Raw genomic sequence first — 144,179 nt, forward strand, 5'->3', positions numbered from 1 at the left:
TAAAGTTAAAGGACATAATGAAACTGTTGAAACCTTCAAAGACAATAACATTATTCTACATTTGTAAATCGTGTTATGGACTTCGATGAGCCTTCAGTAAAGCCTCCTTATTTAATACTTGAGTACAAATATTTTACGAGAATTAGACATCGATAATGTGTGGAAAAGACAATTGATATAAAAAGATTAATTTGTAGAACATAGAGACTTATGCAAGAAGTAAAATCTCTTGAAAAAATAATACCAATTCTATAACAGTGATTATATGTAGTACATATGCTTGACAATTCGTACACGTTAAACCTTTAGAAAAATATAAGGACGACATCAATGTTATACAAAGTCATGTACTATCTATGAATTGAGAAATGTATAAGTTAAATGATTAAATACGCATTCGATCTATATAGAACAATGCAAATTTATAACATTTACATATACTAGTCAACCAAAGAAACGATACACAAGTTTGAATTTCAATTTATCATATAAAATAATAAACATGATAAATAGGATAAACTGTTAAATTATCTAATGAACAAAAATCATTTACAAAGCAAATGCATATCATTAAAAGAATTTGACAAATTGGAAAGTTAGATAATATCTCGTTTTGAATCAAGGGACAAATATTTTGCGGAAAATGATGGCAAAAGTGGTTTTGATGATAAAATAACACCCTATAGTAAAACGAACAATCAGTTAAGTACTTAACTCGATACAATGTACACAATTTCATTATAAAATATTGCCATGTATCGTTTGTATATATGTAGGACTCTAAAGTGCGATGGTACTCTAAAGTGCGATGGTCACGCTAAAGTGCGATGGTCTACGCTAAAGTACGATGTTGTCTCACGCTAAAGTGCGATGGTTGTTTGTTTGCTAAAGTACGATGGTATATCACGCTAAAGTGCGATGGACCAATATGATAAGGTCGACGGTTTAAAAATTAATGGATTTAAAAAAAAACTGGTCTATTTGCAAAAGCTAGAATGCTAAGGTATAACATATGTAATAGGCTTTATGATTTATCGGTAAGCTTATTATAATAAGTGATAGTTTCTAAAATTTATTTTGAAGACCGACCACATTGTCGGAATACATTAAGTAACATTTATGTGTACAAGGTGTTTTATTCTCAAATGCGAGAAAAAGTCAAATTTCGTCAAGTTTTCTCTTTTCCGTAAAAAAGACATGTTATATTTTCCTCCACTGTACAAACTATGTTTTAGCCGACAATTTATAATTTACGCTGAAAAACATGAACTTTTATTTTACTGACGTTACTTTTTAATAAAATCGAAAATATTTTTAAGGGGACAGCAATGTAAACTGAATTGTAAACAATAATTTCAGTGCATCCGTTCGCTGCCAATAGAAGCAGGATCTACGATACATATATGCGTATACTATTTTCAACCTATTTAGCATCTATAAAGTAAAATGGTTGACTGCAGGACACAAGTCCTTCTTCCAGCATCCGAAATAAATCAACACAGTTGCTTCAGCCGACGAAGCACGGTTAGGTCTGAAATTAAAACATGGATATTTGGTTTAAAAGTTGTGAATCAAATGTTCTTAATTTATGTTCCGGCATATACACTTTTGGTTTGTATAAACGACTGTTAACGTCATAATCCAAGTACAATTCTCTAGTCTATACTTTCGCGGACCATCGCACTTTAGCGTATGGAGGAATCGTGCTTTAGCGTATACCATCGCACTTTTGCGTGACCATCGTACTTTAGCGTCCCCATCGCACTTTAGAGTCCTAAAAAACAAAAGAAACGATACACGACTTTGGAATAAAATTTATCAAAAAGTTCAAAACATAAAACAAAATGAAATACAATAATTCAAAAAGCTTTCATTTGCTATGTATGCACATAATAATGAAAATCAGAAGCTGTCGGAACTTAACTAAATCCCGTGCATACGATCATAGGGTGCAATTTATTTTTCCGGAAATTTGGATAAAAAATCGACACATAATTTTCTAATTACTAAATGAATTTTCAAATTTGTTTTAAAATATTTAATATGCTTATCAAGTCATGTTCATGTTGTAACTAATGGGTTGAAATATTGTTTTTTTTTTTTAATTTTTGTTAAAAAAAAAAGTGTTTTTTTTTTTAAATTTGTCTCAAATCAATGCTTTAGATATGAAAACAACACACTGTAAATTTGGAACATTTCGAATTAGTTTTAAGATTGTTACCGTTTTTGAATTTCACTTTCCATATACTGTCTATGGTTGATTAATTGATAATGTATACTTTTTAACGATTTCTTGTGGGGCCGAACTTTGCTTTACAGATAAAGGAAGATTTTTTAGAAGAATTGATGACAAAAACATTGTCTTTATCTTTAAATGAGAGATTGGCATCATAAGTAGGAATTTCTGTTTTTAAAATTGTCGGTTTATGTAAATTCCATATAAAAAAAAATCGCCAAATGACGTCATGAAAGCAAAAATTTGTTTATCAAAACGGATTTATTTTTCCATGGTCATTAAGTATTACTACCTTCAATTTTGGTCCTATAAACGGAAATTTCATCTTATAATTAATTTGAAAAAAAGGTCGTGTATCGTTTCTTTTGTTGACTAGTATAATTTCTAGTTCAAAAAGGGAGAAAATACCAAAGTGTAAATGGAAAAACAAATGTGGGGAAAACGAAAGCTATTTAAAAATGAAAAAAATACAACCGTACTGACAAAACACTACAAAAACACTTAAAGTCGAACAACTCGAAGCCAACCACCGATTTTAAAAATTGCTGATACATCAGTTACAATTGGAGATGCCATGAGAAAGAGAAGACAGATTGTGATTAGGAAGATCGACTGTGCTAAACAAAACCAAGTCCACTAAATGAAAAATGATATGTTTTGTTAATTAAAAGATATAATAATTGATTGTTTGAACCTAAAAAAATCTTTTTAATACAAATTATGATATGTCTATGCTAATACGAGTCATTTAGATCTATGTTGGCTCTTCAATTTTGAAACAAAGTATAATTCATTCTTTTAACCTGTCAAAAAGATTAAAAATAGAAATGGTTGTGTAAAGGATAACGAACGTCATACTGATGCACTTTGGTTGTTTGAAATTGTATTCACTTCTAAAACAAGTGAGAGGTTTAGCTAACTAATTACCAAGTTTGACCCACCATTTTCTACATACGGAAATGCCTGTACCAAGTCATGAATATGACAACTGACTTTGTTAGAAGTGTATGAGCTTTTGATTTCACTATTTTTTTAAGGACTTTCCGTGTTGCATTTCCCTTGTAGTTCGGATTTTTTGTTATTTTACTAGAATGTTAAGTGATGGACAATGATCGCATTGACTGCAGTTTCCGTAAATGTAATCATTATGTACATGTGTTATCTACATGTGTTATGCATGTGTTATCTACATGTGTAATACATGTTATCTACATGTGTAATACATGTTATATACATGTGTAATACATGTTATCTACATGTGTTATCTACATGTGTAATACATGTTATCTGCATGTGTTGAAAATACATGAAGAAACACCACATTTTTTAATGAGTAAAATCTCTATGCGAGAATCAGTCATTACCAATGTGGAAAATTATCATTCAGTTAAGAGGTAAAACAATGTTGGTTAAATTTTGTTCAAATTTTTATTTATTAGTACCAGAACAACAAAAGACAGAAATAGAGGGAGTGGGAGGTGGATAATCGAACAGAAACTGAATCAGAAGAATAAATTTCTTGTAACGTTTGATTTATTGATGAACGATGGTATATACTAGGAGCAATATCTTTGAAAAATATAATTCTTTGTACATCACTGATAAGTACACAGGTATCAGTATCAGTTCAACATATAAGGACAAGATAACAACGACATCAATGCTATACATGAACTTATCTTTAGGTAGAGAAATATATGTATTATAATATACAACTCGTCTAAACATCAACCCAACAATGTTAGATCTGTAAATTTGCTTTCGAAAATTTTGTTCTTCCCTCGCCGGGATTCGAACCCATGCTACTGAGATATCGTGACACCAAATCGCCTGCACGGTAGCCGTCCCGCTAGACCACACGACCACCTGGGCTTCACAATAATAAAGCTTTCGGTGGCCGTGTTACCTTTCCTCGTCAGTTTTAATCTAGCGTCGTACTACAGTACATGATATATAAGGCATGGAGATGTTATTGTTACAGATTAGCTCAATTATCTATAGTAAAGGATTCTACAAATTAATGCAAGATACAGTCACAGAAAATAATTATATTTATAAGTACGTCTGAGTCAGTGACAACTCTACAACAGATTTATCCATCGGATCATCAGCAATGATGGTGATACATGGCTGTGTACATTATGTATATACAACTCGTCTAAACATCAACCCAACAATGTTAGATCTGTAAATTTGCTTTCGCAAATTTTGTTCTTTCCTCGCCGGGATTCGAACCCATGCTACTGAGATATCGTGACACCAAATCGCCTGCACGGTAGCCGTTCCGCTAGACCATACGACCACCTGGGCTTCACAATAATAAAGCTTTCGGTCTAACGGGACGGATACCATGCAGGCGATTTGGTGTCACGATATCTCAGTAGCATGGGTTCGAATCCCGGCGAGGGAAGAACAAAATTTGCGAAAGCAAATTTACAGATCTAACATTGTTGGGTTGATGTTTAGACGAGCTGTATATACATAATGTACACAGCCATGTATCACCATCATTGCTGGTGATCCGATGGATAAATCTGTTGTAGAGTTGTCACTGACTCAGACGTACTTATAAATATAATTATTTTCTGTGACTGTGTTTTGCATTAATTTGTAGGATCCTTTACTATAGATAATTGAGCTGATCTGCAACAATAACATCTCCATGCCTTATATATCATGTACTGTAGTACGACGCTAGATTAAAATTGACGAGGAAAGGTAACACACGGCCACCGAAAGCTTTATTATTGTGAAGCCCAGGTGGTCGTGTGGTCTAGCGGGACGGCTACCGTGCAGGCGATTTGGTGTCACGATATCTCAGTAGCATGGGTTCGAATCCCGGCGGGGGAAGAACAAAATTTTCGAAAGCAAATTTACAGATCTAACATTGTTGGGTTGATGTTTAGACGAGTTGTATATACATAATGTACACAGCCATGTATCACCATCATTGATGGTGATCCGATGGATACTTTTGTTGTAGAGTTGTCACTGACGCAGACGTACTTATATGTATTATATTATATATAACTTAACTGATTAGATGGAAGTACACATATATGGCAAGCCGTTTTATTCTTTATTCGAATACTTTCGAATATCTTATAACTATATTTTTATTAGATATCGTTACGGTATAACTATTTTTTATATATTAAGATATTTGATATACTTTATTGGATTTCGTATAAACTATACAAGATATCTTATTAACTATATGAAATATCTCAAAAACTATATGAAATATCTCAAAAACTATATGAAATATACTATATATAAGATATCTTCTTAAGTTTATGAGATAAGTTCTAAAGTATATGAGATATTTTGAAATTAGAATAAATAGAAAACGGCTTGCCATACGCATGCGATCTACATAGAGTAATACCGATGTGTAATGGTCATAGATATAGTTGTTTATTCAAAAATGAAAAAGGTACAAAGTGGTGTGAATAAACGACAACTATACAATAACAAGAACAAACAACAAAATATAGATATAACCTAAAACATCTCGAAGCCTACCTAAAATCAGGTCTAAAAAAACCCATCTGTGTACATTAACCTCATTTTCAGGTATACAGAGTGGAGATTTTTTTTCTGTGACAAGTGCATGCTTTTGACCATCCACAAGAACTTGCGGTCATCCGATGTTCGGTACTTCAGTACTTTAATTATAGTTCGTTATTATGTTGTACTGTATCACTACTGTCCACAGTAAGGGGTGTTGAGATCCCGCTAACATGTTCAACCCAGCAACATTCTGTAAGTATGTGCCTGTCCTAAGTCAGGAGCCTGTAATTCAGTGGTTGTCGTATGTTTATGTGTTACATATTTGTTTTTCGTTCATTTTTTGCACACAAATTAAGCCGTTAGTTTTCTCGTTTGAATTGTATTACATCGTCATTTCAGGGCCTTTTAAAACTGACTATGTGAAATGAGCTCTGCTCATTGTTAAAGGCCGTACGGTGACCTATATTCATTAATTCCTTTGACGGTCATTTGGTATCTTGTGGAGAGTTGTCTCATTGGTAATCATACATGTACCACATCTTCTTTTATATAATATGAAAACAAGAAAATGTGGCACGATTGCCAATGACACAACTCCCAATCAAAGACCACATGACGTAAGTGTAAGCAATTATAGGTCACAGTACGAACTACATCAATGAGCAAAATAAATACTGTGTATTAACCTATACTATAAAACGCTTCGAAATGAAAAAAATGCAAAACAGTCCAAACGAAAACACTACCTGCCTTACGATGTTCAAAAACAAATATGATAGACAGCGACCAAGACAACCATCGAAGCTTGGGGCTGATAAGAAAGGCAGAAGATACCAAAAGTTTATTAAAATAGAAATCAACCTGACAACGCCATGAGAAAAAGAAAGCCACCAAATGATAAATAACGAGGTAAAAAAACAGCATAGAAAACAAAATGAAACTGTTGAGACACTTCCAGACTACAAATCGTGTAATTGGGACGAACTTTAAGGCTAGATGACTTAAAACAAAAACTAAGCCACATCTATCTCAAAAATGTGATTAACAAAGTTCTAAATGACTTAAATTATCCACTCCCGAGTAAAACAAAACCTATTAAATGGTTTCGAAATTTTGCTTTTTTGTCGTAGCTAAAATCTCACCCCTTTCCCGAATGGGACCTACCGAATTAGACACATCACCGTTTTTGTACTCACATGAGCAACACGTCCGGGCCACATGCGTGGCTGGATCTACTTACCCTTCTGGAGCATCTGATATCCTCCCCCGTTTTTTGTGGGTTTCTTGTTGCTCATTCTTTTGTTTTCTATGTGATTTTGTGTACTGTTTGCCTTTTTCCTTTTTAGCCATTGCGTTGTCAGTTTATTTTTCAATTATTAGTTTGGATGTCCTATTGGTATCCTTTGCCTCACTTTTAAAATAGAAATTTAGGGATAATTTTCGTTGATGACTAGCTTAGTTTTGATAGTTTTAGTTTAATTTATATTGTTTAACCCTTTTTTATTCGCGACTTGTGTTATTGAAGACTGCATGACGTCCTCTAGATTTCTAAATATTGCAGGACAACAGTATCGTAACTATATCCCTTCTTAATAAGTCTATATATATATATTAAAAGTTTTGTTAGATTCTGGGGTGAATACTAGCTGACATGTTTGTGCTTTATAAAGAATATTTCCATAAAATATTGGATGTGAAATACCTGAACGTATAAGAAGTCTGCATGTTGAGCTATATTTACGAATGATGTCCTTATACCGATGATAAAATTTAGTAAATGTTTTGACTAGTTTGTGATATCGAAAACCCTGGTGTAATAATTTTTCAGTAATACATAAATTTCTCTCGTTAAAATCTAAAACATTGTTACATACACGAGCGAATCGTACAAGTTGAGATATATAAACACCGTAAGATGGTGACAAGAGAACGTCACCATCTAAAAATGGATAATTAACGATAGGAAATGAGAAATCATCTCTTTTATCATAAATTTTAGTATTAAGCTTTCCGCTGATGATATATATATCAAGATCGATGAAAGGGCAGTTGTAATTGATAGTATTAGCTTTAAGTTCAACAGAATAAATTTCTTTAGTATACATACTGAAGTCGTCATTATTGAGAGCCAAAATATCATGTACTTGTCGTTGACCTCAGAAGATGATTGGATGAATTTAAGGGTCATTACCTTTATTAGCCCACTGGATAAATCAAAATGTTCTGGTGACAATTGTGATTCACTAACAAATTAAATGTTTAGATGGCAAACTTGGAGACAACAATTTTATCAGATTCCTAGTATTGTCTATTAAGTATTATTTCCTGTGGTATTATAAACTTCTGCCCAAGTTTTATCCGCGAAAAATGTAGCTAAACTTGGGAGTATTCCTCCGACTAGCGGAAACTGCAAAGTGTTTAGACACTTTGTCCAAGATACACTTAAAAATCAAATCAGTCTGTGCACAGAACTTCAAACACAGTGATTCTTGATGTATTTGTAACAGATTAAAAGAATTGACTGTTGACAATTTTGTATACAACCTTTGTTTTCAAAATCAGACGAGATCATTTCTCGATTTTCTGATTGGGGTCCTTAAGGAAGTATTTTCATTTCTAAAATACTGTAGACTGTACACGCTTTACAATTAAAAGTATCTTAACTAACATTTCTAATTGCATGTTTACAAAGCTTTATGATTGTTCATAATACATGCATGTTGTCGTCTGTCTTCCTATAGGCAATATAAGAGGACATCAAGTATGATAATGATGATGTACAATAAACAACAGCTATATGACTGCATGTGCTATCCATGACAATGTTAAAACAATGCATAGAAAAACAACCACAAAGCTTGACATAACAACTCTTAATTTCATGGTTGTAGCATAAAAATTTAATCATGAGAATTGAGTGTTCATTTTTATCATTTTATAGGGTTGTGAAAGCGTTAATTGTGCGCACATTGTAAGTACGAATTGCTCCCTCGCTTCGTACAAAATGTGCTTCGGTCAACGTGTTTACGCCCCAAAAAACATTATAAAAATGACCTCTCATTTTCTAATTATAATACATTTTTGGTTGTTTAAAGAATTCAGCGACGCATATTTGGTGTTTCATTCTCATGATGTTTTTTTTTTAATAAATCGATTCAATTTTTTAGCTTCACATATTTTAGAGATGTCTGATTGTTGATTTATAGATACCTGTTTGAGAATCGCTTTTTATTTATATTTAGCAAGTGATTGTACATTTATAATAACAAACATTGTTAAAATTAACTAAAAACAAGAGGAACTAAAAGAGGGACGAAAGATACCAGAAGGACAGTCAAACTCATAAATCGAAAATAAACTGACAACGCCATGGCTAAAAATGAAAAGGACAAACAGACAAACAATAGTACACATGACACAACATAGAAAACTAAAGAATAAACAACACGAACCCCTGTCACGTTCAAATGCCAACATATAAAAAGTAATTTCTTTTAAAAGAAAAGGAGATGTGGATTTGAAAGTAAAATTAATGTTGAATATCAAGGTATATGTATGATAAGGAAGTCCTTCCTATCTGTTATAATTAATATTTAATCCGTGTCTGTCTCTATTCTTTATATTTTTTGGCCATTATTCTCTATCCTTAATATTTTAACACCCCGTTTTATTTCTATTTTTTCTATATTTCTCTATTCGGTTTTTTTCGCCCATCATTCTGCACTTTAAATTTCATATTCTGTAAATCCCACCCAGGCCCTCATTAAACTATCCAATGACAAGACGACAATCAGTTAAAGACCAGGAAAGGTCACACGGGTTTGTGAATGAATAGCTTGATGATTACAAATACTCCAGTGACCATTCCCAAATAGTTTATGTCATGCTATATTTGGTAATTCAAGGTCAAAGATCAAAGATAACCAAAACTACTTTAACACTTTCCCGGATATCTTTGAATGTCTTAATTTGTCTTGAACCCTTAATAATTTTAAACGGAACAATATATTTACATGAACGGAGATACATGATGATAAGAGAGAAAGAAGATCACTCGATTGCGAAAATAATATATTAACCTGAAAATTGACTTAGAACTTTGGTCAGATAATCCTTAAAAAATGGGAATCCAAAAGTCAATGCCAAAGAACTGAAAATACCAGGTGTACATGTACTTTATTAACACAGTGAGCTGAAAAATCTAATATATCAACAACATTAATATTGTTAAATCGCTCATTAGTATGATTGAAAATGAGACAACTCTCCATAAGAGACCAAAAGACTCAGAAATTAACAACTATATTTGGTCATCGTATGGCCTTCAACAAAGAGCAAAATCTAAACCATAAAATCGTTAAAAGGCCCTGAAATTACAAATATAAAACAATTCAAACATTTGTGTGCAAAATAATGAATGAAAAACAAATATGATATAGAGCAGCAAATGACAACCACTGAATTACAGGCCGCCCTGACTTGGGAAATGCACATACAGAATGTGGCGGCAGTGGTGGATTCAGAACTTCTTGTAAGGGTGCCACTGACTAAACTAATGGGGGCCCGCTCCAGTCATGCTTCAGTGATTCTCTATATAATCAGTTTTCCCACAAAAGAGGGGACCGACGTTAAACTTAATTGAAGGCGCACCAACCCTGTCCCTAAGCTAGGACAGTGGTGTAACAGTTCAACAAAAGAACAAAATGAAAAAACCATTTTTTGGGGTTCAAAAAAGACGCCAAGTACAGATCTAAGAGTACTGGCATATCTGGGGTATTCACTATGGTCAGGAGTATATATTTATCCCCCAATAATTAAATGTCATGTGATGTATGTTTCCAACTCGTAACTTTGATTGCCTGAAAAAAATCGCTAGGCACTCCTTTTTCACAACAGCTGTATGACTGCGCGTGATATGCGGGATAGAATAAAATGCAAAGAAAAACAAGCAAAACGAAAAGTTTGATATAACTCTTAATTTCAATGTTGTAGAATTAAAATGTATAATGATTTTGATTAATTTATAGGGTTGGAAAAGTGGCTGTTCGGGCACATATTTTTGTATGAAGCGCATTTACATCCCAGACTTTTCTTACCCATACAGCATAGAAAACCAACGAAAGTATATGACAAATTTATAATCAAAGAGAAAATTAAAATTAAATTAAAGTAGAAATTTGACTGAATGAAGTATTTGTCACTTGGCGTTAAGCTGTTATAACAAAAAATCAGTGATTATTTTTTTTTTAATTTTCAAAATACCTTTGGTTACAAAACTGAGTTAAACCAAAGACTAAAAACTTTTTCATCCAAGTCATAATTTGTTAAAGTAAACCATCATAGGTCAAAGTATGATCTTCGACTCACATCGAACAGCAAGCTATACTGGCCCCAAAATGACATGTGTAAAACCATTCAAACAGGAAAAACAACGATCTAATCTATATAAAGAACAAGAAACGAGAAACACTTATGAACCACATCAACAAACGACAACTAGTGAACATCCAATTCCCGACTTAAGACGATCGCAAACAAATCCAGCAGGTTTAAACGTTTTAATAGGTACCAACTGTCTTCCTCATCTGAAACAATTGTGTAACCGCACAACATAAAAAAGACACACACTAAAATATCACTTGATATCGCTTAGCTCAATCAAAAGACAAAGACCTGAAGCAGGACAGACGGACAAACAGACCGAAGAAACATAATGAATGCTCTTAGGTGAGGCAACTCTACAACAAAAGTATCCATCGGATCACCATCAATGATGGTGATACATGGCTGTGTACATAATGTATATACAACTCGTCTAAACATCAACCCAACAATGTTAGATCTGTAAATTTTGCAAAGTTACACGTTATATATTATAGTTCCAAGACATTCACAGATTTTTCCTTTCGTAGTGATTTTCCCTCTCTGTTTGATCCCTGTCCTTTCTTATACTTAGCTTTCATATGTTTCAAAAGTGCAAAAGAGCGAATAAATAAGAATTCCTCGCAATAATTTACTCTCAATAAGCCATGACTGCAATTAATTGGCTACTGAGGGTAATAATTGATTTATTCTTTCGGAACTTTAAGACACCGAAATGTGTATGGAGATTTCTTTAACATCTGGATTAGAACTTGAAAATGCCAAAAATTATGAAGGTATTTAGTTGAAATAAATAAAGAACAATATAGATAAAAGTAGTTGTATTGCTCTCACCGTACATAAAATCTCTTGTATCGCTCTGGGTCAACCAGTAATTAAAGCAGCAGTAATTTGACAAATTATGTTTACTTGTTATATAAAAGTTTACTTTTTGCCAAAGTCAGAATTATTCCGTTACTTAAGACAATATTACCAAACTTATCTAATGCCTTATACATTTAGTTTAAAGAATTCTTTATTTTCAAAAAGTGGACGAAGTATAATTATACAATATAAATACAGGGATTCGGAAACAAGATAAACTTAAATCCGTCTCCCTTATACATTTGTAGCTATGCATGTGTTTCCGGGTTTATAATTCAACAGAAGTCTTGGGATGGTCACTCCTATTTATACAATTTTCAACAATTATATAGTACCGTAGGTGTTCCTTCATTAAACTTTCTGACCTTCCTGTTCTTATCGCCTATACTTCAACTCCGGATTTAGAACTACTGTCCAATGGGAATATTTACGTAAGCAAGCGTATATAAGTCACTGGAATATTCCGTGATATCAGTATTTCGTTTTTCGTATAGCAAAGGATGTACAGCGCTAAGGCTCTGATTCTTTGCGCCGTCGCCGTCTATCAGACGGTGACACTTTCGGATGCAGCAGGTCAGTGCTTTTGTTTGTTTTGGGGGTTTCTCGTTTTTTTCCTATTTCCTTTAATTTTTTCCCGTTCAATTATATATTTTTTTCCAATTCGTTTTCCAATCAAATCTTGGTTCTCTATTAAAGAGAATACCTCCGTGCCTCAAAGACTTTAAAAACCCAAGATACAATATTCAATTAAACTACACTATTCATATTGAAAAGACTCATATTCTTACAAAAGAGAGGCTAAATGTACCCGAGGGATTAAAACTCATAAGTCGAAAATAAACTGACGACGCCATTTCTAAAAAAGAAAAACACAAACAGACAAACAGACAAACAGACAAACTGACAAAAAAATTGTACATACAACCTTTTTTTTTTTACTTTTGTTTTAAATATAATACAACTAATGTTATCAATTCTTAAATGAATGAATGCATTCTTTCACTAAGAAAGTGAGACAGATTGAATTTTCTTAATATTTCATCAGAATACGGAATATAGGCCTACATGATATTTCATGACTCTATGTTCGATGTTGGAATTGAATCTGAAGGATAAGAGACAAAAAGAAACTCTATTATGTATGCATAACATTTTTTTCAAATCTTTCATGTTATATATCTCTGCTAGTGTCGTACAATTTTTTATTTAAAATGTTTCATCTTTGTTTCGTTTGAAAGGAAAATGGTGAATGTGCTTTAGAAGAATTATTTAGTATACAAACCTGCATTGATAACTTTTCTTCATTTCGTACTATTTAAAATTTAAGTACCCCCTCCTAAAATGATACAAATAATTATAGAAAAACTAACCGAAGAATTCAAATATGGGAAAAAAAAGTCAACAAGTGACAGACGGAACAACACATTAATTCACGAATGCGCATAGTACCGCATAAGTTGTTCGGTTACCAGTTGAATATTTGTTAATATTTGAATACGAGTTGAATATCTTTTATAGCACTTATATATTGTCACAATACTGGTAACTATTCCGAACGTGTTTACAAGACAAGGTAACAGCTGACCGATTCAGTCTTACCTAACATAGGCACGATAGAGATGAGATTATCAGTAACCATACGTGACTCGAGTTGTTCTTGTCAAATGATAAGACTTCATGAACTATTAATTCATCTCCTCTTAACTCAGTTTACAGTGTAGTAAATATTTAAAGATAGATCTAAGTAATTCAAAATTATTAGCAAAAAAAATCTACTTTTTGTACATACAGATGGCCAAAAGATAAACTGTTACTTTTTTAAATTTTTATTTATTAACAATGAATTTATAGTTTTGCTTCAAAAAGAATATACGATGGCATATCATTAACAAAAGAAACTATAATGACAATATGATCAGCAAGTCTGAAAGTCTGAAACACTAGGGGAAGACCATTTGATTTTCTTGGGGAAGAGGTTTTTATTTTTCATCTGTTACTACACATGCTATTTTTTTTTCTTTCTTTCCGGAATTTCGTATTGCGGAATATTCATTTGCATCCTGTCTTGTGAAAATTATTTATTTTCAGTTATAAATAACCAGGTCAAGTTGTTCATTTTCAAAATCCTCCTGCATCCCCCTTAGAAAATCTAATGGTAGTCCACTTAGTAAGAGGATAAAAAACGCACAACAACACACATGAGATCACGAAAACAGCAATATGTGTTTTTTTTTGGTCGATGGGTTGTTACATGTATCTATTGACGAAGATATCGCATCTCCTTGTCTTCATTATTATACCATACTATATCATTTCAAGATAGAAATGTATACAAAGTACTTAACCTACTAATATAGTAGGAAATGGGTGAGCGTCTTCTGTATTCTATATATTTTCATAGGATTTTCCTCCACATTTGTTTTTCATTTTTTTTCATGATATTTTACCCCCCCCCCCTTTTTATTTTACTAATATTTGCCTATCATTCCTTCGTTTATTGTTCATTCATTATTCCTTATTTTGAAACTCCATCACTAAAAACCCTGCTTTTTGAATGAAACAATATATGTACCATTATATATGTACAGGATCGTATAGGATATTTTTGTCTCTTGTTGCATTAAACCTTCACAATACACAGGCTATGCCTGTTGCCAAATCCAATTCAATTTATTTGGATAAAATACTAAATCTTCACAATAATATCATCTCAAACCACTGACCGTTTTCCACAATTGTCTTATAATAATTCAATCTCCGTTATTTGAGTTAGCACTGTATTATTTGCATAACGGAATTTAGGTGTATCTGAACAGTGTGATTGGACAAAATATACAGTATCAACTGAACATACTTTACCAAACTGAGGGATGAATCATTTCTGAATAGTATAATCAATGCACTCAAATGGCCATTATTATCTTTTCTATATTTTTAAAGACTATTTTTCTATATTCTTTATTACTTTTTTGTCCTTTTATTCTGCACTTTTTGTTTATCTAATATTCTGTAAACCCAACCAGACCTACCTCAATTATATATCAATGCCCCCTCCTCACAATATTCTGTAAACCCAACCAGACCTACCTCAATTATATATCAATGCCCCCTCCTCACAATGCATATGAATTTTGACGCTACACTGTTTATATGAATCGACTTGTCGCAATCTTCTGCTTATTGTGTGGTTGCTAAAATAGAATTGAAAATGGAAACAGGTAATGTGTCAAATAGACAAAAAAACGATCAAAGAGCACAAGACGACACGAAGCCATGTACCAACGGGTTTTCAACGCAGCGAGAAAATCTTGCACCCGGAGGCACTCTTCGGCTGTTCAATAAACAATAACGTACACTTTAGTTCAGCGAAATGGACGAAACATATAAATGAACGCAAATTTAAAAATAAAACCGCACAAGACTAACAAAAGCGATAGAGGTTACGAACTTCGGGCAGGTGCCCTCTCAGCCCTCTGTCTATACCTATGGCCAGTGTGGAATTAAAACACACAGCAATACGCACAGTAAAACTCTGATGTTAGAAAAGTAACAGAAAAACAAAGCAAAATGACAAAGTTCACCATAAATACACAATCAAAATCAAAATCCACTTGATGTAAAGCGTAAATGAGTGAATATGGCGATACAGTGACTGTCCATTTTCTTTGTGTAAACAAACACTCAGCGAAAGGCATTATAGAAAGTTATATGTTGTACGTGAAATTCGGCAAGGTTTTGTCAGAGAGATAATAAGAAACCTGGGTGTCTTAAACTTTAACAAAATGTTTAAGTGGTGTTGGCAAACCATTTTAACTTATTGTATTATCTGTACTAACTTTCTTTTACAGGATGTTCAACAAAAGCAGATGTAACATTCGTTTTAGATTCCTCAGATACAGTCGGACAAACAAACTTTGCAAAACAATTAAACTTTGTTAAGAATACAGTGAACAATTTAGATGTAGGTGGAGACAAAGTGCGCGTTAGTACTGTGACGTTTAGTTCAGGTGTGCATAATCAGTTCTTCTTGAACAATTATGGCACCAAAGCAGACGTTATGAATGCCATTTCTGGCATTAAGTATCTACCAGGAAACACAGATACTGGTGATGCTATCAAATACGTCACACAAACAACATATACTCCACAACACGGCTCCAGAAGCGGAGTACCACATATCATGGTTCTCGTCACCGATGGACCGTCAGTAACCAAGGATATAACAAAGTTAAGAGCTCAAACCGCCAAAGACAACGGCGTTATCGTCTATACTGTTGGTGTTGGAGGAGGATTTGATAGAGATGAATTGAAATCAGTCTCCAGCAATCCAGACTCTCGTTATTTCCTCACGGCCGATAACTTTGATTCCCTAAACAGCTTGTCAGAGCTTCTGGCAACTAAAGTATGCAACGGTAAGCTGGCAATTTTCGTAAATGGGAAAACAATAATTTGAAGAAAAAAACAATGAACGTTTGATTATCTTCTTATTAAATGTTGAATTCAGAATTTATATTTTCAAGTCTTGAAGTCTTGGCATCTATAGTTATTGGTACTGTTGTTCACTATATATATATTATATTATGTGTATTACTTCTCATTTCTTATATTGACATATCATCTTAGATTATCTTATGTTGCTTCTAATATATATAAATATTCGAGTTCGCATATTCCATGTCCTCCATCCCTTTTTGTCTTGTTGTTTTTACTCATTTGTGTGACTATGTAAACGGTTCTATCCCGTTAGTTTTGCAACAAAATCGAAATGATAAGTGACATTATCTCTTTCAGAGGTACCAGATCGTAGTATGCTGCCAACAACAACAGGTTAGTATTAATAAGCTTCGTGTCCACCATAATAAAATGCGTCTCGGTATGTTGTTTCTTTAAATTAACTCATTTACTTCAATAATTAACTTGGAGAAACGTTTGGTATACGTACAATCCATGAAGTGAAAACATATTGTATATACTCAAATGGCATTAGCTACAATGTAGGCAAAACACGTTTTGTCTCGAACATTAATAAAAGCGGAACATTGAGTTTATAATTTCGTGAAGCAGCAATTTTGGCTCATTTTTTTTTTAAAAAGTAAGCTACAAAACATAGCTATATATACTTGATATATTATTGGCTTCCAAAACAATAATTCAATCCCCCTTTGGATCCGTATGCACTATAAATTAATGTTGTCTCCATGCCTCTACTAACCTTTTCAGATTTACCATTGTTATAGCCATGCATATTTGATAAAATTATTACCCTTATTGTGTCTATATGTACCATAAATTCATTTTTCCCCTACACATAAGCAAACTGAAATTCTTTATCTAAAACATACTCTGATTTACTAGTAACTGTAAGTGAATCTCTACAAGCTTACATTTCACGTTATGTTTTTTTCAGGTTGTTTACAGAAAGCTGACCTCGTCTTTATGATAGATTCATCAAATACAGTTGGTGCACTCAATCTAGAGAAAACAGAAAACTTTATTAAAAACTTCGTCACGAAATTAAATGTCAGCAAGGATGGTGTCCATGTAGGCATTGAGCAATATGGCAGCCGTCCTTCTGCTGAGTTCCCTCTGCGCATGTACAACAACAGATACGATGTTTTAACGGCAATCCACGGAATGCAGATAATGGGAGGTGGAACCAACACCGGTGATGCTATTGAGTTTGCTAAAACCACGATGTTCTCTCCAGCAGCAGGTGCCAGATCAAACGTTCCAAGAATCGCCATTATGGTAACTGATGGTGGAACTTCAGAAACAGCCGCGGCCATTGCTGAAGCTGACAAAGCAAGAGCTGCAAATATCGGCTTAATTGGAGTCGGTGTCGGTGGACTAGTCAACATGCAGGAACTTAACGGGGTTGCCAATCAACCATCAGCAAGTCACGTGATCACAGTCAGCAACTATGACCAGTTAGAAGCAATTTCTAATCAGCTCATGACAATGACATGCGGTGGTAAGATTAAAAAAATGTTTTTTTAAATTCTTTTCTGATAACAGTTTTAAATTTGACTGTTTTAATAACATATCATAAACAACATTTTGAATAAAAAAAGTAATGCAAGAAGACAGAATTTATATAGTTTGGAATTATTTAAAACATTATGTTTTTTGTCTTTTTCAGTTCGAACAAATATTAACTTTGCAACAAGTAAGTAAAATAAGAATAATTATATGTTATATTCATTAATTTTGGTCTTAAAATTTTATTTAAAACCAAACTTAGAGTAGCTTTAAAGTGATTTTTGTTAGAAGCGATGTACTTCATCTCAGGCAAAGTTAACTTTATACTGATGTGTTTGTTTTATTTTTGGGGTTTCCTTTTGGTCATATTTATAAATCCCCTTGCTTTCATTTTTGGGGTTTAAGTTTTAACACTCCTAATGACGATAGATCCATAAATCAAAGAGTCACCACCATCGCCAGAAAAATCGTGAACCCCCATCCCCATTTCCGACAAGGAAAAAAAAGAACGAGCAATATTCCACATACACAAAATAAATAGTGTGCAATATTCCATAAAAATCAAAACGGCATTGGTACAACTTTTAAGGATACCTTTTCTGTTTTCGGCTAAGGATAAATTGAAAAAAATCATCCGAAATGAGTAAATGTAGCATACCGTTAAGTTTTTTCCATGGACGTGCATATGTTAAGTTTCACGAGTTATACAAACACAATTTACGGAATAAACCACCCAAACTGGTGCTAGGGGTAGTTTTTAACTTGCAGTGTGTTGAGAGTTGTTTGCTCCGTAATATGGAAAAAACAATTAAAAATGCTGTTCCTTTGCTTTTTGTATTTTTTGCTGTGCATCTACTGATCTTGTGTCATGGATGGATACCTCAACCGGCGACCTTGCGAGGGCTGTATAGCCAGTCAAGGTCGTTGACATGGTTAAACACTTACACCATCATGGATACTACTTATCATTTATATACAATAACAGTATACGAATGGCATAAGCTGGTTTTCTGCTACCGTCATGTGTGAAATGTTATATTCTATTTTTTGTTGGGAGGTCCACTTTGAATCTTAGCAATTACAGACACTTGTCTCAGAAAACAAATTTCCTATATACCTTAATATATATCAAGGTATATAGGAAAAAACATTCTGAGACAAGTGCCTGTGTTAGCAATGCTGAATATTAAAACAAAATGAGACAACGAGATTAGTATTTGTTTTAAATTTCACGATTTAATATGATTTCATAAGTACACTTGAGAAAACGGATATTTTTTCGGGAATAAATGCGATATGAAAAATGCCATGTAATAATCTGATAATATTGTACATTTATCATTTATGATTTTTGTGTATTTTGGTGTTTCTTTTTACATACTGTTTTCGTTTTATTTTGTTGTTTCTTGTTTGTTTAAAATTTGCATTGCAACACTGTAAATGTTTAATGACAATAAAATTTATTTGAATTAGAGCTAATTTCCTAATGCTTGTAGAGTGAAACTTTGGTTAGCATGTTTGCTTTGTTTGTAAATTGTACAATTGTAATTGGAATAACCTCCAATCAAATTCAAATATAATACATACAGGTTTAACTATGCCTATACATATTGTTTGAAGATGTCAATCTTTATTACAAAGCTAAAGTTATTTTTTTTACAAACAAAAAAGCAAGTCAACCAAAGTTTTACGCTACATGCTCTAAAACTAATCTAAATGTCTCCTCCTCCAGACCAAACTGACTGCCGAGACAAAGTAAACAATTGTCACGAGTATGGATCTAACGTGTGCAGTCAGTACAAAGTATGGGCAGCAGAAAATTGTCAGGCATACTGTCAAACTTGTAAATGTAAGTAATTATTGTTATTAGCATATGCGACTTGTAAAACAAGTGACGGTTTTATATGTTAAGAAATAGTCAGCGGTTTTTGTGTATAAAAATTTCGGTTAGATTGTCAGATATTTTAATTTTTTGAAATTGGTCGTTTATTTTTTGTCACTATGTTAAGCATTATTAATGTCTTGGATTATTGACATTCATAACAAATTAATTTTAAATCAACTCACTACAGGGTTTGTTGTATATCATTTTGAATTACAAATCAAGATATTTTAAACATATATGTTCGCTTGTTTATTAAAAATATTAAATGACATATTATCCCTCACATATATGAGAACAGATTGAATGTCTTTTGTCTCGTAAACTATTCATGAACAGTAAATTACAATGTATGGAAAAAATAAATGAAATCAAATGTTTTTCACCCAATAGGTTGTGTTAACAATCTTTTTGATGACTACCGTATCCATAAATCATTCTTTATATACAATTGTATATGACAAATTACCACGTAAGAGAACCACTTTGTAGGTTTTATTCTTTAACTATTGTAAACGATGACCATGTAACAAACGTTTTTATACCCAAATGGCAGAACATTATTGCGCCTTAAATATCATGGTTAACGGGAGACTTAATGAATCCTTTTCAAAACAGACAATATGTTTGATATGAAATATTATATATTAATATTTGCTATTTATTACCGATAATATATATGTTTCTCTATCTTCAGTCCAATACTCTGTAACGGAATCATGCACAGACGCTGTAGGAAATTGCGCCAGCTATGGAAAAAGTGCGTGTACACAATTCAAACAATGGGCCCAAGACAACTGCAAACAATCCTGTGGATTTTGTCGTAAGTGCATATTAATTTGTTTCCCCAAACAAATCACCGACTTTTTAATTATAGTATTGCTGATTTATAAGTTTACATATTTGTGTATGGTAATATTGCCGATTTAGAATTATATAATATAGTAAAGAAATTGCCAAAAAACTTCAGACTTATGAGAGAAGTCAGATATATATATGTATAACGTGAACTATCATTTCAAAAAATTGAAGCAAGATTGCAATGGATATTTTGTTCACACTGGCAATTTCGTTATTTGAATCATCTATAGGTCCGAGACCACAATTATTTCGTAGTGCATTTCTTTTAGAACATAAATGAAAATAAAAAAAATCCCACCTGCGCTTTCTCAAAGAAACTTTTACAGTGTGTTGTACTACTTTTGGGACAAATTATATCAAAATTGTAGAAAACTTCATCGGCTCTAACTCAAAATATGGACAATTTTATGTTTAGGGCGTCTTGAAATCTTTTGACAGCTTCCGAAGTGCTAATTTTCAACCTTTTTCAGCTGGACCAAATCACTACTTTCCTTTAAAATTCTAGACCCAAATTTTTTTACAGTGTAATTTCACCCCCTACTTGCAATTTGAGGCATTAAACATGGAGAAATTAATTTGGAAGGGGTATAAAAATTAATGGCAAGTAACCCACTGTCAACACTAGGGACTATATTTGTGAACAACGAAAATCAAGGGACGAACAACGAAAATCAAGGGACAACAATTGTGGTCTCGGACCTATAGTTTGTAATTATAGTTGCTATTCCCAATTTAATATAATAACTCATCTGATGAACTCCTCATTTTCTTTTTATATTGATTATAATGCCATACTTACTGTATGACTGACCTTTATAGGATGAGATGACGGTTCTCCGATCAGGAAACACATTGGTTATTTAAGCAATGATGAAAGTCTGTTATCTTAATTTTTTTTTGTTTTCTTTCAGCTGCTTCAGCAATGACAGGAGGATTCTGTAAGTATAACAAATATAACTTTTATCTCGGTTTTTGTAAAAGTTTTGACCTTCAGTGTTTTCACTCGATTCATCTGAAGGCTTTGAAAACTCTTCATGATAAGCAACTCGCCTTTTCAGAATATAAAAGACTATAGGTATCTTATTGTTTGTACACCAAAATGAAATAACGTTAAACCAATCTCAACGTTTTGGTGTACGTTTTTGAAAATATTACCAAGAATGCATAACATTCTGAATAAGCGAATTGAATCATTATCCGTAGTTCTGTAAAAATAGATTTTAACATTTCAATTGCTGTAAATATTGTTTGAAATAATAGTACATGTATGTAGAAGTGCTGGGGTTTATATGATCTTATATGTCTATCATATTGGCCTGAGAGAACATGATTTATTTACTATGTGCTATTGGCTTTAAGTTGACATAGTTTTCAGTTAACCTACTTGAAGTGATCATACATCGGTACCATTGTGTCTCTTATCTCTTATCTTTTTGTTATATATTTATGAGAAACATCACAAAGGAGTAGGTTCAGTAAGACCCCTTTTTGGCCCCAAAATATAGCAGTTTTAGAAAATTGTGAAAATGTAATCTTTAAGCTATATTTTGGAAAGTAAAATGCTTAAGTCATGGTAAATTACTGAAATCTTCAAAATTTTAGCATTTTGGTTAATTTTTAGACGGTTTCCGTCTAAAATGAAAGTGGCCGCATTCCTGTTCATTCATAATATTGAAATGTAAGTTGTATTTGATGATAATACAAAACATACATGTATATAAAGGTTGAGGATGAACACGGATCCGGCCACTTTCATTTTTGACAAAAACCATCTGAAAAGTGACGTTTTTTTTTAGCATATTTGATAGATTTTTCATATTTAAGCTTGAATCAGAGCGTTTTTAGTGACTAAATCAGTTAAAATCTTTCACATAAACTAACCGAATCAATTAAAATAGATACTTAAGTGTTTAAAAAGTGTCCAAAAACTTTCGTTAGATGAACCTGAAATTTGAGGCCAAAATCGGCCCTTACCGGACCTACTCCTTTACAAAATTGACATGATTGACAACATGATAAAACGTTCTTATCAAAGTATGACAAAAAGTTTAATTGTGGAAATGTGATTTTTTTCATGATTATAGCCCAAAAATAGGTAAAAACTGATGAAAAATGGGAAAATCATCAAAATTAGGTACTTTCAAAGGGCCGTAGCAAAAAAAAAAAGTGCACCACCATATGCTTTTTTCTTCACCAATTTTTTTTTACAGTCATCTAAACCCAAAAAACAGGTTTAGAAAAAAGTTTAATTCTAGAAATTGTTGGCTCCTCAGAGGTGTACATCCTTAACTGCTTCGGCCTGTTGATTATAAAGGATAAACCTAAAGTTTGAAAAATTATCCCAAACACGTGATCCCAAATAATGTTTGCATATTCCAATCAAAGAAATTATCATGGTCATTAATTATATAAACGAAAACGAGGCGATAAGGAAAAATAGGTTTTGGCTTGGTTTCTTTCCCCTTTCACCGAAGCCTCAATTTTACCCAAACATTTGCAAAAGTTTCGTAGGTGTTTTCTGGGACTAATACATTATCTATTAGTCCTAGGTGTTTTCAAGAAATTGTATATCTAAATATACAGTTCAATAATGCTTTCAAGGAGTTTTAAAATCTTTGGTCCTTTTGCAAATGCACTTGATATTATAACATGAAATTTCGCCAGAGAATTTAGTTCATCAGTATCAGAGACATATAATACAATGTATTATATGTCTCTGTCAGTATTAAACTTGAGGTATTAAACCTGTAAGATACTTGTAAGATAGTGGAAGGATGTTATAACTTTTAACCCACCTTATTTCGGTACATGTCACTTATAGAATCACTTATAAAAATTATAATGTGAATTGACCAATTTGCCTTAATTGGAGTCTTTCACTATAAAAGTTTGTCAGTTCCTGCCTTTATGAAATGATTTACCAGACTGAAGAGATCACCTGTATCCTATTACTTGCACTTTTGAAGTCCACCAAGCATCTTTGTAATTTGTGCAATATAGCTTTTTTTTCGATTGCCTGTTCAACATAGAAATGAAGTGACAATGCCCCCTAAACGCACAAATGCATGATGCTCACTAGAACCAAAGTTTTTGTCAGAAATACAGAAAAAAATATAATCTTGATGTGCTTTTTTTTCATCCCTGCAGACATGGCAAAACATGATGAAATAACAAACACTTGTTTCACCTGATCTGGTCCACTCGACAACACCACTGAGTAAATCACCTACTACAAAATAAAAAATTTAAAAAAATGCATGCCAAATTAAATAATATGTTTGTTTTCTGTTATATCTACAGACATGTCTGCCATTATCTTGATTTTGGTGGTTTCATTCTGATTTTCATGCCACAACCTGAATTGCGATCACGGGGGGGGGGGGGGTAACTTCGATATTTTTTTGGTAGGGGTGTGCCATTTTTGCCTCAAAAAACGTACCCATTTTAATATAACATTCACTGAAATTCAGAACCTATAGTTATATAAAAATTTAAGAAAGAATGACCTATACTTATATACAATATTTAAAATATGACCCATGCTTATATAAGCACTAACTCATCATCACTCATAATTCATAAATATACCAGCTACCCTTAAGTTTTTATATATGAATTGACATCGTTTGGTGCACATATATGTTATTGTTATATATGATATGTAGATGAAATACCCCAAATCAATATACAGTTATCAAACGTAAATGCATTTTAATATAGGATGTCATTAAAAAGGAGGGTCATTTTTATATAAAATCTCGCAAAATTATGACCCATATTTTTGGCACATCCCTGTATACCCAATAATAGGAAGTTACCCCCCCCGTGATTGCGATATTGGGATCGATCGTAAAACAAATCAAAATCCTGATTTTCTCAAAATATACCTGTAAAAATTAATTGGTTACCGATTTTGAAGTTTTTCTGATCATTTATACAAATCTATAATTTTACCTGGCGACATTTTTATGACAAAAATCAGTTTAACCAACAGTCACAACAGGTGTAATAATTTGTTGTTACCGGTACATGTAATCTAGCTGCTTATCTGATCATGCTGATGGGTCATATCAATCCTCAAAATTAATTAATTTGTAAACAGAATCGGTCAACTGTCATTTCAATTTTAATCAATTTATTTGAGGATCACATTTTGCCATGTTTACCGTATTTTCATGACAAATCGTAATTCACTGAAAGACGAAAACTGTAATGAACAAATTTGAAAACAGCGTTGCATGATCTGGAAATCTGTTTTTTTTTTTAATCGGAAGTGTTTCTGTCCACTTCTCCTCTCTATAGTCCTCCACCAGTAAGAACACCTCTGAACATAAAGAAAGATAATTCAAATTTTATTCTTTTTCTCATTAATCATGTTAATACTGATAGACTATTAACTTATAAACTAAAATTCTTTCTTCATCTTTCTAACTTAAAGACATTTGGGCTAAGATAGGCTCTTTCTAAGCTCAAAATATATAATGTAGGTAGGGAAATTAGAAACTTGCTATTTTTTAATTTTGCCATATATCTATTGTCCAATTCATTTCAGTTATTACATATCATGTCTGTTTAGCTGGGGAAGTCATAAAAACACTTCCCAAACATTATTTATTTTGGCATCTTCTGTCAATGTCAGTAGGAACATAAACAAGTGCTATGTCTTGAATCTATATTAGGTGCACAGGTGTTTCTTGTTCAGATTCAATTTGAGGTACATTTATTAACAGACACTGTCATACATTTTGGCAAAAGGTCTGGATGAACCTTACAGAAAGTAGAGACTTCTTTTTCCCACTTTCATATCAACTAGCATCATCATGTACATGTATGAAAAATCAGTCTGTAAAATTTTGAATAAAAAATATGCGAATTAATGAATGATGACATATTATATAGTACAATGTAAATTGATAACCAAACCTTTAAAGATTCTTATAAATATGAATCTGCATTATCGCTATTTTACAAAATTTTCCTTTGATCTTACTGGCTGATAATTTCCTTTCTCAGCACAGTAGCATGAGTAGTGTGATATGAAAATGATCACTAGAAACTAAGGGTGCATGTACCGTTGTCAATGAAATTATCAAAGTCATCATATGTAAATTAGAGATAAAAAGATTGGTATTGATTATCTCAACTCAATTACTTTTTCACTTAGGCTATACTGGCTCATGCAAGAAAATCAATCTTGTTGAGATGACTAATAATTATACAGGAATTTTTCAGTAATAATTATACCTGTACAATGTATTTACAAATGTAACAATCTTGTAAAGTAAAAGTACAATGTGCATGTATGTAGGTATGTTTTCTATATATATTTTAACAAACAAAAGTACTTCAGACTTGTGCATGTTGTGCTTTGATCATAATCAAGTTTGGAACCAGAATTTTGAAAAGGGGTCCCCCTGGTAGGACAATGTAAAAACTTGGACTTGTAGTAAAAGATCTATCATAATGCATTAACCATATTATAGAACCATAAAGATTAAGGGTCCAGCCTGCCCTCTAAATCCGTTTTTTATTGGTACTATATTAACATTATAATGTACATACATGCAGGAAATATAGTTTCATATGAAAGTTTGAATTGTCTATGCTGGATGAAATAAAACTAAATGAAATGATTTTGATTGTCTTTACAGACAACCGATGTGCCTACAAAGGAAAATCATACAGCCCTGGACAGAAATGGAATGATGGCTGTGATTATGAATGTGTTTGTCAAGATGGCGCCACTGGAAAATACCAATGTTATAACAGGTTTGTTTGGGAAACAATTCATACTTGATAACTTACACAACTACTTTTTTATTTAAACTGTTAAATTGCAAGATACATTAAGCTTGAATGATGGTCTAGGTCAAGTTTAGGGGACTCGGTGGTCGAGTGGTCTTAGCAGATACTACTGTATTCACTAGCCAGTCAACACTGAGGTTTTGAGTTTGAACCCCGCTCGTGCAGGTGCACTTGACTCCAATGTTAAATGACTTGGATTGTCAGTTTTCCTATCGAAGGTTGATGGTTTTCTCTGGGCACTTCGGCTTCTTCCACCAATAAAAACTGGCCGCCAAGAAATAGCTTAAATGCGGTGCTTCAAAGTGGTGTTAAAACATCGAAAATCAAAAATCAAATGGTAGCATTGCAGTATTTTACCCAAAGCGTTGATGAAAGAAGCACAATTACTTGCTGTTATTGCAACTTGAATTTATAGTACAGTGCCTTCTTTTTATGCCCCACCTACGATAGTAGAGGGGCATTATGTTTTCTGGTCTGTGCGTCCGTTCGTCCGTCTGTTCGTTCGTCCGTCTGTCCCGCTTCAGGTTAAAGTTTTTGGTCAAGGTAGTTTTTGATGAAGTTGAAGTCCAATCAACTTGAAACTTAGTACACATGTTCCTTATGATATGATCTTTCTAATTTTAAAGCCAAATTAAACTTTTGACCCCAATTTCACGGTCCACTGAACATAGAAAATGAAAGTGCATGTTTCAGGTTAAAGTTTTTGGTCAAGGTAGTTTTTGATGAAGTTGAAGTCCAATCAACTTGAAACTTAGTACACATGTTCCCTATGATATTATCTTTCTAATTTTAATGCCTAATTGTATTTTTTATCCAATTTCACGGTCCATTGAACATGGAAAATGATAGTGCGAGTGGGGCATTCGTGTACTTTGGACACATTCTTGTTTACAAATGTTTGCCCCATGATATTGTTAAGTAGCCAAACTTTAAGGTCTCCTCATCTTAACACTGCAACAAACCACAAAGTACATGTCCAGTTCTCAAATGCCTGAGTTATTCCAGAGTTTCATGCTCCTGAAAGCAGAAAAGAACGAAACTTTGAATTTGTACAAATCCTACTTCAAGGATATCAAGACAAATATAGGCACAATAAAAGAATCTTGATAAAATTTAACATTTTTGTCAAATTTTTACTTAAAAATTGGCACAGTCTAGTCTGTTTTTCTTGGATTTCTTTCACTTTATTAACATATTTACCTTAAAATCTCATTTTATTCATGATTTACTGAACTTGGTCATTTTTGACATACTTGTACATAGTCATATTCTTTTTTATTTTAAAGGTTATTGATACTTTCTGGAGAGATACAACCACATTCAATATTAAATGAAAGTGTAATACTAATTATATTTTTACAGGTGCCCTGTATACTACAACCTACCATCATTGTGTACTCTTGTCAGGAAACCAGGAGAATGTTGTTTACAACCTGTCTGTAATTTTAATCCATCTATTCAGAAATTTGAATCAGCAGGAAAGGGACAAAACCAGCAAGGAATTGGTAGGTGTTTTAATTATAACACTCATCAGACGCATTTACATTTTTTAAAGATGAATTTTATGAAGTTAGCATTTTATATTCAAGCACTGTTTATACATAGACAAGCTGTGTCAACTTTTGTCTGAAGTGTAGCACACCTGATTTAAATGTGCATTTTTAAGTAACTGTTAGATATATTTTGGAAAAAACCCAATTTTCTTCAAATTTTCAAAAATATGATCTATATTAAATGGGTGTTAACCTATTTCTACTGTGGGTCTCATTGGGGTCTAAACATGACGATTTTTTGTAAGCGTGACACGTGAAAGTCAAATTATTGTGCCATGAAAGTGGGAAATTACAAAAAAATGAGAATTGCTCACATACATAGTGTAAGCAGGATACAGGAATCTGACAAGACAGTAAGCCGGAACTGGGATCAGAACTGCAAATGAGACCCCTTCTACTCTGCTTTACAAAATTAATCTAGATGTTATTTCAGACTTATTATGTGAATTTCATTGCTGCTTTTCAGATGTTTGTGTATACAAGGGAAAACAATATTACCAAGACCAGAGCTGGACTGATGGATGTGACTACCAGTGTACATGTACTGATTCTAAAACAGGACTCTACCAGTGTGAACAATTGTAAGTCTTAATATATTTCAGTATTACAGATGGCTAGATTTTCAGAGAAGAAAGTTGATGCATTTCTTATAATTCAAAAATTTCTTTGATAGAAAATTGAGTTCTGCAGAATTTTTATAACAAGCTTTACAGTTATAATAAATGATGCATCACTGAAATATAAGGGGTAATGGGGCAGTTTTCATCACGGTTCACGAAATGTTAAATTTGCTGATCACAGTTCACAGGAAACACAACAAAACTGTTCACGAAAAAATAACAGTTTAACACCTTCATCACAGAGATGTTTATCAAATTGAATTGAAAACAAGTCAAGAAAAATGCACTATTGATATGCATGAGACATGGATTATAAATCCTTGAAAAAACTTATCATGGGAAGCAAATTTGTCATAGCTAAAATAAAATAGAGAAAAATACAAGTAATAGATAGGCAGAAAGTGTAAATGGCAAGATTGTTCTGCAATACAACTTGTTTTTAAAATATGAACAAAAGTATTTGACAACTTTTAGAGGTCATAGGTTATGTGTCAATTATTAAAAGATTTTAAAATAATTTAATTTTGCACTTATTTTTCAGATGTCCATCCTATTCTGTTCTCCCCCAGATCTGCCATTTAGAACAGACACCAGGACAATGTTGTAAGAAACCAGTCTGTGAATTTACCCAGCAAGCTGGTACCTTCTCTGGTAATGGAATGATCAGTGGAAATGGAACCAGTAAGTTTAAAAGTTGTAGTCTTAAAAATGCCTCTTTTAAGTTTAGACAATGTTTTATGCCCTATCGTAGTTAATGGGGGCATTATGTGTAACCCTTGACCATCCTTCTGTCTGTCCCGTTTTCATGCACTCTTAATTAAGTTTTCCTGATTCAAATTTTATGAAACTCGAGCACTATGCTGAGAATCACATCAAGCAGATAGAACTTACCCTTGGGCAGTGAGTAATTTACCACTCTAGAGTTATGCCCCTTTTATGTTGAAAAATTGCTTAACTTGAGCGGGGGTATTCCATGCCAGGATGATAAACCAGTAACTTTTATCTAGATATCTATTTACTTGTGAAGAGTTACTGCATAGTTCTTCTTTCTATGATGAAAAATTTAAACTTTTGTACTGATAGATCATCTTTTTCATATTTATAGGAATGCCAGTACTATATTTAAGTAGAATTTGTATTGTCTGTGTACCTTTTATTTGAAAATATCTCTTTTCTAGGCATGCAGTCACCATTTTCTACAGGGCCTTGTGTTGACTTGGTAACCTGCTCTACATATGGTAATAATGTATGTACACAGTATAAAGACTGGGCCATGAAAAATTGCAAAAAGACATGTAACTTATGTAAGTAATCTGTTCTGTTTGAAACAAGGCTATACCAAAAATGGACAAAAATGTGAGATTAATTATTGTGCAAATAAGATTGCACGTGTTCTCTATCTATTTATACATAGGAGCCTTCAAGCTTTTTCTTTAAATCATAGTTTAGTTGGATTCTCTGGCTTGTAGAGATGAATTTTACAAGCCCAGTAATCTGTGGTTATTTAAAGAGAAGACCGGCGACATCAATACCATTACTGTTGTCGGCTTCTAGTTCAGAGATGAATAATTGTATAAAACAATAAATTGTAAGGATTTTGTTTTCAAGCTTCTCTTGAAAAAATAATAGAATTATTACACAATATTTTGAATTTACTATAACAATCAACCAAGACCAGATTTTAGGTTGAGATCAACAAGGCCCTAGTCAAAATCTTGTGATGATAACAAGATCAGATATATTATTCTGAAAGACAAAAAAATGGTGATAAAAGTCTAGGTACATATAGTACACAGTTGTAAAGTTTGCAACAAAAACAATATACATTGTTATTGTAAAAATTATGTGTTTAAAACTTAATTTATTCTGATAAAAAATATTCAATATGAAGTTCCTTTGTTTATTGGCAAAAATAAAGTTTGCATTTTAGTCAACTTTTGATGACCCACATTTTGAAATAAGGCATCAGCATCTAAATAAACTGATTTGTTTTAATATTTTAGGTCCAAGCACACAAACTGCAGGAACAAGCGGTAAGAATTTTTATGCCCCATTTATGGGCATTATGTTCTCTTGTCTGTGCGACTGTTCACCCATTCATTCATTCGTTTGTTCGTCTGTTCCTCCCGCTTCTGGTTAAAGTTTTTGGTCGAGGTAGTTTTTGATGAAGTTGAAGTCCAATCAACTTTAAACTTAGTATACATGTTCCTTATGAGATGATCTTTATAATTTTAATACCAAATTAGAGTTTTTACCCCAATTTCATGGTCCACTGAACATAGAAAATGATAATGCTGATGGGGCATCCGTGTACTAGGGACACATTCTTGTTTTATTTGGAGTCAAACTATGTCTTTCATTATAAGCCTTGATAAACATTTTCCATTGTAGTAAAGAAAATCCCTCTTGCTTTCAGTACTACAGATAATCTGTCAATGTATTGGTATATTATTTATTTAAGATTTATTTTGGTTATGATTGTAATTGTTGTTATAGGTTTTTGTGTATTTTCCTTTGATCTTTCATGTGATAATTTTTCATATCATGCGATGTATACTCACTTGAAATTGGAAACTATCTTCAGAAACTAAAGGGGAATGTGCTGTTGTCAATTTAAACATCAACAGTGTCATATAGGACGAAATAGCTTCAATTTGAAAATCAACAGTGTCATAGACAAAATATAGCTTCAATTTAAACATGAACAGCGTCATATTTCTAATTTCAATGGCCAATCAGAGATTTTCCCCCATTTTCACGGTCCATTGAACATAGAAAATGATAGTGGGGATGGGCATCTGTGTACAAGGGACACATTATTTTTTCTTCTTACTATAGTTGAAAATGACAGATCACTGGTCTCACAAAAAGTTTGAAAAAATCTGTTAAGATAACCTTCCATATATACTTTTTTCATCAAAAGGAAAATCATGCATTTTGTGCGTGAACACAACTTGCCTTTTATTTTAATTTCTATAATGTCTGCTACACAATGCAATATATTAGTCATCATGTATTTCAGATCGTTGTGTATATAAAGGAACATCATACAAACAGGGAGAAGCCTGGTCGCCAAAATGTGACGAGAGATGTTCCTGTGAAAATGCCAAATATGGTTATTATAGATGTGTCAATACGTAAGTCAGATATACATGATAAAGTTTCAAATATATGCTCAAAATATTTTAACCGATTTATACTACATGTACTAAGAGACAAGATGTTATGATTTAAAATTTTTAGTAAAATATATTTTATGTTTAATGTCCATCATGTTGTAAGTCATAGTAAACTTTGGATACTGTGATTAAACTCCTTTTTTAAACATAAAATTTTGTTCTTAAAATGTTTTATTGATAGGTAAACTCCAGCTGATACTTGGGAAAGGTTTGATTGATTTCACAATACCTATATTTAGGTAAACAAATATTTTTATATTACGGCTTTAAGTGCTTATGTGTAAATTTTACTAATTAAATAATTTGAGGTATTGAAATTTGGAAAACTGACACCCACTCTTACAAAATGCAACTTCTCACATTCCTCCAATGTTTGCTTGGGAAGACTAACATGACACATGTCACTAATGGAGCAGGAACTATGTACCCTTTAGAGGCACCCTCTGACTATTGCACGGATTCCTGTTGTTGAATCATAAGTTTTCTGTGTCAAGCTCTGTGAACTGTTGTTTATTTGTTTGTCTTTTTTTCTCTTGCCCATGCTTACATTTGTTGAATAACATCTAGGGATCAACTTTTGATATTCAACATTAGACAAGTTTCTTTTATATACAATAATGTATATCAGAGGAAACCATTTATTTTAATATCATATGTTTATAATTGTTAAAATTCTCATTTGCAACCTGTAGAACGTTCAGTTGCTTTTCCATGAGAAAACCATGCAAAACAGTTGGGAAGCAAGGTTGGCCAATCTTCATCAATTTGTGTTATTAGGTTAAACCTTATCACTCTTATTGTCAATTCATAAATATATTTGGTCTGATTAATGTATCTTGACAGTAAAGGGTGTCACCTTTATTCCTTCAACGAGGTGTGTAAAGGGGGGTATCTGCACGCAAGAACGCGAAATGAAATTGCCATTCCACAATGAATGAACACTTAGAAATGTCTTGCACTTTGATCTTTTAACCGATTTAACGAAACACAGTGAATAAGGAACCTTTTTCATGGCTGCACGTGAAATAAAAATGGCAAAACAGGTTGCATGAAAATAACCCTTTACCACCCTATTTACATGTTTAATTTTCATATAAAAACCAATGTTAAATACTCAAAATAATTATTCAATAAATTTCACTTAGTTTTATTTTTTCAGTTGTCCCACGTACACAAATTTACCATCCGGATGTAATCGTGTAAGACAAAATGGTGCATGTTGTCAAAAGGTACAGTGTACAAATGGAGTGTTTCTGACTTCTGCTACTAACAGCTATTCTCTTGGAGGTGGAGGTGGAATTCAAATCATCAATCAAAACTCAAATCTATTCCCCGTACCAACAATACCTGGACAACAACAGGGAAATTCAGGAACAGGAATTATGCCACCAACAATTGGTAAATTGTACATCAGTGATACAATTATTTAACTATAGTATTACACTCTGGTTCCTAGAGTAATGAAATATAACGATTGTTTTGTGTTTTTGTAACTCATTTCACATACACTTCTACGTAGTATCAATTGGCATTGTACATCTCTTTTGTTACCCTTATGTTTTTTGGTTTCTCGTAGCAAACATGGATATAGTCAAAGTTATGAGAGAGAGGCAAAGATAACAAAGGGATACACAAACTCACGAGTTGAATACAAACTGACAACGCCATGGCAACAAACTATAAACAAACAACAGTCTACAAAACACAACATTAAAAACTAAAGCAAGAACAAATGAACGAAAAAAAAAAAGGTACACTTCTATTATCAGCAAACTATCTTAAAATAGATTACTTTATTTGATTGAAACTTTTGACATCATGCTGGTTACCATCAGCTTATGATCAAAATAATTGTGACGGTTTTGCTTGGCAAATATGAACAATAGGTTTACAATTTTGGGGGATATATTGTACAAATTGAACCTTTATTATACAGCGGGATGTCTTTATGATGGACAAGTGTATTCACAAAATCAGGCTTGGATGGACGGATGTTCCAAATACTGTGTATGTGTAGATGCTTCCAAAGGCCAATTGTCATGCAGGGAAAGGTAAGTACCATATAGCAGGTTATTTTTGTAGGTGTGTAAATTTTTGCTTATTTTCACCAATAGAACAAAATCGCCAAAATAAATTCCGTCAATTTAAAAGTGAACATGCAAAGGTATTGAGAAATGTTTTGAATCCGCTAAATTATTTTGTATACTTTATTCAATTAAAATCACGAAATTTTTACACCTGCAAAAATAACTTGCTATACAGTATTTTCTGTTTAGAGTAAATGTAAATCATGTAGTAAAGTATACATGAAATTTTGGGGTCAAGATTGTATTTATGATCAAAACCGTTTTTTGTTGACTTGATATCTAAATCTTTCAAGGTTTATCAATACTTTGATGGTTCAAACAAAAGAGTGCAAAGACGTGATCATTATTTAGATTCTTATCCAATCAATGTCATTCAACTTATAACTAATATCTTATACTTTGATATTTTATTTACAAATTGATATGTATTTGAATTACTTGCCAAGAAAATGCGTTTTCAATTATTAAACATCTGTTATTAATAATTGGATCAACTACAAATGTACAATCATGATCAAAGGAAGATAACTCTAACTTAAATTTTTGATTTTCCTGGCAAAATATAAATAATTTTTTTTTCAAAATTCACAAAATTGCAAAATGAAAGCAATCTTTACCCTTCAGTGCTCTCAAGCACTTTGAATAAGATATCATATACATAGCTATTATTTTTATAAAGACTTAGATCTGTTCATAAAAGTTTGTTGATATTAATGTGTCTGAAAAAACTGTTGATCTCAAATTTAGTTAAAAAAACACAATCTAATTAAAATTAGTTCTCTACACTTGTTACTTGTTGTTTATATGTCGCACTTGGTCCTTGTGTATATATGTCGTGCAACATTTATGTTTATATGTCAGGCAACATATATGTTTATATGTCAGGTGACATATAACCAACGAGGAGCAAGTGCAGAGAACTAATTTTAATTAGATTGAAAAAAAACCATATTTTAGTGAATTAATATTCTATTATGCACCTTTCTCTTAATGTCCCAACCATACTCTTGAGAGGACTACATTAGAAAATGTCAATTTTTCTAATCAATAATCAAATGATGAGGTCAAGAAATAATTTTTCAAAATGTTAAATTTCAGATGTCCAAAATACACAAACATGTCCCCAACCTGTGTAATGAGCACAGACCTCAATGATCCTTGTTGTACTGCTCCAAAATGTACCTTTGATGCTAATCTTGGTAAAGTACCTCAACCATTACCAACATTTGGAAAGTCTACACTGACATACGCAGTTGTCTCCCCTCAGACTGGAGCAACCCAAAACCAGGGATTTACTAATGCACATATTAAATTGATAAACACAGTTCCCACACCACAACCTCCCACAGTTGATCCAGGAAAACTGTCAGCAGGAGGTTAGTATAGCACTTTCTTTCTTTCTTATGCATAAGCTTCCTATCTTAGGAACACCCCTTAATAGGTAATAGGGAATATTTACATAAATGGGTAAATCATAGATTTTTTTGTCTTTTAAAAGTAAATTAAGATGTGGGTTAGCACTGTGGATTCATTTTTTGCTATGGGAACTAATTTTCATGGATTTAGATTTTTTTTTCTTAGATATTTAACTTTATTTTGTATTCAAGCATTATCGCTGATTTGAACTATGTTAACATTTAAATTTGTTTATTAATTCATACCAACAAAAATTAAATTTTAAAGTATATAAAACAATGAATCCATAGTAGTCAAAGTAGTCAAACAAAGTACTGTAAATTCACAAATTATTGCGGGGTTTTTATAATTGCGAAAAATGCGACAGAGTTGTAAACGCAATAATTTAAACTGGCATTTTAAATTTTTTTATATGAATTAAACAGGATTTTTCACAAAATCGTAAAAATTAAAACTGCATTTAAATCTTAAATGACAAAATCACAATAATAAATGCACACAATAATTTCTGAATTTACAGTACACATTTTGCTTTCTTATTTTTTTCATAATTGAAAGTAAGTGGTAAGGCCACACCAATTTAATTCCCTGTTCGACGGACCCGCCCGCACCTATTTTATTCAAAACAGTTTTTTTTTTTAATTTTTATATTCCCGCTTCCCGCATCAGGAAATGTAATCATGTCCGTTTCCCGCACCATTTTCTGTTTTTGCTTTTGTAAATATTATAAAAAGATATCAACATTTGTTTTTTTAAATCACATTCTAACCTGTTTAAAACGATTTTAAACCTATAAGCACCCCATAACACTGTGTAAATATCTGTGAGAATATTTGTTTCAGCATGAAACGAATTTATCCCACTTGGGAGTGCTCCGATATAAATATATAACAGCGGAAATACCTGTACAGAACAAAACATTGGTTTCTCTCCCCCTTACTTATACAGTGCATTCCGGTTATTTGCATAGCCTATTTGTCAGACGAAATTATGCAATAAAGCGGAGTATGCTTATATCCGAAATGCCAGAATACGGAGTCAAATCGCCGATAGTGCAGATCAGTAAAGGAAATACTGAAGAAAGACATCTAAAGAAAGATGAACGTCCTTAATCCACTTGCATTGACTTACTACATATTGAATGCTTACATGTACTTATTCTAATAAAAGTTATTTGTCTAGTGTCATTCATTTTATTTCATTGTGTATTCTTCCAATAAAGTTGATCAACACATCTAGTTTTAGTTTATTTATGTACCGACTTTTCCTTTACCTGAGATACGAAAATAAAATTGTTCTAAAAATAGATTTGTTTCTATGACCCGGATGTACAAATTATATTGTTACGCTTTGATTAAAACAGACTGTTGAACAATGCTACACAGTTAATAATCATTTTATACAATAAATGTGTAATGAACTGCCTTTTATATGCAGTATTTACCGATTGCACAGTGATGTAACACTGTTACTTTGCCCTCGTTAGTTTCGTATATATGCAAAGTAACAGGTAATGGGGCCCTGCATGGGTTATTTGCTGGACACGAGTGTTGAAAGTCAGAAAATATAATAATTAGAAGTTAATATTCTTTTTAAAAAATAATAAAAATGAAGAATGATGTATGAAATTCTTCAACCATATATAAATGCCCTGTAATATTTAACATAAATGTAGATCACCCCTAGCCGAATTACGAGATTGCACATTTGATAATGATCGATAATTAGCCGGCTTTATATTTTTTAAAATACACCCAAAATGTTGTCTATGAATAATGTTTGAAATCCAATCAATAATTAACATCTTTCTAGATAGAACATCATAGAATTGTTGTGTTTTTACAACAATCAGCTGATTGACATTTTTATGACCTCGAGGCTTAAAATAGAATATGGGAAACTTTACCTGTGTACACATCGAGGCCTTTTTTATAATCATATAAACATGAAAGAAACTGTTTTAAAACTTTATTAAAATAACACAGAAGTAAATGTGAAATAATATCAAAAATTATGATGCATTCAAGAACAGATAGATACTTACCAAATTGCCGTTTCCGGTAAAAAATCTCGTCAGTTTTAACTAAGCATATCTAGCTGGCGATTTTTTTCTATGCAATTAACCGAAATGGCACTTGTGGGGCTATGCATATAACCGTACAATTTAACATTAGATGAATGGGAAATGGTTTTGTGCAGGAGAAAAGTATTCAATTAACCGAATTATGCTATTAAGCGGTATGCAATTAAGTGGAATCGACTGTATTCCCTTTCAAAAAATGTTCGTTGTTAGAATAAAGTACAAAGAACTTCTGAAGGATTTGCCTTCAACTGCAATTATATTGTATGCTAGCGAAACAAAACTATACATAGCCGCTGCATGTTTATGCACCTGTCCTGATTGATTCAGGGCAAGGGTCCGGAAACGGTCATATATGCCAGACATGACCGATTCGGAAACTCAAAAGTCCTAAATCATTTATTGGGATTTAGGTCAAATTTTATTTTTCAACAGAAATAATTTCAGTCATTTCGTTGAGATTGAGTTTCAAATCGCCATTTTAAACATATTTTTGTTTTGTTATCGATTTTATGCTATTAAACTGCCACTCCAGTAAAGTGTTATAATCCTGAGGGCCCTCCTCATAACTATATTAATGCCTCGGGGAGCTATTGGCTAATGATCGCTAATCTCTTTACCTGTGTTTTTAGTTTACACCTGGCTATTAATCACAAGCTCCGAACTAATATTATAAAGAAATTAAAATTCTATACCAACTGTCTTCATTTTTTAATTACTTTTCAGCTAAGACAATTGTCAATAATGATTTAAAATTAAATTAAAACTTGATTTAATTTACGTAGAAAAAAGATTTTTTTCACTACTAACACACGTGCTTTGTTTACTATGATACGCATGCCTGAAATTCTCTTCCGCAGATTTGACACTAAATCGTAAATTTAAAATGATTTCTTGCTAAATAAAGCAAGTGCAACTATTTTCATTAATATTCTTACACTATTAAAGGTAAAATATTAAAAAAACGATGTTTTCCTGTGAATTTGATAAACAAAACTAATCCCGGAAATAAGTATTGTCGCATTACATCCGGTTTGAATTTCGACTTCAGAATCGAAAGAAAAGTAAGCGATGACTGAGAAAATTACGATTTTGAGTCATTAAAATCATTTTATTCTTAAACTGTTGCCATCCCTTAATTGCTTTTGATCGATTTTAGGAAAATGGTAGGATAAATCATGAAGTAAACGCGATGCAGCAGTGAAACAAGTTCGTTGATGCTACGAGTATGAGCATACTCATGCAGTAATGAGATTTTGACAATCTGTTTTTGAAAAGGGGCACCAACTTTTATGTTATATGAAAATGACCGAAATTAGGTGAACAAAATTCCGGATCCTTGATTCAGGGGCCTGTCGTTCAGCAGTTATCGTTTGTAGATGTGGTTCATTGGTATTTTCCCATTTGGATATATAAATTAGATAGTTTGTTTTCCTGTTCTAATTGTGTACACTAATAATTTTGGGGTCCCTTAAAGCTTGCTGTTTGGTCTGGATCAAAGCCCTGTGTAAAAGGCTGTACTTTGACCTGTGTTTGTTATTATCAGGTTGGGAACAACCCTCCCTCAGACAAGTGGTTAATTTTACTGTTGTAGAAAAGAAAATAGAAATACCAAGGATTTGTATAGTGCTACTATACAAAGCCTTTGAAAGTTAAGATTTTTTACTCAAAAAGAGGCGAAATACATCATACTTTGAACAACTTTTCTAAAAGAGGGGTCCACTTTTTTTGAATGATATTTAATAAACTGTTTATTAAAAGTTAATGTGTTAACATGGTTTAAGTCCAGGAATATTACAAAATTCTTGGACATCATGACATGTTTTGACCATTTAATACAAGATAGATACATAGTTCTTTGGGAACATATGAGCCCTTTTGTACTAAAAGATGTTTTTTACAAAGAAATATATTATGACTTATATTGACCCCTCATAAAAGGGATATTTACATTATAACATTAAGGGGTTGTTCCCAACCTGATTATGACTGAATGTAGATGGAGAATTGTCTCATTGTCATTCACACATACATAGACCAGATTTAATTATACAATTATTTCTTGGTGAACATGGTGAACAGGGAAAAAATACTTCATATATTAAAGAAATGTCAAAGTACAAGTGATACATTGTGTTTTAATATTGTCAAAACCTACTATTTTATGTTTACAAAAAAAATTATAATGGCTCGCCTTCACTTTTCCAGCTTTGCCTCAAAAATTTTCAATTTAAATATTTTTTTATTAAAAATTTTCAAATCGCTCCCTTGTCCCAATTTTTTGAGTCCAAAAATCTGTAAAACAAGAAATTAAATTGGTGTGGACTAAGCTGATATTTTTAATCAAATTACAGTTGAACCTAGGAAGTATTTTTCTGCATAATAATAAAGTTTGCATGATATTGTGTGAACCATGAATTCTTAACATGTTGTCATATTTTTAATATTTAATTACAAAAATCTCAATTGAAGATTAGATGAGTTTTCCCTGGAAGTTTTTATAATTTTGATAACTTTCTTAAACTATCCTGAATTTCTACCAAACTTGGACAGAAGCATGTTTTATGATCATAAGATAGCATCCATAAGCAAATTTGTAATTTTGTATTTTTTCCATATTTTTCTTATAAATGGACTTAGTTTTTCTGCTTGTAAATATAACATTCACTCTTTGGTTAAAGTTTTTTGAATTTTAATAACTTAAACCAGCCTGGATTTGTACCAAACTTGGACAGAAGCTTGTTTATGATCAAAAGCTAGTATCTAGATGGAAATTTTGTGACAATTTTGTACCTGTTTATCCGTATTTTGCTTATAAATGGACTTAGGTTTTCTTCCAGAAAACATTACATACAGTTTGGAGTTAAAGTTTTTGAAACATTTATAAGATTCATGAACTCAATTTTTTATGTAAAAAAATTATAACAATAAACCTCTTGTACATGAAACACCCGTCTCTTATTTCATGTTGGAAATCAGATATACAAATAATGACTGTGCAAATGAATTTTAATTGAAACTTTCTATTCATTTTGATATTGATTTTTTTTCATATTTGTTTTGTTACTTTATTTAAGACTTTGTTCTCATATAAGCTGTAACGAATAATCATATATATTTTTATATATAAAAAAATGACTAGTGTTAAAAAATTCAATCTGAAAACCACTGGTCTAATCTATTTAAAAAACAAGAATCAAGAGACACCTATGAACCACATTTACAAATGATCACCACTGAACAACAGGCTCCTGACTTGAGACATATGACTTAGTTTGTCTTAACCTAATGTTAAGAAATTTATACACAATACTTGACCTTGGTTTGTGTCACATTTACATTTCTTGAGTTATGTCCCTTTGTAGTATTATATGCAGGCAGCGGCATTATCTATGTCCAAAAAGATACATTGTTCATTTTTAGTCCATTAATATTTCCTTACCTGTCCCTTTGATAATGATTTACATGTTGATAATAAATTTTATACATTTTTTATACATTTTATTTAAAAAAATGTTTAATAAAAAAAAAAGTGAATGTACTTTCTGATCTGAAATTTTGTGATACATTTCAGGATACTGTGAGTATGATGGTAAACGTTATAACGTAGGAGTGACCTGGGAGGTTGGCTGTCAGTATAACTGTATATGTGATGACGGCATAACAGGTCATTACAAATGTGTAGAAAAGTACGTACTCTGACATTTACAATATTCATATATGTGTTTTGTTCTTTAGATTAGGATACACTGTTTAAATTTTGATTTTAATTTTACATCAAGTTGTTAAATGTTGACATTTATTTTGGTCACCAGTACATTTAAAAAAAAAAAAAATTAATAAAATTGAGAATGGAAATGGGGAATGTGCCAAAGAGACAACAACCCGACCATAGAAAAAAACAACAGCAGAAGGTCACCAACAGGTCTTCAATGTAGCGAAAAATTCCCGCACCCAGAGGCGTCCTTCAGCTGGCCCCTAAACAAATATATACTAGTTCAGTGATAATGAACGCCATACTATTTGAAATTTGGAATCAAGCTTCATATGAAAGTTGCTTTACTGCGGGTTGTCTTTTTAACATCTATCACTTATCAACTTCCTGTTTGGTGAAGATGTATAACAGGGGTGCCATTGCGAGAAATTACTCACATCCAAACTTGCTTTTTTTCTGTCTAGATGTAATAGATCGACAAATCAATCATAAAAAGATTAGTTTGAGCAAATAATTTCTGTTCAAAGTTATAATTAAATCATGAAACATATTTAAAACACCATTATATATATTAAAAATTGCCTAAGTGCTATGGGACATGCTCTTCATCAGCATGTCAAACATTTATCTATAACACTTTATAATTTAGTGAGATGACGTTGCTGTTAATGACAAATTACTCTATTTTTTAGGTGTGTCCACTACACAAATTTGCCACCAAAATGCTACCTTCTTCAAGATCCATCAAATCCTTGTTGTAAAAAACCTGAGTGTCCAGTTGATCCACAATATGAAATAATCACAGGAGTAAGGACAACACCATCATCCAAACAGGGTAAGAATTGTTGGATAAAGATTACTGTGAATTCAGAAATTATTGCAATGCTTTTATCATTGTGAAAAATGCAACAGGGTTATAATCGCAATGCTTTTGTAATTTGAATTTGCATTTTGAAATTTTTAATTTGAATTAGACCAGATTTTTCTCAATATCGCAAAAATAAAAATTCACATTTTATGCTAAAATGACAAAATCGAAATAGAAAATGCACACAATAATTTCTGAATTTACAGTACATTGATGCAATCAAAACCCTTATGTGGCTAGTTTGATAGTTAACTTTTCTCCAAACTTCATATCTAATTTTGAGTTGATCAAAACACAGTACGTTAAGGACAACACCATCATCTAAACAAGGTAAGAATTCTGGGATTAAGATAACATTGATGCAATTAAATCCCTTATGAGGCTGGCTTGATAATTTAAATCTTTTTTCAAGACTATATCTCTAATTTTGATTTAAACAAAACACAATGCATTGATCACAACAATGATTTCTATGCATAAATATTTCAAGAAATTTATCATTGAAATATTTAATTAAATGTCCAAGTTATCAAAATAATATGTTTTTGTCTAACTGTAGACAAGCATTGTATGATGAATCTAATTATCAATGATGTCATATCTAAAATAGGAGTTAACTATCATTTAGAAATAAGGAGATGTGGTATGAATGCCAATGAAACAATACCAAAGTTCAAGTAAAGTTGATGTAAGCAATGATAGGTAACCTCATGGCCTTCAACAGTGAGAAAAAAACATAAGTTGTTCATAATTGTAGTTGAACCAAATACAATCATTGATACATTGCATTGAGCTTAAAACAGTGGAATCTTTGATTTTAAGTTCCCACTGTAAAATGAATAAAATTTTAGCCTTCTTTTGGAGGCCAGTTTTATTAATATGGAGGAAGTAAGATCGCCTTGAGAGCCTTACTGTCTGATTGCTGTAGATGAATTACTTAGACCACACAGCCATCAAGGCCCTTGGCTGATATTGAAGTCTCAGTCTGATAATTGATAAGGTCTCTATGGAGAAAAAAACGTCTTATAATCTTTAAAATTGAAAATGTGATTTAGACCCACACGTTGTTATTATTTTTGCACTATATTATTTATGCCTCAGATGTTCATTGTATGTAACTTATTTCTCTTGTATTCTTAAAATCTCTACTTTTGAATGAAAATGTATAAGAATTGTATCTGTTGCATAAATGTATGTTAAAAAGCATGAAACTTTAGTCATGTGTAAAATCTATAAGAATAAGGTTATATACCTCATAATAACATTAATTTTTCTGTAGGAGTATGTACTTACAACGGACAATACTACCAACAAGGACAAACTTGGTATGATGGCTGTAGTTACCGATGTACCTGTGAAGATGCTGAGAATGGTATATACAGATGTCTTAGTCGGTAAGCATCCAAACAACTTAAGCATTTTCACATTTGATATAAAATGATTTTTTTTGGAGGCTTGAATGCTGTACTTCTCAGGGATCATTACAGAGTTATTTAAATGGTGGAGCTTTAATATAAGATAAATACAATGTATGAAAAAACATTAATAGACCTTTTACAATATTTGTGTCTCCAAAGTGTATGTAACTTAATTTCATGACCAAAAAAATCAAACTTAAAACATTTTACTGATAAGGAATTATTTTCCAAACTTATAACAAATAATCTAAAAGACAATGGTTTATATTATTGTCGAGCCTTCGACTTAAGTCGAAAAAGCGAGACTAAGCGATCCTACATTCCGTCGGCGGCGGCAGCCACAAATATTCACTCTGTGGTTAAAGTTTTTGAAATTTTAATAAGCTTGTTTATGATCATAAGATAGTATCCAGAAGTAAATTTTGTAAAAATAAAATTCCATTTTTTCCAAATTTTACTTATAAATGGACTTAGTTTTTCTGCCCGGAAACATAACATTCACTCTGTGGTTAAAGTTTTTAAAATTTTAATATCTTTCTTAAACTATCCTGGGTTTGTATCAAACTTAGACAGAAGCTTGTTTATGATCAAAAGCTAGTATCCATAAGTAAATTTTGTAAAAATGAAATTCCATTTTTTCTGAATTTTACTTATAAATGGACTTGTCACTTAGATTTTCTGCTAGGAAACAACACTTTCACTCTGTGGTTAAAGTTTTTAAAATTTTAATAACTTTCTTATACTATTTTGGATTTGTACCAAACTTAGACAGAAGCTTGTTTATGATCAAAAGCTAGTATCCAGAGGAATATTTTTATTGATTTTTTTCCTCATTTTTGTTGAGGCTGTGATTAACAGCAAAAGTAGGCGAGAGAGACACTGGGTTCCGCAGAACCCTTACAAATTTTAAAGATAAAGAATGGTGCTGGGAATTTAAGGGATGTATGTGTCCTATTCTATAGATGTACTTCCACTTGTGTGCAAAAGCGTCTGCCATTTCTCAAAATCCCACAAGTTCTTTTAATTTTTTTGATCACACACAATTAAAAAACTTGATTCATTAAGATAAAAAGTGATAATTGCATGAATGTACATAAATGCACACTTTGATTTGAGCAATTTCTGTAATTTATAAGTTACATGTACATTGAAATTGATTTTTAGTAAAATGAAATATAGCTATAGGTAGAGAAATTGTTCTTTTATTTTTGTAATCCTTGAAAATGAACTGTTTTAATATTTTTGTTTGCAATCAGCTTAAATGAAAGCTGTTTCCATATTTCTATACATTCAATAGGCATCTATATATATATCATATTATTATTCAATAGATGTCCAGAGTATCCATTTAGTTCTGATTCTAAGTGTAAATTGATCGCTGATCCTCGTGACCCAACATGTTGTCAAATGAGAGTCTGTGTCAATGAGACTTCAGGAAACCAGTCACCAAATCCTACTCCTGCTATAGTACCACCTGCAAAATATCAGGGAATAGAGACTGGTACTAATGGTAAGTAAGCCTGTTTTCTTATTCTCTACTTAAGAACCTTTATAGACTATGGTTGATTTCATTGGTTGAAGACCAAAATGAAAATGTGACTTCATTGGTTGAATTTTCATTGTTTAGAACATTTTTAGCCAATCACATTGTTTTAATGTTCAATTTTTACATATTACCCAGAATGCAATAGATTCTGAAAAGCTGAATTGTTTAACTGTTATATTGTGCTCTGCTCTAAAATAGAATTATAATTATATCACTGAAATAAATGTACCTGAAAAGTGTGTTGGGGATTGAAGGGTCCTAGAAATTTAATGTTATCTAGTTCATTCTATATAAATAATGGTATGTAAAGTATGTAAAATTCAGTTATGAAGAACTTTCTGGCACATTGATAAATTTAGACATGAAATCATGCATTTATTACTGTGAATTGTTTATTGCAACGACTTGTGTGAGAATCATTTTCTGCAATTGAAAAAAGGACATATTGGGTGTTAATATCATGTTTCACTTGACAATACAATCTTAATATGTTTGTAGGTAGAAGCAATGTATGTATATACAAAGGTCAGGCATACAAACAAGGAGCTATCTGGGAAGATGGTTGTGATTATACATGTACATGTGAAGATGAATTAAAGGGAGTTTACTCTTGTACAGACAGGTAATAACTTTATAGAAATAAAGTATAAAATATTATTAACCTTTTCAGTTCTAATATACAAACCAGATCAAACTCATACTACAAAAGAGAATTGTTTCAAAATTTGATTATCAGAAGAAAAAAAACAACAATATCTTAAAATAATTGTAGCCACATACAAATTGTTTCTTTTCTTAAAAAATCTTTGTCAAATAAAAACACAATCTGTATAACATTTTTGATTGTGGTTTATTAAAAGAAAAGAAATTCTCTGTATTTGTCGGATAGAAGGAATATGTATTTTTAAAATGTATTAATAGCAGGAAGACACCATTTGAATATTTTATCAATATTAACTTATAGGTAAAACAAATTGCTCATACAGGAAGTAGGTAAATTTAAGCTATATCACTCGAAGCAAGTGACTCCATCTGGAGCAAGCGACTCCACCTGAAGCAAGTGGTTTCACAGAGTAATGATTTCAACTTTTTATAAGGATGTGGACAAAAGTTGTATTGAAGACACCAGGGGCAAATAAATTCATTTTTATAAATCAATAATTTCTGCTGTAAATATGTGAATATTTCTATATCAGCAAAGTAATTAGAAAACTAATAAGTAATGAAATATTATGAATCCACAGTGCATTTAAATCTATTGTGTTATGGGTTTTCAATGGCTTCATTACAGCTTTCAATTTTGTGAGGGAAACACTAACTTTTCCCACTAATTAACCTTTATTTGTGGTTAGGTGCCCAGTTTACATCAATCTTCAACCTGGTTGTGAGATGGTGAGAGACTTCAGTAATCCATGTTGTAAGAAGCCACAGTGTACAGTGACTGGACCACCACCTACTCGTATCTACTATAATATAACTAATCTTCCACCAACACTCGCACCTCAATTACGTAAGTTGATATTAAAATTATTTTTTTCAAACCTAAAGCACAAATTGAAAGTTGACAATGATTTTTTATTGATCACAAAGCTGTTCTCTGTACTCACCTTCGATATCTAAAAGTTGTAGATAAGACATTTTATCGCTAATTTACGAATTTTTCTTTGATCCTGCTGACTGATAGATTCCTTTCTCAGCAGAGTTAAGTGATATGAAAATTATCGCTAGAAACTAAAGGGGCAATGAAATTAACATGAAATTGACAACGTCTTCATAGGTAAAATAGCGATAAACAGATTATCATTGGTCATCTCAACTCTATAGCTTTTCTCACTTTCTCTGTACCGGCTCAAGAGAGAAAATCAATCTTGTTGAGATGATCAAGGATAATCTGTAAATATACAAGAAAGATAAAGTCTTCTCTTCTTTTACTTTTTTTTACTTTTTCTCTTTCTAGACAATCAATATAAAAATCACGAAAATATTCCATTTGCACAAATTTAATGTATATGTAGGTTATTGAGAAACAGGAACTTGAAAAAATGCAAACAATGCATGTCTCTTATTGGCATGTCATCACAAAATGTGGAGTTTAATTTCTGAAAAAAAACAACATTTTTACATTATTTTCTGAAACATTCCACATTGAATAACTTTTTGCATGTAGGAGATTTTTTGGGAGTTTTCATCGAATGTGTTTGACTCTTGCAAGTTTTTGTTATCAATTAAATTCAGATGAAGTTTTTTTTTTTAATATTTCAATACTCTTATGTTATCTAATTTCTTCTTACCCCTCACATCAACTGCAGTTAAAAATAGGCTTTTGTGACGTGATGAAGTTTGGAAGATGAACAAATATTTGTTTATTGATGCAAAATTTTTTTTTTATAAATAGATAAATATTTTTTTTTCTTACAGAGTTTTGTGTATACAAGGGAGTACGCTACTTACAAGGCCAGGAATGGGATGATGGATGTAGTTTCAAATGCCGATGTGACGACTCAAGCAGAGGAATATACACATGTAATCAAAGGTGTGTTAGAGAATTGATTAAACATAATCAAAAAACCTGTAAATAAGCCTTTAAATTAATCGTAAGAAGTGCCTGAGTGTCTTTTATTGTTTGTTATGTAGATACTGTAATGTCATCTAGCTAGAAAACTTTAAATCATGAAGAAATCAATAATAAATATATATAAAGGCCCAACTTAATGCTAAAGATTCTAAGAAATGGTATATTTAAATGTATTATTAAATCTGAATTGTCAGTTGTTAGAATTGAATTATTTTGATTCACTTTTCATTTGATATTGATGGATGAAGAAAAAGCTTAAAGGAATTCATGGCTACTTTTATCCCCTGAGATATTATGGTATACACATGATTGTTTTGCTAGGTGTGCTGCAATTGAACCAAATATTCAACCTGGATGTACCTTGAAAACAGATCCTAGAGATGCTTGTTGTCTGGCCCAGGTCTGTACAGAAGTTACCCCAACACCAGGCCCAGGATCAACCAATGGACCAACACAGGTACCAACACTGAAACCCAATCTGTTCACTGGACAGGTCTATATACCAACACCATCACGTATACCTGGACAACCAATACCAACTCCTGCTAAACTAGGTAATGTTTTTAGTATGAAGTAGAGTTTAATACTAGCTTTTTTACTGCCATCTATTTGTCATGAATAGTTTATTATCTAATATCCTTTGAAATGACTAGTATGGTTTAGAATTTCAGTTTTTGTTGATAATTCTAATTTCTTCATTGAATGTTCTAGTATCTACAAACATTTCACAAAAGCAGGGGCCTCTTAGGCTAAGTGGTTGAAGTAGTTTATTCATAGTGATCCGTTACCATTACACATTGAAGTTGTGATAATGAACTCCACACTTTGTAGGTGTATTTGACTCCTATCTTAATTGACATAAATGAATGTCAGGCTGAAGGTTGGTGGCCTCCATGATATAGCTAAGTGTGCTAAGAGTGGTCTTCAACACCAACAGTCAATCAATCACACTAAAATCAATGTTTTCCTGAGGCCAAATAAAAATATATGTGTGGTTCTAGTTACCCTACCTTCCCTACTTTTTTGTCTTTAAAATAGCCTACCCTAAAGATTTTATTGTCATTTTTCATCAAGCACTGTTAAAGTCAGAATGTTGCTCCCATAGAATCAATGGTAAAAAAAAACATAAAATTAAAAAAAATCCCTACCTATCTACCCTAACTTATTTTCGATGTAACTGGAACCACAAATACTATTTTATTTGGCCTGAGCTCTTAGTTAACAGACTGATTTGCAAAAGAAAAATCAAGAATGTACATATTTAGTGATAATTTATAATTGACGAAAAGATAGATGGCAAGAACTGTGAAGTAGAATATTATATAGGTAACTTTGTAACTGGCTTTGTAGTTAAACACTGCAAATTTACACTTTCCACCTGTTCAGATTCTTGAATTAATTTGGTGTAAGTGTAAATACAGAAATTATTCCGTGCATTTATTAATGCCTTTTTTTTAAAGAAATTACTTAAATCAAGAGGAAAAGCTGTGTACAGATATATGCATCAGGTATCTGAATGTGATTTCTTATTAATGCAATACTCACCCAGTCGCATTATTCTTATGATTAAAAACCTCACAATAATTTCTGAGTTTACAGAAATTGATATAAAGCAAAGACAAAATCTAATTTATATATTAATGGCATAATTATATTAAATATTTTGTAGGTGTCTGTATATACAAAGGTCGTCAGTATTCTCAAGGTCAAAAATTTGATGATGGATGTGACTTTGAATGTGTTTGTTTCAATGCAATGGAAGGAAAATATAGATGTTCTCCAAAGTAAGATTTTAGCATTAATCATACAGAAACTAAGGAAGTATTGTTTTGATGATTTTTCAATTATATCCTGTTTTGATTTTAATGGTTTGTTTTAACATGTTTAATGCACCATTACATGTGAGTGTCTAGTGTGATTTCCTATTGAACAGTATTAGAGATATTCTAATAGGAAGTCCAGTGTAACTGAAGAACATTTTACAAAAATATTCACTTGCAATTTCAATTTTCAACAGGTAGGAGTTCTATAAAGTTTTGACTCCATTTACTGAAAAAACTAAGATAAAAATGTTATGTTGAATCTAATGCTTGAATTATTAATTAGAAATCAATATTATTATATAAATCTTTATATAATTTTTTTTAATTCTGTAAAAGTCGATTAAATGTTACTCCCTTTAATATGATTGTATAATCATGTAATGGTTTCATTTGTATTTTATGAATTTGGTTTGCTTTTTAGATGCCCAGTCTATACAGATGTCCCAACAACCTGCAGACTGGTCAAAAATCCAAGGAAACCATGTTGTCAGATACCTGAATGTTATAGTATAGCAACTCAAACTCCAACTCCTGGTGTTGTCACAATAAGTCCTAAACCATACACTGGCCCAGTAACACCAACCCCAACACCATATGTCGGTCCAATAACACCAAGTCCAAAACCATCCATTCCACTAACACCAAGTGGGACACCAACACCACAACCAATACCAACACAGCCAACAAGTGAGTAGCTTTCCAGCTCATTCTTTCTGTTATCAATAGGAATTATTTAGCAAAAAGACATGGCACAGTTTAGAGATAAATGTGTGTTTTGGTGGGATTTGAATACACTATTATTTTATTTCATCATGCACAAAATTTATTTTAAATTATTTTGTATTTGTCTATAAGGCATCTTAAAAAAAAACCACTATCATTTGTTCTATTTTTATCTTCTGTAATGTTATACAAAATAAAGACCAATACATTTTATATCAGACTGTTAAAAAATGAATTTCTAATGGACAATTCCTTCTCACGTTGCTGTAAATATTTATATATATTTGTAGATGTGTGTGTTTACAAAGGTGTTCCCTATACACAAGGTCAGAAATGGTTTGATGGATGTGATTTCTCATGTGTATGTGAAGACGGATCAACTGGAGTATATAGATGTAACAATAGGTATGAACCATATAATAATGAAAAATCATAGTTGATTTTCTCTGTTTTGTTAATTTTTTCTCTAAAGGCAATGCATGAAAAACACTTAACTTTTTTTTTTAAGATTTAGGGAATATTTTCACGTTTTTTTTTTTAAGATTTAGGTAATATTTTCATGCTTTCAAGAACATTGTCAATATGGCAAAATTATACAATGTGGATCTAATAAACTCAGATTGATGTTAAAAATATTTGATAATTACATTCATTTTTATAATGAAAATTAAAGAGATTCAGTTGAAAAGTGTTAATATGCAAAGTGTATGGTTAAGTTTTTTTTGTAAATTCATTAAAGCATCATTTTTATATGGTATGTGTATTACTCTTTGAAATAGGAAACAGTGTTAGACTTTCCCTCCTCCTTTTTATGAACTAGTCTTATAAAGTTGTAAAATTGTATACAATATTTATTCTAGATGTCCCCAATATATGCAGTCTGACTCGAGCTGTTCTATGCAGCCTGATCCAAAGGACCCACTATGTTGTAAAGTACCAGTATGTACCCCAAGACCAGATCAGACCACACCCCAATACCAGACAATTCCAACCAGGGTAATTGATGGTGGTCTTGGAACTGTGACCCCATCACCCAGACCTAATCCAACACCAGATGTAAAGATCACACCTGTACCAGTATTTACTCCTTACCAAATACCTACGCTACAAACTCCATCAACAGAGAGGATGACAGACCCAACACCTTCCCAGAAACCAATATATCAACGTAAGTATTATATCAATGCATGAAGAATCCTACTTATACCATGCATAAACATAGCCAATGGTACCAAACCATACTCTGGGGGTTCTTATGGGGTTCCAGAATAGAGAAAAATGTGCCAAGAAAAAGAAAAGAGAATAATGAGGTGCTTAAATATAAAGAATAGAGATTATTGGGGTAAAGGAAGATTTGAAAAAAAGGCTGAAAAATTACAGAATACAGAAATGAAAACATCTAAACTCTCATAATCTAAAAACATCCAAACTCTCGTAATCTAAAAACATCCAAACTCTCTTAATCTAAAAAGATTTTTTTGAAAATCACGCCATAATAACCTACATTTATGCTTGGAGAATTGATATTTTTCAAAAACATTTTTATATTAATTAAGTTTGTGTATTGTTGATTTTTAGGCAATACCTGTGTATACAAGGGTAAATCCTACAATCCAGGACAGAAATGGCAAGATGGCTGTCAGTATGATTGTGTCTGCCTAGATGATCAAGGAAACTACAGATGTACAGAAAAGTAATTTCATTATATTTGAAACATTTAGGGATTTGCAGCTTTCCATGTGGTGATAACACCTGTCAATTATTCAAAAAATATTACCATGGTGACAGTATATACACATTACTATTGAAGAATTTCTTATCTATTTTAGTTTTGTAAAATTTCATGCAAGATGTATTTGAATAGACCAGATGTTTACACAGGTGTTAATTGAGCTTCCTCTACAATGCTTTACTTTCCTTTTAATAGAAGTGCTGAAGATTTGACTGACGTTTTAATGGGTCATGATAATTATTGTCTCATAAACTGCTGAGAATAGCCTACTTAAAAAGCTCAAAAGCATCCTCCAAGCATGCTCGGAGCTTCCTCGTAAGAATAAATCTATGATCCCTTAGATGTCTTTTTTAATGAACATGTGTAGTTGTGTTGCTGACTAATTAATTCTTATACTCAACATCTCTTTTTCTTATTCAAATTAAAAATTCTGTGAATAAATGTAGGTGTAGAGTATATGTCAATGAGAAAGCAACCAAACAACAAAAATAATCAAAAGACATGTAGACGGCAGCATACATCTTCAACAATAAACAAGTGACAACAATATGTCATTATGAAATCATTTTCTGTTTAATTTGAAAATTTACATTGAAGTAAAAAAAAAAATTACTATTATGTTGTAAAGACTTTCAGGCAAATTGCCTTTTAAGAATCTAAAGCATTCTGGGTAACTTTTTTTTCAAACATGCATACCAAAAGGTTGTGATTGGTTAATATCCTGAAATTACCAAATGATATTCAACCAATGACATGATGTTATTTACAATTTGGGATACACACTATAAATTTACCCATAGTTCTATTGATTCTGAAATGGCAAATTCTAACATTAATCACTCCAATGACTTCCTTTTATTCTGTGATAATAAAGAATTTAAATTTGATTTTATTATTGGCACTTAACAGGATTATTTGTATATACAAAATTAAGATTAATTAACAAAATTTGTCTAATTAGTGTTCTTTTTTTCAAGGCAGTAAGTTACATGCAATATTTTAAATGTATTACTTTTTTCACCATAATTTTGTTTACATATTGGAAAAGCTGTTCCCATTGATATGAAAATAGTTTTTAATTTTGTTTTGTTACAGATGTCCAGCCTACACTAATTTGTCACCTGGATGTCGTCTGGTTATGGATGTTTCAAATCCCTGTTGTCAGAAACCATATTGTCCACCTACACCAACTCCAAATCCATTTACCTTAACTCCACCAAAACCACAGACTGTTCTACCAGCAAGTAAGTACAAACCACTGGTCATAAATTTAAAATATTGATATTGATCCATTGTGTTACCAACTGCTGCTTAAATTAAGGACAGCCCATCAATTGTCATTTGTAATCTTTCAATATATAGGCCATATTTTCATGTTTTCCCCTAAATTGAGTGTTGGAAACCTTGCAAAATATAAGGCACACTTTTGGTAATATCATTGATTGATGAAATACTGTAAAACTTGATAAACAACCAATATTTGATGATGGAAGTTAAGATTGGTTGATTGCTTTATAGTGATTTATGCCACTTTCAATACTGTTGACTATTTTGTGGCAGTCAGTTGTTATTTGGTTTAGGAAGTCAGAATTCCAGGAGAGAACCAGAACCTTTGGCAGTCAGTTGTTATTTGGTTTAGGAAGTCAGAATTCCAGGAGAGAACCAGAACCTGTGGCAGCCAGTTGTTATTTGGTTTAGGAAGTCAGAATTCCAGGAGAGAACCAGAACCTTTGGCAGCCATTTGTTATTTGGTTTAGGAAGTCAGAATTCCAGGAGAGAACCAGGACCTTTGACAGCCAGTTGTTATTTGGTTTAGGAAGTCAGAATTCCAGGAGAGAACCAGAACCTGTGGCAGCCAGTTGTTATTTGGTTTAGGAAGTCAGAATTCCAGGAGAGAACCAGAACCTGTGGCAGCCAGTTGTTATTTGGTTTAGGAAGTCAGAATTCCAGGAGAGAACCAGAACCTGTGGCAGACAGTTGTTATTTGGTTTAGGAAGTCAGAATTCCAGGAGAGAACCAGAACCTTTGGCAGCCAGTTGTTATTTGGTTTAGGAAGTCAGAATTCCAGGAGAGAACCAGGACCTTTGACAGCCAGTTGTTATTTGGTTTAGGAAGTCAGAATTCCAGGAGAGAACCAGAACCTGTGGCAGCCAGTTGTTATTTGGTTTAGGAAGTCAGAATTCCAGGAGAGAACCAGAACCTTTGGCAGTCAGTTGTTATTTGGTTTAGGAAGTCAGAATTCCAGGAGAGAACCAGAACCTGTGGCAGCCAGTTGTTATTTGGTTTAGGAAGTCAGAATTCCAGGAGAGAACCAGAACCTGTGGCAGCCAGTTGTTATTTGGTTTAGGAAGTCAGAATTCCAGGAGAGAACCAGAACCTGTGGCAGACAGTTGTTATTTGGTTTAGGAAGTCAGAATTCCAGGAGAGAACCAGAACCTTTGGCAGGAAAGCTGGCAATTATAGTCAAGATTTGAGTCAAGCATACCTGCCAGGTTCTAGCTCACCACCTCATTGTTGACAGGCTAGTCGTATAATTAATAAGACCACTCCGGCACCGAGACCCTAATAATGACAGTAAGGCATTTTGTTTTTTTGTTTGTAGGAAAAAAATATCCTTAGATATATATATATTTCATTGCAGCATACTGTCTATACAATGGAGTACAGTTTAAGCAAGGTCAGACATGGAATGATGGCTGTGATCTTCGTTGTATTTGTGAAAACTCCAAAACAGGCTTCTACAGATGTGACGACAGGTAAGAATTAACCATTTTCAAATTGGTAATATCAGGTAAAAAGTCATATTTACATAAAAATGCTATCTATGGATTCATTATTATTTGTGGGATACCAATTTTCATGTATTTCCTTGGTACAGGTCAACCAGGAATTTAAATGTTCAACAACATAAATATTATCTGTGTGCTTAAATGTTGACTTTTGTTAAACTACGAAATCAAGTATTCATAAAAATATCATTTTTCCAAAGTCCATGAAAACTGGTTTACTCAAAAAAACAAATGAATCCACAGTATCAGTTTTATATTTCAATGACAAATTTCATCAATAATGTCATGTTTAACTTTCTGTTTGAAGACACAGATGAAAAAGTGAAAAAGTCAAATTTTGCTAACAAAGCAGAAGTTATGTTTTCTGATACTTTGCTTTGAAAAGAGGGGGATGGGGGAGGTTAACAATTGTGCATTCTTGTTCATATTGAATATGTACATCAAACTAATTATACACTATAATTTTAGATGTCCACAATGGCCCCAGTTACCACAAGGATGCAGTCTAACAACAGATCCCAATGATGTTTGTTGTAAGAAACCAATTTGTACACCAGAGGTCATGACACCACCACCAACATATGTTCCAACTGTAGCTCCAACATTGTTTCCAAACCAACCAACACAATCACCACAACCGACACAACCACCAACACCATATACCTTTACATTACCAACTCCAGTCAGAACAGGATACTCAGGTAGGATACAGTAAGATATGGAAACAATAAATATTATCCCACTTCATTAATACTTCAATAATCCAATCTAACAGACAAAACTTGGAAATGTAAAAAAAAAAGGACAGTATCAAATTAAATGGACATATCCCTGACATTTTTCAGATCATTGAAAAAAATAATGTGCTCATAATGCTTGCTACTTTCATTGAGAGTTTAATAAAATTCCAATTCTCTAGATTTGATTTGTGTACAGCTGATAATCATCAAATTCTAATGAAACATTTTTTTCACATGTTTATCAATCTATTATTTTTTGAATTTGTTAAAATCATGAATTTGCCATTCTGTGGAATAAGTTGGAAGATTATAATTTCAGGTTTTATGTCTTAAACTTACCATTGTTTATATTTTGCTAGATAATTGTATGTACAAGGGAGTAGCTCATACACAGGGACAGAAATGGGACGATGGATGTTCACTGGAGTGTGAATGTCTCGATCAAAAGACAGGAAGATATCGCTGTCAGAGCAAGTATGTATTTATAGATTATTGTGTAAACATATATCTTTTATTCATTTTTGGGTAAAGATTGCATGAAATGCAATCAAAACTATGTTACTGACTTGAGATCTAAATCTTCCAAGGTTGATCGCTACCTTTTTGATACACAAAATATAGTGCATTGATCATAACATTCTATACATCCTATACATGTCAACATTTCTAGAAATTTATCAATGTAATATATGCTCAGATATCCAAGTCACAAAACAAAGTTACACCTGACCAAAAAAATGCATAACTTTTGCAAGGTGCAGGAATTTAACATCTGTTCTAAAAATATAAATGATGTCATTAGTAGAGACTTATTTAAAATTTTGATTATCTCCCATTGTCCAGAATTTTAGTTAATTAACTACAAACAATGCTTTATTTACAATGCAATATTGAATTTTACTTCCCAATTATAAATTAACGGAATCTTTACCTTTCAGTGCTAACAAGCACTTTGATTATAACTGTGTGTTTCCTCCTTTTTGTATGTTGACAATTTCATATGCTAGATGTATTATGAAAGAGAACTTCAATACTGTTGTGTTCATTGTTTGAGATTGTACATGTTTTTCCTCATTGAAGTATTTAAATTTTAATTATGATAATTATTTTAAATAATTTTATGACAATAAGGAATAAATAACTGATTAAATTAAACCAATGCATCAGATGGGTAGAGGATATTTGAGGGTTAATTTTAAATATAATAATCCTGTGGATTCATTAATATTCGTTGGATACCTATGTTCATTGATTTCATTGGAACTGGTTAACCATGAATTTAAATTATCAACAAGCTGTAAATTTTCTATAAGCTTTGTATACAGAGATTGGAAAACCATGACATCAAATATCAACAAAAATGCAATCTTTCGTCAATGCACAAAAAAATCGATACCCACAAAAATAAATACATGCACAGTATTAGACAACTTATCATTGACAAAGTACTTCATTTAGTCTAAGTTCATGATTCTCATGTATGTACTATAGATTATCACAAGAAATTTACCCTTTTATTCCTGTATGTACCTAGGAATAAGTGAAAATAAATTTTCTAAAAAATTGTACATTGTATTAGTATCCATTAGTTATCACTCCTGAAATGAACTGCATGATATACTTTGTATGTGTCATTTTGAATCTTAGTTTACTTGCATGATGGACTTTGTCTATTTGTCTGTCTGTCCGTCTGTTCGTTCCAATGAATATTTTTCACAGCATTAATCTCAGGAACAACATTATGAGGATTTCTGAAATTTGGTTCAGGGTTTATATAAATCAGCAATACTGTGTGATGTGTTTTCAGATTCATCACTCAACAACTCCTTGTTTACTGAATCCTCACATTATTTGACACATGACATCCAAGTTGAAATTTTTTCTTCACATTTTTCTCAGCAACTGCATTACAAGGGTTTCTGAAATTTGGTTTCAGTGTTTATAAAAGTCAGCTATGCTGTGTGATGCGTTTTCAGATTCATCACTTAATAAATTCCTGTTTACTGACCAATGTTTGGGCGATGCTATCATCAGTAAATGGTAGCTCACACTTTCACTTGTTTTCAATATGTAGATATGGCAATTAACCTGCAAAATATCATTCCTATGTTTTACTTTTTCTACCCTATATTAGTACAATTAGTCGAAATATCCCAGTAGGTTAATATATTGTATGGATTTCTTTTATTGCTTTCAGATGTCAAGACTACTCTAACTTTCCCAGACCATCTTACTGTAATTTGGTCGCTGATCCACGTAATCCTTGTTGTAAAGTAGTACAGTGTAATCCAACAGCTCAGCCAAGCATGTCACCCAGACCAGGAACAACAATGCCAACAGTATCTCCTGGGGTCAACCCATCACAATCACCAACACCAAACCCACCACTCTTTTCACCTACCCCATCCCCACAGCAAAGTAAGTATTATATTTACATATTTGTCTGAAAAGGTTACATGCCCTTGTTTATTTGCAAGAGTTTTCTTTCTTCTGAGAAGGTAGCTTAATAAAAAAAAAAAAAAACACCAAACCTACTGTTTTCTTCACAATACTCATCTCCATATTTAAGTTTTCAAGAGAAAGAGTTATTTGCCCTTGTTTATTCCAAAGAGTTGTCTCCCCTATGAGCAGATAGTCTCTATGGAAACAACCCATTCTTTTCACATACTCTGTCTCTCCAACAAAGTGACTATATGTACATGTATTCCCAAAAGAGTTACTTTTCAATGTTTATTCAAAAAATTTATTCTTGTGAGTTTCTAGCTCCAAAAAGAAAATATTGTACTTTTATATAGACTGAATATTTTTCTATACAGTCAGTGTGAAATAATAAGATAATTGAAAATGACTCAGAAAGATTGCTTTTGTAAAGTTAATAAAATGCTTCTTTATTAAGAAAACAAAAAAAACCCCCAAAGACTGTCAAATTAAATAATCAATGAAAGAAAATGTTTTGGTCTTAATAATCATGATAATGCAATATTTGAATACAAAGATTTGAAAGGAAATATATCTCAAAATTCTTAAAAAAAAATAATGCATTAGTTTTGAATTTGCAGATATATGTGTATACAAGGGTGTGCCATACACACAAGGACAACAATGGTACGATGGCTGTGACAAAGTGTGTATTTGTGAGAATGGTATGACAGGTTATATACGATGTCGTCAGAGATGTACAACTTATGATACTATTGCTGCAGGATGTACAATGGTACCAGATCCTAAAGATCCAGTCTGTTGTCAGGTATGACATACTACAGAAGCTTAGCTCACATTTAAAGGAATAGAAGGGATATGATGTATTAAAATTAAAATTCATGTGGGACATATAATCCCTACATGCACTTGAAAAAGGATGAAATATTGGAACAGTTCTCTTATTGTTGTTCTATATTATGATCACATGGAAGTCTATTAAGTATTTGTGATGTGGGACATCTTACATTTTAAAACAACTCTGCGTAGAATCAAAATAGAATTGTTTTGTTACAATTCATTGTTTATCTGAAATGTGTAAAAAGTTTGCTTTTAAAAATTATTTTTATGCCCCACCTATGATAGTAGACGGGAATTATGTTTTCTGGTCTGTGGGTCCTTCGTTCGTCCCTCAGTTTGTTCGTCTGTTCGTCCGTCCGTTCGTCCCGCTTCAGGTAAAAGTTTTTGGTCAAGGTAGTTTTTGATGAAGTTGACGTCCAATCCACTTGAAACTTAGTACACATGTTCCCTATGATATGATCTTTCTAATTTCAATGCCAAATTAGAGTTTTAACCCCAATTTCACGGTCCACTAAACATAGAAATGATAATGCGAGTGAGGCATCCGTGTACTTGGGACACATTCTTGTTTTATCAGATTTAGCATAAATTATAAATGTTATTCTACTAAATGGGCAGCTACTTCAATTCTTTTGTGGTAGGGTTAAACAGCTGAGGTTTCCAATCCTGCCCTTGTCATATATTTTTTATAACAAATATGTATACCCTGTCAAAAGATATACATATAGCTATCTTGATTGATTTATTTCGTGGAAAGGAAAATAGATTTGACAAATATCTGATGCATTTATGATTGAGGTTTTAAAATGGCATTTGTGACATTTGATTGGGTCATATACTTTGGATTTAATTGACAACAACCTGTGTTATATTTTTTATTAATTTCTCGACCTTATCATATACTAGGAAACTGGAAATAGTGAACTTTTCAAGTGGCTCATCCTTACCACACACCATTAGACTAGAGGCAAAAGATACCAAAGGGACATCCAAAGTCGAAAACAAACTGATAACACCAACAGTATATAAAACACATGTGCCCCCCCCCCCCCCCCCCTAGAGGTGATATCATATCTTCACCTTTGGAAAATTAATATAAATCAAATGAGTCATCCACTTTAAAGAAACAGTGTATTTGATGGATTTTTGTATATCATTTTATTTAATTTTTACTTTTTTTTTGCTTTAGATTCCTTCATGCATACCTCAGGTCCAAACAGTTGGACCCTCTGGATCACCAATATATTTCACTGGACCAACAGGTAAAGTGACAGGCTTTGGTACTGTTACTCCACAACCAACAACAAGGAGACCAACACCAGGAACTGGACCAACTGTGTCACCACCATTAAATCCTATTCCTACTACTAAACCAAAGCCAAGTAAGTAGAAAATTCATTGATTGGTTGTTGATGTTTTGAAAAGTCCCAGCAGCCTCCAAAAGAATGTTCCATAGCAATAAATATGAAAAGGTGATGAATAAAATTTTGTTATGTCTGCGTCAAAAGTCCTGAAAAGAAAGATAGTTATTCTACATTCCATCTGTCGTCTGCGTAGTCAACATTACTGTTCAGTCTTTGGTTAGAACTTTCAAACTAAATGATTTTGCCAAACCTGGCAATTTTATAAAACTCTTATAGAAACTCTTATAGAAACTGTGTTACTTTTTTGCAGTTTACATAAAGATGCAGTCAAAGATTTAAGTTTTTTCAGCTATCAATAAGTTTGTCAAATCCTTCTGTAATTTTAAGAAAATTTTATAAAATATTTTTTATGATAAAAATAGTAATATTTATTATGTATTTTACTGATACAATGACTTAACGTTTTTTTTGTTTGCAGTTCAACTTCAGTTTCACTTACAAACAAGCAAATATATAATTTATGAATGAAGTACAGAATCCCATATATATTTCAGATCTATATTGTGTATACAATGGTGTTCAGTACAAGACAGGACAACAATGGCAAGATGGCTGTAAATATAACTGTGTATGTGAAAATGGAACGACTGGTTTTTACTCTTGCAAAGAAAGGTATGTAAACAGAGTGAAAATTAATTAGGAAATAAGCATTGGAATCATATCTTCAAAGACCTTCATGCTTAACCTGTAAACTGTCTTTTTCAACTAGTGGTGTCAATATGAATATTATATAAGAACTTCTTTTAATGAAAGGACCATTTAAGAAATTAAAATTTAATCCAAGTAGTCACTTATAAACAGCATCTGACATAAAAATATGGAGATGTGGTATGATTGCAAATGAGACAACTATCTACCAGAGTTATATATTAGGCATTAGTATGAAATTATTGGCCATCATAGCCAATTATAAATTTTATAATTATAATGATTTACCCGGCTACCCGCTATGTTACACCATTAATGATAAAAAAATGATTGTCAACTGTGTTATTAAAGCTTCTACTGGTCACACTTAACTGATTTCCAGTAGAGCAATTTTGGACATCTGTCTCTTATCATATTGAAGTTTTGACCCTAATTTTAATAAACATGGATATGTGATAGTGTAGATGGGCATTGTGTTCTGTGAACAGCATTTTCTCGTTTGGATATGAAAGAAGAGTACAATGCTCTGTGAAGCATTGAATTAAGCCTTTATAGCAATCCTAAAATCTCAGCCATATTCTATACATATAAAGGTGATTTTAAGAGTGAGTTTTTGTGTTTTTACTGGAAATGTACACACTTATTGAGCTTTTTGTCACCAATGCCTATTTTTTCGTATTTGAAATTGGTCATAATTTTTGTTTCAGATGTCCATCTTTCCCAGCTGCTTTACCACCAACCTGTTCCCTGACACAAGATCCTAGTGATTTCTGTTGTAAAACTGTTGTGTGTGGCCAGAAGACGTCACCATCTGTACCCTTCGTCCCACCAACCTTAGTACCAACATACAATCCATTAGAACCAAAGACAACACCTCAACCATATACAACAAAATATCCTGGACAAAAAATAACCTTTACACCTGCACCAACACCACCAGGTAAATACTAAATGTTAATCTGTAAGTCTCTTGGCAAATATTTTCAATTTCAAAAAAGCCTTGATTGCTGCATGAGTGGTGTAAGTAGTAACTACTGTAATCACTAGCCAGTCAACACTGAGGTTATGAGTTTGAACCCTGCTGGTGATAGTGCACTTGACTCCAATCTTAATTGACTAGTTTTCCTATCGAAAGTCAGTGGTTTTCTCCAGGAACTCCAGCTTCCTACACTTATTAAAACTGGCTGCCACAAAATAGCCCCAAAACAGTGCTTAAAAGTGGCGTTAAAACACAGCAAATCAAAATCAAATCAATTTCAAAGATTTTACAAAATTTTTGCATAACCATGTCCAAACTATTTTTTCAATTCCTCTGTGTTGACACGTTGCAGTCATACACTGTGGATTCATTTATTTTTTTGTGGATATCAAATTTCATTGATTGAGGAAAATTTGGACTTCAGTGAACTTTTAAAGTTGTGACTATCCTTCATTCACCAATTTACAAAAAATGGTATCCCATGAATATTAATGAATTCACCGTAATGCTCTGGTGATCATTGTGATTAAGATAGAGTTATCATCCTTTTTAACTCTCACATGAAAATATTGGAGACATTTTTCATGTATCTATAACAAACTTTACTGACAATTTAATTTTCAGCTTTCTGTGTCTACTACGGTGTTCCATACAAACAGGGACAGACCTGGGACCAAGGATGTGAGAAGAGATGTCGATGTGATGATGCTACTAACAATTATTACACATGTTTTGACAGGTACTTGATATATTAGAAAAGCTTTTTTTGTTTTAAGAAATATTACATCTTTTAAGGGATACAGTATTTTTTTTTTAAAGTCAACAAATTGTTATGAGGAAATGAGAAAATAAAGCACCTAACTAACATGGATCAAAATTCTAAAAGTTTCATATGATTTTGTAGTTTCATTTTAATAGTTAAATTTATGTAGAATTACATGTTTTTTTTAAATGCACAGTAGAAAACTCAGATGATAAGACTTGTTTAACAAAAGTGTTGGATGTGTTCCCTTTCAGTGATAAGGTTTTTAAAATACAATATGAAATCACAGAAATGTGTAAAAAAACAAATTTGGATTAAGGACCTATAGTATTGTTTTAACAACTTTATTTTTGATAGTAATTTTTCAATAAATGTTACCAGTTAGAAATCTTTAATGCCTGTAAACATTTAATGTGATAAGAATGATATTAACTATGATATTCAATGAAACTAATGTCAGTTGTTTAAAGAATGCAAGTCAAATTTGTTTTTGAGATTTGTGTCTAATGAATAATAATGCAATACCCTAAAATGAACAATTCTTAGAATTTTGTCTTGGACAAGGACTTGATACTGGAATAGAATGTATAATCCCCCCTTTGTATACATTATTTGACAATTTTCAGATGTCCAACTTTCCCCAACCTTCCCCAAGGCTGTTCTAAAACAACTGATCCAAACGATGTCTGCTGTCAGATTCCAGTCTGCCCAACTGCTGCACCAACACCACAACCAACTCCTTATACAGGAGCTCCAACTCTGGCTCCTAGCCCAACACCTTACCATGGTCCTCCCACACCTGAACCAACACCCTACCATGGTCCCCCAACACTACAACCAACTCCATATACAGGAACACCAACTTTGTCACCAAACCCAACAACTTCAAGATACCCAGTACCAACATTACCAGGCGGTGTCATCCAAGGTGGTAGACCAACACCAAATCCATACAGCCAATATACACCAGCACCATCTAGTGAGTATATAAATATAGATTCTATCACTACATCGAGTGTGATAAGATATTTATCCACTCAAGACTGTTGTATTTTCAAATTTAAAACGTGAGGCTTGCCAAGCGATCTGTGAAAACCAGGACTAATGAAAGTATTCACAGTTTATACCTTTGACTAAAAAAATCATGGTTTTATGTTTTTTGTGGACTGATATATCATGGTTTCATGTTTTTTGTTGCCTGATATATCATGGTTTCATGTTTTTTGTGGACTGATATATCATGGTTTCATGCTTCTGTGGACTTAAATATTATGGTTTCATGTTTTTGTTTGTACTTTCAAATTATGGTTTTAATATGTTTTTGTGGACTTATACATATTATAATGGTTACATGTTTTTGTGTTGAACCTAACGGATGAGTATGTAATTGTATGTGTAAATTATTTTTTTGCAGAATACTGTGAATACAAAGGAGTGCGGTATTCCACTGGCCAGAAATGGAGAGATGGTTGTGATTACAACTGTGTTTGTGTTGATGGAATGTCTGGTGTTTACCAATGTACTCAAAGGTAATGACTTATGTTTACCATTGCACTCAAAGGTAATGACTAATGTTTTCCAATGTACTCAAAGGTAATGACTCATGTTTACCATTGTACTCAAATGTAATGACTCATGTTTACCAATGTACTCAAAGGTAATGACTAATATTTATCACTTACTCAAAGGTAATGACTAATGTTTATCACTTACTCAAAGGTAATGACTAATGTTTATCACTTACTCAAAGGTAATGACTAATGTTTATCACTTACTCAAAGGTAATGACTCATGTTTAACAGTGTACTCAAAGGTAATGACTAATGTTTATCACTTACTCAAAGGTAATGACTCATGTTTACCAATGTACTCAAAGGTAATGTCTAATGTTTAACAGTGTACTCAAAGGTAATGACTAATGTTTATCACTTACTCAAAGGTAATGACTAATGTTTATTTTTTACTCAAAGGTAATGACTCATGTTTACCAATGTACTCAAAGGTAATGTCTAATGTTTAACAGTGTACTCAAAGGTATTGCTGATAAATGTTATGTTTAAGTTGTGGTTGACTTGCAGCAGAATTATTGATGAACTGTGAGTTCTGAAATTATTTGAGGTTATTTTTAAATGCAAATAATGTGACTCCTTGAGAATTCCGATAATAAGAACTCATATTCTGATATTTTGTCTATATATCTGTATGTATGTGTTCCTAAATTTGCAATGAGTCTTAACTATAGAAGTCTTTGATATAACCTTTGTTCTCAAGTGGAACCCCAAAATGAACCCCTAACCCTGAACCCCCAGTACATTTTGGACACAAGGAAGTATTTTAACAATAGATATAGGAAGATGTGGTATGACTGTCAATGAAACAACTCTCCATCCAAGTCAAAATTTATAAAAGTAAACCATTATAGGTAAAGGTACAGTCTTCAACACAGAGCCTTGGCTCACACCAAACAGCAAGCTACAAAGGGCCCCAAAAAGTTATTAGTGTAAAACCATTCAAACAGGAAAACCAACTGTCTAATCTATATAAAAAAAAACAAGAAACAAAGAACACTTATGAACCACATAAAAAAACAACAACTAATGAACTACTGAATATCAATTGGAATGGCTAAACTCAATGAAAATACGTAGTAACACAATTGAAAATACACTGAACGACCATTTATACTTTCAGATGTCCAAAATTCCCACAACTACCAGCTGGCTGCAGCATGGTAACTGACCAGAACGATCCATGTTGTCAGGTACCAGATTGTCCAAGAACACCTGCGCCAATTTATGTTCCAACGACTGGTGTCAACTCTGGTCCTACACCAACAGGGGGAGTAACTCCAACACCAGGAGTAAATCCAACACCACAGACTAATCCATTCCTGCCAAATCCTAAAGGTATGATATATCATACATAACTACCAAATATACTGAGTAAAAAAGTTTACTAAAAAACATTTTAATCACTAAAAATTTCAAAAGTTGTGAAAGCACCTTTTTGAACATATTTGGTGGGGTAATCATTACTTTTTATGGTTTATGTTTAGAAGTAAAGTCTATTTTGAAGATTTTTAAAAGTAATTATGTTTTGCTTAACTTTTTTTACTCAGTATATATTATAAAAGATCAGTGTTTTGTACACACAAAAGAAAGGCACTGGCTAACTACAGTTGGTCATATCTTAATGATACAACTTTCCTACAAACTACCCGAAATTGAAATGGCAATTTTTGAATTTTGTTAAAAAATTCCTATCATTTTACAAAATGTCCAGTTATATTTAGTCATTTCATATAATGCCTGTCAATGTTAGACAATTTGTTAATTGCCTGAAAATTCAGTCCTTTTACAAAATGCCTAAATCGATAAAATGTCTGTAACACATACAAACGTTTGCAAAACAACAAATTAAATTTTCCATGAAAATACCATTTTCCCCCCATCAAAAAAGGTGGTACTTCCCAAAAATTAGTTATTCCCAGGTAAATACAGCACATCTCTTCGTATTTGTGTCTTATAGCATTGTCATGTTTGAAATTTTCCTTTTTATAACTTTTGTAGAAGTGTGTGTATACAAGGGTAAAACATACACACAAGGACAAGCATGGTATGATGGCTGTGACATGAAATGTGTGTGTGTCAATCAAAAAACAGGTGCATACAGTTGCTCTCAAAGGTAGGCATATTTTCATAAAAACTAATGGCTTGCTGTAAATTTCTCAAGGCTTTAACTAGGAGAAATAATTCTTAAAATTTTTAACGAGTCTGGAATAGTCAGTTCATTGTGCATTTGATCCTCAGCAGGCTTAACCTCTTCTTCCTCTATTTAGCCAGTAAGACTAGGTGTAATAATAAGTTCATCAGGCTTTTTGGCATTCATTCCTGGCTCAACATTTTTTGTATTTTCTTTTTCTTAAAGTATATGAAAGTTCATTTATAAACAACTATAGCGAAATCCTATATTTAAAAAAAAATAAAATTGATTTATACCCGCCAGCCCCCTTAAGTAATGTTTAAAGAGTTATGCTCCTTTGAAATAAAATGTATGGAAAATTACAAATTGTTAGTACTTTCAAGCCTACATTTCTTTTAAAATATTTACCAAAAAGTTTTAAAGAACGAAATAAAAACCTAAAAGTTGACAGATAAATATAATCAAAGCAGGGGACATTGGAAATCTGTATTTTTCAATTTTGTCTTTTTATCTTCAGATGTCCACAGTATGATCAGAATCCTAACTGCATTCTAATTCCTGATCCCTCAGATCCACAGTGCTGTAAAAAACCACAATGTCCATCCCAGAACACAAAGCCACCTGTAATTGTTGGAACAAATCCACCTGTGTACATTACATTTGGCCCAGGTGGTTCATTTACAGGGGGAACCAGACCAACAGCCACACCTCCCCCTAGTAAGTAATGAGCAAATAGTTAAATGTTGGTTTACAGGTTGAACCAGACTAACAGCCGCACCTCCCCCTAGTAAGTAATGAGCAAATAGTTAAATGTAGGTTTACAGGTGGAACCAGACCAACAGCCGCACCTCCCCCTAGTAAGTAATGAGCAAATAGTTAAATGTTGGTTTACAGGTGGAACCAGACCAAACAGCCACACCTCCCCCTAGTAAGTAATGAGCAAATAGTTAAATGTTGGTTTACAGGTGGAACCAGACCAACAGCAACACCTCCCCCTAGTAAGTATCAGGAAATAGTTAAAAGTTCGTTTTCAGGTGGAACCAGACCAACAGCCACACCTACTCTTGGTAAGTAATGAGCAAATAGTTAAATGTTCATTTTCAGGTGGAACCAGACCAACAGCCACACCTCCTCCTAGTAAGTAATAAGCAAATTGCAGTGTGAACTCATGTTATCCTCTAGTTTGGCCATTTCACCAAATAGTTACATGCAATATGAACTTGGGTTATCTTTTAGTTTGACAATTTAACCAAAGAGTTGCATGCAATTTGAACTTATTTGGGTTATCCTTTAGTTTGATCAACTCAAGTTATCTTTAGTTTGATCAATTTACCTCAAACTGGGTAGTTTGATGCAATTTCAACTCAAGTTATCCTTTAGTTTAATCATTTTACTAAAATGTTATATTCAATTTGTACTGAAGTATTCCTTGAGTTTGGTCATTTACACAAGTTCTGAGTTTTCGGCCATGCATTAAAAGACCAGTAAATTTTTCACTTCACACAAGATGATTCTGTCAAAAATCACTTCTACTGGTTTTGAGTTAATCACAATCTTGAATATTTTTTTTACAGTTTTGAAAAATTCTAGAAAAAAGTAAAATCACAAAAATACTGAACTCAGAGGAAAATCAATTCGGAAAGTCCATAATCACATGGCAAAATCAAATAACAAAACGCATCAAAAATGAATGGACAAGAACTGTCATATTCCTGACTTGGTACAGGCATTTTCAAATGTAGAAAATGGTGGATTGAACCTGGTTTTATAGCTAGCTAAACCTCTCACTTGTATGACAGTAGCATCAAATTCCATTATATTGTCATGATGCGTGAACAAAACAAACAGACACAATAGGTAAAAATGTCAAAAATAGGGGTACAGCAGTCAACATTGTGTTATCATCTTAATCACTATAAAAACAACAAATGTAATGAAGAAGCACAAAAAGGCATACATCAAATTAACATCCTCATTTTGATTATATTACACGATTTTATTTGTCTATGTAAAATGCACCCATCAAGGAAGGAGGGTTTTGAGTACTGGTGAAAATTGCGCATTTGAAACATATTGAATAGTTTTGATTGATTGCTTGTTGTTTGTCTAATGTACAATTTAAAAGGTAGAACTACTTTTTTTTTTTTGCTTTTTGCAAAAGTAAAATTTTCTTCCAATCTGGACATTTTATGTTAAAAGATACTCCCAAAGTGTAATTCTAAATTTACCTCATTGTTAAATGTTATGGTTACGCTTTGTAGAAGTGTGTATTTACAATGGTAAATCATACACACAAGGACAAAGATGGCAGGATGGGTGTAAATACACTTGTGAATGTGTAAATGCAGATATGGGAATGCATAAATGTATTCAAAGGTATGTGAAATAATTTATTTAATTTTTGCTTTTATAAAATCCTATTCTATTAATTCAGAAATAGATGCAGAGATAGTAATGGGGCAAATTTTATACAGAATATAAACAACATTTTTAATAAAAAAATTGGGATGATTCCATCTGTGGAAAATTTAAATTTCTCTGTCTTGCATCTTGCATTACATATCAAATTATGTGTATATAAAAAAGATGTGGTTACATGATTGCCAATGAGATATTTCTCCACAAGATACCAAACTAGAGGTCACTGTACTGCCTTCAACAATGAGCAAAGCCAATAGTTCATAGTCAGCTATAAAAGGCCCCGAAATGACCATGTAAAACAATTTATACCAGAAAACTAATGACCTAATTCATGTACAATATAACAAACGAAAAACAAATATGTAATAAAGCAATATATGAATATTTATAGAGCTTTAAACAATAAGTATTTTAACAACTTCTACTAAGTCATACTAAGACAAATTATATTCTATTTCATTTTCTAGATGTGCTGATATGAGCAAGATCCCACCAACCTGTACTCTGAAGTACAATCCACAGGACCCATGTTGTCCACTACCAAACTGCCCTCAGATATATGTAACACCCATACCTGGAACCAACAGAACTATCCAACCACCAACATTTAATCCTAACATGCCACAGCCTAGTAAGTACCAAATATCTGATGACCATAGGAAGATGTGGTATGAGTGCCAATGAGACAACTCTTCATCCATGTCACAATTTATAAAAGTAAACCAATATAGATCTTCAACAAGAAGCCTTGGCTCACACCGAACGACAAGCTACTAGTGTAAAACCATTAAAACGGGAAAACCAATGGTCTAATCTATATAAAAAAACGAGAAACGAGAAACACTTATGAACCACATCAACAAATGACAACTACTGAACATCAGATTCCTGACTTAGGACAGGTGCAAACAAATGCAGCGGGTTTTAACGTTTTAATGGTACCAAACCTTCACCTCTATATATCTTACATGCCATAACCTAGTAACTTTACATTAATCCTAATATGTCACATATAGTAAGTTTCAATAACCAAGCCATCAACAATTATTTAAAACATGCTGAGCTAGTTTTTTTTAACAATCAAAAGACTAACCACCAGTCATATATCCTTCTACAACCATGTAAGTAACAATATATGATACAACACAAGTAACAACAAACAAGTAATATCAAACCATCTGCCAATTGTTTATCCTACAATACCTGAACTCATTAGTTCTAAAACTCAAACCACTTAACATCACTTCTTGCATGCTATGTACAAATATTTCAATCATCAATTTTTGATTCTAACTATAACTTGACTCAACATTTAGTACAACCATCAACCTTGAATCACCAAAATAGTCTCAAGAATATGCCATTAGGCATAGGCCTTGAATGTTCAAAAACAGTATATTATAAATTGAAAAGGAACATCTAATTGCCAATTCTTAGGCAGTGCAATTCCTCATTGATAGACGAGTATTATCATATCTGCAGTAATTCTTCCATGAATATGTCAGTAAAACTACCAAAATACTAACTGCAAAAAAATTAGTTCAAGTTGTTTAAATCGTATGAACAAATGTTGACAACTCAAACATGGTTTTCTGCATAAATGATTCAAAAATGTATTTCATGGATGTATATGGAAGGAAACATTAATTTTTTATTTTTACAATTCTTTACAGAGTATTGTGTATACAATGGTATACCATACACACAAGGACAAACATTTAATGTGGGTTGTGAAAAGAAATGTCGCTGTGATGATGCTTCTATGGGTGTAATAAACTGTGATGACAGGTAAGTTACCCTTATTCTTAGCGGATTTATACTTTCCCCAACATATTCATTATTTTTTTTTATAATCAAGATGTGGTTCTTTTCATCTCAGTTCATCATTGGTCGAAATTCAATTATGACGTCAAATTTTCCAGTTTTTCTATAATTTCACATTGAAAGAACACACTTTTTTGTAGAAAATTGAAAAAGAAAGACAGAGTTAGCCAACAGATTGTCTAAAAATCAATAGAGAAACAGATTTCACCACCAAGTCTTATGCAATACAATATTTATCCACTTTTGACAGTTAAATTGATATTCAAAATGCTCAGCAAGCCTCATGTTTTAAATTAAAAAAAAATAACTGTCTCCTCAAAATTATTCTCCACATACAGATAGCTTGCATTACATGCTGTTTTTTTTATTTCTGTTGTAGATGCCCTACTTATCCAGCACTACAAGATGGTTGTCAGCTTTTGACAGATCCAAATGACCAGTGTTGCCAGGCTCCATTATGTGTTGGCAAAAACCCCAATAATCCATACCAAGTTATAACAGCTCCTAAGGGATCATTTACTGGAGGCAATAAACCACCAGTAGGACCAAATGGTCAAGTTCCACAGACATCAAATGGAAGTAAGGAAGAAGTTTATTTTCTAGTATTTGATATTGGGCTTTTTGTATCCATCTCTAAACTCCCCCCCCCCCCCCCCCCCCCCCCAAAAAAAAAGAAGAAGAAAAACACAGCAACAAAAAACCATTAAGAAGTAAAAAACCTATTAGCTTGTATTATTTTACTGTATCAAATAAAATATTATCAAAGCAGACGGTTTTACTGTGTGTATTGCCATGTGTTTTTTTTTTTAATTCTACATTAGCTAGATATAGGGGAAGGGTTGAAATCTCACAAAACATGTTAAACCCCGCTGCATTTTTGCGCCTGTCCAAAGTCAGAAGCCTCTTGCCTTTGTCTTGTATGTTTTTTTTTAAATTTTAGTTCAATTATATGTTTCGCAGTTTAGTGTGACGTCCATTTTTACTTAACTAGTAAACATTTTTGGAAAGTTTGCTATAGCTTGCTATTGCTACTTTCCTTAGGCGTCGGCCTCAAACTTCCGGTTGACAGATTATCGCAATATATTCCAATATTCTGCTCCGAGATGGTGTAGTACTAGTGTTTGAGTTCTGATTCTTGGAAGATTCTTTTAAAATTTTGAGTAACTACTGTTTTGAATGAAAAGATTACAGCTTGAATAAAAAAGAAATGAATGTTCACCGACGATTCAGATGAATTCATTAATTTAACTTCATTTTTAAAAATGAGTATCACAAACACTACTTCGCGGATCTGCCATGCGCTGAAGAGAAAATCACAAGAAATCTACGCGAGATTACGTTTTCATTCATTCATGAATATTTCATGAATGAACATTTTCCCGCTCTACTTTTACCTGTTTACTATATGTACGTACGTAAACGTGGTAATATCCCGAGTGTATCGAAAGAATCGGGAATGACTGATTAAAATGCAAGAACAAGTTGACATTTTGACCAAGCCGTCGGATAATTGAAAAGTGATAACGGTTTGTTTAAACAAAACACGGGTGAAAGAATATAAAATACTCGATAATTATATTATATGTCTAAAGTCTCACGCCAAGGACGAGTAAATGTAAATACTCGCTTTGATTAAAAAAAATTAAAACAAATGCATTGTTTTTGTCTAAACATCGATCGGAAAATTTTGATGCCAAAAATCATTTGAAATCTTAATTCCGTTATTTAATTACTAATTGTTTCACATTCCAATGTGGATATAAGGAACTTTACTCGTTCAGCATGCTCAAGTGGATCAAACTTTCAGCAGAAAAACTTTGGCCCAACGTCAGTTCTTCTTCAGTCTTCTTCCAATAATTTACATTATACCACTTCTGGTGTATTATTGTAAATTTGTATCATATAACATCCGTATTAAAAGCAACAGAGTCAGCATCTACTTCTTCGAATATTATAGCTCAGGGTATCAAGACAAGTTCTGTAGAAATGATTAAGGTTCATGATGTGTACCCTTTGGCTAAAATGGCTGCATCAATTTAACCTCAAAGTTTAGATAAATGACAGACAAACCTGTGCATCTGGAAAAGTTTTAAGGCATACCATGCCCTATATAAATAGATTTCAATTGCTTTGTCATCCAAACACAGAGGCAATGATTACCGTAATATATCAAATGAATGGCTTAAAACAAAAATTCTCAAATTTTATTTACTCATAAGACAATGCTCAATTTCACATTAGCAACTAAAATGTGTTACAGGTTATAAGCATCTCTATGAATCTAGTGATTATAAACTTTTTTTTATTCCTGTGGTAATACTGATGTTGTTATGCTACCACCGTATTGAGTTTTATCCTTGTTCTGCTGTAAGTATGTACCTCCTTCCCTTACTTGTATGTACAATGTACATGTACCTCCGTACATCCCAAAATTCGTTTCTGTTCTCGTACTTTAGTTTGCCTGAACCAAATTGTATGAAACTTATACGCAATGATTATAACCACAATTCACAAGTCAAGTTTGAATTTTAGTTGCGTCACTTTTACCATTCTAGCGTTTTATGCTACTTTACAAATAGGAAAGATGCTGGAAATTTTAGTTTCTGTTCTCTAACTTTAGTTTGTCTTAACCAAATGCTATGAATCTTATACACAATGCTCATTACCACAAACACTGATCAAGTTTGAATTTTGGTGGCGATAGTTATACTATTTTAGAGTTATGCCCCTTTACATATGTAAAAAATTGCTGAATATTTTCGTTTCAGTTATCTAACTTTAGTTCGCTCAAACAAATGTAATGAAACTTATACATTGTAATACTTTTAACAATAAAACAAAGATCAAGTTTGAATTTTGGTGGAGTAATTTTAACTGCTCTAGGGTTGTGCCTTGTTACATATGGAACCAGATGCTCCACTTGGCACATCTTTATACGACCGCAGAGGTCGAGACCCTGAACAGTTGGGGCAAGTATGGACACAACATTCGAGCTTGATATAGCTCTGAATTTGGATTGCGATCAATTTTTTGACTTAATATTTAGGTTTCTCACACAAAACAAATGTCAAGATCTTACAAATCTATTGCGCAATACTGTGTAGTTAGAATGTATACACAATGCTTATTACCCAATAACTCAGATCAAGTACACATTTTGGTAGCGTCACATTTACAGTTCTTGAGTTGTGACCCTTTATAACATTAATGCTAGCGGGGGCATCATTTGTGTCCCATGAACACGTTCCCTATCAGTGGCGGATCCAGAACTTTTCCTAAGGGGGGGCGGGGGCCGCTCCAGTCATGCTTCAGTGATTCCCCATATAATCAACCAAATTTTTCCAACAAAAGGGGGGGCCCAGGCCCCCCCCCCCCCCCCATGGATCCGCCTATGCTATTTTTGATAAAAGCCTTTAATATAAATTCACTTTCATTACAGTTGTATTGCTTTAAGTTACTGTTATTGTCTTATCTATAAAAAAGGATGCAGTATTTTTTGCAAAGAACCAATGCTATCCAAAAGAGTTCAAAGGAGGAAAATGTATTAATAACTATAGGCCACCATATGGTCGTCAATAATGAGAAATATTTGTACCATATACATGTACATGTAGAAAGCTATAAAAGGCCCCGATAGGAAATATGTGGAGCAATTCAAACAAAAAAAATTACGTGTTAATTTACTAAAAACAAATATGAAGGATCTAAACCAATAGAAAAATACTAATTCACAGGCCCTTGATGTTGACATGGCATGGGTACTTAAAAAGAAATTAATAGAGCTTTCTGTATATTTCAATATTTTAGATCTACAGTTTTAGGTTGCAATAGAAAATATCAAAACTTTTTATGACAAACATGAAAAAAGTTATTTTTGATAATTACTGACGAGACAATGGTTTATTTTAAAACATCCAAGCTGTGATGAAATACATTTTTGAAATAATACACGTCTATAACCTTTTTGGAATAATACGCAGCTACAGTTGCAAACTTTCCAGAGGTGCTATCCAGCACTTTGATTGTTTAGGGGGCCAGCTAAAGGTTGCCTGCGGGTTACGGGATTTTATCCCAGTGCAGAAGAACCATTGGTGACCTTGGGCTGTTTTCTTCTCTTTGGTCAGGTTGTTGTCTTTTTGACACATTCCCAATTTCCATTGATGAATGAATAAATGTATAACACCTATACAAAAGCAGTTAATGTTTATTTTGTTTGACATTTGGGACCTTACCTACATGTCTATTCACCATTGCAAAATCTATGAGAATATGGGTAATTTCATTGTGAAAAAAGATGACCTCATTGGTCATTTATTTCAGTAATTACAATTTCAATGTTTATATTTATTCATAACACTGGTTACAATGAAACACTGACTTCTCAGTAATTAAAAAACGATAATCTCACATATGAAATAAATCCTATAATTATCTGATCATGATATCACAGAACAATGGGTTTTTCAAGACATTGCTGATTACTTTCCATTGAAATGAATAGAGAATGTGTAGGAAAAGATACAGTTCCTTGCAGTTTTAACTTTATTTCAATTAAAGAAAGTCCATGGTCAGTGTAAAAGTAGAGGAATGTTTATTTTGTTATCTTTCACATTTTTTTTACAGAGGCATGTGTCTACAACGGACAGTCATATAGACAAGGACAAAAATGGAAAGACAGCTGTTTATTTGAATGTGAATGTTTTGATGAATCAACTGGACGTTACAGATGTACTGAAGTGTGAGTAGTTTGAATTGCATTCATGGCATATTTACTTTTTTTCCCTCTTTGAAAATTCTTTAAAAAAAAAAATACAATTTTTTTTCTAATAATGCTACAGGAATCATGGATTACAGACTACTTAGGCAAAATCAAAGATCAATATCATACAACTTTAAAAGGATATTGAGAGTTTGTTTCTAATGCCAAAAAATTGACAAAACTTGACCAAAAGAAAAAGATGAACAAACAAATATTATTAAAAAAAAAAGTACATGTAAAGCTAAAGATTGAGCAAATCTATCCCAATATCTCACAAGGTGTTAAAACTACTGATATCACAGCTTGAAATAGTTTCTTACTTGAGAACCTCATGCAAACATATGTCCTTAAAAGTGTTTTATTTATAAATAAGCCTGTTTTCTTCTTTTCAGATGTCCAAAATTCCCACAAGTTCCTTCTTACTGTACCCTTGTACAAGATCCCAAAAACACTTGCTGCCAGACAGTTTACTGTCCAGTACAACCAACTCCAGGTCCAGGTCAACAACCACCAAGTCCAGGAACATATCTTACCCCTAAACCAACATGTAAGTTTTACAAAATAATGAATAGTAAGTAGTCTTTGTAATAAATAGTTAGGATTGCTGTTTCTACCTTTTATGCCAAGCCTACAATTGTAGAGGCCTATTTTGTTTTCAATTCTGTTTGTGCTTGTATCCCTCCATCCATCAGTTTTGTATAAAATTTAATTATGGTTTAAAGTAGGTTAAAGTTTACATCAACTTTTACCCAGTTCAACATGAAGTGAACTGTTAAATGTAAATGTTAAATTAGAAATTTGCCCCAGATTTTGTTGTTCACGCAATATGGAAATGAACACATATTATTGTGTTATTTTGATTTACATATTCTTCATACAAACTGCCTAAATGTTGTATATTTCAAATCAGTTTTATTTTTAAAATGTTTTCTAAAATGAAGGGAGATAAATTCATTAGCATTGGAAACAATCAAAAAGTTTCTATCCAAAACAGTAGAACCCTATAGTTTTTTCAACTGCAAATACCTTTAACACACCACTTTTACTTTTTTTTTTATTAAATAAGATTTCAATCAGATAAAGCAAAAAACGTGCATATTGACAAAAATTATATTATTTTTTAAATAATTTTATTGATTTAGCCCCATTCATTAAAAAAAAAAAAAATTAATATGAAAATGTTAATGTTAAACAAGGGAAAGAAAAATGAAAACTGTAAATTAAAAAATTATTAACATTTTTGAGGAATGGACTAAAATGCATGAATATTTATTGTGATTTCAGGAAAATCTGTATACAGATATATAGATATATGTATTAGTTATCATAATGCAAGTGCTAATTATTGCGATACTCAACCAGTGGCATTATTCGCTTTAACAGAAAACTCACAATACTTTCTTAATTAACAGTATGTCAAAAATCAGAAACAAATTTGATATTTCAGCAATGTGTGTATACAATGGCGTAGCATACAGACAGGGACAACAGTGGTATGATGGGTGTGATTTGGTCTGCAGATGTGAAGATGCAATGAAAGGATTCTATCGTTGTCAGCAAAGGTATAGTCTATTCACTGTTATTACAGCTTACATGAAGCAGTTTTTTTGCAGGGGAAAAATCTTTTGCTGTGGGAAATACAAATGATTGAATGAATAAACACATGAATGAATACTGTACACCATCTTATATTCGTGCACACTTTTGTTTCACGTTAAGTTCTTTCTAGCCAACCTCACAGCGATTTATTGTCGCTATCTTATTATTTTCTTGATATATTTATACATATTCAGGTTATTTTCTACTCAAAATTCGCAAGAAATAAATCTCTCAAGAAAATTAGTTTTGTTTACAGTAGGCCTCAATATATTTACTCGCCAAATATTATTCAGGTATCACATGACCTGATGTGATAGAACAGATATGTGTTGGATGTGTTTTAGTTTGGCTGTATAGGGAACACATTGGTTTTTTGGGGAAAGACGGCTTCAAGCCGTCAATCCCCTATGGGGTTGACCAGAGTGACACTCCCTCACATCATTCATTTTTATTTTATACATGTTAAAGTGTGGAAAACCCCCCAACAAATCTTACTTAGATTGAAGAGAAGGAGACCCAGAAATGAATAGTTTGACTTTAAACACTTTTTTACACATTTCCCTTCTGTTTCTCACAAAATTATCGTATCTTGAACTCTCCTTTACACTATTAACGCTTATTTTACAATCCGGAAAAATTAGTATGACGAGATATTCTAAATATATCCAACCTACATTGCATTTTTTAGTGACGTCATTCTTGGAAGAAGCAGGGATATCCTTCACCAGTTCACTGGTTTAATATTTCAATCATTCTTAGAGATCGTGCACTAAATACAAATTTGTATTTGTTAAATCTAAACATAATATTGTTTACTGTAGATGATTTAAACATCAACATACAATACTTCAATTTGTAGGTCAACACCTTTCAAAATCAACAAAGATCGTGGGGTTACATGAGACAGGGGAAAGAAACGATTTTATTACTTTTTTCGAGTCCTACTAATCAGAGACAACAAGCGTCAAAAAGCGACAAGAAGCGTCAAGAAGACTATTTAGTGACAAGAAATAAATATTCTTCTTGTCGATTCTTGTCGCTAAAATTCTTCTTGTCGCTAATTAGTGAGACCACTTTTTCTGTAAAAATTCTGAGAATCTTCCTCCAATTCAGGAGCACCTCAATTGATAGTAATTATCCACTAAAATAAAAGTTAATGTATTTAAACACTTCAAATGTAACATTTCATTGGATTAGTAGTCTTCTATTAAAACTAAATTTTTGTGTACCTACATAATCATTGTAATGGTAAAAAAAAATAAAAAAAATTGCATTTTTAAACATATTTATTATTTACAAATATTTCAAAATTAAGATTTGGAAACAAGCTTCACACAGTTTACATCTCTCATATTGTTTTTTTTATTAGTACCTGATTCCCTGTGATGAGAGTTATAACTCCGAACTTCATAAAATTCATTGGAAATTTAAAACTGAATAGATTTTTCAGTCCACACTTTCTAAAGAAAAAACCTAAAAATCCAAGAGAACTGTCACAAAAAATGGAAAATGGCCCGAGCCTGCAGTTCAGTAGTACACAATCAAGATTTCAGAAAATATTGTAGTTGCTGTGAAATGACAGAATTCAGTTGAGTTTTATAATTAGCTATCAACTTTAATCAAATGTTTAGATTTAGAAGATGCAGATCTCTTTCATTGGTCCAAATTGAATCCTAAACTAAGGAAATGAAATTACATAAACAACAATTGATTTCAATATTGTCAACCTTTCTACATGTTCTAGCTGTTCTCTTTTTCATTCTTCATATGAAAACTATCAAAAGATACCCCCCCCCCCCTTTCCAAAAACATAATTAAATAGAAACAAGGGCCGTCTTTTCCCTCAGAGCTATTCAGCTCTTTGATTATGAAATTGCTCAGCAGATGAGACCAATGGATGAAAGATTTTCATGTTTTAGTCCATGTTGGCAGCAAGTAGAGAACAATGTTCATACTCAATTCCAAGAAGTTAAATATTTATTGCCAGAGTGTTTATCCATGATGATTAAAAATAATAAGATGTCAACGAATACTTGAGTACCTGAGTATTGCTTGTTATGCCAACTAAAATTAATTAGTAGATTTTCATCCAAATTTTTGAAAAAAATGGGGCGGTTGGGAGGATTTTATTTTTTATTTTTTATTTCTTATGAAACCCTTTTGTGACGTGTTCTTCGAATATGCAAGTGTAATAATGAGCTTATATCATGTATATACATGTATAAGGTATCGTAAATAATATTTCAAATCTTAACATGAATAAAAATCTCTGATTGACAACCACTGTTCTACATGTAATTGCTGCTTTAGAAACCTAAACAGCAAAAACATAAAAGAAGAATGCTCTCTTCAGTTGGACTACCTTCACCAAATTGATGTGTCTTCTTCTAAGCAGCTATTTTCTTGTCTCCATAAAATGAAACAAATATGCAACTAAAGAATTACGAGTACAGAATAAAATGAAAACAAAAGGGTTGGTGCTTTTATGATTCTTCTTATAGATGCAAATATAATTAACATGTGAAACATGAACTTAACCAAAAAGTAGTTGTTTAATGGCTCTATTGAGGGTATTGGGACAGAAGGTGATTGCTGTTTGTCAACAAAAAAATACCCATGGGTAAATGAAATTGCAAAACCATCTCAGGATATTCTCATAAAAAGCCAGTCAAAAACAAGATCTACTCATCAATTAACATTCAGACAGCTCCAATGCAATAAAGACGGTTTCATAAAGAGTTTTAAATTCTCATAAAAAGCCAAACAATCAAAGATTAGAATAAATTACCACCTGAAATTTCAAACAAAACTTCTACAGACAACTTTAAGGATGAACTTACCCATGAAAACCTTTTCCCACTTTAACTAAATGTACCCTTTTTTTTTTCTTAATTTTTAGAAAACAAATGTAAAAATTAAAAGTTCAATAAAAATTTGTAGGTTTAAAAATAAAGAAAAATTGAAATCAAATTTAAAAAGCAACCCCATGCGCCAGAATGTAATCTTCAAAATGTTGATGGTTTTCTGTAACTAAAAAAGAAGAAGAAATCTAAGTTTATGTTTGCCGACTTTTTGAACTCAAAATACTGTCAGAAATCTAACAAGTTCGTGCTTGCGTCATTTTGTTTATAGTTATGTTTTTGTACCAATGTGTTCCACGATTCTTGCTCTTTGGGTATAATTCACAGTCAAAAATTCCTGCCACAAAGTCATTTAATCAATAAAAAAAATCAACGGTTTTCTAATCACAGAAATTTGTGTCATGCCGCGATTTGCCATCTTGGACACAACGTATTACTTGTAACCCAATTATTACATGCACTTCTCGAAATCAATCTCTATTCTCGCTAGACGATTTTGTCATCATAGAGCTGCAGAATCTTTTTTTAATTACTCGAGAAAATACGAAAACCGAAATTTGAAACAGGAAGTTTGGAAGGAAACATAATTTTTGACAGCTACCGGAAACGGAGATGAACAAAATCCGGAAGTCGTAATTTTTTAAAAATAAAAAAAATCGGGGCGGGACGATTTCAGAGGGGCGGGCGGGGATGAAAATCTATCAATTAATTTTAATTGGCCTTAGTATATAGTATCGAATACCAAAATAATACTCAATTAACATTGCTCCTTTCTCTCCAAAAAATAGATTTTTCTGGAAAATCTTGAAGAATTAAATAAAATCACTTAATAAACTGTATGTTTGCACGAAATATATAGTAAATGTAATAATTGAGGAATTTTAGTATGTCTTAACATAAATTCCTTGATTTTAGATGTAACAGTTACAGCAATACACCTTCATATTGTACTCTGGTGCCTGATCCAAAGGACCCTCAATGTTGTACAGTTCCACAATGTCAACTGATACCAGATAATGCCACACCTACTCCTGGAATCTTCACTCCCCCAGTACCAGTCTTTGGATCCTTTACTGGCAGTGCTCCAAACCCAACACCTCAACCCACTCCTTCTCCAACAATGAGGTTACCTAATGGAGAGATTGTCACAGTTACTCCTCAAACAGGACTGCCAACACAACCTGCACCTACTCCTCAACCAGGTAAATACAGTTATTGGACAGAAGTGAGTTGCCACTCAAAAAATGTCCTATTATTTCAACTAAAATCAATATTTTAAAAAAATAAATATTGCCAAGTAACTACATGACTGTTTAATATTAAATTTTCTCAGTTATGACAAGCTCTCATAGACGAGACCACCTAAGAAGTAAAGTGATTTTTTTTCATACCCTTTCTTTATCACCTTTGATATAAATCTTACTGTAATCATTATCAAGAAAGATTTTTCATTTAAATGTGTGAAATTTGTTCTTATATTGTAAAAGAGTGATGTCAACATTGATTGATTGATTGATTGGTATTTAACGCCAATTTCAACACTGTTGGCTATTTCCTAGCCATCAATTTTTACTGGTGGAGAAAGCCAGAGTAAGGGTGGGAACTTATCACTCAGCAGGAAAAGTGACAATCTTGTCAATTAAGATTGGAGTCTAGATATAACTCACAGGCTGGTGATACAGTAGTTGGACTATTTAGACCACTCTGCCATCAAAGTCCATATTGTCAACATAAAGACAACCATAGAAACCACTCACACACAAATAATGCCATGCGAAAGTGTTACAATACTGAAGATAAGTAAGGTTTATACAATCATGTTCTTTTTCAGGTTGTTTCTATAAAAATAAATCCTACAAACAGGGAGAGAGTTGGGATGATGGCTGCCAATACAGATGTCAATGTGTTAATGAGATGATTGGACAATACAAATGTACTGAAAGGTGAAGACTTTGGTTTCTTTCGAAACCCCCCCTTCCCCCCTCCCCCCCCCCCAAAAAAAAAAATCAAAACAAATCAAAAAATCAAAACCTTTTTGACCTCATCTGACAAACAAAGTAGGCAATTTTTTCAAAGAGAACTTTAGGGAAAATTTCATTGTCGGATTTTAGCCATGTCCTTTTTGTTGCTCTCTAATCTTAAATTAATTAAAGTGTTACCTCTTTTGTAAGGCTTGTTGATAAACAGTTAGCTGTCATATTCAGTATCATCTGCTTCTCTACTTAAGGTGGTACCTAACACTACAGGGAGATAACTCTGTAAAATCAGCTCAACGTTTTAATTACATTGTGTTGTTAAGGGACTATTAAGCGTCTCAATGATCAAAATTAGTGTTTGTCAAATTGCTATATAACCAGTGTAATATTTCTGACAAAATGGTTGGTTAAAATTTTTTGAATTTTTTATATTTTTGTCAAAGGGTCAAAGTAAATAATCTGTCAAAGTTTAATGAAAATTAAACGAGCCAAATTAATTTTAGTGAAAGTGTTGGGTACCACCTTAAATGGCTTATCATTAATCAATTAAGAATGAAGTTGATTTAAGATGTTTAACATAAATGTCCTATGATAATGTCAAGCACCTCTTACTTAAAACCTCTGTTGTGTAATTATTTACTTTTCTTATTTTATAGATGCCAGACTTATCCTAACCTACCACAATTCTGTACATTGATCCAGAATCCCAAGGACAGCTGTTGTCCAGTGCCTTACTGTGACAAAGTTAACCCAACTCCATCTCTACCAGCAACCTATCAACCATATCTCCCAAGTACAAACTATCCATTGTTTGTGAACCCAGAAACCAATCCTCCAATGACAGGCCAGAATACTCCATCACCATTTGGAAAGTCTGGTGAGTATAAATGTTGTTGTAAATTGTTAAAAAGCACTACTGTCAACCAACTTATTTTCGCAGATACCTTATTTCGCGTTAAGCCTTTTCTATCCCAATTCAATTTAATATAGCAATTTTCAAATTTACTTGATGTAGTTAGACAAGGAAAGATCAAGGTTTTATATTTTCGCTACAATTTATATTTGCGTCTTTTTTCTTCTCATGAAAATAATTCACTCGCGTAAATAAGTTGGTTTACAGTATTTTATAACATCGTCTTCTTATATTACCATCTTATATTAGTAACATTGTTCAAATCTTTAGAACTATATATTTTTTTCCTTATCTGAGCAGTATCAACTATTCTAGACGATCTGCTACATATTAAATTTGCTGGTTGGCCCTTTTTTTATAGACATCATATAGATATATGTTAGTTATCCACCAAAAATGATTGCTTCTTATATAATTCTTCTTAATTGAGGAGAGTAATCATTTGGTAATTTTGAAGTGAATTCAATTCTGAACATATTTTTAGCTCACCTGGTCCAAAGAAGGGAATTGGGAATCAGGGCTCTCCTGCCCACTCCCTCATGATTGTTGATAAGGGATAGGGGTGGTGATGGAGAGGTAACCAGGTTGTATGGACTGATTTCTCACATCAATAAACTGATGGAAAATTATGCTAAGAAAATGCTACAAAGCTATAAAGATATATATCAATGACCACCATCAATATGTTGTCAACTTCAACAAATAATAGAAGAGTTGGAGAAGTTGGTTATGAGCAGAAAGTTGTTTTTGCTAATTAAGGATGTGCGCTACTCTTGTTTTTGAATTATACCAGATATTTTTTATGTTTTTATGTAGTGTCATAAAAAAAAATTGTTGGCTAACCCCTACTTTTCTTTTCGTAATAATATTACATATAGTTTCAAAAGCCATATTTGAAAATCTTATAAAATCCTTGTTATTTTTTCATAGTTTTTGAAAGGAAAAAGGTGCCAGTGTTGAATGCAGGAAAAATTTTGGAGAGAATCATTTCCCGCCAAATTTTCAATGGTTTATATCTCAAAAACAAGCACACAGACCCTTCATTTTTTTTTCGTCTTTTTTAGTTCCTTTGTCTCAATACTATCAATTTTAACAGTCTTTTACATAGCTTGTTATTTTGAAACAGAGTAGCAAACATCCTTAAGCCAGCTTTGACCAATTGTTTTGTTGAAAGAAGTTTCCATTTACATACATGTGACAGAGTTGTCAAGCCACAACTGGAGATTTGGAAATTTTCAGCTGGAGTTTTGGCCTCAAAACTGGAGATTTTTTATCGACCTTTTTATCGACGTACACAATGGTTTTGTTGTGTGTTTAAACTGCATATCTTCCTTTTTTGTTAAAAGAACAACCATTCCATACCTTTAAACACCTGCATATCCAGTTTTACTTAATAAAAATAGAAGATAAGGGGGTTTCTAATATTTATTCATTATGTATAATTCAAGATAAAGTGATCAGCAATCATACATAGTTGGCAAAAAGTACCTCTGATTAAGCTACATTGTCAACTTTGGTACCACTACTGATTCAGAACATGCTTGTAAGAGAAGGTGTTAAATTGATAGATTTGTACTACAACTTGTATGCTTGCTGGTGGGTAGCTGTCTCCATAAGTTTGGTCAAGTCAGTAGTGCATGAAGTTGGTAAGCATGGTCTTGGCCCTTTGTACAGGATCTGCACCATTTGAAATCAGATCTCAAGGCAGAGTTGAATTTGGCTATATACTTGGTCTTCTTTTATTTGCTGCTGGGGTATTTGGTGATAAAATACGGTTTGCATCATGATGTTGTCAAATTCTAAAATTTTAGAATTGTCCAAGACAAACTATACTTATATAGGTCGTGGCTTGGATAGAAAACAAGCCATAAATTTCATATTTGAGTTGAAATCATTTATCTTTGATGTTCAGTAAATGTTCCATGTTTTAAACAGCATCAAATTAAATCGTTTTTTATACAACTTGTACAATTTAATTCTTTATTAATATTTCACTTTTAATCAACCAGGCTTGTGTCTTAAACTATCTAGTTGATCACCAGGTATTGCCTATTATCTTTTATTTATTGTTGTATATACAGTCTAATCCTAAACACCCCAGGCATATAATTTTTACTATTTGACTCAAAATCAATGACAGGAAACTTCCGTTTTTCTCCGACTTTTCCCATGTCAATTTCGAGTTTCTCGGACTTTTTCTCTGTCCATATCGATTTTGTAAACAAAAATGTGTATTGAAAATTTTACGAGGTTGACATTTTCATAAAGCGGAAGATTTCAAATTTTAACGGGAGGGACGGAAGAGGGTCTGAAAAGCGGGAGATTTTGACTCCCGCCGGAAGAATCACATGTATGCATTTATAATATTTCAGAATTATGATAGCCACATGATTATTTCAATCACACATTTTTCCTTGTAGTGAGATATATATTTCATGCTAATTATTTTTTTTATTTAGGATATTGTGTATATCAAGGAGTATACTACAGACAAGGACAAACTTGGAATGATGGGTGTGAAAAACGTTGTAGATGTGATGATGTAACCACAGGTCTTTACAGTTGTACACAGAGGTAAAATATTAAAGTATGAACTGCATTCATATGCAAAAGTTACTTCACAATAAAATTTCAAGCATTCAGCATTTCATTTACTACCAACTATCCCGATTTATGAGGAATATCATTTATGACAGGTGATGACTTGAATTTTGAAATTCGTCATTATATAAACTGAAGACATCAAAACAGACATTCAAATGAGTTAAAAGTTTAAGCACATATATATTCATTTAAAACATATAGTAGTAGGTTAAGAACACTTATGACAAGATAAGAGGAGCATTAGGTTCTCTTGCACTTAAAACCTCCTATGGAGATTTTGAAAAGTTTGCAGGTATGAAATATAGAAGTGAAATTGTTACACATAACGTGAGGGTATCCATATTGAATCGTAGAAAAATAGGTTTGAACAGACCTCCAAAGGATCCATGATTCTGTAAAGAGGAGTACCCAAATTGCATCCATGCTAAAATTCACATCCTTAAAAGTCAAATGACAGATCTTTTGTTTTATTACTTCAAATATTTAGAACAATCTGACATAAGTCCATACTTACTATTCATTTTTTAAGATATGAATGCTTGTAACCTATTTTATTTGCTAATTTTTAAAAGATGACTTTGTATGGACGTTGCATGGCAACGTTTCCGTACCTTTTACTTTTTACAGTGAACACTTAATCTGTTCATATATCCTGTGAACGTTTTGTGTATATTTGAAAATATTTACTTATGTTGAAAGACGTGCATAGTATCAAATCATATAAATACAAATTGTTTAGTCTCTAGGAAAACTTGTAAGATTCTGCTGCTATTTTTGCTAAATAGGTACAATTTGGGTACGCAGTGCAATTTGGGTATCGTGACGTTAGTTTTTAAACATGAAATCGAAGTAAAGAACTTTGCCAGTAATTTTTCTTTGTTTATAGCTGAGTGTTTTTGCTGTTGGCCAAATATGTTGTTGCAGATTTTTTGTGGTCTCTGTTACATATATTCACTACATGTTTATACTTCATGCTATTCCAAAAAACAAGGTATGGGGAGGGGGGGTTGGGTTGGAAGACACTTTATATAAATAATACAAAGTTGATAGGTATCAGAGCAACTTTTCACACTTTAATGCACTTTGATTCATAGTTGCAATTGTCTGGGTGGCGGGTGCTGAAACAAACTGCCTTTCAAAACACCCCCATCCCCTTTACATTTTTTTCTGGAACCCTTTTTTTCTGATATAACAAATAAAAGTACTTTTTATGGTGATCCATATTTTTCTACGGAACACATATACTATATTTTATATTACAGATGTCCAGTATTTAACAACATACCCTCATCATGCACTTTGGTTGCTGACAAAAGTGATCCATGTTGTACTGTACCACAATGTAACCTATTCCCAAGTACTGCAAGATACACCGGAACAGGCACACCACCAACAACTGCCAGACCTAACATTATTGTTCCTACTCCAATTCAGGGTGCTATTACTGGTCAAGGAACTATTGCTCCTAACAATCCCCTTGTTCCTAACTACAACCAGTTTGCTGGAAATGGAACAGGTAGATTTCTTGTCTTATGTTTAATGCAAACATTTTGCCCAAAGAATTATTAACTGATTTTTTTTGTTTTTTTTTAAAAGTTGACCATATGAATAAAAGGAGGCAAAATTGTCCATGTGCCTATAGGTAAAAATCTAAAGTTAAGGATGTAGTTAGGAAATTAAAAAAAAAATGATACTTTAAGTCAGAAGTGCATTAGTTAAGGAACACAATAAGGTAAAAATATTGTTAGGTCATGGAACTACTTTTTGAGATATTTGATTTTTATAAAGTGTCAAGAAAAGACTTGGAATTTTTATCTTATATTTAACATTGGCATTATTTTTGTCTCAAATAATAAGAAAACAAATCTATAATCTGCCTTGATTTTTTAATGACCTTTTATGACCTATTAAAGTCTTCCATAATAAAATGAAAGGGTGATATGGGGACAAAAATTTTACCCTGTATCGTAGGAAAAACCCAAGGAGTCCGTACATCTGACAAAAAAGATGAAACCTGACCTGAGTACATCCTTAAGATCACCTGAAGCATGCTGTTTTCACCATATGTAATATCAAATTTAAATACCTCAAAGTTCTGTAAAGAGCATGAAAAGTTTTTATGCCCCACTGAGGGGCAATATGTTTTTTCTGTCTGTGCATCCATTCGTTTGTTCGTTCGTCTGTCCGTCCCACTTCAGGTTAAAGTTATGGTTAAAGTTTTTGGTCAGTAGTTTTTGATGAAGTTGAATTCCAATCAACTTGAAACTTAGTACACATGTTCCCTATGATATGATCTTTCTAATTTAAATGCCAAATTAGATTTTTTATCCCATTTTCACAATCCACTGAACATAGAAAATGATAGTGCAGATTGGGCATCTGTGTACTATGGACACATTCTTGTTTAGTTACTGTGAAAGTACTTTTATTCGTGGGGTACCAATTTTCTTGGTTTTCGTGGATGACTTTATCCATGAATTTAAGTGTCCAACGAAATAAAACAACCATCGTCCAAATCAAGACATTGAAAGATCCCCATCGGTTGGTTTGACTATGATCTAGAGAATATATTGAATAACGCCAAATCTGAGAATACTTTAATAGCAGTCACATAATTACAACCGCATGCATGCGTATACCCGTTTATTTTTTAATAATCCTGTACAACTTTTGATCTTTTAATTCTCATAAAAAATATTTTTGATCGATGAAAGTCAGATTTCCGGTATTGATACGCTAGTATGATAATGTGTTCATTTTATATCCTCATAGTTCTCGTACATATATATGGGGAATAATAATTTCATGCTGAGCTTGATTTTGATAAGAATTATTTGACAATTCAAGATACTTTTATAGCTTTTGTTTATGTTACTGTTTACTTTAGGTGACATGTTTATGGCCTAGTTAGCACCTTTGATGGTCTTCAATCTGGTGATCACTTTGTCATGGGTTAATTAGTGTTATCACTACGATTTACACCGGTCAATGTTTACTTTGCAATTTCCTTCAATCCAGACTACTAAGTATTTGTTACCTTCGTTTCTAAAGGCATTAATTTATCATTTTTTTAAAAACCCACCAACATGTAAATATTGCTCAAACCACGAAAATTGATACCCACGAATTAAAGTACTTTCACAGAATAGGATAATTTAAATTAGATGTAGTACAATTTAACTTGCCCTTTCCCATTTAAGGTGAGCTTCGAGTCTTAATAGTTGGGCTTTCTACACATAACGTCTTAGTTACAAAAATCAGTAAATTAATTCTTTTATGTTTTTGAACAATATTTTGTAAGAAATGATATTTTTTATTTATACTTTAAAAGACCTTGTGAAAATAATCAAGTTTATTTTTTCACCAGGTTATTGTGCATACAAGAGTAAGACCTACACTCAGGGACAGAGATGGGACGATGGATGTAATTATAGATGTCAGTGTATTGATGCTAGTAGAGGTCGTTACAAGTGTGATTACAGGTAAGGCCATACAGTAGAGGTCGTTACAAGTGTGATTACAGGTAAGGCCATACAGTAGAGGTCGTTACAAGTGTGATTACAGGTAAGGCCATACAAAAAGTGAAAGGTCATTGTAGAAGATGCCATATGTTCAATTCTCAGTTTCAGAATGTAATGCATTCTGGGTATTATTTTAAAAGCATATACCAAAATGTTGTGATTGGTTTAAAATGTACTAAACAATGACAATTCAACCAATGACATAACATAATTTTCATCTTGCCTTGGTGTACAAACAATGAGATTACCCATAATCCTTTAGATTCTGAAGGGGCAAATGGCAACTGAAGTCTGCGTTAATCATATGGCTTGCATTGCAAAAACATTTCTTTATATTGGAATATGATCAGAAAAATAATGGTTACATAAATATAGATGCATGTCCATGGGATGTTCATTAAAATTTAAATTAGTAATTCTAAGATGGTTTACCCTTTATTAGGAGCAAAGAGTGCACTTACTGCAGTCAAATTCCTATATTTACTGGCTGGTTAGCTATATTCAGACATTTTTTATCTGTTTTTTGTGATACAGCAGCAGGTTCAACATTTTTTAGATCCTTCCAAGTTCATTTGAAGCAGTTTATGAATAATGTATACCCAAAAATTAAATATTCTAAAGGAATGATTGTTCAATATTACAGATGTCCACAATACTATAATCTGCCTGCTTATTGTACCTACCAACAGGATCCCAACGATGCATGCTGCCGTAAACCCAGATGTGATCCAAGTCAAACTGTAACTCCAAATACAAATACAAATGGACCTACAATTACTCCAGGACCAATAACACCAAGACCATTTAGTAAGTTTGTAATAAGATAGACCAATAACACCAAAACCATTCAGTAAGATTGTAATAAGATAGACCAATAACACCAAAACCATTCAGTAAGATTGTAATAAGATAGTGACCCAGCCATGGCTAAAAATAGAACATGGGGTAAAATGTAGATTTTGGTTTATATCTCTGAAACCAAAGCATTTAGAGCAAATCTTACAATTTTCAGATGAATCCGAAAACCTGATGTTGGGTTGCTGCCTCTGAATTGGTAATTGCGTTTTTTTTGGGGTATTATCTTAAATATTATTTAAGATAGAGATAAACTGTAAACAGCGATAATGTACAGCAAAGTAAAACCTAAAAATAAGTCAACATAATCAAAATGGTCAATTGATCTCTTAAGGAGTTATTGCCCTTTATAGTCAATTTTTAACAATTTTCATAAATTTTGTAAATTTTGTGAATTTATACAAACAATTTTAACTACTGGGATGGATTCATAGGTTAATGTCATAAGATAGAAATAATTGTAAGCAGCAACAATGTTCAGTAAGATAAGATCTACAAACACCATCATCAAAACACAATTTTGTCATGAATCCATCTGTGTCCTTTTTTATGATATGCGCATAGACTTAGGTTAGCAACACAGAGCCTCTAGGTAAAATTGTAAATGATCAAAATTATGCTGGTCAAAAACAAAATTTCAAATTTGAACAGTTCTGTCTTTGAACTTTTTTAAGCTCCAATGCTGATGTTTGACTTTCTGTCTCAAATAAGAATTTTAAAAAGGAAAATATCTTGTTTAATATCAAGCACCCCAGAATGAAAAGAAATTCACTTTGATATAAAAATTTCTACTATATTTACTTTTAATATTTATTTTTCTTTACAATACGTTTTAAATTTTGATTTGTCAAAAGATGAGAAATATTGTAATACATTTGATGCAGCAGAGGAATCTTTATGATGATAGTGAATTTGCTTTACTAAAAATAATTACACACATTTTTAGAAAAATTGGCACAAAATTTTATACAGCTGAAAGGTTAATGAAATGAGTTTAAACATAAACTAAGATATCCTGATTTATTTGCACATTATTATTTGTTTACAGATATGTGTGTTTACAAAGACAGGACCACACATGCTCAGGGATCAAGTTGGAATGATGGCTGTGACCTTCACTGTACATGTGAAAATGCTACTATGAACATCTACCAATGTCAAGCCAAGTAAGATTATTTGCTGCTATTGACCATTTTTATATATATCTATACTAAAATATCACAAATTTTTGTATTGTCGATACTTTATTGATAGAATGGTAAATGGAATTGAAAACAAAACCAAAAAAATCAACAGAGATCAAATTCACTTAAAAAAGAAAGAGATTGTATTTAAACATGAAGCAACAATGCTATGAAATATCTTATACTTTAAATTCAGTACAGTCTTATACTTTAGATTTCAAACAGTGAGACTGCATGGTTATTATTTTTAGGTAAACATCAAACTGCAGACTTCTACTAATTAGTACTCCCGTATTCAGCCATGTATAGTACGCAGTTATATATAGTCTGCACCCCTTTCATCCTCTTAAAATTGTTAAAAAAGTTTAGATACGGTTAACATCAGTACTCTCAGTATGTATAAACAGATGAGAATATTTATCTTTTTATCCTTTTTAGATGTAAATTGTTCCAAGCTTTACCGGCTCAATGTAGTTTGGTACCGGACCCAGCAGATGGATGTTGTAAGATTCCAAGATGTGTTGCCACGGGAACCAACATTCCACTGAACCCAATTTTCAACACAATCAATGGGTCATCTAATGTAAAACCAAAACCAGGCACACTGAACCTCCTTCCAGTGGCAAATTATGGAGTGATATCTGGCACAAGCTGGCAAAGACCTAATGGAACAACTTATACAGGAGTTGGAGGAGGAGGTATTTATTGTTTTATTGTCCTTCACCTTCATGGTCCTCTTTTAATTTGATTTGAAAAGTGAGCAGACATTACCAGTGACATCATAATGTCTGAGAAGAAGTTATCGTTATCAAGTTTGCTTTGTATACTGTAAACCAACTAATTTTCGCGACTTTCGCGAATAGAAGAATTACGCGAATATAAATCGACGCGAATTTGTCAATCTTTGATCTTTCCTTAATTAACTTCTTCAAATAAATCAGATAATCGCGAAATTAAATAGCCGCGAAGTGGTCAAGAAAGGGTAAAACGCGAAATAAAGTACCCGCGAAAATAAGTTGGTTTACAGTATTCCCCATTTACATTCTCAATTTTATTTCGTCAAGCATAAAACTGTCTAAGGGAGGAGAAATAGACCAGTAATAAAACAATAAAAAGATTATCATGGTTTCCTTCTTATTGATATTGTAAAATATCAGCTGCATGACACAATCTAAAGCCTTTTAGGTTTTTTAGCTCGTCCACTGGGCTCACTTGCTAAAAAGGTTCACATTGTGGCTTATGGCTGATATTTTAAGATATCGAAGTGTAGAGAACCTTATATCTAAACTAATTAACAAGTTCTGTTAAGGCTTGGTTGGTTGGTAAAGAAAGTAGGGAAAAGAAAAATTAAAGGAATGCAGAGTTTGCAGAATAATTTTATAACCTGCTTATAAAGGTAGCACGATACAAAGATTTTTTTACTTCCAATCTCCAACCTTTAAAATGCTGTAACTTTCTTAAGACTTCATATAAAAAAAATAAAAGAGGTATTTATAGATAGATAAATGATTAATCTTTTAAATGAATGCACTATTTTTGTTATGCAATCATAATAAAATCAATTATTATGCAATTAATGGGAAAATCTTTGTCAGTTCACTTGAATGAATTTAACTCTATCATCTCCATAAACATACAGAAATTTTAACAAAATCTTAATCAACACAGCAGGAGCTACAAAAGGATGTCTCAAATTATTGCTATTGTATTCCATTCTCTCATAAATCTGTAATTAGTGTAAATATCCTTACCACATAAAAGCAGATAATGTTTGATTAGGTGTAAAATTTGATCTATACATTCTATCCAAAATCAGAGACACCTTTTTGTAGATAATGGCTATAGAAACAACATATAATAAAATCAACCCTCTCGAATATCCATAAAGAAGCTAAATTTCAATTGAAAGTGGAAATTTCTTGTAAAAATTTTGCAGACACTATAACATTATAATTGATTACATAATTGTTGTATAATACTAACATTGCATTAATTTGAAAGAGTAATATCTTAGCTATCCATAAATACTACTTTATAAATTTTCAAGCATTATAAAGAAAGTTACAGCATTTTAATACAGGGGAATCGGAAGTATAAAATCTTTGTATTGTGCTACCTTAAATGAAGAAGGCCATTTAATAATTTAGGATTCATCGCTTTACCAATACATGTACCATATTAGGTTTTAGGTTAATTTTGGGCTAAAGTAGTTTACCAAGAAGTTGTGGTCTAATTAACTTTAAAGTTCATAATATTGTGCAAAATAATTAATGTTAAAGAAAGTGTCACGGTTTCAGATTTAAAGTTTTTATTATTTCATTGCCCATTTTACCTGTTTATGTACCAGCGGAGAAGGCAGGTTTAATAGCTGCTTGATTCTGTCTGTCCAAAGCATATAGAAGGTTACTTCCTTTCCCTGCACATCTCTAACATCTTTTTGTTTTTGACAAATATTGTTTTGAAATTGGTCAATTGTAGAAAATGTTGTGTAAATCTGCCAATTAAATACTACTGTAAATTCAGAAATTATTTCATGCAATTATTATTGCGATTTCGTCATTTTAAAATAAAATGCGATTTTAGTTTTTGCATTACTCAGAAAAATCATGTTTGATTCATATAAAAAATTTCAAAATGCAAGTTTTAATTATTGCTATTATTTATCCCTGTCACATTTTTCGCAATGACAAAAACATCGCAATAATTTCTGAATTGACAGTAAGTCATGAAATTGTACTGATGTAAAGTGTGTTAAATCCACATATTCTATCTCTTTGACCTGTTTTGTAGGGTTTGGAGCATGTGTATACAAAAATGTTGTGTATAAACAAGGACAGTCTTGGGATGATGGATGTGATTATGTGTGTACATGTGAAGATGCCTCTAATGGACAATATAAATGTGTAACAAAGTAAGATTTATTTATATTTAGGGATGTCTGCTCCTCTGTTTGGTTTCAAAATAGCAAGCTTTTTAAGGAACTGTTATATTTAAACAGCAGAACAAATTTTAAGGATTTTAAAGGGATGTGTCCTTGTTTTTTAGATAAAATCAATTAAAAAATTGGCGGGAAATGATACTGTAAATTCAGAAATTATTGCAATGTTTTTATTATTGCGAAATATGCGACAGAGTTATAATCGCAATAATTAAAAATCGCATTTAAAAAATTTCTATATGAATTAAACCGAATTTTTCTCAATATTGCAAAAATTAAAAACACATTTTATTCTAAATTGATTAAATCGCAATAATAAATGCACACAAAAATATCTGAATTTACAGCACTTGCTAAATTTTTCACACATTTAACAATGGCTTCTTTTTTCTTTCAAATGTTTAAAAAAAAATAACAAGGATTTTTCAAGATTGTCAAAAATAGCATCTTAGACTAATAGTCACTATGTGGTTTAAAATTAAAAATAGAAAAGAGTGGGTTTGCAGAAAAATCTAATATTACCACTATGTGGATGAAACAAAATGACTGAATATCTGACAAAAAGTTAGAAAAAAAAACAAAAAACAGTGTAGCGGACATTTATAAAGTTCTTCTTACAAGGAACTCGTCTTAATGTTAGTTGTGTTCTTTTCATAAAGATATGGCTGAAATATTTGTCCCTGGACATTAAGTAAACAACAATGAATCAGTCAATGTTTTTGTTGAGCACATAATTTTTATGTTCTAAGTACTATTTTGATTTCTCCTTTTCAGATGTCCTCAGCTTCCTGATTCACTGCCTAGCTACTGTACGAAAATATCAATCCCAGGTCAATGTTGTGCTAAACTTAAATGTGATATCCCAGGGGTATCATTTAAACCACCCGGTGAAGTCGTCGCTACGTCTGCCCCCTTCATAAAAGTGACAGGTACACCAAGTGGTATCATTAATATAGGCACACCAAAACCAACGTCTGCTCCAAGTTTACCAGGAGGAGGTTTCCCAATATTACCTCAACAGTTTTCTGAAATCAGAAGTAAGTCTTTCTAATATAGAATAGGAAATTTTGAAAAAAGGGGGGAACATAGCATTATTAACTAATTTGTAAATGGTAATGTATAAAATAAAAAATAATTATTTTCTCAAAAAAATTACAAAATCGACAAATATTCAACAGTGTTCAAACAATACTGAATTAATCATATGCTACATACATTAGAGATTTAATGTGTTGTTTAGTCACTAGTTGAATATTTTTCATTATTTGAATTATAGTATTATTTGATTGTAGAATCAAAGAATTTATTGTATAAATCCGCCATTTATTATAACATTTTAATCTCTCCAGGTCAGTGTGTATTCCATCGTAAAGCTGCTAATGGTCAACCAGAAAAATATTTGGTGTATAACCAAGGAGAAAAATGGAATGATGGATGTGACTTCAGCTGTCAGTGTAGGGATGGAAAAACTGGATATTATTACTGTGATCCACTGTTAGTATTAGATATATAGAACTATTTAAAGGAGTTAGTTAGGTTGAAATTTAAAAAATATAGAATTTAAAATTAATACTATAAGTCAGAAGAGCATCAGTTAAGAAACTAAGTGAGCATAGATGTTGATAGGTTATGGAACTCCTTTTTGAGATATTTGAATTTTTTTAAAAGAAGGGAAAAGGCTGAAATGAATCTTACCTTATATTTATGGGCTATTGAAGTCTTTTATGAAAAGTAAGTGGGTAATATGCCCTTGGTTCAAATTTACTTAAAGTAATGGAAGGTCTAGGTCCTTTGGCCAAAAATATTTAAAGATCATCCTTTATTCTTAAGCTTTGAAGGTCCAATTTTTGTTAAAAATTTGATTTATAAAAAATCAAAATACTTACGATTCAAAAGCACTCAATTCATATATATCTTACTACACTAACCTCATTTTTATTGGAATTTTCTTGAATTAAGTCAGAAAAAGTCTGCCGCATTTCCCAATAACTATACACTGTGTAAAATAAGACTTTGTTACTTTTGAATTGTTTTGGTTTCAATTGGTGCTTTGGTCTCACTTTGTGTCAGATAGCAGTTTCATTTTCAAACTTGGGGTTAGTTTCTTTTAACCGCATGTTTTGGTAAGATATATAGGTGATGGAATTTAATTTTTTATTGTGATGTTTTATGGGATAAAGTTTTAAGTTTTTTGTCCAGCAAACTATGGCACTTTTCCTTTCACTGTGTCTGAAAAGGATTTAGGTTCTGGTTTTTTGGCCTGTCATATAATTGGTCTTTACTCAGATCCTGTCTTTGAGCAGCATAAAGCCATTTCATCAGGTTTTCTTTTGGAAGAATCACCTCAAAACCGTATATGTGGATTCAAAAATATTTTGGTTGAATACCAATTTTCGTGGATTTTGTGGGTACAGGTAAACCACAAACTTAAATGTTCAACAAATAACAAATTTTCTATAGTCGCCGTCAGCTGAAATTCGTAGCGGTTATCGGAAAAAATAATCTAAACTATCAATCGCGTTCACTCGAGATATAGTTTTTCACATTCCATTCATAAATCGCAAAAAGAAAAACCACTACTGACCTACCTTTTAAGTGATCACACTGTAATAATCCTGACCTTCACATTTTCAAGAATATTTTCCATTGTAATTCCGCCATCTTCGTTTCTATGAGGATCATTTGTTTACATATGGCATTCGTCACTGTACGCAGTTTCCTGAAATGTTCCTTTCATTGATGTGATAAGGTTTCCCGCGCTTTATGCAAATTTTATGAAATTGAACTCCACGGAAACACTTCCGGTAAAAACAATGGCTGATTCCACCATTCAAAATCGTCTATAAAAAGTGAAGGTCAGGATTATTACAGTGCGATCACTTAAAAGGTAGGTCAGTAGTGGTTTTTCTTTTTGCGATTTATGAATGGAATGTGAAAAACTATATCTCGAGTGAACGCGATTGATAGTTTAGATTATTTTTACCGATAACCGCTACGAATTTCAGCTGACGGCGACTATAAAAGAGTATATACAGACTTTGCCAAAACCATGAAAATAAATATCCACAAAAATGCAAGTGTTTCAATCAACAAAAATTGCTACCCAGGAAAAAAATGGATTCACAGTAGACTCATACTATCTAATTGCTCTAATATGATATTTTCCAGTTTCTCAGTATCTTGTATGATGATCAATTGTGAAAAATTTAAGCAATCATATTAGTTTCCTTTTGGTATAAGTGGTATAGTTGCATTTTAAGATTATTTTTATAATAGAATTTTTATGTTTATAGCTTTTTGACATAGTCATTCCTTTATGTCAATCATTCCACCTTTCTATTCAACAAATTTTCAAAAGGTATTTTGAACAAGAGGATTTTTTTTACATTTTCACCAGGTTGTTTTCTCTCTCTTTTATGATATAATTTATAATTTTGCTGAAATCTCTGTTTAATTTTTTTTTAACTTTTTAATTCACTTTATTTTATATCAGATGAGTTGTTATTTCCTTTAGCTTCCTTTGGAAACTTTACAATTGGCCCACTTGTAGTAGATCTAAATTTTCAGGAATTTGAGTATTAAGCATAAATCTATTATTTGCCATATTTGATAAATAGATTTAAATTTTAAAATTGAATAATGAATTCTTCATAGTCAAAATTATTAAAATGTATATGTGATGACGGCATAACAGGTCATTACAAATGTGTAGAAAAGTAGGTACTCTGACATTTACAATATTCATATATGTGTTTTGTTCTTTAGATTAGGATACACTTTTAAATTTTGATTTTAATTTTACATCAAGTTGTTAAATTCAGAAAAGAATGAGGTAAAAATATTGTTTTGTGTGGAGATTATTGATGAAATTTCATGGAAATTCAGTACAGAATGAGGAAAAAACATAGTTTTCCACAATCAACTTTATTTTTATCAACTATTTTAAGTTCATTATTATTCATGGGATATCAGAGTCCATGGATTTCATGGGTAAAGGTCAAACATGAATGTATATGATAAATTACAAATGTATTCTTACAACTAGCATGCAGACTTTGTTATTAAAACTCAAAATCATCTACTACAAGAACACTTTTCCTCAATCCACAAAATGTTTAAATGAATGATTTTTTGTTAACCAGCTGTTGATGAGTTTGTTATGACATATTTCAGATGTCCTGTTTACAATAATTTGCCATCAAACAAATGTTACCTTCTGAAGGTCGCAGGAAAATGTTGCAACGAGCCAAGATGTCAGTTGGAAAATGGTCAAACAGTTAATCCGCTTAAAGAACAAACAAAATATACAATTATTGGAAAACTGCCTAATGGTTACACTGGTTTTGGACCAAACTACAATTTCTCTACAACATTAGTTGGTGGTTATCAAAATTCATCATCCACTCAGAGAAATGGTAGGTTTAAACAAATGACTGATGTTCTTAATATTGATTTTACAACCAAAACCAAACTTCTGCCTACCTATTTTTTTACAACTGGTCGTTTCTATTTGTATTGCATGGGGTTTTGTTTTCAGAAGTACAACAAGTTCTAAATAGAATTTTTCCATTTATAGGTAAATCTATGTTAAGTTATTTGAAGCAATGTTTCACCTGAGCAATATACATTTTCACACCTGACCACTAAATATATTCAAGTCTGACATTTCCACACCTGAGCAATATACTTTTACACCTGTGCAATATACATGTCCACAACTGAGCAATAAACTTCCACACCTTAGCAATAGACATTTTCATACCTGACCACTAAACATATTCATGTTCAAGCAATATAAATTTCCACTACTGAGCAATATACATAATCATGTCTGAGCAATATACATTTCCACAACTGAGCAATATACATTTCCATACCTGAGCAATATATACTTCCTAACCTGAGCAATATTCATTTCCTAACCTAAGCAATACACGTATTCACTCCTAAGCAATATACATTTCCCCACCTGAGCAATATACATTTCCTCAACTGACCAATACACATTTTTAGTACCTTTTTTAACACGTAAATGTCCTGTTTTATGTTTTTGTATTTCTAACTTATTAATTAGCTATAATCAAATAGAAAATGGTAACAATGTTTGAACTATAATCTCAATAGTTTTGCATAGAGATTTCATTAAAAAATTAGTTAACAAGTCAGATAAAACTGTACACTTGTTCCATATATCTGATTAATATTGATGGCTCCGTGGTTTCATGGACAAAGTTGTGCCGCTAAAAAGTAAATTATTATACCCCATGCAACGAAGTTGCGGAGGGTATAATGTTTTTGACCCGTCCGTCCGTCCGTCCGTCCGTCCGTCCGTCCGTCCGTCCGTCCGTCCGTCAGTCCGTCAGTCCTGTTTCTTGTCATCGCAACTCCTCTCTAACCACACAACAGAATTTCACGAAACCTTTTCAGATAATAAGGACATACTATGTAGTTGTGCATATCGACGGGAAATTGCGATTCAATTTTTTTTCTAGGAGTTACGCCCCTTTGAACTTATTTACTTTAATGTACTACTGCAACAGTTTGTCATCGCAACTCCTCTCAAACCACACAACAGAATTTCATGAAACCTTTTCAGATAATAAGGACATACTATGTAGTTGTGCATATCGACGGGAAATTGTGATTCAATTTTTTTTCTAGGAGTTACGCCCCTTTGAACTTATTTACTTTAATGTACCACTGCAACAGTTTGTCATCGCAACTCCTCTCCAACCACACAACAGAATTTCACGAAACCTTTTCAGATAATAAGGACATACTATGTAGTTGTGCATATCGACTGGAAATTGCGATTCAATTTTTTTTCTAGGAGTTACGCCCCTTTGAACTTATTTACTTTAATGTACTACTTCAACAGTTTGTCATCGCAACTCCTCTCAAACCACACAACAGAATTTCACGAAACCTTTTCAGATAATAAGGACATACTATGTAGTTGTGCATATCGACGGGAAATTGCGATTCAATTTTTTTTCTAGGAGTTACGCCCCTTTGAACTTATTTACTTTAATGTACTACTGCAACAGTTTGTCATCGCAACTCCTCTCAAACCACACAACAGAATTTCACGAAACCTTTTCAGATAATAAGGACATACTATGTAGTTGTGCATATCGACGGGAAATTGTGATTCAATTTTTTTTCTAGGAGTTACGCCCCTTTGAACTTATTTACTTTAATGTACTACTGCAACAGTTTGTCATCGCAACTCCTCTCAAACCACACAACAGAATTTCATGAAACCTTTTCAGATAATAAGGACATACTATGTAGATGTGCATATCGACAGGAAATTATGGTTCAAATTTTTTTTCTAGGAGTTATGCCCCTTTGAACTTATTTGCTTCAATGTACTTCTGCAACAGTTTGTCATCTCAACTCCTCTGAAAACACACAACAGAATTTCATGAAATTTTGTAGATAATAAGGACATACTATGTATATTGACAGGAAATTATTATTCAATATTTTTTCTTATACAATTTTTTTCTTATACTTATTTAATTTCTCCAATGACAATGTGGGGACATGGGGTATGTGAGCGTGCTCACTAAGGTTCTTTAATTTCCGTAAGCAAATACAGTTTATTGGATTTATACAATATGAATATTAAAAAAATGGTAGTTATTAACTTTGCTCTGAAATGAACATTAAAATCTCAAAAATACTTCAAAATTGCAACCTATATAATTTACTGTGGATTCACTTATTTTCGTGGGTACCAATTTTCGTGGATTAAGGAAAACTTATTTATTCTTTGATTGTTAATTTCATGGTTTTCGCTAAAGATTGCATACAAGCCAATAGAAAATCTGGCATTCGTTGAACATTTAATTTCGTGGTTCACCTTTACCCACGAAGTCCAACAAAAATTGGTATCCAACGAATAATAATGAATCCACAGTATTTGGTATAAAAATGTTCTCTAACTAAGATTGAAGTTATAACAGTGCACCAGTATTAACAATATTTGATGTTTTAGGAAGATGAAAAAAGAATTAATAAATGCAATAATATTTTAATTTCTTTTCATAGTGTGCATATACAAAGGAAAGATTTACAAGCAAGGCCAGCAGTGGAGTGATGGATGTGACTTTGATTGCAGTTGTGACAATGCACAAAAGGGTGCATTCAGTTGCACTCCAAGGTAAATTTTTAGATTATTGACACAAGTGTAAGGTGTAAAATGTAATGGCAAACTGATTTCTGTTGTTAACCAAATAAAACTTTTCCACAGATCCACCTCCATTAGTTTAATCTATTTAAACTTTTGTAAGTTCTTTTGTCCCATTGAATAAATACAATAGCTATTGTTCTCTGTGTAATTTATGCAAACCAAACTTTTCATATTGAATTTGAAAGTACATAGACCCTAAGTATTTCACTGAAGTATAAAGAAAACTCTATGGTCAAACATTTAGACGCCCTAGCTAACTTGAATGAAACCATTTCATCATTTTATTTTAGATGTCCAACCTATACATCTCTACCGTCATTTTGCAAACTGGTAAAATTAGAAAATGAATGCTGTAGCCGCCCTAAATGTAATGTAGTAAGTGGCACACCTGGACCAATAATTACCACCACCGCTTTACCTACACGCCCAACATGTGCCTGGTGCCAGGATACACTAGATAATTGTAAAGCTTATGGACAAGCAGCTTGCCAGGCTCCATATGTTCCATGGGCCAAGCGTAACTGTGCTCACCATTGTAACTTCTGTGGTAAGGCTTAAATTATTTTTTTTAACAAATATTAATTGTGGAAGTATGAGAAAGGAGGGGCGAAAGATACCAGAGGGACAGTCAAAATAAACTGACAATGCCATGGATAAAAAGAAAAAGACAAACAGACAAATAATAGTACACAAGACACAACATAGAAAACTAAAGACTAAGCAATAGGAACTCAACCAAAATCTGTGGGTAATCAATGAGAAGTTATTTTGCATCTAGTGTTGTACAGTAGTGTTATTTATAAGGCTAACAAGTCTAGGAATAGTCCTTGAAATCTTTCTCTTTGGCTTAACTAACCTATTGATGAAGGCTTTAACAAAAAAAAAACACTATTGTGTAAAGGGATAAAACATAACCAAAAATCCTAGATTCATTTTCAAGTAGAAAAAAGAAAAAAAGGGGAAAGATATGTGGAAATTTCAATTTTGAAATATTTGTGCCAGAAATTTATTTGGAAAAATGAAATAATGCAGAATAAGCCAAGTATTCAAAATTATTCTGAACAAGACATTAAAATGTTGAAAAAAAAACAAAAACCAAAAAAAAAACCAAAAAAAAACCAAAAAAAAACCACCCACACTATTCATATTAGTAATGAAATACCAGTGGCCGATCCAGGGGGTTCCGGGGGTTGGAACCCCTCCTTTTTTTGGACGATCAATGCATTTGAATGTGGACATGTGCATGTGGTTGGAACAATCTCCCCCTTTGTCCTGGGTTGGAAACCCCCCCCTTTTTAAAAATGCCTGGATTCGCCCCTTAATATGAACACACCAAGATTCCTGACAAACAGTAATGTAAAACACAACTAAAGGTCTTCTAAATTTTATCTTTATGTGTTTTTTTCCAGACTGTTCAAGCAGTCCAACATTTACAAGTCCAGTAATCACAACAGTCGCTTGTGATGATCCTAAATGTGTTGACAAGCTAGATAACTGTGATGACTTTGGAGATGATGCATGTACTGGGATATTCCACAGTTGGGCGCTGGATAATTGTCCTAGACACTGTGGATTATGTAAGCTATTGTTTGTTTTATTTGTTCTTTCAAGTACACCCTTTTCTAGAATTAAGGCTCTTTTTACCTTTGTCGACAGAAGTGGAGTAACTGCTTTACTTTTTTTGACAACTTTAAAAAGGATAATTTTGTGTTAAGTCTACAGCTTCATAGTGATCGTTAGTCTTGATAATGTTGCATAGTAGCTGGTTTTATATCTGCCATGCAGCCACTTTTTGTCTGTTAATAATTTGTAATTTTACAACACTCAGTGTACAAGGAAAATTACATTATTAAGCAAAATTAACTTCTGCCTTGCAGCCATTACTTGTTTTCAGTTAATTTGAAATTTTACAATACTTGAAAATGAAAAGAAATGATCAGTTTTTCTGCAGTATACATGTTTAGTCAATCAATAACATTCAGCATCAGAGGTCCTAAAAATAAAATTAAGCAGAATAAGCCAATCATTTAAAAGTATTCTGAACATTTAGATTTTAAATCTAATATTAGAGAATACATTTTTAATGTTTTTAAAAATGAATTGAGTAAGAGAGATGGTAACAAATTACATGAAATTAAACCTAATTTAGGTAAACCTTTCAATACATTTATGTGCAGAAAAGATCAGTGTGTTATTTTTAGATGTCGTATTGGTCATACTAGAATAACACACAAGTATCTTTTAGAAAATAAAGATGAGTCACAATGTATACCTTGCAACTGCAAATATACTATTAAACATGTTTTAATTAATTGTATTGACTTTGCTGATATTCGTAAGAAGTATTTCAATATCAATAATATCTATGATTTATTTAATAATGTTCCATTTACAAATATTGTTTCATTCTTAAAGAAAATTGGAATATATTATAAAATATAAAAATGTATTTATATTTAAAACGATTTTAATTTTTATCACGTTTTTCTTACTGTTGATTTTTATTTGTAAATAATCAATTTGTTTTCATCTAGAATTTTAGTTTATTGAAGGACCTTTTGTCTGATTTTAAAAATATGCTTTAAATTGTAAAAACATTCGAATTAGCTCACGCTGCCATAAAGCCTATAAGTGCTAATTCAGCGTAAAGCAACCAATAATCAAACAATAATCCATCAACCGAACCCTGTATTGGTCTTTTTTTACTTTTTCGAAAAAGGGGGAACAGGGAAGGGTTGTAAAGCAGCATAAAAAATAGATAAAGTTTGTGATTAAAGATCTATTCCAATGGAACCACTAGTGATAAATCAATGATATTTAGTAAAGTTTGTGATTAAAGATCTATTCCAATGGAACCACTAGCTATAAATCAATGATATTTAGTAAAGTTTGTGATTTAAGATCTATTCCAATGGAACCACTAGTGATAAATCAATGATATTTAGTAAAGTTTGTGATTTAAGATCTATTCCAATGGAACCACTAGTGATAAATCAATGATATTTAGTAAAGTTTGTGATTTAAGATCTATTCCAATGGAACCACTAGTGATAAATCAATGATATTTAGTAAAGTTTGTGATTAAAGATCTATTCCAATGGAACCACTAGTGATAAATCAATGATATTTAGTAAAGTTTGTGATTAAAGATCTATTCCAATGGAACCACTAGTGATAAATCAATGATATTTAGTAAAGTTTGTGATTAAAGATCTATTCCAATGGAACCACTAGTGATAAATCAATGATATTTAGTAAAGTTTGTGATTAAAGATCTATTCCAATGGAACCACTAGTGATAAATCAATGATATTTAGTAAAGTTTGTGATTAAAGATCTATTCCAATGGAACCACTAGTGATAAATCAATGATATTTAGTAAAGTTTGTGATTAAAGATCTATTCCAATGGAACCACTAGTGATAAATCAATGATATTTAGTAAAGTTTGTGATTAAAGATCTATTCCAATGGAACCACTAGTGATAAATCAATGATATTTAGTAAACATTTTGTGTTTTATTCCATGTTTTTAAAAGCTAAAATGACTTGTAATTGTTCACATTGTTATTATTTTGATCTTTTTATCTGTTATCTGATTGGCATATATGACAACTCCATATTTTTATATTTCTTAAAAGTGGACAACTTATAAACCTCTTGAATGATCCAATAACCCTTGTATTAAGGTGGTACCCAACACTTTAACTAAAATTAATTTGGCTCGTTTAATTTTCTTAAAATTTTGACAAAGTATTTACTTTGACCCTTTTACAAAAATATAAGAATTTCAAAAAATTTGAACCAACCATTTTATCAGAAAAATTACACTGGTTATATAGCAGTTTGACAAACACTTATTTTGATCATTGAGAAGCTTAATATTCCCTTAACAACACAATGTAATAAAACGTTTAGCTGATTTTACAGAGTTATCTCCCTGTTATGTTAGGTACCACCTTAAGATAAGAATTTTTCAAGTAGAAAGTGCTTTACTCTATCCTCTATCTTACAGAAATAGAAACATAAATTCTTTATTTGATTTATTATGGACCCTTGCAGGTTTTGAATTTCATTCAATGATAACAATGACTTTTTTTTAGATAAAGGAATAATAAAATACAACATAATAGAACAATGAACAGTTAATGCATGCACATAAATGGAAAAAGTTAATAGGGGAGACAACAAATAATAGGTAAGGATTATTTCCCTTTGAACAGTATCTAACTTTTAAGATTATAAATTTAACAGGTTGTGAATTACAAACAACTGTACAAAGTGCATGTAGAGACATACAGCCACAGATCTGTGTGCCTCAGAGAGATATCGTCTGTGGAAATGAAGCATACAAATCATGGGCTTCAGTCAATTGTGAGAAGACATGTGGAATTGGAGGATCTTGCACAGGTAACACTTTATTTAACAATTTTGTCTAGTTACAAATGAATATTAAACATAATAAATCTGCTTACTTTTATATCAATGAAAGGGAGGGAGATTGTGGTTGTTATAAATAAAAGCAAAAACCAATTAAAGACATACAAAGACATGTATATTTATATGTTTGATATAAATGCATAATATACGTGTAAAGAATTTCTTGTAACTTTTGCAAGACAGCTAGTTTAAATAAAATGCATTGCTGCATTTTGTTAAAGGAAAAAAAAAGGTTTATCAATTAAAAAAAGCTATAACTTGTGTGTATTTGATTCTTGAATAACTGACTAGCACTATATGCAGTAAGAAGTATAGTAATTCATTTATCGTTGCAGATCAATTTACAACACCAACACGTAAGTTTTTTTCATTTTTAAATGACAAAATATTTTTTACACTATTTCTAACTCCTAATGGGAGAAGTGTGCAAATCTCTACATAGTGAAGGGATTAATTTCTCATTCTTTTAACTGTGAAAATAAGATTTGATTGAAATTTCTGTTTATTGTGTTGGCAGCAGAGAAATTCACAAGAGTGATACGTAGCAACCCAAATTGGCTCTGTTTTAGTCTATATTATGATTCAGTCTGAGATTAAAGTTAACTTTGTCAACCTTCATTGCATTCTATGAAAGTCAGACAAAAGTTTGAGGTATACATTCAATTTCTTTTAAATTTCAAAACCAGAAAAATTGATATATGAAATTTGAATTAAATTTTCAGCCATTGAAATACTGTAGATTCAGAATTTATTGTGAGCAATTTTTATTGTGATAGTTCAACAATGAACTATTACATAAGCTTGTTTTTGTAATTTCTGGAAATTCTACATACAAATGATACCATATTTAAAATTGCAGGTTGTTATTCCTGTGAAACCAATACGGTCATAGTTTAAGTGCAATGATAAAAACAAAATTACTGAATTTAAAGTAATGTCCTAATGAAAAATAGAATTGAATTTTAATGGTTTATATTTTATAGCAAAATCTTGTACGTTTAATGGTTTATCTTATGCAAGTGGAGAACAGTGGAAGGATGGCTGTGACAAGAACTGTACCTGTAAGAATGGTATCTACAATTGTGTCAATATGTAAGTATGCAGGAGATTTATTAAAGGGAGTAAACTCAGTTTAAGGGGAATTAACTCAGATTAAGGGAATTAACTCTGTTTAAGGGGAGTTAACTCAGATTAAGGGAATTAACTCTGTTTAAGGCGAGTTTACTCAGATTAAGGGAATTAACTCTGTTGAAGGGGAGTTAACTCAGATTAAGGGAATTAACTCTGTTTAAGGCGAGTTAACTCAGATTAATTGATTGAACTCTGTTTAAGGCGAGTTAACTCAGATTAAGAGAATTAACTCTGTTGAAGGGGAGTTAACTCAGATTAAGGGATTTAACTCTGTTTAAGGCGAGTTAACTCAGATTAAGGGAATTAACTCTGTTTAAGGCAAGTTAACTCAGATTAAGGGATTTAACTCTGTTCAAGGCGAGTTAACTCAGATTAAGGGAATTAACTCTGTTTAAGGCGAGTTAACTCAGATTAAGGGATTTAACTCTGTTCAAGGCGAGTTAACTCAGATTAAGGGATTTAACTCTGTTTGAGGCGAGATAACTCAGAATAAGGGAATTAACTCTGTTGAAGGTGAGTTAACTCAGATTAAGGGAATTAACTCTGTTGAAGGGGAGTTAACTCCGATTAAGGGAATTAACTCTGTTGAAGGGGAGTTAACTCAGATTAAGGGAATTAACTCTGTTGAAGGGGAGTTAACTCAGATTAAGGGATTTAACTCTGTTTAAGGCGAGTTAACTCAGATCAAGGGATTTAACTCTGTTGAAGGGGAGTTAACTCAGATTAAGGGAATTAACTCTGTTTAAGGGGAGTTAACTCAGATTAAGGGCATTAAGTGAGTTTAAGTGAGTTAACTCAGATTAAGGGAATTAACTCTGTTGAAGGGGAGTTAACTCAGATTAAGGGAATTAACTCTGTTTAATGTAATCTTGATAAAATTTTAGATGTTTATAATCCTAGGCCTGATTTAATCATTCTTTTAAAATGATATTGTAATAGACAACTCTGAACATGGGAATGAAGAATATGTATGCTACTACAGACATGTTTAGTCATCTTTATATGAACTAGATAAAAATATTCAATTTTCATAGATTTTTTGTTCACATCAGTTGAACCAAAATCAGTAGCAATTTTAACTGACTTGATGTCTTATAGAAATGCAAAAAAAAAATGTTTTACAAAATAAACCAACAATTGAATATGATAATGGTGTAATTTTTCTTTAACTCTTTGTATCATTATGAACCAATTTTTGTTCTAGATGCCCAGTATATGAAAACATTCCATCAAACTGGAAGTTAGTGAAAATACCAGGAGAGTGCTGCGTCAGTGTTAATATAAATAGAATAGATGGTAAGTTTTGGCGAAGTACATACATGTGACATAAAATGGTTGATAAGTCAAGTGATTTTCTATAGAAAAAATGTGCCTTACAGTTCTAGAATGTTGAAGGCATACAAAAATCAATTTGAGGGACATCAAAAACATAAAACTAAACTTCTGGTAACATTTACATCTATAGAGTTAAACTTCAGTATCTGAAGACCAAAATTTTGTCTACTCAACAGTAGACAGGTGGTCCTTAGATTTTTATGCCCCATTTATGGGCATTATGTTTTCTGGTCTGTGCTTCCGTCTGTTCATTTGTCTGTTCGTCTGTCCGTCTGTCCTGTTTCAGGTTAAAGTTTTGGTTAAAGTTTTTGGTCGAGGTAGTTTTTGATGACATTGATGTCCGATCAACTTGAAACTTAGCAAACATGTTCCCTATGATATGATCTTTCTAATTTTTATGCCAAACTAGAGATTTTATCCCATTTTCAAGGTCCACTGAACATAGAAAATGATAGTGTGGATGAGGCATCCGATCCGTGTACTTGGGACACATTCTTGTTTATAAATAATTTTTGTGATATATAGAATAACACATGAATAAGTAAATTCATCAGTGAACAAGACCATCATCTTTATATAGCATCCAGATGTTGATCATTTTGTTTTATATTGAAAGTTGATATGTTATAACTAAATTTGTTAGCGACCGTGTTATTACATCTGTTATCGATGCCAAAGTCACCAAAGGACAAAAAACTCAAGATATATATAACAAGAATAACTATTTACAAGTTTATGTTTCTATGAATTGTCTATTTTATATTATATATTTATAGATGTTTGTCATTACGGTGGAAAGGTCTACCATCAAGATGATACTTGGTCTGATGGCTGTAAATTTAGCTGTACTTGTACCAAAGCCACAGATGGAATCTATCAATGTAAAGAAAAGTAAGTATTTACAGCATAGATTGTCTAATTTTTTTGTGGAGAAACATGTTTCAGGTATTTAGACAGATTCGTTATACTGAAATCAATTTGATGTTCCATATGGGATTTCAAAAAATCATCTTTAAGTAGAAATGAAGAAAACCATACATTGAAAATCAAACATGTCTTATGTTGAATAGCAATCAATTTTAATATCAAAATCAAATAAGGAAGTTAGAACGATTTTTGAAAGGATATCCTGTGCATCTGGACAATAGAACGATATTTTGAAAGGATGTCCTGTGCATCTGGACGATAGATGTAGAGTTTAAAATAGTTTATGTATGTGTATAAACTGAGAATTTCTCTAAAGTAAAAGTATGGGGGGGGGGGCAAGTTAGTGATACATGTGTATTGGTCACCTGGATATCTGCAAATAAAAAACAAATGCAGATAGAATTTAATACTTTTGAATGAGATCTTCAAATTAATTTTTTATGTAAATATTTTTTATATTTTTTTCTCTTATTCATACCTTAACCCTATATATATAAGCAGGGTGGTGTATGATTTTGTGTTGGTGGGATTGATTTTTATGCTTGTTCTTCAGTTTGTTCATACTCACCTTGTGACCACACCACTTCTGAGGCTATGTATTTGGGGGAACCTTCCATTTCACCTTTCAATTTAAATGAATGTTGCTTGTTTGATGTCCAGTGAAATACATATCCTAGTTTAATATGTGTTTCTTACAACATTGCAAGTACCTTGCTTGAAACAAGGGCTGTCATTCTGCTCTTAGTTGTTTTATGAAATAGTTATCAAAGGTACCAGGATTATAATTTAGTACACCAGACGCGCGTTTCGTCTACATAAGACTCATCAGTGACGCTCATGTCAAAATATTTATGAAGCCAAACAAGTACGTAGTTTAAGAGCATTGAGGATCCAAAATTTCGAAAAATTGTGCCAAATACAGCTAAGGTAATCTATTCCTGGGATAATAATTACTAACTTTGAAATTTGAGAAATTATTTCACAATGTCTATACCATTGATGTAATATAATATACTGTAAATTCTGAGATTATGCAAGGTTTTTAATTTTTATTATTGCGAAAAAATTAAAATCGTATTTAAATCTACATTGAAAAAATCACAATAATAAATACATGCTATAATTTCTGAATTTAAAGTTTTGTGTTCTGACGTCACAAGAGCTTCATCACATAACTTCATTTTATTTCAGGTGTCCTGTATGGAAATTACCTGATGTCTGTACATGGGATGAACCTAAACCAGGAAAATGTTGTAGACAACCGAAGTGTCCTCCACCATATGTCATTAGTGGATATCCAGACGAATAAATTTAATATTGTTTATAAATAGAATAAATCAAAGTGTACCTTGAAATCTTTCTTACATTATTTATCATTGTCTGAATACATCTCATAGCAGAGCTGAGGCATAATAATGAGTATGTCACTATGTCTCCTCAATCTGATTTTTCTTTATGGAAATCATTATAGACCAGATATAGACGTATTTACACTTGTATGCAAATTTGTCCGCCATTACGTAAAATCACACAGGTTCCCGTAAACTTTGACATCATAATTTTAAATATTTGACGTCACAATTTAAAAGTGATTGTTGCTTGACGTCAAAAGGTGATTCGAAGTAGATCTAAGGTCATTCGGAGGCAAGATTCAGCTAAATACCAAAAGTGTAAATACGTTTATTCTCCTTCATGAAACTTTCATGAAAGAACCAGTGGAAACGATTGTGATCTGAATAGTGATGACACTTTCTACAAATCACTAGGCCAACTGGATCAATTGAAAGTTGCAAAGGCTAAAGCTAGCTACAGCTTATCCAAGATTTGAAATTAGTGATAAAAAGAGATTACAATGAACTGCAATAAAACATCCACTCTGACAACTTTCTCTGAAAGTGGCCTATGAGAACATAATCAAGTATATGGGGGCATTATTTGTTTTTATTGTTTTATTTCAAATTGTGCTGACAAACTTTGTGGCTTGCATAGAGAAGCAGTACATGATTGGTGGTCTTGATTTTATGAAAAGTGTTAAAAATCATTGGTTTGGTTACATTTAGCTGCTTCTCTGCCAATCATAATGGCATTTACAAACTAGAGGGTCCAAGGACCCTGTGTCGCTCACCTGATATTTTTATTTACAATTGTTGCATGATAAATGCAACTGTTGTACTGTCGTTTAGTTTCAGAGATATAATACTAAAAAGTGCATTTGAAACCTATGTTTTATTTCAGCCATGTGGGCAGGCAGGGTCATCATACACAGTGGTCCCTGGATATCCTAGTGGTGATTTAAACCAAGTTTGTTTAAATTCAACAGTTGTTTCAGGGGAGAATTTTTGTAAAATTTATCTAACAAGAAATGCAAAGTAATGAGAAAGTTGTGAAGTAGTTTTGTTGTTGCGCAACCCCCCCCCCCCCCCCCCCCTCCCCCCACTTTGCCAAAAAAAACAAAAAGGTAATAAAAAATTATCATATAAGGGCAATCTATCCTATTAATGATTTCTGCAAAATTCAGTTGATTGTGCAAGGGTTGTATAGCCAGCTGAGGTCCTTAAAAACTCTCTTTCTTTTGTTGTTGCAGATAGATCTTGACCTGATAAGCAATTTTACCACATGTCAGATTTGCTCTAAATGCTTTGGTTTTTGAGTGATAAGCCAAAAACTGCATTTTACCCCTATGTTCTATTTTTAGCCATGGCGGCCATCTTGATTGGTTGGCCGGGTCACCGGACACAATTTTTAAACTAGATACCCCAATGATGATTGTGGCCAAGTTTGGTTTAATTTGGTCCAGTAGTTTCAGAGGAGAAGATTTTTGTAAAAGATAACTAAGATTTACGAAAAATGGTTAAAAATTGACTATAAAGGGCAATAACTCCTAAAGGGGTCAACAGACCATTTTGGTCATGTTGACTTATTTGTAGATCTTACTTAGCTGAACATTTTTGCTGTTTACAGTTTATCTCTATCTATAATAATATTCAAGATAATAACCAAAAACAGCAAAATTTCCTTAAAATTACCAATTCAGGGGCAGCAACCTATCAACGAGTTGTCCGATTCATCTCAAAATTTCAGGGCAGATAGATCTTGACCTGATAAACAATTTTACTACTGTCAGATTTGCTCTAAATGCTTCGGTTTTTGAGTGATTAGCCAAAAACTGCATTTTACCCCTATGTTCTATTTTTAGCCATGGCGGCCATCTTGGTTGGTTGGCCGGATCACAGGACACAATTTTTAAACTAGATACCCCAATGATGATTGTGGCCAAGTTTGGTTTAATTTGGTCCAGTAGTTTCAGAGGAGAAGATTTTTGTAAAAGATAATTAAGATTTACGAAAAATGGTTAAAAATTGACTATAAAGGGCAATAACTTCTAAAGGGGTCAACAGACCATTTTGGTCATGTTGACTTATTTGTAGATCTTACTTTGTTGAACATTTTTGCTGTTCACAGTTTATCTCTATCTATAATAATATTCAAGATAATAACCAAAAACAGCAAAATTTTCTCAAAATAACCAATTCAGGGGCAGCAACCTATCAACAGGTTGTCCGATTCATCTGAAAATTTCAGGGCAGATAGATCTTGACCTGATAAACAATTTTACCCCTGTCAGATTTGCTCTAAATGCTTTGGTTTTTGAGTTATAAGCCAAAAACTGCATTTTACCCCTATGTTCTATTTTTAGCCATGGCGGCCATCTTGGTTGGTTGGGCGGGTCACCGGACACAATTTTTAAACTAGATACCCCAATGATGATTGTGGCCAAGTTTGGTTTAATTTAGTCCAGTAGTTTCAGAGGAGAAGATTTTTGTAAAAGTTAACGACGGACGACGACGACGGACGACGGACGACGGACGCCGGACGCCAAGTGATGAGAAAAGCTCACTTGGCCCTTCGGGCCAGGTGAGCTAAAAAGAGCAATGACTAATTGGCTGGGAGTCAGAATATTGTATCTGTGTAGGATAACTTATTTTCTTCAGTATTGATACCTGCTTGAAGACTGGTTATCAGTATCAGGATATACTTGGGATTCAATTATTTTGATTGGTACCCATTTTTGGTGGATTGAGGAAAAAATTGGGGGTTTTCATGGATATTTAATGTTGTGGTTTTAACAAAGTTTGCATATAAGAGAGGGATAGAATCTTTTTCGGGACTCCGGGATCAGGTGTTTTTAAGCTCGGGATTGCGGGATTTATTCCTTTGGGATTCGGGAATTCTTTTTGGTACCCATTTTTGGTGGATTGAGGGAAAAATTGGGGGTTTCATGGATATTTAATGTTGTGGTTTTAACAAAGTTTGCATATAAGAGAGGGATAGAATCTTTTTTCGGGACTCCGGGATCAGGTGTTTTTAAGCTCGGGATTGCGGGATTTATTCCTTTGGGATTCGGGAATTCTTTTTTTCAAATTTCAGGATTCTGGAATTAACTTTTTTTAAATTCGGGACCTTGGGATTTCGTGTTTTTAAGCCCGAGATTTCAGGATCAGGACCCCTCCTACCCCTCCCTATATAAGCCTAGCCTTTACCAGAGATATATAATACAATTATATTATATATCTCTACCTTTACCAAGAAAATAAACTAAAATTAATATCCAATATATGATATCCCATTAATATACCTGTTGGTGACCTTCTGCTGTTGTCTGTTCTATGGTTGGGTTGTTGTCTCTTTGACACATTCCCAATTTCCATTCTAAATTTTATCTTCTCATATATGCCATAAATATTAGCTGCTTGTTTTTTGTTAACTATTAATCTGTCACTTTAGACTGTTTAGTAAAGCAGATACTGAAATTAAGGACATTGTTATAGTACCATTTATGAGGGGGAGGACAGGGACAGGGAGACAGGGAGAAAGGAGAAAGGGGATGGGAGAAAGGAGAAAGGAGAGGAAGGCTGGGAGAAAGGAGAAAAAGTTGGAGAAAGGAGAAAAAATAAAATATCTCCTTTTAAAAAATGATCTAATATTTCAAGAAAAAATATCTCAAAAGGAGATGTTTTATTCTAATGGGAGAAAGGAGAACGGGGGTAGGAGAAAGGAGAAAAGGGGTGGGAGAAGGGAGAAGGGTACCCCCTGTCCTCCCCCTCATTTATCCACTTCATCTGGTAGATGAACCCCCAATCATACAAATGCATGCAAAAAAAATCAGTTGGTTTTGTACAATGTAATCCCGTTCATGCTGTTCTCTCAATATCTTTAGTGGGAATAGAATGAAATTCAAAACAGTGTGGCTGTGACCATTGATTGACACATTAAATTCATCCATTGACTGGGACAATTTAGGTGAACGTTTGTATGTAACGACCTCAGCTCACTATGTACTTTTTAAAGACACTTAAACTATGGGGTCACCAAAGGTTCTCAACACCTTAATAAAGTAATTCGAAAAACTAATTAGAAATAACACGATGTTTTGATTTATATCAATTATATAAATCAAAACATAAAGGTTATTCCTGATTAATTTCTTAAATTATTTTATAATTAAAGGCGTTAAGAAACCTTTGGTGACCCCACAGTTTAAATGTCTATCGTAGGTACGTCGTGAACAGTGGTCGTTACAGACAAACGTTCATGTAAATTGTCCCAGTCAATGGATGAATTTAATGTGTCAATCAATGGCCACAGCAACACTGTTTTGAATTTCATTCTAAAAGGAAATTAAACTGCATCATGTGACAAAAAAATAATTAAAAAAGAGGCATCTAGAAGTCAACAAACAATTTACAAAAGGTCTTAACAATATTACTTTCATCAATGTAAAAGCAAACCTACATAACAAAAAGAGTAAGACATTTAGGGGTTTATTTATGGTCTTCAACAATAGGCCAATATCTATATAACATGTAAAAGCTCTAAGTGAATTAGATATCAGAAATGTTAATTCTCGCGCTGTGAAATATCTACCAACATCACCAAACATCAAAAGGACATGAGTCTGGACAACTTCTGAATAGCGTTTCTGATATTCTGACAGGCACATGAGCACCCTCCAGATTTAATCTCAATCAGTTGAATACTTTTTACTTTCTTTCCACAAATCATTTATTACTTGTGTGAGCCTCCTTGTGTAGGGTGGTAAGTGTGTATGTTTTGTTTCTATTTTTGGAAAGTTTGCTATAGCTTGCTATTGCTACTTTCCTTAGGCGTCGGCCTCAAACTTCCGGCTGACAGATTATCGCAATATATTCTGCTCCGAGATAGTGTAGTACTATAGTGTTTGAGTTCTGATTCTTGGAAGATTCTTTTAAAATTTTTAGTAACTACTGTTTTGACTGAAAAGATTACAGCTTGAATAAAAAGAAATGAATATTCACCGACGATTCAGATGAATTTAACTTCATTTTAAAAATGAGTATTACAAACACTACTTCGCGGATCTGCCATGCGCTGTAGAGAAAATCACAAGAAATCTACGCGAGATTGCGTTTTCATTCATTCATGAATATTTCATGAATGAACATGAATATTTCATGAATGAACATTTCCCCGCTCTACTTTTACCTGTTTACTATATGTATGAATGAATGAATGAATGAATGAATGAATTTTATTCTCATCAACTAATGACATAGTTATAGAGACAATAAGTATATACAGTGAAACCTGACTAAACCGAACCCTTTCGGGACTTGAGATTTCGTTCGATTTTGGCAGGTATTCGGTTTCATCAGGTTCACAATGCATAACATGTGATATGATTGGTCTTCAGAACAAGTTTGGATTAGACAGGTTTCCGGTTTATTCAGGGTTCGGTTTAATCAGGTTTCACTGTACAACAATATAATATACAGTGCATGTATGAGGAAAATGATATACATTAACCAGGAGGAGAGACTTTCACATTAACAGCTTTAATATATCGGCATAATTTTTCTAAAACAGTAATATTATTTGAGGAAAACAGATTACATAATTTCAAGGTGTTTGGATTTTTCCAACAAAATTTCGGTAAATATTTTTGTCTTTCATTAATGAAAGATTTACAAGACAAAATATAATGATACTCGTCACCAATTTCAGCCGAGCCACAGATACGACACAATCTATGATTTCTCGACAGATTGTGCCATCTCCCTGTCTCAACTGGTAGACGATGGCTACCACATCTAAATTTACAAAACATATACATACAATTCAATGGTAAAATAGATAGATATTCTTCAAATTTAAATTCTTTTTTAAATATTCTATAACATATACCTTTTGAGGTAGAATTCATATTTTCATACCATTCCTGTATAAATTGGTCCTTCAGTTTTTGTTCTACACATTTAGAAATCCACAGAGCAGAAAAAGTACCCTGCTGATTCCAAATATTTGACATTCCACAATTGTCTAGTGTGCTTTTTATAAAACATAACCATTTACTCTTCAAACCATAATTATTAGAATAGACGAACAATAGCTTATATAAAAGTGAAGAGACTTTACATTCTTCTCCATGTAAAAGACGACACCAAAACTTTACCATACGAACTCTTGCGTGAAATGAAATGGGATATCTTCCCAGCTCTCCGTAAATCATAAAATTTGGAGTAGATTGTTTCAAATGTAATATAAGTTTGCAAAATCGCAAATGTACTTTTTCGAGTAACTCTAAATTTTCAAACCCCCAAATTTCACATCCATACAAAAGTATCGGTAAAATAGTTTTGTCAAACATATCTAATTGACATTCAATAGACAAATTGTTCTTTCTACATTTTTGTAACAATCCATACATTGCTTTTGTAGCTTTTCCATATAAATATTTTCTTGTCTTCAAAAAAGAGCCACTTTTTGAAAAAATAATTCCAAGATATTTATATTCATTTACTATCTCGATTTCATAATCTTCAATATAAAATTTTAAATTCTTTGACAGTCGACCTTTTGAGAATACCATAATTTTTGTTTTCTGCACATTTACTTTCAGTTTCCATCGTTTACAATAATCACAAAATTCATTAAGCATCAATTGTAAGTCTTCATTTGATTCTGACATCAAAATTGTATCGTCAGCATACAGTAAAATAAACATTTTGAAATAAACCATCAGTTCATTTTCTATATCTTTACTAATAGTTTCTAAACCTTTAACATTTGTAGTTTCTAGAAAGTCTTGCAAGTCATTTAGATATAAAGAAAACAATATAGGAGAGAGATTCTCCCCTTGTCTAACTCCTATATCACAAGCAAAGAAGTCAGACTTTTCATTATTATGTACTATACAGGATTTCGTATCTTGATACATATTTTTTACAATTCTAAAAAATTTACCATTTATGTGGTTCTGTAGAAGTTTGAAAAATAAAGAGTTTCTATGTACAAAATCAAAGGCTTTTTCAAAATCTACAAACGCACAGTAAAGTTTCTTTCTTTTTAAAAACAATAATTGAAACAATACATACAGAGAAAAAATATGGTCGTTAGTAGAATATCCGGATCTGAATCCAGCTTGATTCTCATGTAAAATCTTATGTACGTACGTAAACGTGGTAAAATCCCGAGTGTATTGAAAGAATCCAGGTATGAATGGGTACAGATAATTGTAGAACTGGGCATGCCCAAACAGACAAAGATCAGAATAATCGGGCATGCACAATTCAGCCAGTTTTATAAGTTCCGAGCACTATTAGAAAATGCTGCCTGCATAGTATTACAAGATTTATTTTAGCAAACACGGCAAAATTATTTAAAGTCAAGTGCACAGTTTTACAACTTCTTGCATGATTATGCATGGCTTTATTTCAAGTGAACAGTTTTACAACTTCTTGCATGATTATGCATGGCTTTATTTCAAGTGCACAGTTTTACAAGTGCTTGCATAATTATTCATGGTTTAAATTCAAGTGCACAGTTTTACAACTACTTGCATAATTATTCATGGTTTAAATTCAAGTGCACAGTTTTACAACTTCTTGCATGATTATGCATGGCTTTAATTCAAGTGCACAGTTTTATAACTGCTTGCATAATTATTCATGGTTTAAATTCAAGTGCACAGTTTTACAACTACTTGCATAATTATTCATGGTTTAAATTCAAGTGCACAGTTTTACAACTACTTGCATAATTATTCATGGTTTAAATTCAAGTGCACAGTTTTACAACTTCTTGCATGATTATGCATGACTTTAATTTAAGTGCATAGTTTTACAACTTCTTGCATGATTATTCATGGTCACGATTATTCAATAGTTTTATAAATTGACCATAAACCCACTTATTCATGGTATGGTATCAATATTTCTGACCTGACACTACGTACTTTTTATTGCTTAATTCATTAGAATTTAATATGCAATGTTTCGGGTTCTTTCGGGAATAATCCCAGGTAAACCCTCATCAGAGGTCGACCTTTTTATATTTATTTCGTATCTAGTATCATAGATAAATGTGTGTCTGTTTCATAACAGTTTTTTTTTCAAATTTACTACACTTGCATATAGGTCTACGTTGTAGCTAGTCTTTTTACAGACTCATGAAAACACATATAAATCATATGATTGTCAATGAGATATGGAAGTTATACTATTATATTAGCAAACAACCATTCTTCATCGATATATTATCTAAAACCTTAGAAGGTATCATCAAAATTGATAACAGGTTAACACGACCGACAAAAAACACGGAAAGTTTATATACTATTATACTAGTAAACACCCTTAATCACAATATCAGTGTCCAAAACAAACATGTTATATGTGCCACTGGACATTAAACTAACAATAATCAAGCATACATCGTTATATCAACGGATGTTATGCTATTATACTAGTAGACAAACCTAGGTCGTCACACTATATCGTCCTAAACATACATGAAATATGTGCCACTGGACGTAAAACAAACAAAAATCAATTATACAACATGATATCAAAGGTAGTTATGCTATTATACTAGCAGACGAAATTACTTCACACGTCAATTAACACTGTCCGAAAGATACATGAAATATGTGCCACTGGACATAAAAAAAAAAAACAATAAATCATTCATCAGTGTATCTCATTGAGAAAGCCTACAAATAGTGTTTTAATAAATACAAATGAAATGCATAGCAGTGAAAATTAACACAAGTCACTAGCTAATATTCCTATGGAAATATAAATAATAACACCAATACAGAAATAAAAAGCGGATGCCTATCTACCACTGGTTACGCCTTTATTCCTAATTCGAAGAATTCGATTGGCTGCCGTAATAATTATCATGTACCATTCAATTTACATAAGGATCTAATAATGACCTTTACTGAAACTAAGCGCAATTTTGCCATTGATCACTGACACCATCGATAATCATGGGTCATACTAGAAGATATTATAAAAACAAGAAAAGAAATAAAACAAAGAATAAGCATATAAGATTTAAACAAAATCTTGCTATTGAAAATAAGAAACAGGACCTTAACTTTCATAAAGAGTTCGTCCTAAACCTATCTAAAAGAGATATAACTGAAACTGAATTTAAAGTTATAGCTAAAGGTTTAAAATTTGTTCCTACAAACAAATGTAACCACAGACAATTGATAAAAGATTTTCAATCATTTGAGAGGTCGCTGCGACTGAAATATTATTTCGGTACTAATATACGCAAAGCAGCTAAAAACCACCCTTTCTAATTTTCAAGTTCCAATCATTGGCGATAATTCAATAGAAAAATACATTTTCTACACAAAACACGAATTATCAAATTATATGCCGACGATTAAATACAATATGTCTAAATCGGAACGTGAATGCATAAAGAAATTAAAAATCGACAATACTATATGTATTCATAAAGCCGATAAAAATAACACGACTGTAATACAGAATAAACGTGATTATCTTACTGAAGGCGAATCCCAATTAAATGACGGTATTAATTATACTAAAATAATAAATATTGACATAGAAAACACCAGAAAAATAGTCAATAAATTGATATACCGTATGAAAGAAAATGATGAAATAGACGAAATGTCTTTCAATTTCTTACGAGAAGAAGGTAAAACTTTTAAAACTCCAAAAGCCTACTTCCTTCCTAAGATTCACAAACTTAGTACGGAAACATTAGAAATGTACCAAAACACATGTATGAATAAAGAAAAAGTACATGTAGCAGGTCGACCGATTATTAGCCAATGCTCGGGACCATTATTAAATATTGGAAAATACCTAGATTATTTTCTTCTTCCACTGGTGAAGACACAAGATACATATCTATCAGATACTAGCGATTTTATCAGATACATAGAAAATACTCACACGAAACAGAGTGATTTACTTGTTTCATATGATACTAGAACACACCCGCGAAATCGCGGTCATTCAGAGCGTAGTTTAAAGTATGTAAAGTGTTGTTGGAAGAATTTTGTAAAAATATTGAATGACTGGAGAATTTCAGCAAAAGTATCATAAGTCATAGGTCATTATTTCCAAAATTCCCAATTTTTGGTTTTCTATCAATTTCAATATGAACATACATTTAGTATGCTATGAACATTTAAGTAAGGAGCCTGTAATTCAGATTGCCATGTTGAGACAACTCTCCACAAGAGACCAATATGACACAGAAATTAACAACTATTAGTCACCGTACGACCTTCAACAACGAGCAAAGCCCGTACTCCATACTCAGCTTTAAAAGGCCCCGAACTGACAATGTAAAACAATTCAAACCAGAAAACTAGCGGCCTTATTTATGCACAAAAAATGAACGAAAAACGCATATGTAACACATAAACAAACGACAACCACTGAATTACAGGCTCCTTACTTAAATGTTCATAGCATACTAAATGTATGTTCATATTGAAATTGATAGAAAACCAAAAATTGGGAATTTTGGAAATAATGACCTATCATGACTTATGATACTTTTGCTGAAATTCTCCAGTCATTCAATATTTTACAAAATTCTTCCAACAACACTTTACATACTTTAAACTACGCTCTGAATGACCGCGATTACGCGGGTGTGTTCTAGTATCATATAAATGATAAAACAAACACGCCAGTATACCCTGGAGTTAACAATATGATATTGATAATATTTCTAACGTGAATATCCCATAAAGACAATATAAGTCTCTTCATTAATTAAACAAGAGTGCTGATCAACTTGATCAGTTTTTTCAGTCTGTAAAAAGACTAGCTACAATGTAGACCTATATGCACGTGTAGTTAATAAATTAAAAAAAAAACTGTTATGAAACTGTCACACATCTATCTATGATACTAGATACGAAATAAATATATAAAGGTCGACCTCTGATGAGGGTTTACCTGGGATTATTCCCGAAAAAACCCGAAACATTGCATATTAAATTCTAATGAATTAAGCAATAAAAAGTACGTAGTGTCAGGTCAGAAATATTGATACCATACCATGAATAAGTGGGTTTATGGTCAATTTATAAAACTAAGGAATTGTGCATGATGTACAGATCATATAAAAATAGTTGAACAATGCACGCCCATTTCAACAAACTTAGGTAAAACTGCGCATTCCATAATAATAAACGAACGCATAGTTTAACAATTGTTTGATGATCTAGGCTTCATTGTTTTATATGCATGTATGACCTGCTCACTTGTACAATTTCCTGGGGAATTGTGCATGATGTACAGATCATATGAAAATTGTAAAACAATGCACGCCCATTTCAACAAACATAGGTAAAACTGCGCATTCCATAATAATAAACGAATGCACAGTTTTACAATTGTTTGATGATCTAGGCTTTATTGTTTTATATGCATGTATGAACTGCTCACTTGTACAATTTCCTGGGGAATTGTGCATGATGTACAGATCATATGAAAATTGTTAAAAAATGCATGCCAAGTTCAACAAACTTTGGTAAAACTGTGCATTCCATAATAATAAACGAATGCATAGTTTAACAATTGTTTGAAGATCTAGGATTCATTGTTTTATATGCATGTATGAACTGCTCACTTGTACAATTTCCTGGGGAATCGTGCATGATCTACAGATCGTATGAAAATTGTTGAACAATGCACGCCCATTTCAACAAACTTAGGTAAAACTGTGCATTCCATATTATAAACGAATGCACAGTTTTACAATTGTATGATGGACCTGGTTGCATGCCTAAACGTGCATCAACATGCACAGTTTTACAATTGTTTGATGATCTAGGCTTAATTGTTTTACATGCATATATATGAACTGCTCGTTTGTACAATTTCCTGGAGAATTGTGCATAACGTACAGATCATATCAAAATTGTAAATCAATGCATGCCCAGTTCAACAAACAATTGTAAAACTGGGCATGCTCAGTTCTACAAAATCATGTGACAAAACATACCTCAAGAATCGGGAATGACTGATTAAAATGCGAGAACGAGTTGACATTTTGACCTAGCCGTCGGATAATTGAAAAGTGATAATGGTTTGTTTAAACAAAACACACGTGAAAGAATATAAAATACTCGATAATTATATTATATGTCTAACGTCTCACGCCAAGGACGAGTAAAAGGTAAATACCGGCTTTGCCGATAAATTTAAAAAAAAAAAATGCATTGTTTTTGTCTAAACATCGATCGGAAGATTTTGATGCCAAAAATCATTTGAAAACTTAATTCCGTTATTTAAATACTTATTGTTGGCTGCATATCCACTTCAAAATTTAGATAGATTACAGACAAACCGCGGCCTGTGCATCTGGAAAAGTTTATGTAAGTTGTAATATCAGAAGCTACATACATATTCTGGAAACGAGTACTTTTATCATTATAAAAATGCATATCAAACTAAATGAGAAATGTACATACCATACTGAGGGGGGATAGGAGGGGTCCTGATCCCGAAATCCCGGGCTTAAAAACACGAAATCCCGAAATCCCGGGCTTAAAAACATGAAATCCCGAGGTCCCGAAATTCGAAAAAAAAGAATTCCCGGATCCCGAAAGGATCAATCCCGAAATCCGATGTTTTAAAACACCCGATCCCGGAGTCCCGATAAAGATCCTATCCCCCCTCCATACTGTAATGGGAGTCAATGGAATATCACCATAAAGGTAAGGGAAATTAACAATAGGAAATAAATAGATATAAGAAGATGTGGTATGAGTGCCACTTTTCCATCCAAGTTGCAATTTGTAAAGGTAAATCATTATAGGTAAAGTCAAGGAAAGGCCTTCAACACGGAGCCTTGGATCACACTGAACAGTAAGCTATAAAGGGCCCCAAAAATAACAGTGTAAAATCATTCAAACAGGAAAACCAACATTCTAATCTATATAAAAAAAAATGAGAAACATTTATGAAGTTCAACCTATGAACCACATCAAAAACTGAACATCAGGTTCCTGTAGACAAATGCAAGGAGTTGTCTTTTATGTCATTAATTTTAGTATGAAGATAACAATGAGAATGTTATTAAGGTAACAAAACAGAAGAGTGATCTTAACTTTGAAGTAACTCGAGATGGATGGATTACATTAAAGGTAGACAAATCTGGATTGTTGGCAACTTATTTTTTTAAATATATATAAAGGTTTTGCTGGAAATATCTTTTGTGTATTGAGATATAAGTTGTTTTCAAGAAGTTTAGAGATAAATTTTGATCTACAACATTTTGGAGACATATCTGTGTTAAGAAGTGTTTTGTAATTTAGGACTTTTCAGAACACCAATAACTTCAAGTCTTGATGCTATAATTCCTCTACAAAACAAACAAATGTAAGTAAGTTGTATATATTTTGTCTATTTTCAAAACTGTCTTTTACTGAAGAAAACACAATAAACGCCTGCACATGAGTCAAACACAGAAGCAAAGTCACAACAAAATATATTAGAACTTAGATCATTCGGCCTGTAATATATTCATATGCGCCTGTCCCAAGTCAGGAGCATCTGGCCTTTGTTAGTCTTGTATTATTTTTAATTTTAGTTTCTTGTGTACAATTTGGAGTTTAGTATGGCGTTCATTATCACTGAACTAGTATATATATTTGTTTAGGGGCCAGCTGAAGGACGCCTCCGGGTGCAGGAATTTCTCGCTGCATTGAAGACCTGTTGGCGACCTTCTGCTGTTGTCTTCTCTATGGTTGGGTTGTTGTCTCTTTGACACATTCCCCATTTCCATTCTCAATTTTATTTTATGACAATATATACCTGGTATTGTTTTGTTTTATTACATGTATCACAGATTATTTATGTTTACAGATCTATAGAGTTCAAGAAAAAAAGATAACCTTAATTTTTGAATAGTTAGTGCCGAACTTAATCGGTATTGAGTAATGCGATTGTGTCCTCATCAATTTTAACCTGTTTCCTCTGTTTTCTATCTTGAACATCCACCAGTATATAAAGTGTCATACCACAGATCAAGAATCCTAAACACAGTCCTAGTTTGGCATAAGTGACTAAGAAGCCACTCCAAGCAAAGGCTATAATAAAACCTACTGATTCCCATAATCCCTTGTTAGAAAAGGCAGCTACTTTGTCTTTGTAAAATAGATAACCATAAAACGCTGAAATTCAAAACAAAATCTGGTATCATTTTATGCATTTGGTAAATAAAACTGCATTATGTTTTCACAAGTAAAATCACAGACTGAATTATGTGCATATTACTTAACTCAGGAACATACAAAATATTGACATTAGATACTGTTGCCAGCTAAAATTGATTGATTTCGAAATGTTTCACCTGCTAAACTGATTAATAATGAATACTATATTACAAGATGCCAAAGCAAACTCTCACGGCAGTTGTAAAAAGAAACTAATATTGTTCATTATATTATCAAGAGAATACTATTGTCAGAGGCGGATTTAGGGGGGGGGGGGACAAGGGGCCCCCCCTTTTTGGGAAAAAATTTGGTTGCTTATATAAGGAATCACTGAAGTGTGACTGGAGCGGGCCCCCTCTTAGGTCAGTCAGTGGGCCCCCACTTATGAAAATTTCTGGATCTGCCACTGATTGTTATGACAAATAATTCTCACTAGGTGACTATTGCCTAAACCAGAGACGTATTATATGTCTCTGCCTAAACAGTCTCTGAGTATACATGCATAGTTAATGGTAGACGAAGACTATGTCCCAGTGGCAAGGCAGACGGGGGGACAAAAATGTCAAAATTCATATTCATCGTATTTTAACATGGGTTATACAGCGAAATTTACTAGTGGAGCAAGAGCTTCTGACCCTTCATAAGTACCGGAATTCACCCTGATTCTTATTATTTGTGTTTCGTAAACTATATTCATCTATTTCTTTGCTTTGCCCCACTTAAGATTTTCTACCAATTTTCTTTTTATAACTTACCATTTAATTGGGACTGCATTACAGCATCTCCAATAGCCCATAAGGCTGCGAATATATAAAACCACACATAATGGTCAGAATGTGGTTTCCAGAATAGTAGTACTATCTGAGTGGTTCCATGGGTTATGAAAGCTAAAACAAAGTTGAAACATAGACTTTGAATTAATTGACAAGGGGAATTCACCGTTTGTAGTATGGTTTGGATTTTCAAATATTTTGGCCCAAGAATCATTGAAGATTTATTTTTACAACATTACAAGTTCGTCAAAATTATGCTTTTATCTATGTTTAAACTTAATTCATTTACATAAAATTGCTTCTTTCATTTTTATTATTATTTAAGCTATAAATAACAAAATAGTGCTTCCATTTCGGACATGTTTAAAGGTATTTACAATTTGGATATATTCTTAGAACATATAAATGATATTCTATATTTTCAGTTCAATCTTTCATAATTTAAGTTTATATGAAACACGTGCTCTAATGTGTTTCTTACCGAGAACAAACAATGGAGTGTGTCCTGTGACTCGAACTAGGCGTCCAAATACAAAAGAACATACAGCATTTACGGCTCCAAAACAAATCATCACATTACCTATGTTCTGTATACCCAATACACAGCTAACGTATGACTAGGAATTAAAAATTACTTATATTAAAAAACAAGTACGATTTCATCAATAACATTATTATCATCAGAATTAATTCGTGGATTAATTACATTGTCATTCTTTTGTTTAACCATAGACATATACACACATTTCATTTGGTTGATTCAGAGAGTCCGTTGGTACATTTTTTTATAAGATTTCATGAAAAAATATACTGTTCAACTGTTTGTTGAAAGCCGTTTGGTTGCCTATAATGGCTTACAATCTACTTCAGTTGAACTTTGGTGGATAGTTGTCACGTCATTGGCCATCATACTACATCGCCCTGTTTCGTTATGGTCATTAAACTTGTTTTCAAGAAACTTTTGATCAAGACGGTAATAAATAAAGGGCTTTTAACTTCAAAATAGATTTCTGTGCAAAATATTAAATTAAGAAATAATTGATGCAAGCTATCATACTTGATTGTAGTTTTAACATGGTTAGGCATTATATTCGTGATTATTTTTGCCACAGCGGTTTTACAGCATGAACGGTTGTCGTATGTAGCATTGTCTAGGTCAAATATGCCAATTTTCAATTGCAACACATTATACAGTCATAATAGATAGTCACAACATTGGAATTTGCATCATTTAAGAGTTTTGAAGTGTTTTAAGTTAATTAAATATATTAAATGCATGCCACTTTGATAAAATTCATTATTCTGCAGTAGTAAATGTACGCATTTGCCAACAACTTTTATTGGATTTAGAGCATGGGTTTATTCATAAAGTGAAAGAAGCACGTCATATTAATCATAAGTTGAATATGACTATAACATTGTGAATTGGGATACAGTTAGAAAATTAGTGACTTTTAAATCGCCATCTTTCTGCATCACCGTGTACCAGTGCATTATAATCACATTATGAATTGGAAGAATTTATTTTACATGTACACAATGGAAAATTCTTGACAATCTATTTAGATTCTCGTTTTGTAGATAGATTAGACCGTTGCAATTTGGTTTTCCCGTTTGAATGGTTTTACACTAGTAGTTTTTGGGGCCCTTTATTCCTGGCTGTTCGGTGTGAGCCTCGGCACCGTGTTGAAGAGCATACCTTGACCTATAATGATTTACTTAGATTAATTGTGACTTGGATGGAGAGTTGTATCAATGGCACTCATACCGCAGCTTCATATATCTATATAGACAATAACTGTTCAGTATCTTTATCTATCAGCTGTATGTGTTCGAGGCTAAGAAACAGATATAATGAGAGTTTTACAGTTTTTTAGTTTAGTTTACTTTATTTCAATATTTAAACAGTTATTGTCTTTATCCTGCAACTAATTTTGTTCACCCCCACCCCTAATCCAAATCGTCGTTCACTTATTGCACAAAATGGCATAAAATATCAGTTCTTTTTCATAAGAGTACACAATATTCTCCAAAGTAAGCCCATTTTGGTCATTTTGTCAAAATATGATGATTTTGTGCATTTTTCAGACCTAAAAGCTTTAGAAACACCTTGGCCGCCACCTACGATCCAAAAAGTGTTGTTACCAAAAGATTCCAATTTTGATATAGATTTCAATCAAAATTATGGGGAAAAAAGTACCAAAATTCACCTGCTAATACAAATTATGTGGGCTCCATAAATTGTAAAGGAAAGTGCCAGAAAAAATATGTTTGTCATAATAGTATTATCACAAGTATTTCTATGTGAAATTTGTAATTTTTGGGCCGATTTAAAAAACAAAAATTTTAACCCTTCGTGAACTTTCTCTAAAGTTTTTGAAAGAAATCGACACGACTCAAACGTTGACCACAATAAGGACCCCAATTGACCCCAACTGACAAAAAAGATCGATCTTAGTATCGATCTTTGGTCCAGTGTAAACGGGTAAGATCGTTCGTCAATCGGACTTAAAAAGTCTACCTCTAGAGGTGGTTTTAAAAAGATCGATTTTATTTGAATCGATCTTTTTTTTTGTGTGTAAACGCTGTGTTATATTTAGATAGGAAAATAAAGGTCAGACCGGTGTCCTATAGCCATTCTTCCCCCATGCCAATTTTTCCGGGGGGAAATCTGGATCGATCCAATATTTCCCCCCGGAAAAATTGGCATGATCCAACTTTTCCCCCTCAGCGTTATAGGGGGAAAACGAGGATCAGGCCAATTTTCCCCCTTTGCGGCATAAGAAGCTAGTTTTCCCCCTTGTAATATAACATCGGCGACGTCAGTTAGAAATATTTATCCTAATAAAACAATATCAATTTTTTTATTAGTTTAGCGGTTCCAAAGCTTCACGGACTCGTATTAATATACATTTGATATCATATACATGTGCATTCATGTTATATTTATACACACGAAGCACATTCTGATGTGGTGATCAGTATCATCAGACCCATTCTCTCTCGTTAACCCTTGGTATCATTGACCAAATTAATACAATTACTTAAACCATTTATGGTCAGTTTGAAGATTTTTCCCTGGACAGGCGTCTTTGAGGTCTCTAACATACTATAATGAAATGACTTTACATCATAAATCATGTTTGTACCACAAAGTAAAATAACCCATCAAAGGCATGGGTAGAGAAAAATTCTGATCGTCGCCTTAAAGTTTTCATTCAGGAGAAGTCCAATACGGATGCAACTTCATCAAACCTATAGAGGAGATATGTACACCCTCTCCGTAACCAGCATGGTAGACGTGAAAGTACAGGAACTATCCCCATTAGTGTGAGCTGTACAAGATCTACAAATATATCCCGCCTGCCCTAAAGGTGCATAGGGTCGACCACGATCTAGCACTATAATGATATAAATATCCACCAGAGTTACATTGACGTGTTAGTAAGTAATAAAAGGCCACCATACAGCCTCCAACAATGGAAAAAAACACATATAGTTGGCTATAAAATGCCCCGACCATAAAAATTTGAAAACAATTCAAACAAAACTAAGGACCTTATTGATAACAAAATAATTTACGAAAAACAAATCGAAAGACATGAACCATGAACAACAGCCACTGTACTACATGAGCATGGCTTTGGAATGGGCATTGGCACATCATCTTCGCTAGCCAAGGGTTACGATCCACTCCCGCTCTCTCCGTGGAGAGAGCGGGAGTGGATCGTAACCCTTGGCTAGCGAAGATGTGGCACATAAACAATGTGCTGGCCATACACTCAACCCTCAAAAATGAACCCAACCGAGGACAGCACAACGCATGAAAAAAAACCTGTAAAATATCAGTTACAATTGGCTTCCCTAAAAATGTTGGTACGGTGCACAATAAACGGTAGTTTATAGACAGACTTGTCGACATATAGACAGGCCTGCAATTGAGAATGTAGAATGACTAGAGGACACAAAGAAAGACAGATTTAATAGTTGACACATATACAGACTGATAGACCTGTAGACATACTTGTGTTATTGCAAAAGAACTAAAATTTTGTCTAAATAAACCTATTTCTAACACTGTCCGGTTAAATTTCAGACGTGTATATAAGTACATGTAGAGAAATCTATAATATAGGGGGAAAGTTTGGCATGGGGGAAAAGTTACTATATGTATACGTATTGTCAAATTTCCGCGGGGGAAGAATGGCAATGATCCAAAATTTCCCCGGGGGAAATATTGGCTCATGCCAGTCTTTCCCCCGGGGGAAAAACTGGCATGGGGGAAGAATGGCTATATAACACCGGCTCTTTTTATGTTGTAGTGTAAACGCACTGGATCAAATAAGATCGATCTCGATCGATCTTGCTTGTGCAATATAAACGCAAACTGCTCTTTTTTTTAAAGATCGATTCAAATAAGGATCTTAAACAGTAATTTGATATAACCGTTTGCTCGCAACAGAAGCAGGATACCAGGAGATTATACGTATAATAGTATCGCTCCGTGTTATCCACACATCTTTATAAGTATAAAAGTACAGGTAAAGTCACTTACTTTCGTATAATCTCCAGTTATAAAAGCTACTTCAATACCACTATATATAGTCAGTATAGTTAGCATTTTCTGTGGTCTAGAATGCCACCAATGTCTAAATGTAGACATTACTACTGATAGTGATATTTTTCTTTTTGTTTCATTGTTGCGTACGTCTAGATTTATGTTATCCAAAAATGTTGCTATAACAACAAACGCCAGGAATGCACAACCAAAATAAATACTACAGAGCATGTAAACCTGTAGAAAATGAATATAGAAATTAATTAAATGAAGTTGTCCTAATCTAGATTAGGAAAAAAAATACAATTATTTTCATGCACATAAACAGCATCAACGATATGTATATTAAGTGTAGAGAAACGGGAAATTCAACCAAGCTTGAGGTTTCAAGTTAATTCATATATATATTTGTTGTAATTTCTGTGTGTTAAGCGTTGTCTGCTTTATATGCTTTTTATGTTAGCTTTCACTAGTTTTCCAATATCTTTATCAAGTAAGGATGCAAAATGTAAAATCTCATAAATACCAAACTCCGAGGAACATTCAAAACGGAATGTCGCTAATCAAATGGAAAAATCAAAAGCTCAAACACATCACACGAATGGATAACAACTATCAATTCCTGACTTGGTACAGGCATTTTCTTATAAAGATAATAGTGGATCAAACCTAGTGTTATAACTTTATTGTTATAGTAACGTATATGCATGATCGGAAAGTACACTCATGGTAAAATATGAAAAACAACGACAAATTTCGATCTACCAACACTAAAAACACATGCATAAAATTTAATTTGGCCTTAACATACTTGCAGCTATCAAAAACAGTTACCTTTGTATCACTAGGCCTGGCCAAATTAGAGCTATTTGTTGGTAATTTCGGATCGAAATAAGCTCCACATAGATGCAAATCAATTTGAGTATCATTACTGGATTTTGTTTTAAAAACAGTTGATGAAATCAAATTTCCCCAAATCTGACCTAAAATTGAGAAACCGGCAATATAATGTCATGATTCATACATCTCGAGCGAAATAATATTCTAGTATTTTTTTTGTTGTTTTTTGTTATTTTATTTTACATTAAATGAAGTACTGGAACACAATTTGCATGTATATGGATGACCGTCGGCAAGAATCGTCACTTTATGTATAAATTGCCGCACGAAGCTTTCAAAAGCCCTGCTTTCATCAAGGTATATTATAATATGAAGTACTAGTTATTTTTTTTACATATCTTTATATAAAAAAACGAATTCAAACATATAAATCTTTGAAATCAAAAACTTTAAAATCTCGTATTCCAAAGATTATTAAAATTGAATTTAGCAATCCCGGAACTTCTCCAACTCCGGCAAGAACCATCTTGATAAATCGGAGCGCCTGTTTCATGCATGAGAAGTATGAATTGTCAGCCACGTTTGGTCTTAACTGGAACGTCAAATCTGGTGCCTCGTGAATGGAGACTTATGTGACTTGTTGAAAGCCAAATTGTTTCCTCTATATCCAGCCTTCCCGCATTTTCCAGTGGCATACCAACTTTGACACTCATCTTCATTCCGGTCTAGTCCCTTCCAAAACCTATGTAAATTGTTAATTTGTTCTTGTCCTAAATATGCATTAAACCGTTGCAAATGTATACTAAGTTTTCGTGTGAAAGAAAAAAAACAAAAAACTTTTTTGCACTTGTCCTAAGTCAGGAATCTGATGTACAGTAGTTGTCGTTTGTTTATGTAATTTATACGTGTTTCTCGTTTCTCGTCTTTTTATCTTATATAGATTAGGTCGTTGGTTTTCTCGTTTGAATGGTTTTACACCAGTAATTTGGGGGCCCTTTATAGCTTGTTGTTCGGTGTGAGCCAAGGCTCCGGCGTGTTGAAGGCCGTACATTGACCTATAATGGTTTATTTTTTAATTTTTTTATTAAATTGTTATTTGGATGGAGAGTTGTCTCATTGGCACTCATACCACATGTTCCTATATCTATTTAAATTATGCTTCGTATTACATACACATGTTTTTGTAAATAAAATTATTTAAATAAAAAATATATTCTAAGTATGTACTCCTCTGAGGAGCCAAAAAAAATTCTAGAATTAAACTTTTTTTCTAAACCTGTTTTTTGGGTTTATATGACTGTAAAAAAATAATTGGTGAAGAAAAAAGCATAGGGTGGTGCGCTTCTTTTTTTGCTACGGCCCTTTGAAAGTACCCAATTTTGATGATTTTCCCATTTGTCTTCGATTTTTACCCATTTTTTTACTATTATCGTGAGAAAAAATCACAGTTCCACAATTAAACTTTTCTTCATACTCCCAATAAAGGTGAAGTTAACCAATCTGAATAAATTCAACTAAAAAAAAAAGCTATAGGTAGGTGTTAATGAAATAAGTTTTATCATATGTTGATGCTTTTTCCTGTCAAATTTACCATGTTGTCAATTTTGTAAATTTGGGATTTTTCTCTGTTTAAAGACCAAAGTGCATATCATTTCAACTTCCATGTTATAAATGATCGAAAAATATACATATCTAAGAAATTTGAAAAGAAAAAGTTTATGTTTCTGGTAAAATCATTTTTTGTACCCCTCACCCATTCTTTCTCAAAATTTCAGCTAAAGAGACTGACTTGATTGATCGTAAAATTTGAAAATTTCATTACTCAAAAACTACGTATTGGAAATACACAATTCTTTCACAGAGTTAAGTTTGATTATGATTATTATCAAATGCATTGCTATTTTAATGTCAGAAGAATACATCCTTTAGTACTCACTTGTTTGGAAAAACATAAAGAAAAAACCAAAAAAGGTATTTGTGACGTCATCAGTTGTTCTTTTTGTCAATTCAGCATACCACACGGCTACCTGAGTTAAGTATGTACTTGTAGCCGACCACAATGTTGATGCTCCAATGCCGATTATTATTGATGCTGGCACTATTGTTCCCCATACAGCAAGGAAATTAGCTCCCATGTATACTACGTAACACACCATAGATAAAGCTATCGTCCACTTACATCCGAGATTTCCAATAACAAACGAAGGAAGAAACAAACAAGAAAGAACACCGGCGCAATAAATCACTGACAATCCCACCGTTCCTAATCCATCTTCTTTATTTAACGTACTTTGGAGATTAGATAATGAATTAAAAGATGTGAAAAGAAGTAAAAATCCTGTGCTTATTATCACTAAGTTTTTAGATGTAGTGAAAGTTGACATATGAGACTTCGAGGAAAGCATATCTTCTTTGTTATCGGGATCGATATTTTGTGTATTCATGTCATTGTGGTACTGCTCTGAAAACCAAAAAGTAAACAAAAGTAAATCAATATTATAGCTTCATGTATGTAAACAATAAAATCCAATCAAACATAAAATTATGCATTCTTTCAAATGAAAAACAACATAATGGTAAATCTTTAAAAATGACAACATTATCATAAAAAAAATATATGTTTGGATACAGGATATTATATTTTTTTCTTAAATTCAATTCAATTTTTCCAGAAAGAGGCATTGAAAATTACATTTTTTCAATAGATTTTGATTTATGTATTCGCTCCGTTCTAATGTATTAGTTCAGAAAAGAAAGAAAAAACGTTATAAATTACATGCGTCCGAAGCACTTTACTGTTTTTTCCCGTCATCTGGAAAGATCAAAATCGTTGAAAGCCAAAGATAAGAACCGAAACATTTGAAGAGATGTATGATAAAAATACCCCCCCCCCCCCCCCATTAATAGCCAAATCCATCTAAGGTAAACTTTCCTTGCGGGAGATGAAACCTTTGTTTCTTTGTAACTTCTAAACTTATAAACGGACAATTTTAGAATGGCTTGTTTTTAATCATGTCAATACTAAAGTACTGACTACTGAGCTGATTATATATACCATGTTTGGGGACTTTAAGGAAGTTCACTGCTCAGTTTCAAAATAAATCACTTTCCATAACACTAGTATATGTTGATAGGGGATTAGTTGAGGAATCAAAAAAGCAAAAAAATATATAGGGGTCAATGTGCTTGTTTTCGAGATATTAGCCATTGGAATTCTGGTGGGAAAATGTTCTCTCTTGATTTTTCATAGCTTTATCATTGACCAGTTAAAGTTCTCAAAAACTATCAAAAAATAAATAAGATTTTATAAGACTTTTATAGATGTCTTATACTTATACATGTAAAAGATTTATAAAAAGAAAAATGGAGTCCATGGGTAAAATTTGTTAAGGCCTTCAAATGGATAAAACCAGAGCATTTCGAAAATCGGAAAAAAAATCCAAAATATCCTTAAATCTTCAAACTGGGCTTGGGTATAGACCAAGTGCTGTACACTTTATAAATTTCATGCATGAGAAGCGCTTTTCTGAATTTTCATCCATCAAAGGTGAGGGTAAAAAAAATATAAAAAAAAACAAATGAAAAATAATCTAGCAAAAGCAACCTACTACAAACATTTTCGTGTCCTTTTGCAATGTCACAATCATCAAAGTATTGTCCGCATAGTTCACATTTGTACTGTGTACTAATATCAGTATATTCTTTCTCCATATCACTTTATTATATACCTAAAATATATAAATTAAATGTGTAATGCAAACTCTAGAAAGAAAATAATAATATATTTTATTTTCCTTTCCAATATTAGGGTTTTTTTTTAATTGGTAAGCAAGATACTACATGTAGGAAGCGTCTTTGGTCCACTTTATCATTTTATTCGGATACTTGCGGATATCTTCTCAAAGTTCAACGGAAACCTAAGAAAAGAACCTGGATAGAACCAATAAGTTGGGTTGCTATAACCAAAAAATCCGGATGTTGAACCAGTTACCATGGTTTCGAACCAAAGAACCCATATAGAACCAAGGTTTTGAGCAGAGTGCCTGGATAGAACCTAATTGAATTCGGAAATTTTATGTTTTTTTTTATACCTCTCCATCACACATAATATGTCTGCACACTTATTAGGTCTGCTCTGTCTCACATACCTCACACATAAACTGTCGTCCTCTCGCATACACTCCCCTCTCTCACATACTCTTCTCTCAAACACTCTCTCTTTTCTCTCAAACACTCTCTCTCCTCGCACCTCTCTCTCTCTCTCTCTCTCTCCTCTCCCACCTTCCTCTCTCTTTCTCTCCCCACTCTCTCTCCTCTCACACACACTCTCTCTTTTCTCTCAAACACTCTCTTCTCACACACCTCTCTCTCTCTCTCCTCTCACACACCTCTCTTTCTCTCCCCACTCTCTCCTCTCTCGCACACTCTCCTCCTCTCACACACACTCTCTCTTTTCTCTAAAACACTCTCTCTCCTCACACACCTCTCTCTCTCCTCTCACACACCTCTCTCCTCTCTTCTTTCACACACACTTTCTCTCTCTCTTATCACATACTCTCGCTCTGCTATTTCACACACAAAGTAACCTTTAACTAAAGTAACCTTTAACCCAACCCTAATTTTTAGCCCTACTCTTAACCCTTTTGACCCTTAACCAACGTCTTCGTCATACCCTTATCCCTCTCAACCATTCGCATACCAACCCGTAAATACCCTTAATTATGTTTTCCCATAACTATACCAACACATATTCATACTTTCCCGTAACCCCCTAACTCGTAACCTATAATCCATAACCCGAACTCTTCCTACCAACAACAACAAAAAAAAAACCGTCATTTTCCCTACCCTACACGACACTTAACCAGAACTCTTACTCCTATACATGACCCAAACTCCTCTCCCAAGTGAATGCTATGGCAAAGATCCAAAATGGCTATGACAGTATAGAGGTCTACTCCGTAAAGTCTGTGGACACCACAGTCCATCGGTGAGGACGCCACTGTCTACCATAGTGTGGGAAAGATTGGTACTTTTTTTATATTTCAAACATTTTATTAATAATAGATACTTATATTGAATACAATCAATAGTTAAAATCATATATCACAGATAGTACGATTGTAACTCAATAATAAATAAATCCGAAAATTACTGAAAATTATTTACTTTTAGATATAAATCAAATTACCGAAAACAAATTTATAAAATTAATTTTCAAAAAACCCCAATTTTGATACTGAAAACCCCCCAATTTATAAATAAACAACAAAGTGTTTTTAAATTCCTTTTACAAATCTAGATATAAACTTTCCTTTAAATAATTTACCTTTATAATTAAAACAAGCTATTGTAAACTAGTATTATATTTAAATTTAACTATAAATAAATATCGTCCGTTAAATTTTACCTATAATGTTTACCTTTAACAAAATCAAAATACACAATACATAGTGATTACATTTAACATCAAAATCAATATCGTACACACACAACCCACTAAAGTCCATAATGCATTGTCATGTGTGCTACGACAATAACTTTTACCTTTAAATTTTTGAACTGAACTGTTTTAAATTCTACATGTAATAAATACATGTCAAATTCCATGTTACTTTAAACTTTAAATGAGACCGTCAACTTCTAATTTATAATTAAAATAATTTGAGTTTACTACAATATCAAAATCTGCCTGTAAACTGTCTAATATTAACTGTTTATGCTTATGTCTGTCCGGTTCTTTACCAATTATATCCCGCAATTCCTTATCACTGATTATATACGTGGTTATCATATTCTGGTCACTTACGCGACCTAATGCCGGTTTAGGTTTCCCTTCTACAGTATTAATTAAACACAGTTGGTATGTTTCCTTTTTAACTTCAGTCACTTTTCGCTTTTTACCACCAATAACGTTAAACTGTACTTCTCCAGAAAGATCGTCTGGATCTGCCGCGATATCGGACCATGCCTTGGAAACGGGCGAGGACTTTTCGGTATCTACGGTCTCCTTTGTCGTATCCACGGTCTCCTGTGTCGTCTCCTGTGTAACGGGGGAAGTATCCTGTGTATGTTCTGTCTCCATGTCTAACGGTGTATCATCACTAATGTCACTGTTTTGAGTCTCCGGAACCGAGACTACTTCCAACGAAACTGTTGCCTTTTTGCCTGACCGTGACGGACAGTTCTTACGAATGTGTCCCACGGTTCTACACTTGAGGAATAACGGTGCCCTACCCACTACGGTAAGTAAACAGTCTTTACCTGCTATACTAGTACGGTACGGTAACGATTGTACATCCTTCTCTGATATCTCCAATGTAACTTTAATGTTCCCATTAGCTAACGTTATTCCTTCGGATTTCTCCGTTTCACGTGAACAACTAACTATTTTGCCATACTGTTCTAAAAACGATTCAACTGCAGTTAACTTTAACCATACTGGAAGCCACAAAACTTTCATTAACACTGTTCTTGTGTCTGCACGGCTTACGGTAACTCTGGTATTTAACGACGTAAAGTCCGAATTTATCACTTTATCGGCAATATCTTCAGTAGTAAAGGTTGTATACCAAATACCACCAATATCCACCTTGAAAATCGCTGTCACATCATCCGGGTTAACAATGTTCTTTAATGCACGGATAATCCAAGTACGTGTGTTAACTGGCGATCCATCCGTAAACGAAAACTTCGCACTGCATCTAAGTAATCCATAATCAACTAAATCCATTTTATCACTTTCACTTTTAACTTTAACTTTTCACTCGCTTTAATCTTTGCCAAAAGGCCGAGAAGCGAGAATCCAAAATGGCTATGATAGTATAGAGGTCTACTCCGTAAAGTCTGTGGACACCACAGTCCATCGGTGAGGACGCCACTGTCTCCCATAGTGTGGGAAAGATTGGTACTCCTCCCTTAAGTTAACCTTCATTAGGTAAGAGTACAACACACTATAATACAATCTATGTTTTTTTATTGCAATTAAAATGTCATACTTCGCCGGTCTTTTAACATTTTACAATTTGCAATATATACCTGTATGAAACTAAATAATATTTCGCGGCAAGTTGATTTTAATTATATTAAAATTAATGTTCAAATTTATTCAAAAATGGTTCTCTGATAGAAACAACTCATCAAGGGGGGATTTTATTTACACTTTAAAGAAGAGTTTTGCTTAGAACCATATCTGTTTACATTATGGCGGGGTCATAGAGTAACTATATGTAAATTAAGGGTATGTAGTACAAAGTTTCCCATCGAAACACTTTTACAGGAAGATGGAGAAATGTACCACGAAATGAGAGAATTTGTCCACTTTGTAAAGCTGGTCTTGGGGATATATACCACTATTTATGTCAATGTACCAATTGTGAAGTTAAGGATTAAAGGGGGAAGTTCATACCTCCATATTATTTAAAATATCCGAATGTAAAAAAATTACTAGCCATGCTTAAATATTGTAATAGTAATGTGCTGTCTATATAAGCTGTCAATTTTTATTCAAAAGGTAGAAAAGATGCTTGTCTAATTTAAAACTTTAATAAACAAAGACTTATTTCTGACGATGTATAAGTCAACAATGTATGCTGTTTGTATTATGAACTATGTTGACGTAATTAATATTGTGTATAATATGCTCATGTTACGCAGTCTTCTGCGGCTGAGAAACTCAGTTTTCTTTAATAAACTAAACTGTAAACTATATATATGTATAAAACGAAAAATCAAAGCATATTTTTGTTTGTTCCATCATTAAGGAAAGTAAAATAATAATTCACTTTTTGCAGCCAGTTTGGTTCAGTTTGATCAAACTAAGATAAGAAAAAAAAAAAAAAAAAAAAAACCAATTTGAAACATCGCTAATGAATTGTTCACTTCGAAGTGAATAATTCGACCTGATTGAAACAATCATGTGACCAGCAATTTAACTCCTTAGGGTATGGATGGGTCAGCCATACATTTGACGTTTTCAGCTATCAAAAGGAAAAGAATGGCAGCATTGAAAGTGAAACAAAGAGAAATCTTTTGGTAGACTGATTCGATCCACAAAAACCCATTCATAATACACAGGTAACACGATGATTAAAATATTTTTTAGTCTATAATAATATGAAATCAAACAGACCTAGAAAATTTAAATTCCAATTGCAAGTTTTACCTATCTAGGTCTTTCCACTTTTCTGTGGAAAGACCTATTGTATTTCTTCTGATTATTATTTTTTTTCCCGCCACATTTTGAAATTTTTGTCGCTTGAATATTTCTTATACTGTATTGTACAGTTTATGTGCTTTTAAATTTCACCCTGCTAAGACTACAATTTTCTTTGTAAGAGTTATCTGCCTATTCACTGTTTATCAAATGTGTGCATCTCCTTCGTAACAAAAAAAGATATCGACAAAATTTCTTTTACAAATTGTTCGTTACATCCTCAGGAATTTTTGGCTAATTTGGATCGAAGCAATTTTTATAAAATTTATAAGAGTTATCTACCTGAAACTACCTTTACGTTATAAATTTGTTGGTATGTTTTTTTTAACTCATAAACCGTTAACCGTATAACCCTGGAACATTTTTATTTGAGGTACCAAGGTTCTTACTTAGAAAATGGTGTCAAGGTCAAAGGTTAAGGTCAAGTTCTAAATTTTGACTTTTCTTTGTTTTTGCATTTTCTCCAACACTTTTAAAGATTTATTTAAAGGAAAGAGTGCAAAATGTTTGCCTTATTAAAATGAAGATATTTTACATTTGGTCTGAAACAATCGATGACATCTTAAGGGAGTAAGTGCCCCTGAAATGTTTAATTATAAGGTTATTTGATTATTACTTCAACTTGGTTCACTATAAAGCCATATGACCTTTTACAAAAGCTCGGGTGATATATGACCTTGAAAAATTATAACCGGAGTAACCTTGAGAAACCGGAAGTAGCCATTTTTGCACTTTTTTCATGAAAAAGTACTCTGAATCAATAAGTTTTGTAGTTTAAATACACTAACCGGTCAAATAAGAGTAGAAGTGACTTTCGATAAACCGGAAGTGGCTAGTTATCTCCTGATTTACAGGCAAGAGTATATAGAAACTATATATTTTTGGTATCATAGTGAAAAAGGCTATCTTATGAGACTGGAAGAAACATTCACTTTACCGGAAGTAGCAAATTATCTCCTTTTGTTCACTTTAAAGCAGATCAAAACCATTTATTTATAGTATTAGTCGAAAGAAACTAGCTTCTTTTCAAAATATCTTTGATGTGGAAAGACCTTCAATTGTTCTCTGAACATTTAATTATATTTATATTTAGAATGAAATTCAAAACAGTGTGGCTGTGGCCATTGATTGACACATTAAATTCATCCATTGACTGGGACAATTTAGGTGAACGTTTGTATGTAACGACCAATGCTCACTATGTACTTTCTAAAGACACTTAAACTATGGGGTCACCAAAGGTTCTCAACACCTTAATAAAGTAATTCGAAAAATTAATCAGAAATAACACGATGTTTTGATTTATATCAATTATATAAATCAAAACATAAAGGTTATTCCTGATTAATTTTTCGAATTATTTTATAATTAAAGGCGTTAAGAAACCTTTGGTGACCCCACAGTTTAAATGTCTATCGTAGGTACGCCGTAAACAGTGGTCGTTACAGACAAACGTTCACGTAAATTGTCCCAGTCAATCATGGATGAATTTAATGTGTCAATCAATGGCCACAGCCACACTGTTTTGAATTTCATTCTATATCTGGGTACATGAATGGAGGAAGTCAGTGGAGGTCACCTCGATAGTTAATTAGATTTCGTATATACTGCAATGCAAACAATATGCTGATACATATTATTGACCCCATGCATCGTAAGTTGTTAATATTAGACTTTTAGAATTTGGATATATACATTTTAGTATGTTATAAATAAAATAAGATGTTTTTTTTTAATTTGGATAGGGCCATTTTAGTATGTTATAAATCAAATATAAGAATGTATCGGGGAACATGAACTGGACATGTCACGCCCCTTTTACTGTAAAGGTTGAGCAAACTTTCTTAAAAAAAAGGCAAAACAACACAATAATGGAATTGTAGTTAATGTACGATATGTTGACGACAGAAAAACGGTCAGAGAACGGTATACCTTAATTCGTCCATTTAAAACACAGGTTATAGTTATTGTACGACATGCTGACGACAGACAGACGATCAGACAACAATATACCAGAATTCGTCCTGTCTAAAACACAGGCGTTTTAATAAAGAAAAACGCAAAAATCTTGAATCTTTTTTTTTTTTTTAAGTTTGTCTGATGTTTGGTTGACAGTTAAAAAGTACTAATTTCTATGAAACTGTAATTATTTCCGGGGTAAAGTAATTGCAGAAAACCTAAAAAAAGAATTCTTTAATTAATAAAGTGATTTAATACACTGACCCCTGTAATTACGGGGGTGAACATGGAATGAATCCCACTTGTCTCCCTCTTTCTATTTTTTTGGTGAAGCATAACATATTTTTACTTTCCTCGACACCTGGATACCACTCGACTCTCAATTCCCTCCAACCTAACCCCACTCATTTCCAGACTTCGATTCCAGAATCGTGTCGACCTAGTGGCATCTTTGAGGGAAGGTTGTTTCGGGGGTTGGAAATATTTTTTGGACGATCAATGCATCTAAATGGGACATATGGTTGGACCTCACTATCTCCTGGGATGGGAATGATTGTCTTATTATATACAGACTGGTCTAATCGATGATGAAGGGGTATTTCATAATTTTAATAAATTAAATGATATGTTAATTGAACTGGAGAGAAACATATTGCGACTGACATTTGAAACCTTTCTATCATTATTTAAAGCATGTTTAATATAGAATTAATCATTTAATATAAATACCATGATGGGGAACTTGGTCGGTTCTCGAATTGAGGGGTGTAATCGTCTGCACCGGTCAGATGACTTTTCGAAAATGTTCACAGAACTGGAGAGAAGCTATTGCGACTTGATGAAGAGCTAAGTCGATTCTCGAATTGAGGGGTGTAATGTGTGCGAAGCGTCTTCAACGGTTAATAAAGGAAAATTTTGTAAATTTTTACAGAACTGGAGAAAAAACCTATTGCTACTGATAATTAAAACTTTCCCATCATTATTTATAGCATATTTTAAATATAAGTTGTTGTTTAAAAGCCAAGGAGCATTTGAGGAATAAAATAGTACAAATTTATCAGTGGCGGATCCAGAAATTGGGGGCCCTATGACTGCTTAAGAGGGGGTCCGCTCCAGTCATGCTTCAGTGACTCCCTATATAATCAACCAATTTTCCCCCAGAAAAGGGTGCGGAGCGGGCCCCCTGAAAAACCCGCTTAATTAATCCGCCTCGGGGCATTAAACTATTAGACAATTAAGACTAGAAGAGAAAATCCAAACTATAAGCGGCGACCATTCATCTTTACAGGTGGAATGGTTTTTTTTTTTTTTTTTTTTTATTGTATATACATTATGGCGATGATATTTACCTTTGTACACGAATCACGCAATTAGATAAGATTTTTGTACATCTATGTGACGTAGGTTATAAAATTTGAGTTTAAGTTTCAAATTGACATCCTGTTCATACAATCCCGTCAGTAGTCCGAGATTACTCTGACGTCCAACGGCTGTTTTGTCAGACAAGCTGGGACCGTGGGATTGTCTGGCAAAACAGCCGTTGGACGTCAGAGTTATCTCTGACTATCCCGTCAGTTGTGTCCTCATGCATACTTCCAAGATGTTACTGTGTGACCGTCAATGAAATCGTTTGTACACGAATCATAGTGTTTAGACGTGTCTGCGTATTTATACATCATTTATACGGTGAGGTACTCTCAGGTAAAACAAATTTAGACCAGTTTAAATTTTATAATCACATCTCATCTAGAACATACACGGAGAATATTTAATTTGCATTACTTATATATTATATAAGACACAAAATAGTGTAATGGAATCAATCATCACATGTAGTAGAGCCCAGTGTTTCGTCGAGATGGCGTCCATTTTGAATTTATAAATTGTATAACCATGTTTACTCTGACAGGACTCGTTAAATCCAATGTCTCGAAGAGAAAAGATGCCACACTGTACAAGTATCAAGGTTACTGAACTTTTCGAGTATTCCATACATGTAGGTACATATAGCCTTTTGAATAGGAAATGTACCATACTCTGTCTATATACAATTGATTTATAAATTTTAATTTCATCACACATCCGTGTTAACAAACTTTGTAGAACTTATGAATAGGAGTTGTTGTTAATTTGTCCTCATTTTGAACATTCATACATGTATAAAAAAAGAGATATTGTATGAAGTTTTATGAGACAACCCTCCACAAGAGACCAATTACGTAATAGTAAAAGTTCAATGATAAGTTAATATTGATATTTACAAACCTGCTCGTGCATTTTTCATTGTTATTCAACGCAAATTTATTTTCTAAGATACCTGGGACGATCTTATTTCACAAAGGATTTCTATTGTCTACTTATTGTACCTCGAACTTATTTACCCGATGTAGGTCTTTAAGTTGAGGTTCAATTCAATAAAAGTTAATCGGGCATGACTAATTAGATACGCCCTCTCAAAATCAGGGGGTCCGAAATAGAATTGGGAAAAACACCCAGCAAAATACCTTAATTTACCATTTCAAGAATTTGTTTGTTTCAAAGTGCTTTTGGTTGCTTAAATATCTTCGATCAATAATCAGGTGGTATTTTGTGGAAATAAATAACCTGTCCCGAACCGGGAGATGTTGGCTGCAATAGGAATTAATTTAAAAAAAAGTCCATATCTCATTTACTTATAATGGCCGTTATTGTTTGTAAATTCATGACGTTTTGTATATGACATTCGTCTATCGTGGAGAAAAAAAAGGAAGGAGGGCTTTATAACTTACGAGTTCGATCATTATGGTTCAAATCTATTCTATCACTGCATACGTTTTACCTCTAGCGAACGCTCTGCCTTATTGTAAAAAGTGCCACTCTAAATTTGTAAACATTTACTTCAAATTGATCCACTTTGAATCTAGTCGTGAATATGCATGACATATTTGCCACTGGACACAAAGGAGCAATAAATTAATCAGCTTCATTTAGTGATTTATAATTATTTGTCCTCAGTTGATTATAGTCTCAAACAGTTTTCCAATTTTTATATATTTCATTTTTATTTACATTTGAATTTTTATGCGTAAATCTTAGCATTTCTTCCATCATTTTTCTCTTTGCATTTAATCTTTTTTTTTTAATATTAAAAAAAAACGTTGTCGTAGTACACATCAGGGGTTGCATTGTATAATTTCCAGCAAAACTTACATTTAAGTTTAACATATTTAGACTCGTCCAGTTCAGGGGAATTAGGTTTCTGCAAGTGTTTTTTATGTACTTTTTATATATTTTTGACGGTTTGTAAGTCAGTAAAAGTTCAATGATTAAGTTAATATTGACATTTAAAGACCTTCTCACAAAAAGGGCTGAACACCCCTTTTTGTTCGGAGGCCTTTTAGTAATAGTAAAAGTTCAATGATAAGTTAACAACTAAGTACAGGTTCCTGACTTGGGACTTTCTATGAAAACATGTCTCTCTTTTTTTTTTTTCTTCTTTTTTTTTTTTTTTACATATTTGCTGTTGGAAGTTATGTAAACAACTATCAATTAAACAACAATAAGTCAAAACATACTTAGATTCTTTATTAATAATCATTTCATTTGAATTAACCATTTCATCTTGGTTGAATAATTAACTTCCCG

General features: G+C 32.5%; 2 protein-coding genes across 3 annotated transcripts in view; one reads left to right on the forward strand and one right to left on the reverse strand.

Moving 5' to 3' along the window:
• The first annotated feature begins 12,452 nt into the window (after positions 1-12,452).
• Positions 12,453-110,021, forward strand: LOC139523564 (uncharacterized). Its single transcript, XM_071317682.1, has 75 exons — positions 12,453-12,568; positions 15,844-16,407; positions 16,787-16,822; positions 17,403-17,966; positions 18,135-18,161; positions 19,707-19,823; positions 20,554-20,679; positions 21,629-21,655; positions 26,369-26,486; positions 27,885-28,027; positions 28,542-28,656; positions 29,237-29,376; positions 29,874-29,999; positions 30,699-30,728; positions 31,718-31,832; positions 33,034-33,272; positions 33,811-33,925; positions 35,060-35,337; positions 41,032-41,146; positions 41,865-42,007; positions 43,320-43,434; positions 44,790-44,968; positions 45,503-45,626; positions 46,357-46,514; positions 47,423-47,537; positions 47,901-48,133; positions 49,249-49,363; positions 49,824-50,089; positions 50,416-50,530; positions 50,986-51,293; positions 51,704-51,818; positions 52,953-53,101; positions 54,499-54,613; positions 55,115-55,347; positions 55,746-55,860; positions 57,584-57,804; positions 58,446-58,633; positions 59,855-60,047; positions 60,584-60,701; positions 61,445-61,677; positions 62,341-62,455; positions 63,106-63,458; positions 63,894-64,008; positions 65,171-65,385; positions 66,049-66,163; positions 66,699-66,898; positions 68,443-68,557; positions 69,070-69,233; positions 70,276-70,390; positions 70,806-71,005; positions 75,050-75,164; positions 75,578-75,732; positions 76,633-76,747; positions 80,561-80,847; positions 81,477-81,588; positions 82,278-82,498; positions 84,994-85,108; positions 86,401-86,654; positions 88,506-88,620; positions 89,303-89,466; positions 90,563-90,680; positions 91,137-91,396; positions 93,489-93,609; positions 94,411-94,673; positions 94,986-95,130; positions 97,810-98,051; positions 100,693-100,804; positions 101,125-101,381; positions 102,244-102,411; positions 105,088-105,243; positions 105,609-105,629; positions 106,257-106,365; positions 107,609-107,700; positions 108,516-108,630; positions 109,858-110,021. Exons 1-75 carry the CDS (start codon positions 12,496-12,498, stop codon positions 109,973-109,975), a joined length of 12,276 nt encoding a protein of 4,091 aa, XP_071173783.1. The 5' UTR covers positions 12,453-12,495; the 3' UTR covers positions 109,976-110,021.
• A 13,785-nt stretch (positions 110,022-123,806) lies between these two features.
• The window catches only part of LOC139523565 (protein unc-93 homolog A-like), a 20,914-nt gene continuing 541 nt past the window's right edge, over positions 123,807-144,179 (reverse strand). Inside the window, exons 2-8 of one of the 2 annotated variants that reach the window (XM_071317683.1) lie at positions 133,990-134,109; positions 132,318-132,842; positions 130,376-130,524; positions 129,539-129,778; positions 125,465-125,600; positions 124,966-125,097; positions 123,807-124,168 (exon numbers count right to left, since the gene is read on the reverse strand). In XM_071317683.1, coding sequence (XP_071173784.1) covers positions 123,918-124,168; positions 124,966-125,097; positions 125,465-125,600; positions 129,539-129,778; positions 130,376-130,524; positions 132,318-132,842; positions 133,990-134,092 — 1,536 coding nt within the window. In that variant the 5' untranslated portion in view covers positions 134,093-134,109 and the 3' untranslated portion in view covers positions 123,807-123,917. Of the gene's footprint in view, positions 124,169-124,965; positions 125,098-125,464; positions 125,601-129,538; positions 129,779-130,375; positions 130,525-132,317; positions 132,843-133,989; positions 134,110-144,179 lie in introns of those variants that run through there. The other variant, XM_071317685.1, reaches the window with a different exon arrangement.

The sequence above is a fragment of the Mytilus edulis genome, chromosome 5 (genome assembly GCF_963676685.1).
Source record: "Mytilus edulis chromosome 5, xbMytEdul2.2, whole genome shotgun sequence".
Lineage (NCBI taxonomy): Eukaryota > Metazoa > Mollusca > Bivalvia > Mytilida > Mytilidae > Mytilus > Mytilus edulis.

Excerpts from the sequence above, each read along its gene's own strand:
- LOC139523564 (XM_071317682.1), top strand. The coding sequence starts at position 12,496 with ATGTACAGCGCTAAGGCTCTGATTCTTTGCGCCGTCGCCGTCTATCAG. Across the intron at positions 12,569-15,843 it reads GACACTTTCGGATGCAGCAG|GATGTTCAACAAAAGCAGAT; the intron begins GTCAGTGCTTTT and ends TTTCTTTTACAG. Across the intron at positions 107,701-108,515 it reads TAATATAAATAGAATAGATG|ATGTTTGTCATTACGGTGGA; the intron begins GTAAGTTTTGGC and ends ATATATTTATAG.